Source organism: Macaca mulatta, chromosome 1 (assembly GCF_049350105.2).
Source record: "Macaca mulatta isolate MMU2019108-1 chromosome 1, T2T-MMU8v2.0, whole genome shotgun sequence".
In the NCBI taxonomy this organism is placed as follows: Eukaryota; Metazoa; Chordata; class Mammalia; order Primates; family Cercopithecidae; genus Macaca; species Macaca mulatta.
Window position 1 is genome coordinate 71496840 of NC_133406.1, and position 144179 is coordinate 71641018.

The 144179-nt window shown below is 41.4% G+C and overlaps 1 long non-coding RNA gene across 2 annotated transcripts; it reads right to left on the reverse strand.

Moving 5' to 3' along the window:
* Positions 1-10912: 10912 nt before the first annotated feature.
* On the reverse strand, positions 10913-99608 carry LOC114680427 (uncharacterized). Of its 2 annotated transcripts, XR_013412096.1 has the most exons (4): positions 99485-99608; positions 98718-98798; positions 16391-16477; positions 12248-14994 (listed from the first exon to the last, which is right to left on the reverse strand). It is a non-coding gene; the product is annotated as an uncharacterized LOC114680427 (long non-coding RNA). The 2 variants fall into 2 exon arrangements; XR_013412090.1 differs by lacking the exons at positions 12248-14994; positions 16391-16477 and adding an exon at positions 10913-11085.
* Positions 99609-144179: the final 44571 nt, after the last annotated feature.

The window sequence follows — 144179 nt, forward strand, 5'->3', positions numbered from 1 at the left end:
AGAAGAGGCAGAAAGACCACAGTTACAGCTCTCCTAGAAGAAATTCACATATTGAATAAGATGTTGAAGTGACTTGCTTCCACGTTCCCTTGCTAAGATGAGGCCCGTTTAATTATTCTGTGATTTAATGTGGAAGTGGAAAGATAGGAGCCAAGGATTTGGGGCAAGTTGTTGGTGGAAGGATCACTACCATGGATGACATTCATGGTCAGGAATATTGGTTAGGTTGGACAAATCTGTTGTTAGGAATGGGAATCACCTAGGAAGAAAAGAGCATAATTTCATATGTCTGAGTCACAACCTCACTGCGCTGTCCCATAAGTAGGACTCCTAGTCACCTGTAAGGAAAGAACAATTCTCCTATGACTAACATGAATGAAGAATAGAAGAGCCACAAGCCTGGAAGTGATGGTATCCTTGTCATAAGTCATCGCTGTTTCTTAGCAGACATTAAACAATCTCATATTCTTCATTTTTTCTTTTATTTTTAAATCTAAGAGCATCAAAATTACTTAAAAACTTCAGTATCTACTATGGTGTGAGGTGTTTGCAACCTTTATTACCGTTTTTATTTATTTAGCTTCTCGTTTTGATTAGAGTTGAGCTATTTCTTTCCACACCAGTGATATTGAACCTCAGTTGAACAGACATGGTGGTTTCATGAAATGCACATTGAAAGCCATCTGAGAAAAGAAGGCAAGTTCAGCTTGGCTTTCATTGCATGTGGCTCTTTTCTTTTTCAGGTTTGGGATCTCTGCAGCCTCAGCCTCCACTCCCTTGTCCTGAGGAGCTAAGGTGAAGTGCAGAGGGACTTTTGCTGAGCTGGACCTCTCTTCATCACCTGGCTTTTCTCTGTTGGAGTTGCTGTCATTTTGTCATCTTAGTGACATCTAAATGCAGCCCCATCTGCATGGACTGGTGACATTGACATGCTTACGATATTCTTCCGAGAGGTCAAATCATATTCAAGGGGAAAAAAAAGCAGCCTCACTCTTAAAGAAGTATGCACATACTCTCACATATGAAACACATTTTTAAAATTTCAGTTTATCTTCCCTTTTTCTCGTCTCTAAGACACAACTGCAATTCTATTTCCTTTTCCATGTAGTGTTTTCAATGAAATCTTGATTAAATTTATGATTACTTGGAGACATGTAAATGTATAGTAATATATATGTTGTAAATTAAACATACGTAAATACATATGAAGAAAGAAAAAAGAACAAAATGAAATTCAATAGGAATAACTTGTTTTGTAAAGAAAAAGAAAATGAGACGGGTAGGTGGATTAATGTGCACTTGGGATTTGTTAAGGCTATCATTGTATGAGACAGTCTTCTTTGAGCTGGTCCTTTGGGAAGAGAATGGAACAACTTGGAGAGAAGAGGTAGCTGGCTAAAGGTCAAATGGCACTGTCTTACCAAAAAGGTGTACACAGAAGACAACTGCCCAGTAGATTACTTATCCTGAATTCAGTTTCCAAAAAAGGACAAGGTATGTGCTATTTGTATACTCAGTTATTTTTTTCAGTCATTGCCATGTCACAACCTGGGAATTTGATTAAAGAATAAGTAAAGGTATGGATGCTGCCCATGACAATGGTGTAAACTGTGAAGAAGGACCTGCCATGCCTCTTTAACATTTCTAAGAAGCATAAATAAGCAAGTGAATGTGAGGAACAAGCTATGTGTCAACTGTAGAAGAATCTCTAATGGAATTGAGTAAACCAGACAAGGGTCAAGGAAACACACTCAACTGAATTTAACTCAGTTTAACTGCTGCCACTCTACCTATTTGAATCACCTCCTACTGGAAAAAGTAAATCCAATAAACTTAGAAAAAGGGTGCTAAGAAATCTCATCTACTATTGCTGCTTTGTGAAGCAAAGTATAAATGCTATTATAGATTATTTGATGGTAAAGATTCTCAGTACCAGTAAGACCTCCAGTAACATTGATAAAAGAAAATGAACTTGACCTCCAATAGAGACACATCTTGCACTATCAGAGAAAATGTGAACACTCATCTTTCTGGCTGACAGATCTGCATCTCATTTTTAAGGTATAGACTTTTATGTTTGGGGATGACTTTTTTGACATTCATTAGGTGTAAATCTTTATCGTGATAACTTAAGAAGACATTTCTACAGCATTTGTAGAAATGTGATGCTTTTCCTCAGAAGATCCTAAGGACATTTCTTGATTATTAAAACTTCCATTTTAAAAACAGAATTGATCCTTGAAGGATACATGGGTTTGTCTGTTTTGGCCTGTGTCTCCCGGGATGCTTGGGGTGAGGGAGGCTACCGACCTTCTGTCACTGGTGCAATGTCTCCAGTTCATGCTGAGTATCTAGTGAAAGAACTGGGGATGTTTAGCCTGGAGATGACAGGATTCCAGGTGACATGGTGACTATATCTAAGTTTGTGGAAGGAATTGTGGAAGAAAACAGATAAGGGAGCCTTTACTGAGTAACGACAACCTAACAGAAACTCTGCTAGGCATGGGACCATATCTTCAGTCCTCACAATAACCTTATGAGGCAGGTAATGTAAATAAGGAAACTAAAAATTAGAGTTTTAGTCACTGCCTAGCTAGTAGTCAAGTGGCAAGGCCAGGATTGATTCTATATGACTAAACATCCTAAAGTTCTTCCACAACCCAACATTATTCCATGTGGTCCATGGGTAAAACTAGGGCCAGTGGACAGAAATGACAAGGTAGTGGCTTTTTTTTTTTTTTTTTTGATGGAGTTTCACTCTTGTTGCCCAGGCTGGAGTACAGTGGCATGATCTTGGCTCACTGCAACCTCCACGCCCCGGGTTCAAAGTGATTCTCCTGCCTCAGCCTCCCAAGTAGCTGGGATTACAGGTGCGTGTCACCATGCCTGGCTTATTTTTGTATTTTTAGTAGAGAAGGGGTTTCACCATGTTGGCCAGGCTGGTTTCAAACTCCTGACCTCAGGTGATCCACCTGCCTTGGCCTCCCAAAGGGCTGGGATTATAGGCATGAGCCCCTACACCCAGCCAACAATGCAGTGGCTTTTATTTCACTCAATCTAAGAGGGAGCTTCTGCACTTCAGAGTGGTCCAGAGATGGCAGGGTCGGGGTGGCAGGGTTGTCTTTCTGGAGGCTGCTGGATGCTGACTCAGCATGAGTCATTGCTGACAGCAGATGTCCTCTGTCTGAGGAGTAGCAGAGGTATCAGGGACAAAATGACAGTGGGAGCAAAAAATGGGCTCTGTGGTTGAATAAGTTCTGAAAGTACCAAGTTGAAACAGGTCATTCCCTGGAGGATTTCTCTGAGACTTTCACATACTATTGTGATTTGTGAATCTATATCATGGGGGTCTACAGAATGGAGAACGGATCTGAACTTAAAACCCCCTTCTCCTGGAATATTTTCAGGGACCAACGCTCCAGAGAACACAATCAGGAAAGATGGCTGTGGAGTGTGCCAAAACGCCATATGAGAGTTAGGTCAGAGGACCTTCCAATCTCTGGCATTTCTTTCACTTATTTCATTCACTCATTAATTCACTGAACAAGAATGAATCCTACCTTAGCTTCCAGGGCCTCTTTTCTATTCTGAAAACACTCCAGGCACTCTCAGGCTTTTGCCCTGGCTGTTCCTGCTTCCCAGAAGGCTCTCTCCCCACATTTCTGTGTGGTTGATTTAGATTCCTACTGCAAGGCTTACTCAGTGCCACTTTCTCAGTGCAGCCTCCCTGCCATCTCCCCTGGGCATCTCTATACCTCTTACCCAATTCTAATATCTTTTCCAGTAGTACTTGTCCCCTTCTAGCATACAATGTAATTAACTTTATGATTTTATTGTCTTCTATCTCCCCCAGTAGAACTTCAGATCTTTAAGGATAAGCTCTTACTCCGTTTTATTTGCAGATGTGCCCCCAAGCATTTAAAATAGCTCTTGTGTAATAATAGATGCTCAATAAATAGCGATTGAATGAATGAGAGAAACACACGGGTTTCTATCCTCAGGGAGGTGTGATTCTGTGAACACTTGAGTGAACAGAAAATGTTTATTTGAGGGTTTATTTTACATATGCAGGCATACCTTGGAGATAGTTCAGGTTCACTTTCAGACCACTACAATAAGGCAAATATCGCAATAAAGCAAGTCACATAAATTATTTGGTTTCCCAGTGCCTATAAAAGTTGTGTTTATATTATACTGTAGTCTACTAAGTATGCAACAGCATTATGTCTAAGAAACAATGTACATGCCTTAATTTAAAATATTTTCTTCCTAAAAAATACTAATAATGATTCTCGGAGCCTTCAGTGAATCGGCACCTTTTTGCTGGTGGAGGGTCTTACCTCCACTTGATGGCTGCTGACTGATCAGGATGGTAGTCGCTGAAGGTTAGGGCGGCTGTGACAATATCTTAAAATAAGACAATAATGAAAGTTGCCACATCAATTGACTCAATCACAAAATATATTCTCTGTAGTATGCAATGCTGTTTGATAACATATTAATTGCAGTAGAATTTCTCTCAAAAATTAGAGTCAGTTGTCTCAAACCCTGCTGCTGCTTTGCCAACGAAGTTTATGTAACATTCTAAATCCTTTGTTGTCATTTCAACAATGTTTACGGCATCTTCACCAGGAGTAGGTTTCATCTCAAAAAACGACTTTCTTTACTCATCCATAAGAAGCAACTTCTTGTCCATTCAAATTTTATCATAAGATTGCAGAAAATCTGGCCCATCTTCAGGTTCCACTTCTATAATAATTCTGGTTTTCTTGCTGTTTCCACTACATCTGCAGTTACTTCCTCCACTGAAGTCTTAAATCCCTCAAAGTCATCCATGAAGGTTGGAATCAGCTTCTTCCAAACTCCCGCTAAGGTGGATATTTTGACCTCATCCCTTGAATCACACATCAAAGTGTTCTTAATGGCATCCAGAATGGTTATTTCCAGAAGGATTTTAATTGACTTTGGCCAGATCCATCAGGGGAATCACTATCTATGGCCTCAGAAAATGTATTTCTCAAATAATGAGACTTGAAAGTCAAAATTATGCCTTGATTCATGGGCTGGACAATGAATGTTGTGTTAGCAGGCATGAAAACAACATTCATCTCCTTGTACATCTTCATCAGAGCTCTTGAATAACCAGGTGCATCATTAATAAGCAGCGACATTTTGAGAGAAATCTTTTTTCTGAGCAGGAGGTCTCAACCGTGGGCCTAAAATATTCAATAAACTGGCTGGGTGTGGTAGCTCACGCCTGTAATGCCAGCACTTTGGGAGGCTGAGGTGGGCGGACCATGAGGTCAGGAGATCAAGACTGTCCTGGCTAACATGTTAAAACCCCATCTCTACTAAAAATACAAAAAATTAGCTGGGCGTGGTGGCTCGTGCCTGTAGTTCCAGCTACTTGGGAGGCTGAGGTAGGAGAATGGTGTGAACCTGGGAGGCAGAGCTTGCAGTGAGTGGAGACTGTGACACTGCACTCCAGCCTGGGCGACAGAACGAGACTCCTTCTCAAAAAAAAAAAAAAAAGAAAGAAAGAAAAAAAAAATCTGTAAACATATGCTGTCATCCAGGCTTTGTTGTTCCATTGATACCATTGATAGAGCATAGGTGGAGTAGATTTAGCCTAATTCTTAAGGGGCCTACAATTGCTGGAATGGTCATTAAGCATTGGCTCCCACTTCAAGTCACCAGCTGCATTAGCCTCTAACAAGAGAGTCAGCCTGTCCTTTGAAGCTTTGAAGCCAGGCATTGACTTCTCCTCTCTAGTTACAAAAGTCCTAGTTGGTGTTTTCTTCCAATAGAAGGATGTTTCATCTACATTGAAAATCTGTTGTTTAGTGTAGCCACTTTGGTCAATGATCTTAGCTAGATCTAGAGAACTTGCTGTAGCTTCTACACCAGCACTTGCTGCTTCACCTTGAATTTTTATGTTACAGAGGCAGCTTCGTTCCTTAAGTTTCATGAACCAACATCTGCTAGCTTACAATCACTTGTCTTAGACTTCATAGAATTTAAGGGACCTTGTGCCATGCTCTGGAGTAAGCTTTTGCTTAAGGAAATGTTGTAGTTAGTTTGATCCTCTGTTAAGACCACTGATACTTTCTCCCTATCAGCAATGAGGTGGTTTTACTTTCTTATCATTCCTGTATTCACTGGAGTAGCACTTTTAATTTCCTTTAAGGACTTTTCCTTGCATTCACAACTTCTCTGTTTGGCACAAGAGACCTAGCTTTTGGCCTATTTTAGCTTTCAATATGCCTCCCTCACTAAACTTAATTATTTCTAGCTTTTGCTTTAAAGTGAGAGACACGCAATTCTTCCTGCACTTGAACGCTTACAGGCCACTGTAGGGTTATTGAAGCAAGCCTGAGGAGGAGGAGGGTCTCAACCAGCAAAGTAATACTGGCAGTTGACTCAACAAATCAGTGGGAAGATGTTGTCAATAATCTAAGAAAGAAGACTAGTTCCTGGGGACATCAGGAACAGGTAGAAAAATACACCTCAGGTAGGGTGGGGAGAGAAGTGTCAAAATTATTACTCTTATAAGAGCATCAGTCTTATTCATTGCTGCATACCTGGCCTTGCAATGGTCCCTGGGTTAAGACATAGAGCTTGGCTGAATTGGAAGAAGATACAGAAAACCATGAGGAATTAATGTCTTTCTGACATATCAAAGTGCTACAAGGGGTTGGTTGATAAATATGGAAGTGGGAACCCTACAAAATAAAGTTGCAGATGCTTCTCAAATGACTAGGGGACTAAGTTTACAAATGACTACATCAATACACAAACACCGTTAGCAGAAGGTTAATTCTGACAGGTGAGTTTGAATTATAATATCTACTCCAACCACCAACACCGGTATCACCATTGCTACCAACACTTTCCAGGAGTCAGGGCCTGAACTCATTTTTGTGTATTTATTTAATTCATTATTGATGTAATCTTTGTAACAGTTCTATGATATAAATGTTACCATCCTCATTTTACACACAAGAAAAATGAAGCTCAGAGATATCGTCTCTCATCCCAGGGCAATAAACTGGTAAGTGGCTGGTCTAGAATTCAAACCCAGCTTCCACTGAGGCCAGAGAGTGGCATCTCATAGGAAATGGGGTTTATTTCCATGGACAAAAATAGGATTCCTATGAACAAGGACAACTCTGGATTTAAAGAAACTTTAAACAAAACAAAATAGTCCCCGTGCCTGATCTTCCCAGCTGGCCTCTTCTCAGCTTGGTTTGTGGTTATTTATAGCACTCTACTTACAACTCCAGAGTCACTGGCAATCTTGAGCATGTTATTTAATCTTCCTGAGCCTTAATTTCCTCTTTTGCTAGAATGAGGCAATTACATTTAACATTCTGATATTTTTCACCTTTAATACTGATTTTATTCAACATCTGTATCTGCTCTGCATGGGGCATTTTAGACACTACTAAAGATACAGAATCGAATGTGGCAGGGCTTGCAACCTCCATGCTTCTCACCAGGACATGGGCTTTTCCAGAGCACACAGTATGTCATCTATCTCTGCACCTCTGCCCAGCCCATCCCCATGCCTACTTCACTGCCCAGGTATTATAGAGGCTCAATGAATGTTCATCAAAATTAAATGAAAGAAAGGAGCTTCTCATGATAAGTAGCACAAAGCAGAATGTGGCAAAGATCTTAGAAACAATGCAGTATAATGGGATAGGCTGTAGGAAAAGGACATTAATAACCATCGGGAATGATCAGGAGTTGTCTTCCAGGAGGATTAATGAAGGAGTTGGCTTCTGACCTTAAAGGAAAGGAAGAGCCTCGATGGGCAGAAATGGGGCAGCATAAAAAATTCTGGAGACAGGAAAGTTCCCTGTCATCCAGTATTTCTGCTAAGTTGGGTTTGTAAGAGAATGTGGCAGCACACAAGACCAGAACGATGGGGTTGAATTATTAAGAACCTTAAGTTTTTGTGTTTTAGACTTTAGACTGCTCTGTAGGAAATTAGAAGCCATTGAGGGTTTTTAACACAAGGGTGGTATAAACAGTTATGTCATATCGAAATTCAACCACTGAGCATTGTGTGAGATACCTTCATATATATTCTTTTATTTAATCTTATTTAATTATTGACTCCAAACAACTTTGTAAATTAGATAGTTTTATTGTGTGTTAATTACATCTCAATAAAGATATGTAATAAAACACCTCTATTTTTGAGATAAAGTAGTATACAATTTCTTAGAAAAAACAAACAAACAAAAAACAGTCTTCTAAAGCTTCACTTTAACTTTTGTGAGATGCCCTTCTTTACCCTCAAGAAATTGAGAAAAAAGAAAGGAAAGAAAAGAGGGAGAGAGGGAGAAGTGAAGGAAAAGGAGGGAGGGAAAAGGAAAGAAAAAAGAAAGGAAGAAACGAAGGAAGAAAGGAAGGAAAGAAGGAAGATGGGCTTCACATGTTCAAGATTCCATGTCCTCTTTTTTGGTAGTATGGGAAGAAACTGTGGCAGAGAGAAAGCCAACTACTGTCTGAGTTAGTCTCAGGTCAGATGCACTATTACTGAGCTTCAGGATTGTAAGCAAAAGTCTGTTTCTTTCCATAGCCATCTCCTCAACACAGTGTATGAAAAAAGTTTTTTTAGGTGTCTTGATTTAATTTAGCAATTTCTTAAATTCTGTGTATTCTATGCGCCCGAGCAGCCTATGAATTTTTTTTTTCTTCAGGTGGGAATTCCAGGATTGACAGTGCTGTTGTTAAAGCCCTTTTATAGACAGTTCATTTAGGAAGACTGGTTCCCATTGGACACACCTTGAGGAGTTAGTTGCGCGTGTTAAAGAGATTTATTCCAGACAAATTGGCTTATAAATATGAACCAACTCGTGTAAGGCGATCCACAGAGCAAGCCTTGAGGGAACTATTCTCTCTACTTTAGGGACTGGCTTCTGTGAAAGACCTGATAGGTAGCTCCTCTTCCTATGCCTGGCCCTGGATATTTAGCTCCCACTGAATGTGGGGAGCTAAATTCCTCTTACTTAACACAGCAGTCCTGAAGGGCTTGTAAACCCATCATTGGACAGTTGAGTTGAGGAGGTTAAGAAAACTGACATGAAGAGAGGCTTTATAATTCTGTAAGCAATTTTTTATTGGCTAAAGATGTTGGCCGGGCGCAGTGGCTCAAGTCTGTAATCCCAGCACTTTGGGAGGCCGAGGTGAACAGATCAAGAGGTCAAGAGATAGAGACAACCCTGGCCAACATGGTGAAACCCCGTCTCTACTAAAAATGCAAAAATTTGCTGGGTGTGGTGGCACGTGTCTGTAGTCCCAGCTACTCGGGAGGCTGAGGCAGGAGAATCGCTTGAACCTGGGAGGCAGAGGTTGCAGCGAGCCGAGATCACACCACTGCACTCCAGCCTGGGCAACAGAGCGAGGCTCTGTCTCCCGCTGTTACCCAGGCTGGAGTGCAATGGCATGATCTCAGCTGAAGATGTCTTAAAGCACCATTATTTTAGTCATCTCTCCCTTGTCTTGATGCCCACCAAGAGATAACTGACGAGATGGAGCCAACCCAGCCTGTTGAGTCACCCTGGGCATCATCCTTCAGCTTTGCGTTAAAGAACTTCTAAGAAACACATGAAGATGAGAAAGTTGTAGTCAGGTTAACATGAAATAAAAAATAAAAAGCCACTCAAGGACGTTAATTTCCATCCTAATGCAAGCCTCTCATTTCAAGTGCATCGTTTAAAGTGTCTTGAAACACTGCAAATTTCCGTTTTTGTCTGAAAATTTTATTTACTGTTAGTTTCTTTCTGCTACTAACATTAAAAACCTTTAGAAAACTCCCAAAAGCTGTGTTCTTCAGGGGAAGGAGGGTGGAGAATCTGTTCTGTGGTGCTTATTGGAGATAGAGCGATAGATGGCCTTGGAAGTGGGGGAGCAGGGACCTAATCTGTATGAGTGGAGCGGGTGTGGCGGGGGGAGGCTGCTGCCAGCAAGCTCTTCTCTGGGAGTCCATAGCAAAGGACGCCCAGATCACTATGGTTTCCTACTCTCCTCATAGTGATTAGCACTTCTCACCATCAAATCCCTGAATCTGAAGTTTTTCATAGATTGTATGAGCCTAAATCTCACCCAACCACTGCTCTCGGAGCAGGAAGCTGGGACTAGAGAGACCTGAGATGCCTATTAAACTGCTAAAACTCACACAGAGTTTAAGGTCTTTAGAGCAAATATATCTTGCTTCTTGGTTTTATACAGAATTAGAACACGTGGATGCCATACTCAAGGACTGTCAAGGAAAACCAGACAGCAGAGGCAGTGATGTGAGTTCCAATTCCATGTCTTCAGGACAGACAGCTTCCCCAGTGTGTCTAGCTGACATGTATCCTTTGCTACTTGAGTCCTTTGCAGCACCTTCTGCTCTGCAATATTCCTGCCTGCCCTGTCTACAACTCCAGGAGGCTGTAGAATTCTTTCTTGGAGCAGGGACAACCTGAGGGGCTTGGGGAAGCCTAAATGACCAACGAGAGCAGTAAACCTGTTGGAATGAGGGCAGAAAGGGCCAACTTGCTGGGCATCATTCAACTGAGAAAAAGCTGTGCGGATGTCCTTTTCTCTGTTCTGACTGGGAAATGGATACGGTGGGTATAGCAAGGAGAGTTAGAATCATAGGTGATTAAAGGAGAAGCAGATATGCTTTCTTGGGTCCATCTGGTTGTTGGTAAGGACTTAGAATGGTTTACATTGTGGATCCCAACACATAGGCTTTGGAATCAGCCAGAATGCCAGTTCCTCCACTCACCTCCCTGAAGCTCCATCTTCTCATCTGTAAAATCCATGTCACTAACTATTCACTGAATGGTTATTCAGGACCAAGCACTATTATAAGGGCTTTACTTGTATTAACTCATGTAATCCTCATATGTACCTTATGACGTAGACTAGAATCTGTGAGCTTCATTCTCCAGATGAAGACATGAAGGCACAGAAAGGCTGAGAAACTTATTCCAAGTCACAAGGCTAATAGATGACAGAGCAAGGATTTGGATCCAGGGAGTCCAGCTTCAGAGTCCATGCTGTGGACATGACTTTACCTTGTTTCTGCAAGATTGAATGAGACAGCAAACTCAGTTTCTCCATGAGTAATAATTCTTATTACTCCAAGTTATTAACATTGAGCCATGATACGGTTTGGCTGTGTCTCCACCCAAATCTCATCTTGAATTTTAGTTCCCATAATCTCCACGTGTCATGGGAGGGAGCCAGTGGGAGGTGATTGAATCGTGGGGGCAGTTACCCCCATGCTGTTCTTGTGATAGTGAGTGAGTTCTCATAAGATCTGATGGTTTTATAAGGGGCTTTTTTCCCTTTGCTTGGCACTTCTTTCTCCTGCCACCTTGTGAAGAAGGATGTGTTTACTTCCCCTTCCACCATGATTGTAAGTTTCCTGAGGCCTTCTCAGCCATGTGGAACTGTGAGTCAATTAAACCTTTTTCTCAGTTTCTTCAACACAGTGTGAGAATGGACTAATACAAGCCACTACCTGTTGAGCATAGTTAATAAACAAAACAAACTAGAAATTCATGTAATCATTGGCTTCTATCCCAGTGGACTCCAAACATTTTAGTTATGCACCCCAAGTTGTAAAACATTCCGGAACATATATTTGTGTATGGATTAGAAAAATGTCCTATTGTGCATATGACCATTATGAAACATGTAGAACTTAGAAACTGAAATTGAAAACAAATTTAAAAATAGGAGTTCAGTATAGATCTACCTCGGAAACATAGTGGGTTTGTTTCCAGATCACCTCAATAAAGCAAGTATCATAATAAAGTGAGTCCCACCAATTTTCTGGATTAGGCTTTGACTTTAAGGGAATGTTGTGGCTGGTTTGATCTTTTATCCAGACCACTCTAACTTTCTCCCTATCAGCAAAAGGCTGTTTTGCTTTCTTATCAGTCCTGTGTTCACTGGAGTAGCACTTTTAATTTCCCTCAAGAACTTTTCCTTTGCATTCACAACTTCTGTAACTGGTGCAAGAGGCCTAGCTTTTAGCCAGTCTCAGCTTTCCACATGCCTTCCTCACTGAGCTTAATCATTTCTAGCTTTTGATTTAGAGTAAGAGATGTGACTCTTCCTTTTACTTGAAACTTTAGAAGCCGTTGTAGGGTTATTATTTGGCCTAATTTCAATATGGTTGTGCCTCAGGGAATGGGGAACCAGAGGAGACAGAAAGAGACAGGGAAACAGTCGGTTGGTGGAGCAGTCAGAACACACAACATTTATTGATTATGTTTGCTGTCTTATATGGGTGCAATTTATGGTACCTCAAAACAACTACAATAGTAACCTCAAAGATCCCTGACCACAGATCATCATAACAGATATAATAATAATAATAAAGTGTGAAATATTGGTAGAACTACCAAAATGTGAGACAGAGATACAGAGTGAGCGTGTGATATTAGAAAAACATGGCATCCACAGATTTGCTGTATGCAGAGTTGCCATAAATCTTCAATTTGTAAAAACATGCAGTATCTGCAAAGCACAATAAAACAATGGCATGCCTATAATTATCCCTGCTCTTCAGGGGCATGGATTGCTCACCCTATTTTGAAGACTACCAACAAGCTCACATTTTCCATTTTGCCCTTAAGAGTGGAAGAGTCAGTCCTGACCGTCTGAGGACTCCTGCCTCGGCACACTGACTTCTGATTCTTTCAGCCCAGGTTACAATCCAGTGGTCAGGTGGCACAGAGCAGCCCCTCATGGGGTACCTGGGCCAGTCATGGGTACATCTGTGAACCCAGCAATCAGCAATCTCAACCCCTCTGATGTTATTCTCCCTTATCACCAGCCCCCTGTTCCCGGACCTTCTCAAATGCCCGATGGTGACTGATCCCTCTCTCTCCTTCCCAGTGCTCTGAACAAAAATATTGAGTGTCCTCCTTCCTGTACTTAAGTCGCTTACAGATCTATCTGTCTTCCAAGACTTATCTCCATTTAAACTTTCAAAGGCTCATTTTCCTCAACAGTAAAATGAGGATGTTAATTTTCTGTGTATCCAAGTGCTGTGAAGTTGAAGTGGGGAACCCTTGCGACCATGCCTCGCATACTACCTAGAGTGCACCAGGCACACAACAGGGCTCCTACGTGGCCAGGAAGTCTGGATCTAGAAGGGAAAACTCTGTTCTCCCTCACAGGGTATTAAATGGAAAGACATGTTACCCTGAAATGATACCATAGCCTGCTAAACCCTATCCTAGCCTAATGGCACTGAGCTGACTGCTAACGGCTGGAGGCTGCTCCCCCAAGAGACTCTGTGAGTGGTACCAAGACGGGGATGCTGCCTTTGGCTTCATCATTTGAAGATGGGACCCTGGCAGTGTCTCCCTCTAGCTTAATCTCCCAAACCCCATCGCACACACAGGCATTGGCTCCCCTCCTCCCAGGTCTCCTTCCGCCCCTGGACCTCCCTGACCATTCAGGAGGCAGGGCCATTCCCAGGCCAGAGAAGGAAGGCGGGGGAAGGCTGCCCCACTGGGCTGAAGGGCAGCTGTTTATATTATAATTAAGGTTTTACAGCATAAACTGAAATGTAGCTTGACTATTCCTACAAGGCACTGGAGGTAATTACCACTGCTAGAGGCATTCTCCACTGCCAATTATTTCCCTTCCTAATTGAATAACTTAGGCCACATTGTGGAGGGCCAGCAAAAGGAAGGAGGTGCTTTCAAATATGGACACTCCTTCAGAGGGCTCAGAACAGCGCGAAGCTTAACACACTGTCAGTCCAATCCCGTCTGAGAGTTCTTTCCTAGGAGTGTAGCATAGAGGATAGGAATGTTAGTCCCAGAGTTCTACCATTTACTAGTTGGGGCAGATCAAACTCCCTGCATCTATTTCCTCTTCTATAAAATGGGAATAATTGAAGTTCAGGCAGACTGCATTTTATTACACATTACTACGTTTTGCAGATACTACAGTTTTTTTACAAATTGAAGGTTTGTGTAACCCTGGATCAAGCAAGTCTGTTGGTGCCATTTTTCCAACAGCATGTGTCTCTAGGTCATATTTCTCACAATACCTGTGTTATTCTCACAATATCTCAAACTTTTTCACGATTACTGTGTCTGTTATGGCGATCTATGACTGGGGATCTTTGATCTTATTATTGTAATTGTTTTGGGGCACCATGAACTGCATGAACATACGACAGCAAACTTAATAAATAAATGTGTGTGTTCTGCCTGCTCCACTGACTTGCTGTTTTCCCGTTTCTCTCACTCTCTCTCTCGTTCTGGGCCTCCCTATTCCCTGAGACACAATAAGACCAGTTAATAACCCTACAATAGCTTCCAAGTGTTCAAGTGAAAGGTATAGTCACACATTTTCCACGTTAAATCCAAGGCTAGAGATGATTAAGCTCAGTGAGGAAGGCAAGTCAAAAGCTTAGATAGGCCAAAAGCTAGGCAGGCCTCTTGTGCCAAACAGTTAGCCAAGTTATGAATGCAAAGGAAAAGTTCTTGAAGGAAATTAAAAGTGCTACTCCAGTGAACACAGGAATGATAAGAAAGCAAAACAGCCCTATTGCTGATAGGGAGAAAGTGTTAGCGGTCTGGATAAAAGATCAAACCAGCCACAAAATTCCCTTAAGCCAAAGCCTAATCCAAAAACTTCGTGCGACCCGTTTTATTGCGACATTAGCTTTATTGCAGTGGTCTGGAACCAAACCCACTATATTTCCAAGGTATGTCTGTATAGACTTCACGGCATTATTGTGAGAATCAAATGAAATAATAATCATTCTGGCACATAGAGAACATTCAATAATTCTGGCTTAAGGAGGTGGATCCAACAGAGGGTATGACCATGGAGGTGCAGGCAATTTTCTCTTCCCTGCACAGGTGGACGAAACTGAGGCAGAAGTCACACTTCAGTCCCACATGCAACAGCTTGGTCTGGGAGTACCAGCAGCAGATAGAAAGCATGCCTCCCTGGCTTAAAAACAAGAAATTCCTTTGAGTTACAGAAGAAATGGCCCCTCCCAAGAAATTTGGACAGATATTCAAGATATCCAGTCTCTGGGAGTGTTTGTTAGTCCCTTTGCCTCCTCTGTATCCATACAAGGTGGCTGGCATTGTGCACAGGCTTGCGGTGGCTTCCTCAGCCCCAGGGAAACCCATGATTGATACCACATACATTTGTTGAGGGCTTTCAACTCTTTCAACTTTATTCTACTCTCATCTCTTTCACACCTCACAACCACCTGGAAAATAAAATTATCCTTCCTGGTTTACAAATGAAAAAAAATAGAGACTGAGAGAGATTAAATAACTCACATAAGCTCAATCAAGGACTGAAACACAGCTCTCTGCCTCCAATTTTTCCCACTGCTCCTCCACAGGAAGGAAGTCCATTCAGCTTTCAGGGTTCACCACACACTCCCTTCCCAAAGCCCAACTCTTTTGCTATTGAAATTATATAGTGCGTTTAAAACATCACAGAAGCCAGAGGCCGTGAATTCTCCCACTTTAGCGTGTATACAAGTCTCTTAGGGAATGTGTTTACAAACGAAAATTCCAGGGCCACACTCCCAGAAATTCTGACTCCCTGCATCTAAGATGGGGCCCAGGAATCTGTAGGTTAACAAGGTCCCCAGGTTTTTCTAATTTCAATAGTTCAATGAGACAGCAACAGAGGCCTATGAAAGACCACCGATGGGACATCAGTGAGTTGACTTAATCTTTCTGAACATTCATTTCCTTCTATGCAGAGGAAGATAATAATATTTACCTCTGCGAGGTTTTGTGAAAATTAAATGAGATAATGCATGTAAAGTGTTGTGCACCGTGCTTGGCACATAGAACGTGCTCTGGTGACATCAGTCCTTGTTAGCACGACTGCTGCTGTCATGAATATTACTGAAATACCACCAAGCCTTGTGTTACTCAAGGGATAAATTATTATAAGCTTGAGACCTTATCATTTGGAGTCACTAAATCTACAGAAAATTGGGATGTAAAAGAAACATAAATAGAATTTGATAAATTTAAGTCATTTTTTAATAAGACTGACTCATTTATCCTCATTTAACTGCCTTGGGGTGGGGATGTTGGCAGCTGTTTGGACAAACAGGAGTTTGTTGTTTAATTAGCAGACACTGATTAATGGCAGGAAAGGGGAGCAACTGGTAGATATGCCGGGGGGGCTTCTTGAGAACTGGCTTTAAATTAATGTGATCTGCACAAAAATTCAATAGCAGACAGCACTGAGATAGAGAAGAATGTATAGACCCCATCCGCAGCCACGAACAGCTTCCTCCTAGTTATCCTCCATTCCCCTAGGACTCTGGGGACATCTCTGAGTGCAAGGGCATCCTGGGACCCCAGGCTACCTCTATAGGTCGGAAGTCTGGGTGAAGAGGAACTCTGCCTTCTTATTAGGGAAAGCTGGCCCGGAGGCTGCCCTAGGACTGCTTCTCCTGGGGAAAAAAAAAACAAGAAGGAAGAAATTTCAGAAGAAAGTAAGACAAATTAAGCTAAGTGAATGACTTACAGACTGTCAGTGGTGGGAACCCCGCACTCCACACATACACACACTTTGAATTTGGCAAAAAGCCCAGGTGAGGTATGAAGTGACTGTCAGCCAGGACTACCCACAGGCTGGCCTGAGGCTGGTGGCCTGAGCTTTATCAGAGAGCCTCTAGAAATCTGCATTTCACCCAGGCCACCTCCATCTCTTAGTGAGGCCAAGTAGGCACACACACACAAAACCCAAACAATTTCGGATTGAAGAAGGTCCAGAAATACTCCTGGGTATATTTTGACATCTCAGGAAGTAGGTTCTGAGAGAGCAACCCCAGTATTTCCACACCTGATAGGGCAGGGGCAGGTGGCCATCAGTACTTGACATCAGGCGAGTCATGCTTCAGCCCTTCCTTTGGAAATCTGAGGCCCAAAACACATTTTATGGATGAGAGCCAACCACTCCGGAGAGTTGTCTCTTGTTTAAGCTGTGCAGTGAACTACCTACATAGTGTGAATTGAGAGACCCGGAAAGTCTCATCCCCCAAAAACACCCGCTCCCCAAGCATTTCTGTCTCCAAATGTGTCTGTCCCTTCCTACTACAACATATCCAGGCCGTAACTTTCCTCTCTGATCCAAGTTCCTAAGGTGATGCAAGAGCAGGAGGGATACTCCAAGGAGAAGAGGCTACAACAGTAGCAGGTGAGGCAGACACGGGTCAGTCCCGCTCTTGCTTTCTCCAGAACCCCATCCCCTGCCTTCATTTTCTGTCCTACTCTGCTATTCTCCATGACCTTCATTTGTCTCTGTCACCTGCTCCCTGTGCCTTTCCCATCTCTATGTCCATCCTATGCCAGGTAGATGCTGGATACACAGTAGGCTCAATCCATGCCTGAGGAATGACTAAGCAATGAATGAACAGAGAGGCGTGGAAGAATGTTCAGGGTGAGGGCTGCAGGCACATCCATGCCAGCCCTCCCTTACCCCCAGGGCAAGCCCAGAAGGAAGCAGACACTGGAGAGAAAGGCCTGGCTGTTAATCTTTTACTCAAAGCTCAGCTCCACAGTAACGCTCTTTGTGCTGCACCTGCTAACTGGGGGCAGAAAATGTGGAAACATCACATGTTTGCCTGTAAATCTGCTGCTTTTTATGTAAAAACATTCATGACTGGCTTCATGTTTTAGTCCTTACTTTCTCTCCCTCCTCCTGTATCCATTTTTATAACCCGCTGTTCTCACATGTCCAAACAAAGTAACTAATCACTCTGCCACCTTGATCCCCTGCAAAGGTGCCTTTTCCACTGTTTCCTCCCAACCCGCCTTCACCATCTCCTTCTTTTCCAGCTCTTCCCTCCAGGGCAGCAGACTCTTTCATCCATAGTCACCAGGGCACACAGATCTCGTTTTCTTTATGATTCATCTTCCAAGAGGAGAAATGACCAGGATCAAGAAATGCATATGTGACATTGCTGGGGAAATGTGGCTTCAGACAAGACAGGAGTTGGCAGAAATGGAGGTTACTCACTTCACTCAAAGTGAGGAGCTGGGAGAGGTTGCCTTGGGTGGGGAGTTTTATTGATTTTCATATTTATCACTGCAGAGTGCTATTAATGAATTGCCATCCTCCAAAATCAAACCATCAAGGTTGCATTTGGGCAATGAAGAACCGCTGGTTACAGAAAGTGCCCCTGTTGGTCTGACAGTTTCTCATGATCAGGAAGTGTCGGCCGGGCGTGGTGGCTCAAGCCTGTAATCCCAGCATTTTGGGAGGCCGAGACGGGCGGATCACAAGGTCAGGAGATCGAGACCAGCCTGGCTAATACGGTGAAACCCCGTCTCTACTAAAAAAATACAAAAAACTAGCCGGGTGAGGTGGTGGGCGCCTGTAGTCCCAGCTACTCGGGAGGCTGAGGCAGGAGAATGGCGTAGACCCGGGAGGCGGAGCTTGCAGTGAGCTGAGATGCGGCCACTGCACTCCAGCCTGGGCGACAGAGCGAGACTCTGTCTCAAAAAAAAAAAAAAAAAAAAAAGGAAGTGTCACTGGGTGATCTGGATACCAATGTCCTGTGAGCCCCTTGGTGCTCTCCTCTGATTGCTCAGGAGCTTTGATACACTACACTTTGTCTGTCCTTCTGGAAGCCCTTTCTTTATCTGGTTTCCAGAGACCACAAACTTCTGGTTTTCTTTCTACATCGCAGGACATTCTTTTGCCAGGTCTTCCTCTTCTTCCTAATCTCTAACACTCTGAGTAATGTAGGGCTCAGACCTTGGACCTCTTCTCTATCTATTCCACCTGGCTTTGTCATCTCTCCCCTTCATGGATTTAAATATCAGGTTGATTCATAAGAAACATCTGATGATCAATCTTTTTCACCTGTAAAAAAAATGACAAGTTCAATGGTCCTACCTAATACTATATAGCATAACTCCCAAATCTTTATCTCTGTCCCCTGACCTCTCTTTGAACTTCAGACTCTTATCCAGCTGCCTACTTAGACACCTCCACTCAGTTGTCTAATTGGTATGTCCAGATCAACCAAAGCAGTTCAGAGTAGGACTCTAGACTTCCCTGCCAAGTCTGTTCCTCTCCCAATCTTCCCCATCTCAGTTAAGGACAACTCCACTCCTCTGGTTGCTCAGATCAAGAACCTAATAGTCATCCTGGCTTCTTCTCTTTCTCCCACATGTTACAGAAGTAAGTTCTTTTAGCTTTAACCTCACGTCTTACATCTTTGCTCTTATCAATCTAGGCCAAATTTCCTGGGGTTGTTTCCTAGATTAGTGTGATGATATCCTAACTGGTTTCTGCTTCTGCTTCTACCCTTGGACATTCTATAATCTACTACCTTTACAGCAGTCAGAGTGAACACTCTGAAGCATACATCACATTGTGCCATTCTCTCCAGTCCAAATACTCCAATGTCTTCCAATAATGCTCAGAATAAAATCTAAACTCCTTACCCTGCCTATTTCCCAGCCCCTGCCCGTGTCTCTAATCTTCATCTCCTTTGCCTGCTTCACTCAGCTGTAACTCAAAGCCTCGCTCCTTCCCACTTCATCTGCCTCTGACACTCTCATTCCACTCATTCAAGTGTGTTCAGTATCACCTCCTCTGGAAAAGCTTTCATAGACCATCCCATTATCAGTAATAGCTATCCCTTCATCCTGCCTTCTTTAATATGCTGATCACATGATAGTATATGATAGGATGATTTGTTTATGTGTTTATTATCTACCTACCAACTAGAACCTAAGTTCTCTAAGGGCAAATATTGTTGTCTCTTTCAGTGTCCTTTCCTAGTGCCTGGCACCTGATAGATGCTCAGCAAGTGTTTAAGTGAATGAATGAATTGATGAATGAGTGTGCCAGGCCCCCAGCTCTGTATCCTGTAGAGCTCAATACATAGTTGATGCTTGAGAATCTTGAGCCAGAAGAACTTTGAGCCAACAGTCTAATAATGATGTGGGATTAGGATTGTACTGCAATGTGAGTTTGTAGTTTTTAGAATACTTCCTTATATATGATAACCACTACCTCCTCTTTCCAACAGGATGGAGGATCCCAAGGAAGTCACTTCTCCCTTTCCATTTTCTCCATCCAAAACATTTAAGTTTTTTTTCTTTATGCAGTGACCATGACGTCCTTGGTGTTGGCTATCACAACCATACACACACACCACACCACATCACACCAATAATGATAAAAACAATAGCAAACTTTCAATAAGATCTTGCATTGAACCAAGCACTGTTCTAAACTTTTTACATATATTATCTCATTAGAATGGCTTAATAATCCTATAAAGTGGGTGCAGATTGGATTTCCACATTCAGGTGAGGAAACTGACTCACAAAAGGGACTAAGTAACTTTCCAAAGTTTACACAGCCAGTAAGAGAACAGGCCAAATGTTTCTGAGGTTTTCAGTTTGGGATAAGGTCTCTAGTGATGCTATCCACAGAAAGTCCCACTCTCCTACTGTCTCTCCTGTCCAGATTGCTCAAAGCTCTGAAAATCCCATAAAGACAAGGGCAATGAACATTAAGGGGTTCCTGTGTTATAGGGAGAAAGACCCTAGGTCCTCATATCCACCAAGGCGATGTGCTTTCACCCAAAGTATGACCAAGGCAGTGACACAATAGGGCCCTTTTCCATCATTTACCCTCTAAGGGTGCTCTGTGTCACTCAGAGCTGGCCCTCTTTCCCAGGCCAATTGAAGGACACGTTTGCCTCACATCTTCAAGTGAACAGCCGGAATCCATGTAGCAATTTCCCCTCCCTCACCTTCCTTTGTTAGCTCAGCTCCATCTGGTAAACAGGAGTCCTGGTGCCCCCGGTTTTCAACCCCCTCACCTGACAGGTAGCACCTAAAGAAAAAGGATTTCTGAAAAAAATCACATTGCCCGCACTGCCAAGGACAAGGAACCCTCAGGCTCATGCATTGATATGGTTTGGCTATGTCCCCACCCAAATCTCATCTTGAATTCCCACATGTTGTGGGAGGGACCTGGTTGGAGGTAACTGAATCATGGGGGCAGATCTTTTCCCGTGCTGTTCTTGTGATAATGAATAAGTCTCACGAGATCTGATGGTTCTATATGGGGGAATTTCCCTGCACAAGCTCTCTCTTTGTCTGCTGCCATCCATATAAGACATGACTTGCTCTTCCTTGCCTTCTGCCATGATTGTGAGGCCTCCCCAGCCACATGGAACTGTAAGTCCATTAAACCCCATTTTCCTATATAAATTACCAAGTGTTGGGTATGTTTTTATCAGCAGTGTGAAAATGAACTGATACATGCATTGATGTCCGCCTCCTGCAATCCTGGCAGTGGGACCAACGGGTTGCCTAGAGGCTGCTGCTTCTCACACAGGGATAGCTGACAAGGCACAAGTGCATTGCTCCCAGCAGGCTTCTGCCCCCTTCCTGGCAGTGCTAGGCCAGAGAAGAAAGAGTGGGGGAGAGGGAGGGATCTCTCTCCAAAGTTTGGAGAGCAAGCAAAAAGATAAATGGAACCAATTTCAAAAGGAGTTACAGGGCATCTGGGGAAGCAAGACCCCTGAGTTATAGTTAAGACTCTGAAGAATCAATTAATATGCTTCACATCTACCCCACCTTACTCTTGGATGCACCAAATGCTTTCAGGAATACCCCAGGGTCCCCTCCTCACAGCTAAATAGGACTCACTTTCCACAGCACTAGAAACAAAGACTGCCAATACTCAAACTTTATGTGCAAAAGCTGCTTGTCTGAACCTGGATACAGAAAGATTTAAAGGCATACTTGCAGTGCAGTTTTTCCAGAGAAAGTGGAATGAAAAGGAAGAGGGAGGGAGCAGGAAGAGAGAAAATATTAGCTTAAGAAATCTCAAGTGTCTAACCGAGGAAGAACCCGGTGCTAGAGGGAAGTTGAGTTGTGACTGAGGTTTTCTTTTTGCAGTCTTACAAGGTGGTTAATGCCAGCCAATGGTGGCCAGCTCATTATTGATGGGTTGCCCAGGTTGGAGTGACTCATCTTTGCCCCAGACTTTGCCCCTCCACATGGATCATCCCCTGTTTACAACCTAGGAAGTTGGTGAACCCCTTGCCAAGCACCAATGAACTTCGAGACTTTCAGAAATCACAACCTTTGTGGGTATTGGTCTCCTCATCTGCAAAATCAGGCACTGAGAAAATGATTTCTAAGGTCCTATGTCTAATTTTCTGGAATTTAATAAAGACCTATAGTGGAATATGATTGGGAAAAAATCCTTTGCTTATCATGGAGTGGTTGCTAAGCAAGTCCCACAAAATAAGCAGTAGAGTCTCCCACATAACCTAGCTTTTAAATTTTAATCAAAGCCCATGAACTGAAAACAATCAAAATGTGTACTGAGGGAAGGGGCTGATTGCATATTAACTTCATTATTACCCAGATATATCCACCATCTCTCATGAGATTAGTGACATATGATCATCTTATTGGTCATCTTCAAAACAATTTACTAAATACTGACTAGTTGCCAAGGACTATGGTGGGAACTTTAGAGAATGCAGAAAACTAATATTATATTGTCTCCATCTTTATAATAATACAAACTAATACAGGAAATTTAGAATCATAATGGAATTTTTTTAAGTTTAAGACTGACTACTGTTCATTTCAATGTTGACAAGTATGACATACAGGTAATGCTAAACCTTTGAAGCAAAAATGAAAATGTACAATATTATTATCACTAAATTATATCACTATAAACAAGTAATCACTGGTGCCTTGCAAATGTGCATAGGATATTTACCTTAGCCCAAATTTTGTTTAGAGAAAATCTAATCTTTCTCCTTAAGATAATGCTCAGGTTGGTCATTTTAGTTTCAATATTATATAGACTTGAGATTTTACCCACAACAACCTTGCAGACAGAACTGGCTATATAATTTGTGGGGTCCAGTACAAAATGGAAATGTGGGGTTTCTTGTTTACAAATTATTAATACTAAGAATTTTAAGATGGCAAAAGCAGGGTATTAAACAAAGTGTGGGCCCCTTCTAAGGTCGAGGCCTGCTCATAGATTATCCAGAAGTAGCCATGGCTGACATTTAATGAGTTCTTGCTGTCTGCTAAGCATAGCTCTAAGAGCTGTACATTTATTAACTCTTTTAATCCTCAGAACAACCCTGGGAGGGAAGTACTATTATTCTCTACCTATAATAAGGAAACAAAGGCATAGAAAAGTTAAGCATCTTACCCATGGATCCATGGACAGGAAATAGAGCCAAGATTTCACGGCAGGATTTTGAGGCAGATTGGGTTCAGGTCCCATCACATTGCTACACTATGCTGCTTCTAGTAGTCATTCTCCCAAACTGAATCTGGAAATTATACTAATGGATTTCCACTCCACAGAGTCTTTTAATTTTCTTGTCTCCTAAGATTAACACTGGGCTTGAGTAACTCTGAGGTTGTCACAGTTCCAAGGAACTGCAATGACTAGGGGCCTTTTGCATGTGTGTGACTGGATGGATATGGGCAAAGCAGAGTAAGCCTGAATGCAGAGAGCTGGGCATAGTTTTTCTTAGACTCCCGCATGTTATTGAACCCCCGCAGTCAAAGCCTGCTGAAGCTTCACAGCTAAGGCTCTGGGTAAAAATGGCTCAGACCAAGAAGGCCCACCAGGCTCCAATAAGCCTAGTTCCATTTCATGCTGGAAGGATGGGGTCTCTGGGCAGAGCTAGGCTTGCCTGCAACAAACTTGACTTCTAGCTCACGGCTGTGGCCTTGCTCCATGGGATTTCTGATGTAGGTGACGCATTCTTCAAGAATCATCATCTAGAAAATGGATAACCTTAACGTGATGGGAGCATTGCCAGGGGAGGGTCGGTGACCCCTCTCCTTTACCATCAGGGATGAGCCAGCTACACCACCACTTCTAGCAGGGCTGAGGCAGGTCAGAAGATGAGACGCCTGAAGGAGGGAATGCAGCCCCCAGCTTTCTACATGGATGCTAGAGTCCCAGGTCATTCCTTTTTAACTTTGGCTAATAATCTTAATCAATATTTTTATTTTTACTGGAGCATAAATTGCGCCCCCCACCATGACCTGCCATCCACAAAATGATGAAGGTTTCCTTGCAAACTTTTCTCCTTATAAAGGGTTTTCAGGCCTCCTCTTTCTCTCTCTACCTGCTGTTTCTTCTAAATACCATTTGGCTTGAAAAACTCTAATTTTGAGGAAATTCCTTTTTCTCAGAATGGATCAGAGTCATCAAATGCTGTTGATGAAACAGACTTTAGAGAGCATTCAGCCTGGCAATTTTACTCTATAGACAGGGAACTGAAAGCCAGATGAGGCCAGAGCTGACTAGAGTGACATAGAGTGGGGTCCACACTCACATGCATAGGTGAGGCCACTGAGCAGACCCTGCATACTCACCATTCACGCAACCCAAAGATGTCCCCACAGTGCCACATCACACCCAGTAAGCTGACACCCACCGCAGGGCATGTCTAGACTCCCTTCACTGGATTTCCCATTAAAGCAATGCTGAAAACAGTTTTTTTTTTTTTTAAATCTCTGGAAATGAATTGATATCTCATATAGCAAGAATACAGCAAGGGGGCCGGAAAAGTCCGCTGTGAACATGTTTTTTAAAAAAGTTATAAATAAACAGAATGATCAGAAACCAGATTAAACTTCCAAGTTGAGAATGAGACGTGGAAGATGAAAGGCCTGACCTGTTCCTAACTAGCCGGGCTGCGGCTCAATTGTATAATCCTCTCCTGGCTACATGGCACTGGAATTCATAAAATTGTGGACTTTTAGAACTGAAAAAGATCTTAGAGAAGTTGTCCAGCCCAACCCCTCACACTGGGGATGGTAAAACTGAAGCTCAGAGAGATGAAGACACTTGCCCGAAGTCACACAGCTCATATTTGTTAATCAACCAGGGTTATTCTTGCAGCTACTGAAGGAACCACAATGGATGTGTAATTTGGTCCCTGGCAAAGAAAACTTATTACCTAGTAGTTTGATATCTTTCCCTATGTGGTGTAAAAATTTCAAACAGATCACCTAGTAGGGAAATGTAATCACAGTTTTTAATTAACATAAAGTCTCCGAGACATTTGTTGTTGTTATATTACTTTTATACAGTGTAAATCAATTAGCTACAACGGGCTAGTGGGTGCAGAGAGTGGCAGTCAGTCACTGGGCAGATAATTGCTCTGTTGCTGAGATTAACACCTTATCATGCTATTAGGACTGCTTATGAATCTTGTAGTCCCAACGAAGCCTACAATTTAGGGACTATCCATTCCAGCTGTCTCCATTTCTATAGCCTCCTACATGCAAACAATTGTTGCACTAAGTGCAGCATTTAATTAAAGGCCCTTCCCATGTCATGGCTACAGTCACGGGAAAGACAAGAGACCTCGTTTGTTTCAAAAAAAAAAAAAAAAAAAGGCACCTCTTGCTGGTGATTAGTTAGTGTTAAAGCAATCAGGATTAAAGTCAGGGAGGCCATGAAAGAAGGATAAGATATTGATGACTGTGGAATTGTCAATTGGAAAGTACATGAATACCTTTACTTTCGTGTGTTAGTAAGAAATCAGCGATGAGAAATATGAGCCTGGGTTTCTTCTCGCTTTAAAGGGTCATATCATCAAAGCCTGGAGTGCTCTGCCTCTTCCCAAAAGTCCAACCAAGCATCTTACCAGAATTGTTTTTAACTATCAGATTCTAGCATGAGAGGTCAGAAATTGGGGATTGACAAGGCAGGTTGGGGAAAGCATGAACCAAGACATTCATATTGGTTTGTTGTATCCAAGTACAGAGAGAAATTTATCTCCAAGGGAGCTCTGATTATATTTTAACAAAGGGAAGCTTTCCCTGGGACAATTCTTACTGCAATAGGAGACACCCCCTCCCCCCCAAAAAAGTCAAACAGGCAACAAATAATTTTACCATTACCAGGTAATATGTGTTAATTGCTCAGTTTATATACTCAGAATGCCATACCATTAGAGACTGTGTATGCATTGTAACTAGAGCATTAATAAATTTAAAATGTGCCTATTAGGATGACAGCTTTGGAGGTGCAAAGGAATAACAGTTATCACTTGGCAGAAGCCGCTCTCACCCCATCTGCCGAGACTTTGCATACATTTTCAGCTTCCTGAGCAATGATTAGGCCTGTCAGAACCTCTTTAACCTTCTAACTGCTGGTCCCCACTGGCCGTAATTAGAGACTAATGAATTCAGAAGATGCAGGCCGTGAGGAAAACTGCCTTGACAGTTTGTGTACAAATTAAGCCCCAATTACTTCATGCATCTTTTGCATCGCTGATACAAGTCTCTGTTATTATTTTTGAATATGGTCATTTTAGCAGAAACGAAGAACTTGGCTAATGTATTTTGTCATTTTTATGGCTCATCATAAAGAAAAAACATACTGGGCGGGTCATGAATATGTGAAATAAACTACAGCAGATTATAAAAAGAAATTAATTTTCCTCTTGGGAATACCCTACCACCTTTTCATCCCCCCAATGGATAAACTTATTAATATGGTTATTTTTATTCTGATAATATCTGCCATTGAAGGATCCTGACTCATGAGCAGGTAGTTTGGCTTAGGTTTAGCCTCTGAGTAAGGAGAATTTGGGAGTGAGGTGCCCCTTCATTGCTAATCCTGGTGTAAAGACTGCTTCGAGAATATTGTCAGAAATTCTTTGTTCTGTGCCCTTAGTTGTTCTTCCACCTTCAATGGCCATGGTGAAAAGTTTCTAACTCCAAGAGGCATAGCTTTTAAATGACAATAGAAAGGTCCAATGTCACATTCTTTAAAAAAAAAAAAAAAACAAACAAAAAAAAAAACTTCTCGAAACAATATTGAATCTTATTTCAGCCCTACCAGTCAACCTGACTAGATATTCTATTTTAGTCTTTCGGGAGATCTTTCCCCTACTCTCTGGGGTCACACAAAAATCCTGGCTTATACGTCCTCAGAAAGCCCGGGGAGTAGGCCCTCATGTCTGCAGGATGGTCATCATCTTTCTGGCTATTTCTTTAGCTACAAGATGCTGCTGTTAGCAGTGGGTCCTGCCAGATGTCTTGGTCTCTGTTGCTCCAGGCAGCTCAAAGACCCCCCTGCCGGCGGTCCTTCCTTGCTGAGGACCAGTCTCCTATAGCCATCCTCCACTAAAGTTCCTACATGCCAGAGAGTTCCTATTCCTGCTCCACACCAGCCTCAGAGAAAGTTGAGATTCTTCCTTCTGTCTGACCACTTTCAACTCCCCAGCTTAAAGCACTTCCCTTCATTCTCTCTAGTGGTAGGCAGAATAATCCCACCCTGCTTTAAAAAATGCTTATGTACTAATCCCCAGAATCTGTGATGTCACTTCACATGGAAAAAGAGACTTTACAGATGTGATTAAGCTAAAGATCTTGAGATGAGGGGATTATCAAGGTTGACTCAGTCTAATCACAAGGTTCTTATTGGAGGAAGACTGGGGGATAAGAGTCAGTAGTAGGAGCTATGACAATGGAAGCAAGAGGTTGGAGCGATGTAAGGAAGGGGCCACAAGCCAAGGAATGCAGGTGGCCTCTAAGAGCTGCAAAAGGCCAGGCAATGAATTCTCCCCTGAAGTAACCAGAAGGAGCTGTCGCTGCAGACACCTTGATTTCAGACTTCTAATGTCTGGAATTATAAGACAATAAATATATATTGTTTTAAGCCACTACATTTGTGGTAATTTGTCACAATAGCAGGAGGAAACTAATATAGCCTTCTCCGATGGAAACTTAAAGATTTGTGTTTGTATTATAATAATCACTCCAATAATAATTAATACAATAATTTATTTTATATAAATTAATAATATCTTTCCTCTTATCTGTAAGATTGAAATCATAAGCTATCCTCATGAGGATGTTATGGTAACTAAGGGAATTAAAGAATCAATTGGATATGTGGACCAAAGTAGATATGCAATAAAAAGTTGACAACGTAGAGCTCAAAAGTGAGTCTTAGTATGAATATGAGCCAAGACGGTGTCAGCCCCTACCTGGCTTCCTCTGCACTAGGTCCACACAACTGGCTCTTTAATGGTCTCTAGATGCAGGCTGCAGCCCACCTATTCTTGAGTGGCAGGAAGCAGTAGTTTCTTGTCTAGTGGACCTAAACCTGACATACCTACTCTTTTAGGCTCTGAGTACTGTAACCAAGACCCATGTATTTGGCCCACTATATCACTGCCAGGTCTTCTTCACAGTCAAAAATTATCTGGGTCTCAAGTTTAGAGAACAAGATACTGGAGTTTGAGTAGGTCTGAAATTACAGTGAATTCACCTACTGTGTTGGCTTCATCCGAGACCTTAACCTTAGGGCAAAGAAGCCTTAATTCTATTTGCTTCACCTGTTGAGGACTCCTGTTCTGGAACTAGAAGCTACATCCTCAACCCAATCCATTGACTGGGGCCATAGGACCCCACATCATACTTGTTCATCCCTTTCTGGGACCTATGTCTTTCCTCTTTATCCCCCATATTTAATCACATTCATCAGCCATCCTTGGATAGATTCTTGAGTGAATATCAAAAGCTAGCTTGACTGGGGGGATTTGATCCACATCTTAACACCTGCTGTTTTACCACTGAATTTTTCTCTCCAGAGCTACCTGAGTCATGCTGTCCATTTCCCCCAGACCATCAAGTTCCCATCCTGTATACAGCTCTACTTATGTTCTAGGTTGCCATCAGTCCATTGTTAAGGCTGTCTCTGAGTAAAGAGAAAAGCTAAATAAAGATGGTCGTGGCTTAAACACTGACTTAGAAACTCATTTCATTAGAGTGATTTATTAAAAAGCAGTACTTAGGAAAAGCATATTATTCATCTCTTTAGCACGATTGCATTAGAGCGATTTTTTTCTGGTGACAACTTTCGAGGTAGGTTTTTTAAAGAATAAACACAGTCTAGTGGAAAATTATGCCTAGAGTCTCGGCCTGCAGTGACAAGGTACAGACTGCTACAAACTGAGGCCTTCCCATAGACCTCCCCTTCCTGTGAACTCCTAACTCAGCTGCAGCCTGACAGAATAGTAATGAGAAGTATGAGAATCCGGGAGCAGGGAGGAAAAAGGGGTGGAAACAAGAGGCCCCAGAACCTGCCCACACCCCCAAAGACCCATATGGGGAAACAGCTCTCCAGCCTTCAGCAGACAAGCTTCAGGGGATGCTGAAGAGAAGAGGGAGGACTAAACTCACAGAGTCTGGAGCTGCATTTTAGATTCACAGAACCCCAGAATGGGAAATTGTGGACCAGAAAGGCCAAAGCAGGACCACTTTTTTCCCTTTGTGATGGCAACACAGCAGGCCTTCCTATCAGGCCTTCATGGCCATGGTCTTGAAATGAACTCAAGAAGTGCTGCTGTAGGCCAAGATCAGAAAGTGTACCCCATGGACACCCGGAGCCCCAGGAGGTTATACGGTCTTCAATGAGCCTGGTATTATACCCTCATTCTTTCTCCTAGCAAAGTGAAAATCATTTCTATCATTGCTGTTCAAATTGTGGCTCATTTATTTGTTTGTGAAACTGACATTAACTAGGCTTTTGAAAGACCTCACCCATGGATGAGGTTCTGAGCTAACACACCCTCCCTGCCACCTAGAAGAGTTTCTCTCTGTGTGTCTTTGACTCCTCATCTTCCACATCTTGACTCTGGGATCTCCACACTCATTTAACAGACGGTCTTTGTATTTCAGAGGAGATTCGGTGCCTTTTATAAATTTAATTTACATGGAAGCCTGGTAAATAGTTTAGGGTCTGAAGGGAGATAGGCCTGACCCTGCCACACCCTGGCAGTACTCTGCTCAGAAACATCACCCGACGCGTGAGAGACCGCATGCATGCAGTGGGCTGGGCTACAGGTCTCCTTCTGTCTCAACTACTAGAGGTGGGACAAGTCAGGGTGGCCCACTACCGTGTGGGTGGAAAGCTTCTGAGTCTCATTTACACCGTATTTGTTTTTGGAGCGTATCACAGAACTTACCTTTGAAAGGCTCGTGCTTTCTAGATTTGCTTCTGAAGTTACAATAAAATTCCTCTTTCACATGGAAAATGTTAATTTCACCCAAAATGAGGTTAAATAACATGTGATAGGCCCGTAATGGTTTATTATGTTCTTTTTTGGGGGGGAGGAATGAGGTCTCATTCTATTATTGCCCAGGCTGGAGTGCAGTGGCACAATCACGGCTCACTACAGCCTCAACCTCCCCAGGCTTAGGTGATCCTCCCACCTCAGCCTCCCAAGTAGCTGGGACTACAGGTAATGCACCTGGCTAATTTTTTGTAGAGATAGAGTTTTGCTAGGTTGCCCAGGCTGGTCTCAAACTCCTGAGCTCAAAGAATCCACCCACCCTGGCCTCCCAAAGTGGTGGGATTACAGGTATGAGCCACTGCTCCTGGCCATGGCTTTATATGAAAAAGCAAAGACTGTTCACCACAATGTTGGGAAAAGTAGAGCCCTAACTGCAGTGCTCCAAAACTGGCCCACATAGGAGCACCCTCTCTGGCAGTGTTCCAATCCATTGCCTTGTTATGTTTTTATAAGTCTCTTTATCTCACTAAAAGCATTCTCCTTTAAGGATGGAGATGATTCATCTAAGTATCTCTCTAAAATGCCTAGTTTACCAAGAGCAAAGTCTTCAAAAGACACTGCAAAATCAAATTAAAATATATCACTAACAATGAACGTATTCTTAAGAGGTACCCTTGATGGTTAAAATATATTCTTAAAAGTTAATTTCTAATGGAGTCCCTTCCATAGAGCACTTCTTAAACACACACACACACACACACACACACACACACACCCCAAAATGATTTCCTAAAACTGAAAAACTGAGCAGGTCATTTTCACAGTATCTCTGCCTTCAGAGTGCAGGCTTTCTGAAGATAAAGACTGCTGTTTTCTGGACTCTGTATTTCTGCACATCACCTAGTTCACTGAGACCATCCAGGGATGCATCACACATTTATTTAGTACTTACGTAGGGGGCTGGGGAAATCGCAGCCATCGAGACAAAGTCTCTCATTGACATTCTAGTGTGTGCTGAGAGGAGGAGGAGAAGGAAATAGATAACAGAGGAGCAAATAAAAAAACACCAGACACTATAAGGCCTATTAAAAAGTAGATGATGGGTGGTGACTAGATGTATGAAGCGTGCCATTTTATATTGAGGTTCAGGAAAGCCCTCTGAAAATCGAAATTAAATTAAAAATGCGTTCAGTATCCACATGACAAGAAGGAGCTAGTCATGGAAGCATCTGGAGCAAGAGTGTCCTAGGAAAAGCCAACAGCCAGAAGCAGGACTGGCTTGGAATGGTGAGGAGCTGAAAGAAAGCCAGTGTGGCTGAAGTCTTTGAATGGCAAGGACAAGTTGAGGAAATGGGGTCGCAGAGGTGAGCAGAAACCTGATCACAGGGAGCTCTGTGGGTTTTGAAATATGTTTGGATTCTTGAAGCGGTAACAGAGGCCATTAGATGTCTTAGGGAGGGAAGAGACATCATCTGCTTTATGTTTTAGAGATCACCCCAATGGCTACGTTGGGGATGGAAGGCAGGTAAGAGGAAGCACTGGGCCACCAGTTAGGAGGCTGCTGCGGAAGTCCCCTGGAGAGACAGCCTTGCCAGGGAGAACAACTGAGCAGGAGTAATAACTGCACAAACATCCCTCAAGAAATACAGCAGAGGGTTTCTGCACAGAGGAACAGCACGAGCAGGACCTCATGGAAGAGATCCTTTTCTCCAGGTATACCAAACTCTCAGTTCCAGGCTCACAGTACCAGTACCAGGCTCACAAGTTCATTATTTTCACATGGATATTCTCCCATATGAAGTTTATAAATGTATTGCCAAGTTCCTCGTTTAAGGGGGACTAGAGTGAGGCTGAGATGAGTGACAAGAAGAAGAGGAGGGAGATGAAGAGTATATGAACTCTTCCTTTCCCTTTTAACTCACATCATGGTTCCTAACACATATAAGTGTGGGTATGTATATCTTCATTATTTTCACATAGATATTCTTCCACGTGAAGTTTAGAAATGTTTTGCCAGGTTCCTTATTCAAAAACATTGTTTGGAATTTGATTGGGATTGCATTATATTTATAAAAATAACTTGGGGAGAATTGACATCTTTACTGAGTTGAAGTTCAGTGAGCCTGAGAACTTGATATACCTGGAGAAAAAAAGAGTCCAAACAGAAAAAAAGAAAAGAAACAAGAGAATCAAAACATGCCAGACACACAGGAGTCATCTTAGCAAGAGAGTAAAAAATGGAAGGCTTTTATAAAAAATAGTATCAACAGAGTCAAGGGACACAGAACAAGACCAGAAAGCATGTAGGCCTACCCTACACAATTGGATGGGCAGATTCAACTCAGTAAAGATGTCAATTCTCCCCAGATTATTTTTATAAATATAATGCAACCCTAATCAAATTCCAAATGATGTTTTTGAATGAGGAACCTGGCGAAACGTTTCTAAACTTCATGTGGAAGAATATCTATGTGAAAATAATGGAGATATGCACAACCACACTGAAATGTGTTAGGAGCCATGATGTGTGTTAAAAGGGAAGGGAAGCACTCATAGGCTCTTCATCTCCCTCCTCTTCTTCCCACTCCCCTCAGTCTCACTCTAGTCTGCCTCAAATCCCCCTTCCCTCACATCATGTTCTGACTGATGTGAGCTAAAGAGTAAGTGTCCTCTCACACATAACACTACAGCAGTGTTTTTCAAACTTTTTTGGTTGCGACCACGTAAATATATGATGTATATAGAAATATACATATATTATTGAAACAAATGTTTCTGAAATAATACCTACTATTGCCATATGTGACTCATGTTTTTATTTTTTACTCTTTTTTACTCTATTCTATCCAACTCTGTTTGGCTAAGAAATTATATGTGGTCAGAACCCTCTTAATTGATTTTATAGCTCACTAATGTGTCAGGACCCGTAGTTTCGAAAACTCTGACCTCAGGGACTCTGGTGATTTCAGTCACCAACCCCGATCAGCAACCTCTTTGGCTGAATATTTTACCCGGTTTGCTTTAATGTAAGTTCAGGAAGCACTTCATTTAGATTTCCTGCTAGCCTGACAATGGAGAGAATAATTATATCTCAACTGGTTTGGAAACAAGAGAAGTGGAATTTATGGTTTGTTTGTTCATTTGTAATGATGATTATGATTAAATAAAGCTCCCAGCAGTTCCTCAATGGGAGCCCCAGCTCCCATCTCTGCTGTGGTTAGCTTTTCTCTTCCATCTGGTAGGCCCATTCAGCTCCTCTGTTCCAACAGGCCAGTTTTTTTAAAGCAGAAGGGGGACTAAAGAACATATTCCACCTCATTGCATAGAAGACAGTAACCCTCTAAGGCAAGGTATTTGTTTTTAACTGCATGGAACCGAAGCACCTTCTGAAAAAAAAAACAAGCTACAACTCTGTTCTCTCTATAAAAATTTAAAATCACATTGATTATCCATCTGGCATATCTCTTAATTATGCAGCTCTTAGTGGACTAATACTCTCTTCAGAAGCAAAACAGTAAATATACAAAGAGAAACATGATTAATAATTTCTTTTTGTTCTGTCTTTCAGCACAAGTCCCCACTCATTCATGCTCTCCACTGAAAATGTTACCCAAAGACAGACATGATGAACTGTCCCCTGACTATCTGCCCAAGAAAGAGGAGGGAGAGACACACAAGCAGAATTTACTTTTTAGCAGAAAGACACTGACAGAACAGGCACCCTGCACTGGTTTTTATCTTTACAGCTGAGTGTGTGTGTGTGTGCATGTGTGTGTGTGTGTGCGCGTGCACATGTGCAATTGGTACACTTTTTACTATGTCAACTTTTACTTCTATTTTATTAGGTATCTGTTAAGTTCAATTTTGCTTCAACAAATCAGTTTTCTGAATAATCAAGTGAATATATTTTGTTAAACAAGCTACACCACTTACACTTGAGACAAATCTTTTCTTTTAAACAAAGCTGCATATAGGCTTATTGTTCCAGAAAATCTCATATCCTACTAGATGAATTTATGTGCACTCAGTCAAAATTGCATGGAAAACCAGATGAATTGTCAGTAATTTATCTTTCACATTTTACTATCATTTTCTTTACATCTTTTTCTCTTTTCAGCACCATTTCTACAAACGACAGGAACCTCTACTCTCTCGCTCCCACTAAAAGAGAAGTCACTAGTTTCCTAGTATAAATGAATTTTGCGTGTAATTTATATCATGAAAACTTTAAAGTGTGATGTGTTCCTTCATGAAAAGAACAACCAGGCTACAGCTTACACAGTTAGTGACCTATTCAATAGCCACACCTATATTTTTCCTTGAGAATAGAACCTTACTTTTTTGTGTGAATTGAAAATATAGCTGACTAAATATTTGTTTTCCCAGATTCCTTTGACCCTTGGGATGACCATGTGACATATTTCAAGCCAGCAAGACCTAAGCAGAAGCCAGCTGGAAGTTTTCAGAGAAGTCTTTATGGTCTTGATTTTGGGAGACAGATATGGCTGGCACTGCCCTTCCATCTTCTTTCCCTGAGCAAAGAAGTGATGGCTGGAGCTGAAGCAGCCTTGTTTAGATCATGAGGCAAAAAGTAAGAAAATTACAAAGACATTGGCTCGGAGATCTCTGAACCACTGAACCAACAGTAGCAGCTCACTACCTTCAGATTTGTATTTTTCTGAGAAAAAAAAATATGAAACCTCATTTGTTTAAACCATTTGTTAGTCAGGTATCCTGTTACTTGCAACCTACATGAGAGGCATGCAAAATTTTACATGAAGTTCTACAGCCTCCAAATTCTGCAGAATGCCTCAGGAACTGGTGCACAGGACCAGGTAAAGGCTAAGCTGGCAGGAGGAACTCTCCCTGTACTGGCACCAGATTTCCTCAGACTTGTTCATTTTTTAATCTTATATATTGAGATTCCATGTAAAAATTCACTGGAGAGAAATTAATTCTTCTGTCCAAACCCTGTGTTTAAAATCACTGGATTAGATGCTTACAGCAGATTTACTGGCTTTCTTACAGGAAGAAATCCACAGAAATGAATCACTAATGATGAGATTTTAGCAATATGGTGTCTGTAAGATGAAGGCATTTTAATAAGGAAAGTCTAGCCTGAATGCTCTCCTGACGCCATTACTTTCTCTTCTTTCCACATGGCCTGAGTACCAACCTGATATCACATAACTTTTCCAGTTAGCTTGGTTCATTGTTCTACCAAGAGGTGCAAAGAGGACCGACATAATCCTGTGTTGTAACTGAATACCAGGGATCAAATCCCATGGAGAAGGTAAAACCAGAGAACTAAGGAGTATTTTAAAATTAATAACAGGTACTTCACAGGAGAAGGAGATGCACAGAGGTTAAGTAGCATCTCTCTGCTTTTGTATCTCTCTTCTCCAGCCGTCCTGGCCCTGGGGCAAGGCTGGGATTGTTGAATGTCTTGAGATCAACAGTCCAATGAGTTTCCTTCCTTCCCGAAGGAGTTTGAGGCATATTTTTTTGTCATAGTGATGTCTTGAAATGGTTCACGTACTCTGAATTGTAGTATTCAGACTCGCATTTTAAGTTCATTATGGGCTCTCACAAGTTAAAACAGAAAGTTGAGAATGAGAAGAACGCCTGTCTGCCTCTCCTCGCCTCTCACGTGCACAACCCCTCCCACCTCGGAACCTCATTCCTCCTGCAGGGTCAATGTCATTTTTTTCACCACACTACCACTCTCCCCAGGTGTTCATTACCATAGAGTATGGGCTTTGGAACTAGAGAGGCCTGGGTTTCATCCAGGCTGTCCACTTATTGCCTGTGTGACATTGGGCTAGTTGCTTAGTTTTTCCTCCATGCTTCCGTTTCTTCATGCCTAAATAAGATATAAGAATAATACTGATCTAGTAGGGTTATTGTGGGGCTTAAATAACTTAAAATAGTTAAAAAACCTAGAACACTTCCTGGACCATTGTCAGTGCTGAATGAATGTTAGCCATTACTGTTGTTGTTGCCATTGTAAATTTACCTACTACCAAGTTTCATCTGCCTATTTGTAAATGGGGATAAAAATGCCCCCATACGATGAACCCTCAGCAAGTGGACAATACATGGACTAAGTAACTCTTGTTGCCAGCTCTTGCACATTCCCCCACTAGAAGTGCCCCTTGCCTAGGTTCTGCCTGCTCGGAGCTTCTCAACACCTTATATCCTGCATTAATTCAAACTTCCTTTTCGAAGTCTTCTCTAATGTCAGTAGTCCGTCCTGTCTTCTCCTGTCACAAATAATGATAACTATTAATATCAGTACCTCACAATTTAATACCAGGTCATAAGTTGTCTTTTACTGTTCTTTATCACTTACCAGTTTTCCTGTCAAAACTTTAAGTTCCATAAGTGCAAAGATTCATTCTTCTACACTCAGTATGTGCTGGGCACATAATAAGTGCTCATTCAATATGTGTTGATTGCCCTTCTCATCTTTACTCTGAGTTTATATTTTTATATACATATACGAAGTTTCTTTCAAAACAGGTTATATTTATAGTGCAGCAAAGCACCAGAAAAGGCATCCACATGATCTCACCTAAACTAGAATTGGGCATAAACCCAGTATCAGAGGAAACTTGGAAAGGGTTTTCTTCCTCTGTAAGGCTGAGAGAAGGCAGGATTTATATTCCTGAAACAGAAGAAAAAATGAGGCAGGATCTTCTTGATCTTATTTCATCAATTGGTATTCCCCCTTGCCTTAGGTCTTTCCATGGCCAAATTCAAGAAACAGATGTTTGCATAAAAAAAACAAAAATCTCCCCTGAGTCAGTGTGGCTGTTTATCCAATTTTCACCCTGCCATCCAGACTTAGGTTATGTCCAACAAGGCCCAAACAACAAGTTGGAATGTACAAACTTGAGCCTGTGGAAGAGTTCAAGGAGAGGTGAGATGGCCCCATGTTGGGGATGCTAGAGAGGAGATCTCACTGTGATAAGAAGTGGAACAAGAAAACTTCTTTTCCCATTGACAGAAAACTTTTTTTTCCCAGCTCAGGATCCACAAGCCGATGAGCTCTACTGTTTCCTAAGTGAAGACACAGTCTTTGGGCTGCTCCTCTCTACTTTCATCAGTTCTCTATGGTCTCCCAACAGAAAAAGAAATGTTTAAATTTTTTTTAACCTGATGGCTCCACAGAGCCGCTCCATATTAATGACCTGAGTATGTACATCTCTCTTTTTATGACTCCCCTGTTGAATTGAATTTGTCTACTCTGATTGTCACATGAACTATGGGTGATTGCATCACCAAGAAGATGGCTCTGCCTTCTTGATCTATAAATCGGTTAAGTTTGCCTATTGCAACTTCTTTCCTCCAACATGCCCCACATGACCCTAGTAAGTTGTTTTTAAAACATGAAGGTTGGAGGAGATGCTTCTCAATGCAACTTATAACATCTCAGAGGTGAGAATTGAAAGCCCAGCTCTGATTGCAACATCTGCTCTGAACAACAGTATCTGGGGACCTGCCATGAGATTTCTTGTCTTAAGGATGATCACCATGTATGTTCACAAATAAAAACATGAAGCATTCTGACAGCCAAGCAAACCGTGAAGAATGAAGCCTCCCCAACAGGAAAACACACTCCAACATTCTTGCTACTATTCATTTGAGGAAACTCTTTCATTCTGAGTCTCCTCACTTCCTCCCCCAATCCCCACCATTGCCTTCCCAACCCTGGTCAATTTTATCCCTCATAGACATGTTTCTGCACAAGGGCAAGATTCCATTTGGAGGAGGAATGGTCCAATTTTTAAGGAAACAGTTTCTTAATGATAAAATCAGACTTTTCCAGCAAAGATGTTTGAGACAGTGTGTTCAGTAGAAGTTAAGGAGGGCTTATAAAGTAACCTGCATATCCCTAGGCAAAAGTTTTCAATGACTCGTCAGTGCCTTCCAAATCAAGTCCCTTGGAATTTCACTCCCTCTGGTCCCTGGCCTCAGTCTGTCCTTCTGATAATAATCCCCATTCGCTTCAGGTTAGCTCAAGACAACCTGGACCAGCCTGTGTTTCCACTTCCATCTTCATGTTCTCCCCCGCACTGTTTTGCTCACACCAGCTTTTACACTGGAAATCCTCTTTACCCCATCACTGACCAAAATCCTACCTCCCTTCTGTATCTAACTCAAGGGCTCTGTCCTCAGGAGGGTTCCAGTTTCTCCTGATCTTCAGGCTGGATGCGATTGCTCCATTTCTTACAGTCACATAGTCCTTGACTTTAGCATGTATGACATTCTGCCTTGTGTTATGGACACTGCCTCCTGCAACACTGTGGTCTCAAGAAGAACCTCCCATAACAAATTAGTGCACAATACAGTGCCTCGTACATCACAAACCATCAATAACTACATGATTTTGTAGATTGATTCCATTCATGAGGGTATCAGGAAGACAGGAAAGGCAATATCTAAGGGCCTGCCTCCCCTCCACCACTATATTTGTGCCCCTTTCACTGGCTAACTGGCAGTGAGAGATATTTTGGGGGAGTCAAGATGCAGGGACTATTAGCTTTTATTTTATTTTGATTTGTAAAATACTTACCTGGTTGAAAGCTTAAAATAATATAAAAAGGCATACATTACAAATTCAGCATGAGAACTTTTGCCTGACATCCCCCAAAGCCAATCCTCACCGGCGTGATTCAGTTGACTCTACTAATAGCCCCACAACACGTCCATGGTCTTCAGACATTGAAAAATGCATGCAATTGACAAATTATCTTGGACTTTTTCTAGCCAGATTGACCAATAAAAATAATATGTGTGTTTATCAAATAGGTTATCTGCTATCAAGTAGACAAAATAACAAAGTGATAACCTCTTTAATCAATTTGTTGCATCATGCAGACTTGGCCCCCAATCCAGTTCTATTTTAGAGGCCAAGTGGTTAAAAGCACATCTTTCATACCATCCACTTACTACAAATTTTACTTAGTGTACTGTATTACATTAGTCAGGGTTCTCCAGATAAACGGCTCCAATAGGTTGGAGATATAAAATCTATGCATTTATTTTAAGGAATGGGTTCACATGGTTGTGGGATTGGCAAATCTGTAGAGGACAAGAGGCTGGAAATTCAGGGAAAAGTTGGTGTTGCAGTCTTGAGTCTGAAATCTACAGGCTGAAAACTTAGGCAGGGTTTCCATGTTGCAGTCTCTAGGCAGAATTGCATTTTCTTCGCGAAACCTCAATCTTTGCTCTTAAGACCTTCTGCTGATTGGATGAGGTTCGCCCACATTATTAAATATAATCTGCTTTACTCAAAGTCTACTGATTTAAATGTTAATCATATCTAAAATACACCTTCACAGCAACATCCAGACTGGTGTCTGAAGAAACTACTGGGCACCACAGCCTAGCCAAAGGTGACACATAAGATCAACCATTACAAATGGAAACAAAACTCCAACTGAAGGTGGTTGGCTAAGAGACATTTTTGGCATAGGGCAATATTGTTTCCCCACAAACCTTGGGAAGCTCTTCATCCTGGCTAAGTTTCTTGAAACAACTAAGCCAAAAAGCCTACCGGGCCCCAACTTGAAGCACTGGAAAGTTCTGAAAGTTCCTTCAGTGCAGAATAGTAGAACAAAGTCCCTAAGTGCTTCTATATATCTGGAAAACATTTCAAAGACCATTCCAGTGAACTTTAGAAAAGCATAGGCCAACACAATTTTCAAAGAAAAAGATCTCCTGACCAACCCCATTGGAAATAAAGTGTAATCATGTCACCAAAATAATTCTTAAATACTATAACAAGAAGTTGATAATAGAATAAAGCTTAATGAATAGATTAGGAGGTAAGATGTACTGTTCAAGAAGAGAAAGATGATTTTCTTTCCCATCTTCCTTCTTCCTTTCTTTTCTAACCCTTCCTGTTCTTTTCACTTCTTTCTCTCTCTTGCCTTTAAATATTACTTTTTATGGCTTCTTGGCATAAGAAAAAGACTCATTAAAACTATGACCCAATGTCAGGAAGAGAACAGAGTAGTCTCTCAAACTAATGGCTGTTGTTGAGGACTCCTTTAGTGATATTCAACTAGGGGGAAAAAAAAAGAAGAGAAAAAGAACTTTGCAATAAACGACCTTCATGGAAGAAGAGTATTCATGTTAATTAGTAGCTCTTTTCAAATATGATTCATATATGCATTAGGCTATGCCATGCTGAACAATGCACACATTGTAGTAAACATCAAGACAAGTCTCAAGTATGGTTATCAAAATTTTAGAAAACTCCAGCTAGGGTTTTTTTCATAAGATTGTGACTTGCTGTTCCTGGTACATTACACAATAGTAACTCTCCTAATGGCTTTTAGCTTTTGCCACTGCCAACTTTTATATTTAAAATTCATACAATTATGGACAATTTGTGAACATTATGAGGCTTTTCTTTTTTGCACTGATTCTTACTGATTCAAGCCAGCTTTTATCCTTAGCAAATCAAATGCATTTTGCTTACAACACTAGATTCATTCTCACATATTCCACTTTATTCTTATTATTAGTATTCCTTATTATGCATATTTAATTTAAGAATGCATTTTCTCCATTAAAAAATTAGAATATGCTGAAAGAAGTACTAGAAGGTGATTATTTGCTTTAGTTTGCTTTTATTAACTATGTAAGCCCTGATAGGGTCTTCCCAAAGTTACAAGCAAGAGATAAAAAATGTTAAAAAGGAAGAAATAATATAAAATAAAAATCTGCTTGAAAATCACAGGCATTTTTGATGTAATGATGGTTTAAAAGGTATCATATTTGATAAGAGAATGGATTTTTAAAAGCTCAGCTTTATATGAATGGAGAAAGGATATAAATTTGCTGGAGTTTCTTAAGCAAATACACCACTAAGTATGGTTCTTCAGAAACTAGTCCAGCAAGATGCATCTTGCAAAAGTAAAAAGTAGGAAGTAAGAGGCACACCTTCCCTACCTCCCTGCCAGCTGCACAAAACACCTCAGAATGTTAAAGCCTTTGAGAATCCCCCTAGCTCCCCCACATTATGGGAAATACAGCCCTAGTGCATTCAGCCTAAAGAAACTCATCAATCCTCTAGACAGGGGCTTCTGCCGTCCAACACTTCAACCACCACCCCACTCTCTCTGACAAAACAAGGAAAATTACATGCACAAAGGCTTAGCATTCGTTCTTACAGTAAATCTCTTTAACAAAATAGCTAGGAATTTAGAGTCTGCGAGAAAATAAATAATCAGTTAAAATTCCTGTCTTAGTTTTGCAATTGTTGACTGTAGGCTGTCAGCCAAGTGATTGGTTTTTACAGGTGTTTAACAAGTTTGAATCGTCCCCCTTCTACCCCAAAGTAATTGATTTAACTGGTTGCCTTAAAATTGTGAGGGCAAACCAAAGAATTGGGGTCTCATCCCTTTGTTATTTTGGAGAATACTTTCCTCCCTGGCCACCTCACTCCCATGCTTCTCAACACTACACACACCTCTTAACTTTGATTTGGGTCCTATATCAACCACACTGACTACAGTAGAGAAGAACAAAGAGCACATTTATTAATATCTTCCTTATGCTCCTATCATTCGTCATTAGTTTAAGACCTTAAAATCTATAGTTACCAATGGGCTTTGTCACTACTATGAAATCCAAATAAGTTAATACTATGTAACGTTTTGGGGGTACCTATTAAGAATCTGTTATATGAAGGACATTATATTAGCAACTTCTGATAGGTACTACATATTACCTAATCGTAATACACCTACAAGAGTTTTGGCCCACATTGCCTGGACAAAAATCCTGGTTCCTCCACTTTCTAGCTCTATGAATACATATTACATAATCCTTCTGTGCCTCAATTTTCACATGTGAAAAATAGGGACAATAATAATACTTACCTCATAAAGTTATTGTGAGGATTAAATGTAAAACCCTTAAAATAGTATTCTCCAAAGCTAATTCCTCCATGTAGATCCTCGATCCTATGCCTTTAGGGACCCCTAGGGTTTTTCTCTTCCACCTGGTAATCTCTACCATTTTGGACTCTTCGGCTTCATTCTTATAAGGCTTAAAAGAAAAAAGGGTAGGCCAGGGGGGTGGCTCATTCCTGTAATCCCAGCACTTTGGGAGGCCAAAGTGGGTGGATCACGAGGTCAGGAGTTCAAGACCAGCCTGGCCAACATGGTGAAACCCCATCTCAACTAAAAAGACTAAACTAAACCCCATCTCAACTAAAAAAAAAAAAAAATTAGCCTGGCTTGGTGGTGCTTGCCTGTAGTCCCAGCTATTTGGGAGGCTGAGGCAGGAGAATCACTTGAACCTGGGAGGCAGAGGTCGCAGTGAACCAATATCATGCCAGTGCACTCCAGCCTGGGCAGCAGAGAGAGACTCCATCGGAAAGAAAGAAAGAAAGAAAGAAAGAAAGAAAGAAAGAAAGAAAGAAAGAAAGAAAGAAAGAAAGAAAGAAAGAAAGAAAGAAAGAAAAGAAAGAAAGAAGGAAAGAAAGAAAGAAAGAAGGAAAGAGAGAAAGAAAGAAAGAAAGAAAGAAAGAAAGAGAAAGAAAGAAAGAAAGAAAGAAAGAAAGAAAGAAAGAAAGAAAGAAAGAAAGAAAGGGAAGGAAGGAAGGAAGGAAGGAAAGAAGGAAAGAAGGAAAGAAGGAAAGAAAGAAAGAAAGAAAGAAAGAAAGAAAGAAAGAAAGAAAGAAAGAAAGAAAGAAAGAAAGAGAAGAGAAAAAAGGGTAGAGCTCAACCAGTATTAAAGTTAGTTCTGCTGAACTCCATACCCAATGTGCTCCCCACTAACAGTTGCCTCCACTTCATTGCCTCACCACTCCTGTGGGGGTCCTAATATCTCAAAAGAAAATAGAATGTTTTAGTTGAGACCAATAAATGCCTTGATGATAAAAATATAAACACATCTTAACTAATTAGCTTGCTAATTACTCTCTCCTGAAGCCAATTTCTTTTAGTTCTACTAAACCATGATCAAAACAAAAACATCAAGATATAGTAAAGGTGCTCTTTTTTGCTGTCCTGGCAATTAAAGCTAATCAAGTGCACAACTGATTGCATAGAGATCAGAGACTAATATTTGGAACATATCACTTATCTATATCATATATCAATTTTCTATCTAGTTTTGAAAAATACGAGTAAGAGTAAGGTGGGAAGGGAGTCTTTCAATCACCTCAATAATGATGCCATGATGAACATCTGCAACCTAAGTTTAAATTATGAAATCCCCAATTAAAATATCAGAAATTTATCCAATTTATAAGCCTTGAATTTCCCGCTTTATAGGAGTCCAGGGACCTAAGCACTTATTTTCTTTGGGTGTTATTTTAAACAACGTATTTTTGGGTTGATACCTCATTCCCAAATGCTGTATCCATGTATAATTTTACAGTAGTTGTAGAAGCCTATGAATTGGTACCTCTTGACCCTCCAGTGAGAGCTAGGTCAGATTAATCATGGAATTATTATTATGTCATGCATTCTAACAATCTGCCTGTGGAAGAAAGTCATGTCTGCTGCAGTACAATTATCTAAGACTGATGATACAGACCAAAGTCATTATAATAAAATTTATTTGGCATAGATCTTCACCGTCACAGTTTCAACCTAACATCCCACTTAGTAGGCACATGGGATTCTACTTAGCAGGACTACATTTTCTACCAATATAAAGGAAAGGGTCCTTAATGGACACATTATATTCAACACAATATAATCCTTTTAGCAAGAGAAGACCCTGGAGGTTGCTTGATGGAGATAGATCTATATCATGAGTACCACGCCTCCGTCTGTTGGAGAGGGACCAGATTTAGTGGTGGTGCTTAGCAAAACCAAAGACCTATCCATGATCAGGGCATAAGTAACTCCATTTTCTAATTTCTCCACATTGCAAGTCCTTGTCAAATATCTGTGAGATCTGGATGAGAAACTAAAATGGAGATGATAATCAGCAGTGAGTAGCAGCACCATCCTTCATGCACATCATAGGACAGGTGAGGCTGAAACCCACTGAAAGTGTGTAGAAGGTTCCTTTGGTCTGAAATGTTCTGCCCATCCCTTACCTTCTCCTGTTTCTCTTGAATCCTTTATGCATCCCTTGTTGATGTCTATGGTACACCCTACTTTCGTCAACTAGCAGCCCCATCCAAGATCCTCTCTCAGAAGATGCCATTGCATATTTGAGAAAAATTTGAGGCCATCAGACATGGCTACCTCAGCCTCTTACAGACCCACCTCTAATCTCCCAGGGTCCCATTTTTACTCCTTTGGAAGCCCATCTGTATTCTGGATCCCAAAAATTCCTTAGCATTTTGAAATCTTCAATCTCTTCTCCTTGATTCTCCCTGTTTGTCTCTCTCTCTGTCTCTGTCTCTCTCTCTCTCTCTCTCTCTCTCTCACACACACACACACACACACACACACAGAGAGAGAGAGAGAGAGAGAAGCAATTGCAGTTTTGTCTCTAAGTCTCCTATGACAACGCAATATTAACTAGAAGAAGATACAAAAGTAAAGCAATAATCCAGATTGGGTAGACCTCATTAAGGAGGGAATACAGAAAATAATAATTTTTAACATTATTGATGTATAATTTATATATTGTTAACTACATCCATTTAAAGAGTACAATGGGGTTTGAGAAACATATGTATTTGTGAAATCACCACCACAATCACGACATAGAACATTTCCAAAATATTCCAAAATTTATGTACCCCTATGCCATTCATTCCTCCCTTTATTCCTGGCCACAGGCAACTACTGATCTGCTTCGTGCTGTTACAGATTAGTTTGCTGTTTCTAGAATTTTATATTAATGCAAGCATACAGTATGTGCTTCTTTGTATCTGGCTCCTTTCACTTAGTACAATCACTTTGAGATTCATTCATATTAATGTGTGCATCAGTAATTCATTCTTTTTAATGGCTTAACAATATTCTATTGTATAGCTTTGCCACGATTTGTTTATTTATTCACCTATTGATGAACATTTGTATGATTTCCAGTTTAGAGCTATTTCGAATAAACTGCCATAATCATTATGCTGATACTTTGCGTGGGCATATATTTTCACTTCTTTAGGGTAAATATCTAGGAGTGGAATGGCTGGTGGTATGGTAGGTACACTATATTACCTTTTTAAGAAACTGACAGTTTCTTACAGTCCCACCGGCAGTGTGTGAGAGTTCTGGTTGTTCCATATCCTTGAATATTTAATATTACAAGTTTTATAATTTCAGACAGTCTAACATTTAATATTATAAGGTTTTATAATTTCAGATGTGGTAGCATCTCATTGTGCAATAATTTGCATTTCCCAGGTGATTTTTGACCATCATTTCATCTGCTGATTGCCATTGGTAGATCTTCTTTTGTGGAGTGTGTGGTCAAACCGTTTGCTCATTAAAAAAAAAAAAAAAAAATAGGTTGCCTTATTATTGAGTTGTAAGGGCTCTTCATTTATTTTGAATATAATTCTGTTGTTAAATGCATGTACTGAAAATAATTTCATTTTGTGACTTGCCTTTTCATTTCTTAATGGTATCTTTGGAAGAGAAAAGCTTTGAATTTTGACAAATTCCTCTTGTCTTTTTTTCAATGGTTTAACCTTTTTATGTACTATCTAAGAAATCTTTGCCTGCCTCAAGGTCCTGGAGATTTTCTCCTATGCATTCTTCTTCTTTTTTTTTTTTTTTAGTTTTAGACTCACCATTAAGTTTTTAATATTTGTGCTTCTATTTCTTGTTTAGTTTAGTTTTGTCTGGAGAATATGTGAAAGTAGAGAAGAGGGTATGTTGAATATACTGTGTAAGCACTTTGGGTTTATTTGTTTGTTTGTTTTTTGAGACTGGGTCTGGTTCTGTCACCCAGGCTGGAGTGTAGTGGCAAAATCTCAGCTCACTGCAACCTCTGGCTTCTGGGCTCAAGTAATCCTACCATCTCAGTCTCCCAAGTAGTTGGGACCACAGGTGCTTGTCACCATGCCTGGCTAATTTTTTGCATTTTTGGTAGAGATGTGGTTTCATCATGCTGTCTAGGCTGGCCTTGAACTCCTGAGGTCAAGGAATCTGCCCACCCTGGCCTCCCTTGGCTGGGATTATAGGCGTGAACCACCACACCCGGCCTGGTTTTATTGAAATTTTATTTTACATGATTTTTATAAGCAGTTTTTTATAAGCATATGCTGAGAACATTGTCCCACAACCTTTCATATTTTTGAAACGATAATTTGAAATAGATACAGAAAATACCATCTTATTAACATGCAAAAATGTATTTAACCAGTCCCCTTCTTTGGTGTTTATCTTGTTTCTAGTTGTTTGCTATTATAAACAATGTTTCTTTGAAAATCCTTAGATGTAATTCTTAGTTCTCTGATTATTCTCTTAGGTTAAATTATTATATGGTGCATTTACTGGCATAAAGAATGAGAACATCCTGAGAGTTTTTTATTTATATTTCTAGAAAGAATGTACCAATTTACAGACCTCCCATTAGTTTGTGAAAGCACCACAGCACCCTCCCCAGCTCTGGGCATTGCCTTTGGTTTTCATCTTAGCAATTGTGTTAAGAGAAATTAATAAATCATTCTTGTTGTCATTTGTATTTCCTTGACTTTCATGAGCCTGAGTATTTTTTCTCATATGCTTTTTGATGATGTTTCTTCTTTAAACATACGTGTGCATGTGTCTTTATAGCAGCATGATTTATAATCCTTTGAGTATATACCCAGTAATGGGATGGCTGGGTCAAATGGTATTTCTAGTTCTACATCCTTGAGGAATCGCCACACTGTCTTCCATAATGGTTGAACTAGTTTACAGTCCCACCAACAGTGTAAAAGTGTTCCTATTTCTCCACATCCTCTCCAGCACCTGTTGTTTCCTGAGTTTTTAATGATTGCCATTCTAACTGGTGTGAGATGGTATCTCATTGTGGTTTCATTGCATTTCTCTGATGGCTAGTGATGATGAGCATTTTTTCATGTGTCTGTTGGTTGCATAAATGTCTTCTTTTGAGAAGTGTCTGTTCATGTCCTTTGCCCACTTTTTGATGGGGTTGTTTGTTTTTTTCTTGTAAATTTGTTTGAGTTTTTTGTAGGTTCTAGATATTAGCCCTTTGTCAGATGAGTAGATTGCAAAATTTTTCTCCCATTCTGTAGGTTGCCTGTTCATTCTGATGGTAGTTTCTTTTGCTGTGCAGAAGCTCTTTAGTTTAATTAGATCCTATTTGTTAATTTTGGCTTTTGTTGCCATTGCTTTTGGTGTTTTAGACATGAAGTCCTTGCCCATGACTGTGTCCTGAATGGTATTGCCTAGGTTTTCTTACAGGGATTTTATGGTTTTAGGTCTAACATTTAAGTCTCTAATCCATCTTGAATTAATTTTTGTATAAAGAGTAAGGAAGGGATCCAGTTTCAGCTTTCTACTTATGGCCAGCCAGTGTTCCCAGCAGCATTTATTAAATAGGGAATCCTTTCCCCATTTCTTGTTTTTGTCAGGTTTGTCAAAGATCAGATTGTTGTAGATGTGAGGTATTATTTCTGAGGGCTCTGTTCTGTTCCATTGGTCTATATCTCTGTTTTGGTACCAGTACCATGCTGTTTTGGTTACTGTAGCCTTGTAGTATAGTTTGAAGTCAGGTAGCGTGATGCCTCCAGCTTTGTTCTTTTGACTTAGGATTGTCTTGGCAATGTGGGCTTTTTTTTGGTTCCATATGAACTTCAAAGTAGTGTTTTCCAGTTCTGTGAAGACATTCATTTGTAGCTTAATGGGGATGGCATTGAATCATGGAATGTTCTTCCATTTGTTTGTGTCTTCTTTTATTTCATTGAGTAGTGGTTTGTATCTCCTTGACGAGGTCCTTCACATCCCTTGTAAGTTGGATTCCTAGGTATTTTATTCTCTTTGCAGCAATTGTGAATAGGAGTTCATTCATGATTTGGCTCTCTGTTTGTCTGTTATTGTTGTATAAGAATGCATGTGATTTTTGCACATTAATTTTGTATCCTGAGGCTTTGCTGAAGTTGCTTATCAGCTTGAGGAGATTTTGGGCTGGGATGATGGGGTTTTCTAAATAGACAATAATGTCATCTGCAAACAGGAACAATTTGACTTCTTCTTTTCCTAATTGAATACCATTTATTTCTTTCTCTTGCCTGATTACCCTGGCCAGAACTTCCAACACTATGTTGAATAGGAGTGGTGAGAGAGGGCATCCCTGTCTTGTGCCTGTTTTTAAGGGGAATGCTTTCAGTTTTTGCCCATTCAGAATGATATTGGCTGTGGGTTTGTCATAAATAGCTCTTATTATTTTGAGATACGTTCCATCAATACTGAATTATTGAGAGTTTTTAGCATGAAGGGCTGTTGAATTTTGTCAAAGGCCTTTTCTGCATCTATTAAGATAATCATGTGGTTTTTGTCTGTGGTTCTGTTTATATGCTGGATTATGTTTATTGATTTGCATATGTTGAACCAGCCTTGCATCCCAGGGATGAAGCCCACTTGATCATGGTGGATAAGCTTTTTGATGTGCTGCTAGATTCGGTTTGCCAGTATTTTATTGAGGATTTTTGCATCGATGTTCATCAGGGATATTGGTGTAAAATTCTCTTTTTTTGTTGTATCTCTGCCAGGCTTTGGTATCAGGATGATGTTGGCCTCATAAAAAGAGTTAGGGAGGATTCCTTCTTTTTCTGTTGATTGGAATAGTTTCAGAAGGAATGGTACCAGCTCCTATTTGTACCTCTGGTAGAATTCAGCTGTGAATCCATCTGGTCCTGGACTTTTTTTGATTGGTAGGCTCTTAATTATTGCCTCAATTTCAGAGCCTGTTATTGGTCTATTCAGGGATTCAACTTCTTCCTGGTTTAGTCTTGGGAGAGTGTATGTGTCCAGGGATTTATCCATTTCTTCTAGATTTCCTAGTTTATTTGTGTAGAGGTGTTTATAGTATTCTCTGATGGTAGTTTGTGTTTCTGTGGGGTCAGTGGTGATATCCCCTTTATCATTTTTTTATTGCATCTATTTGATTCTTCTTCCTTTTCTCCTTTATTAGTCTTGCCCGTGGCCTATCAATTTTGTTGATCTTTTCAAAAAACTAGCTTCTGGATTCATTGATTTTTTGAAGAATTTTTTGTGTCTCTATGCCCTTCAATTCTGCTCTGATCTCAGTTACTTCTTGCCTTCTCCTAGTTTTTGAATGTGTTTGCTCTTGTTTCTCTAGTTCTTTTAATTGTGATGTTAGGATGTCAATTTTAGATCTTTTCTGCTTTCTCTTGTGAGCATTTAGTGTTATGAATTTCCCTCTACACACTGCTTTAAATGTGTCCCAGAGATTCTGGTATGTTGTATTTTTGTTCTCATTGGTTTCAAAGAACATCTTTATTTCTGCCTTCATTTCGTTATGTACCCAGTAGTCATTCAAGAGCAGTTTGTTCTGTTTCCATGTAGTTGAGCGGTTTTGATTGAGTTTCTTAGTCCTGAGTTCTAGTTTAATTGCACTGTGGTCTGAAAGAAGTTTGTTATAATTTCTGTTCTTTTACATTTGCTGAGGAGTGCTTTACTTCCAACTATGTGGTCAATTTTGGTATAAGTGCCATGTGGTGTTGAGAAGAATGTATATTCTGATGATTTGAGGTGGAAAATTCTGTTGATATCTATTAGGTCCACTTGGTGCAGAGTTGAGTTCAATTCCTGGATATCCTTGTTAACTTTCTGTCTTGTTGATCTGTCTAATGTTGACAGTGGGGTGTTAAAGTCTCCCACTATTATTGTGTGGGAGTCTAAGTCTCTTTGTAAGTCTCTAAGGACTTGTTTTATGAATCTGGGTGCTTCTGTATTGGGTGCATATATATTTAAGATAGTTAGCTCTTCTTGTTGAATTGATCCCTTTACCATTATGTAATGGCCTTCTTTGTCTCTTTTGATCTTTGATGGTTTAAAGTCTGTTTTATCAGAGACTAGGATTGCAACCCCTGCCTTTTTTTGTTCTCCATTTGCTTGGTAGATTGTCCTCCATCCCTTTATTTTGAGCCTATGTGTGTCTCTGCATGTGAGATGGGTCTCCCAAATACAGCAAACTGATGGGTCTTGACTCTTTATTCAATTTGCCAGTCTGTGTCTTTTAATTGGACCATTTAGCCCATTTACATTTAAGGTTAATATTGTTATGTGTGAACTTGATCCTGTCATTATGATGTTAGCTGGTTATTTTGCTTGTTAGTTGATGCAGTTTCTTCCTAGCATCGATGGTCTTTACATTTTGGCATGTTTTTACAATGGCTGGAACCTGTTGTTCCTTTCCAGGTTTAGTGCTTCCTTCAGGAGCTCTTGTAGGACAGGCCTGGTGGTGACAAAATCTCTCAGCATTTGCTTGTCTGTAAAGGATTTTATTTCTCCTTCACTTATGAAACTTAGTTTGGCTGGATATGAAATTCTGGGTTGAAAATTCTTTTCTTTAAGAATGTTGAATATTGGCCCCCACTGTCTTCTGATTTGCAGAGTTTCTGCCGAGAGATCTGCTGTTAGTCTGATGGGCTTCTCTTTGTGGGTAACATGACCTTTCTCTCTGGCTGCCCTTAACATTTTTCCCTTCATTTCAACTTTAGTGGATCTGATAATTATGTGTCTTGGAGTTGCTCTTCTCGAGGAGTACCTTTGTGGCGTCCTCTGTATTTCCTGAATTTGAATGTTGGCCTGCCTTGCTAGGTTGGGAAAGTTCACCTGGATGATATCCTGTAGTGTTTTCCAACTCGGTTCCATTCTCCCCATCACTTTCAGGTACACCAATCAGAAGTAGATTTGGTCTTTTCACATAACCCCGTATTTCTTGGAGGCTTTGTTCATTTCTTTTTACTGTTTTTTCTCTAAACTTCTCTTCTTGCTTCATTTCATTCATTTGATCTTCAATCTCTGATGCTCTTTCTTTCAGTTGATTGAGTCGGTTACTGAATCTTTAGCATTTGTCACGTAGTTCTCGTGTCATTGGTTTTCATCTCTATCAAGTCATTTATGGACTTTTCTGCTTTGGTTATTCTAGTTATCCATTCATCAAATCTTTTTTCAAGGTTTTTAATTTCTTTGCACTGGGTTCGTAGTTCCTCCTTTAGCTGTGAGAAGTTTGATCGACTGAAGCCTTCTTATCTCAGTTCGTCAAAGTCATTCTCCATCCAGCTTTGTTCCGTTGCCGGCGAGGAGCTGCGTTCCTTTGGAGGAGGAGAGGCGCTCTGATTTTTTGAATTTTGAGCTTTTCTGCTCTGCTTTTTCCCCATCTTTGTGGTTTTATCTATCTTTGGTCTCTGATGATGGTGACGTACAGATGGGGTTTTGGTGTGGATGTCCTTTCTGTTTGTTAGTTTTCCTTCTAACTGTCAGGACCCTCAGCTGCAGGTCTGTTGGAATTTGCTTGAGGTCCACTCCAGTTAGGCTACTCCCAGTTAGGCTCTCCAGTTAGGCTACTTGGGGATCAGGGACCCACTTGAGCAGGCAGTCGGTCAGTTCTCAGATCTCAACCTCTGTGCTGGGAGAATCACTACTCTCTTCAAAGCTGTCAGACAGGGACATTTACATCTGCAGAGGTTTCTGCTGCCTTTTGTTTAGTTATGCCCTGTCCCCAGAGGTGGAGTCTACAGAGGCAGGCAGGCCTCCTTGAGCTGTGGTTGGCTCCGCCCAGTTTGAGCTTCCCGGCTGCTTTGTTTAACTACTTAAGCCTCAGCAATGGCGGGTGCCCCTCCCCCAGCCTCGCTGCCTCCTTGCAGTTCGATCTCAGACTGCTGTGCTAGCAATGAGGGAGGCTCTGTGGGCGTGGCACCCTCCAAGCCAGGCACGGGATATAATTGCCTGCTGTGCCCTTTGCTAAGACCCTTGGTAAAGCGCAGTATTAGGGTGGGAGTGACCTGATTTTCCAGGTGTTGTGTGTCACAGTTTCCCTTGACTAGGAAAAGGAATTCCCTTCCCCCTTGCACTTCTCGGGTGAGGCGATGCCTCACCCTGCTTTGGCTCTCACTCATTGGGCTGCACCCACTATCCTGCACTGACTGTCCGACACACCCCAGTGAGATGAACCTGGTACCTCAGTTGGAAATGCAGAAATCACCCATCTTCTGTGTCACTCACGCTGGGAGCTGGAGGCTAGAGCTGTTCCTATTTGGCCATCTTCGTGCCAACCCACTGTATAATATTTCTAACCTGCAGAGGTTTTAGATTTGTATAAAGTCAAATCTACTAAATTCTTGCATTATCTTGTCCACACTTCAATAACATAGATGTTTATAGATATACAGCAAACTAATATTTCTTTTTGATTTTTTTTTTTTACATTGCAATGCTCTAACCCATCTGTGATTTATTTTGGTATGAGGGAAGAAGGAATGTGTCTTAATTGTAGTTCCTTCAAAGCAGAGCCCGAGGCAAAGTTTGCATGTTCAAGGTTTGAGGAGAGAGGAATCCCAGGGCATTAAGAGTGAGAGAAAAGGGAAAGTGAGGAAGGGAAGGAGGAGACAAAATCAAAGATGGCATGTCATTACTGGGAGGGCCACAGCTTCACAGGAAACAGAGCTATGGCAGGATGTCAACAGAGGCTGACAGAACCAAAGCATGAGTCCAGTGGCATAGACAGGGAATGAGGAGTGAGGAATCTGTCATCAACTCTCTGTTGCAATGGTTAAAGTTTGCACTTCTGAGCTGTGTTTCCCGAGCACTCCCAACAGCTGCTAAGAAAGTTTGGGTTCCATGGACTCAGCTGGGTCACCTCTGGGTTCTAAAACTGCTGTGGCTCCCACCGTGACAGACAGGAGCAATGGAGGATGTGCCCAGGAGGCAAGAGACAGGGGCTGTTAGGAGGTGAACAACAGCAGCAGACACCCTTAGGGGTGGAGCCTGGCAATCCAGGTAGGCTCCTGTACTTAGGCTACTGGGGATGTAACTTTCATTGCCATTTATCCTATAATGAATAATCAACCCTTTCTTTACCAATTTGAATTCCAACTTTGCCATATTCTAAGTTCTTAATTATACTAGGGTTTATTTCTGATTCTATCTATGAATGTACAGATGTATAGTTACAACACTTTTTAGCTCTCTGGTGGTACGATTTCCCTCTTTCATTTTTTCAAAGCATTTTCTCAACTATTTTCATAAACTCATGTGTGTAGGTAAAGTTATAATAATTTTAACTAGTTTTATAAAACAATTGAGGATCTGCATATAAATCACATTGAATTAATATATCTCTTCATGGATTATCAACGTCTATAATACTGCACTATGTTTTACTTTTCATGAATACAGCAGAAGCTTCCATTTATTTAAGTTTTTTGAGGTCTCTCAGTAAAATTCTCCAACCATTTTTCATGTAGCTTCTACAATATTTTATTAAATTTATCCCTAAATATTTTAAATTACCTTACTCTGGTGAACATGACTTTTTTTTCATTGTGCTTTCTAACTGATAATTTATTGCATGCAGTAAACTTTTTATATTAATTTTATAACCAACCATCTTCCTCAACTTTCTAATTAGTTCAAATAATTTTTTAGTTTATTCTCATTGGTTTTCTAGGCAGACAATCGAATTGTCTGTAAAGAATGATAATTTTTCTTTCTTCTCCAATAGTAACATTTCTTATTTTTCTTTTTTGCCCCTTTTCATTGGCTGTAACTTTAGAATATTATTAAACAAATAATTGTGATAACTGTAATCTTTATCTTGCTCCTACCTTTAATAAGAATGCTTCTACCATTTTACTTTTAAGTACGATGTTGGCTGTTGGTTTCAGAGAGAAATCTTAAATCCTATCAAGGTAACGCATTTCTATTACTAGATCACAAACAGTTTTTTCAATTGATCATCAACATTCAATTTATATTTTTTGTCTTGATTAGACCTACCAGAACACTGTGTGTTTTATTGTGAAAAGGATGTTCATGTTTTTAATCCAATGTTTTTAACTGGACCCTGGCCTGCCGCTTAGGACTCAGCTGCTTCTCCGGAGAGGGAGGTTTTGCTCTACCCTGCTACACAGGACACTAAAACCCCCTGCTTTGGGTCAGGCAGGCCATCTACAGTCTGACATTGCTCTTTCCGATGAGCTACTAAGCACCCACACAACTGTCTCAATTTGTGTTGCCTCAAAGTTATGGCCTCCAAACCGACATTGCTTACCAGCATACCAGGGTCACCTATTTACACTCAGGCTTAGAGTATTTTTTACGTGTTTGTTCCTTAGTTAGTTAAGGAGACACATTGACATTGATTTATATCTATGATCCATGCTAGCTGTTTCTCTCCTCTTCAATCTTTGGACACTGGTGATTCCAGCCTCAACATCTCCTAATGCTTAGCTTACTTGGCTTTTTTCTATCTTGATATAAAAACTCTGTGGATTCTCATACTTCCTTAATATAAAATATGATTTCTGTTATACAATCTATTTAGCTGATTTCATGTATTGTGGAAATTTCTTTTTTATTTTCTGACAGTCAGAAACATATTTTCCCTCAAGGAAGTGAGTAGGTACAGGGGACTCCATGGAGCCCTTCAAATTCTCAACTGTGTTTATACCTTCTGAGGTGCCTCTCCCCATTCCCAGAGTAGTCAGTCCACTTCTTTATCAATTTCCTTATTTCATTCCCACCATCAACCCCCTCTTTCAGCAAATGAAACTTGCCTCCTACTTCATTGAGAACACCAAGGTGAGAATTCCCATTCCTAAAATCTACGACTAATTCTGGAGTCCTCCCTCCACTTTCCCTAGTTGACACCCTTCCCTACAGTTTCATGCAAAAAATGTTCACCTTTCACGACAAGACCAACTCCTTCATCCATCTTCACCCATTCCGTCATCTCTGTATCATCTACCCCTGCTATATTAGCAACCTCTCCCTCTTTGCAGGCTTGGAAACTTCACCTTCCTTTAAGTCTTCAGTGTAAATTTAAATCTCTGTATCTTCTCCCTACTTTCTCTCTCTCTTTCCAGTCATAAATGTGGAAACCCAGCAGTCCCTTTGCTGGCTCATCTTCCCCTGCCTCCATCTTAAATGTTGACACCCTCTCTTGACTCCAGGGTTTTACTTTTAGCACTGTTTTTATTTCACGACGCATTGAGTGAGATTGCCCCCAGGTAATCGCATTCACCCCCTGAACTTCCACTTGTCTATGTGCTGCTGACTCCAGTGTTCTCATTTCTATTTCAAAACTCACTCTTAAATCTCACACTGTCTACTGGACCGCCTCAAAACAACATAGACAAAAACCCCATGATCAGAGTCCTCCCTCCCCCACCAAATCTGCCCTTCTACCATCTCTCTTATTGCCATGCGTGATATCACTGTCCACCCAGACACTTAAACCAGAGTGGGAGCCACCCCAGTCTCTCCCTCTCCCGCACATCCAGTCAATGCCTCCATTCAGCCTGTCTTTGCTCCTTGAGTTCTCCTGTGCCACTCTTCTCTCTCCCACAGTCCCTGCCGCAGCTCTGACCCTAAGCATTTCTCTTGGAACTCCTGGTATAGCCTCTCTACTCTGAATGTTTTTCTCTTTTGTGAACCAAGCTTTTTCTGACCTCTGGGTTTTCTTTCCCACATACTGCCCACTGTTCTCTCTCCTTAAAACACTTGTCTGCCCTGATCTTGACCTTGTCAAACATTCCTGAACATAATCATCAACTGAGACCTTCTTTAGAAAAAAAAAGAAAGAAAGAAAAAGTAGTTCTATTTAAATCACTTCTGTACTTAAAACCCTCTAACAGCCCTCCATTGCCCTTGAGATACGGTTTAATCTCCTTAGCACGGCATACGGATTCTCTGCTCTAGACCTTTCCCTCGCCAAACTTCTGCCCACGTCCTGTGTTCTTATCACAGAAAATTTCTCATATCGCCCCATCTCTGTCATCCACATTGCTATTCTATGTTATTGTGAACGTATGTTTACCTAATATTTTTTTTTTACTGGTAGTGCTTCTACAGCCTCCTCCCCTACCTATCTAGCAAACCATCTATTTATGTTTTTTAAATGATCTAAAAAATCATCTACTACTTATTTTTTGCACTCTGGCATAGACTTATGTCACAGCCTTTTTAATGGCCAGATCTGTCTTCAGATCTGTTTGTCTCCCTGTAAATAACAGTACACAAGCTTGTTATGGCCATTTCCTCATTTCTTTATCCAAAACTACATTTCTTTATTGAAAAACCACTTTTAAGCACTCTGTTAAGCATTATAAACACAAAGATTAATAATAATATAATCTAAGCTCCCAATGAATACACACACAGAGAAAGGCAGAGAGACAAACATACACAGGTAACACAGCAAATACCCTGACAGTGATATTCACCATCTTTTTATCTTAGGGGCACAGAGAAAGAATATCTAATTCCATTAGTATTGCAAGAGTCTCAAAGTGTGCATGACACATTTGCTTGGTAAATATGTATAGTTTATTGAGGGCATCATAGCTTGTTGGGAAAGAGAGAAGGAGTGAGCAGCCAGCTCATGGAATGTCCCAAAGGAAGTTCCCCATGGACTCAATCCATTTTCTCTCCAATCTGTATCTTCATCTTCACTCAATTTTGCATCTGGATCATCCATCCCTCTGGAACACAAGTGGCCCAAGGCAATTGTCAAGGGGGAGAACAGCTAATCTATGCTCTGCCAGTAAGTCTCTGGAAGTTCCTGCCAGCCTCTGCCTCTGCCTGGAGCTCACACCCCTGGCTTGCAATTGTAGCCACCAGATGTATGTTAAGAAATAACTAATCAAGTCATGGCCTTCAGCCACATGGTGAAGCCCGGTGTGGTAACTACACCCACTGTCCATCTCTGTAAGTAGCTGTAACCCCAAAAATTATGGAGCCAAGATGATTCAAGATGTTCTCGGGACCATGAGCACCTGAGGAAACTATAAACACATAGTCCTCAACCCCTTTGAGCCCCAAATGCTTCATCTGTCGAATGAGGATAACAACCTTCTCAAAGTGCTGCTATCCAGAACAATGTGATCAAAAATGCCTCACCTAGTATCTGTCACAAAATAATTGTAGCTTCTTTTCATTGAAGGCATACTCCATGCTGTAAGAAGAAATGTAAGACATACTTCCCTTACGTGGGTTTGATTTTGGGGTTTTGCTGTTCCACTTTTGTTTCAATGATGCCTATGACTTCTGCATTCCCTTTGCTTAACACTTGTCTTCTCTTCAAGACACACTGAATATTGAATTCAAGGGGGCCATAATTATCACCATCACTTACAGTTCTTTGTGATCTTACCAATGAATCTAGAAGGGGATTCAGGTTGGATTGATGGCCTGAGCCGGCTGGAGTTGGCTGTGACTGGATTCACTCCTGATGCTCTAAATTCTCATCTGAACACCGCATATTGCCTTAATCCACATGCTTCACTTGGGATTCTACTCAGCTGTCCTCACCACAAATGACCCTGGTCTGTTCAAATATAACACCAGCATTGAGAAGAAGGTGACTGGCGCGATTTCGTCCCTTATTAAAAATGATTCACATCTCCCTTTGTAAGATGAGGCAAAAAGCAAAGACACCAAGTGAAATTGGAAAAGAAGGGGGAAACTGAAAATGGAAAGTTGACATGGCAAGAAAGCAGGAGATGTAGTCCCTGTTAGTCTCTACAGTATAGGACCTAGGGGACAGCTCCTCTACCTCAACCACAAATAGAATATGACACTTCATCTCCTCAAACATACCAGAGGATTGCTGCCTCCAGCAGGAACTGAATTCCCCACAAAACTCTGAGACTCTAGCAATCAACTCATTTTCTGGGCTACTTTTAACAAATCATTGAATTAATTTCCTTTCTAGTTCTTTATTAGAAAATTAAATTACAAATATCACCAAAATGTTCTTTCCCCACTGGCAAATTCCCCTGAGTCTAGTGTTTCAGTTTTTATGACTCCATTTGGAGTAGGTTTTAGGAGACATGCATTTTATTTGTAAAGGAAATATTCAGTACCAAAGTACTGTACTCTCTGTAGGCCAAATATAATCTTTTTCTTTCTTTCTTTCTTGAGTTCCTTCTCTACTCTTCTATTCATCCTCTGATTTAATGCTACCACTTTCCAGACAGCATTTTTCATCTTCAGGAACATTTATAGACTTTTCAAAATAAATGTCAGTCCCTGAAATGCAAACCCTGGGACTCAGATGGGCCACTTGGGGGTAACTCCCCTGCATCGTACAGAAATCCAAAATTTTACAAGTAGCCTCTGGTTATAGTCTTCCCTGAGCCTGGGTCCAGCCCCTGCCCCACCTTATCCCAGGTCCCTGTCTTAGTCATCTACTCAGGCAGCTATAACAAGATACCATAATCTGTGTGGCTCAACGACAGAAATTAATTTTCTCACAGTTCTGGAGGCTACAAGTCCAAGATCAAGGTTCTGGCCAGTTTGGTTTCTGGTGAGGGCTCTCCTCCCGGCCAGCTTTCATACCATGTCCTTGCATGGTAGGGAAACAGGGAGAGCTAGCTCTGGTGTGTCTTCTAATAAGCATGCTGGCCCCATCAGGGATGCCTCCTTATGACCTTATTTAACCTTAATTATATCCCCACCCCAAATATAGTCATCTTGGGGGTTAGGGCTTCAACATATGAATTGTGGGAGGGATGCAATTTAGTTCACAGCACTTTCCCAGGAAACAAAGTCAAATGGACACAAACACAGCAGATGTGTATTTCAGTCAATTACACAGTACCAGAAATGAGCTATGAAAAAGGCATATCAAGTTGTAGCATCCACCACTACTGCTACCACTCAGCAAGGCTGACAACACTTCTCTTGTATTTCAAAGCACTTTAGGGGAGTTCTTTTGCTAGGCTGACTCTAACTCCACAACCTTGTCACCTTACACTGCCTGAGAACCTTCATAATAGGCTAGACGTGCTCCTTCTGCCGACAACACACTCTTCCCTTTCCACTGCAACAGCTAAAAACCTCTTCACTAGCCTAGCGTCTGTCCTTGGGTACCTTCCTTTGTCTCTCTTCTCCAGGGGCCTTGTGCGTGCCATGCTTCTTTCTCTCAGGCTGAAGTCCCCCTTTCATCTCTGTTGCAACCTTTTTAGATGGTGGAGACCATCTTATTACCCTGCACAGTGCTAGCCAAGAGCTGGCTACCCAGTCCTCTGCAAATCACTGCTCCTCAGCCCTTCAGCTCTGTGTAACACATCCACAACCAGCTTTTCCTGGCATGGTGACAGACTTGCCATCCCTCTGTGTGGTCTGCCTTGCAGGCAATGCTGTACTAGGCTCTGGTTTAAGAGGGTTTCTCCATCCCGGTGTGATTTTCCACATCCATTGCTACGGGAGAGTGGCGGTAGCTGGTGTGGATACAGGCAGTACCACGAGAGGCCTGCAAACTCCCTTTCTTTTCCACACCTCCTGTCTGCCTGAGCAGAGGCTGCAGGGAGTGGAGAATATCCCAACCGGTGGAGATGTGATTAGGTGATGAGGGAGCCTGGCTGTCACTCACTCCCTCTCCCAGGCTTAAGGAAACTGTCAGCTGAAGCTTTCCCTTGGGGCCTGGAGTGGAGTCACTCACAGAGTAAACACTGTTATAAGTCTTTTTCACTATAACTCTGTGGACCCCTCACACACACACACACACACACACACACAGTGGAGGATATAAAACCAAGCTGAGAATATGGTGGCTAGAATGTGTCGGGTCCCCGTTAGACACTTCTCTAAGAAAAGCAGAGAGGAAAAATAAAGAAAATATGGGACTTCTAATGAAGAGGTGCTTTAATTCTTCTTACTGCTTCTATAATACACACACATATGCATGCACTCACATGCATATACACACACACACACCTGTCTATATCACCAAATTTGTTTCATATATTTTCTTCCTTTCTTCTTCTTTCTCTCTCTGTGTTTCTATTTCTCTGCCCCTTCCTTCCTTCCTTCTTTCCTTCCTTCCTTCCTTCCTTCCCTCCCTCTCTCCCTTCCCCCCTCCCTCCCTCACTTTCCTCCCTCCCTCCCTCACTTTCCTCCCTCCCTCCCTTCCTTCCTTCTTTCCTTTCTTCCTTCCTTCTTTCCTTCCTTCCTTCCTTCCCTCCTCTATTTCTTTCTCCCTTTCTTCCTCCTTTCCTTTCTCCATTCCTTCTTTCCTTTATTTTATGGCCTCAGCCCAATCACCAAATGTTTGTTCTACATGCTATAAACTACTTGTTTTGCATAATTTTTACTAAAGTTATACTCATGGAAAATCTAAGTATTGCACCAAGCATAAAAATGCAATCTGTTAAGGAAACACTGTAAGTGGGCACTTCCCTAAGTTCTATGTTTTGTTTCTTTTAAAAGCTGTACATTCTTTTTTAAACCAAGTCTACAGTGTAGGCACACAGTTTAATGGGCTCGAAGTCAGTGTGTCTGGGCTGAATTCCCAGTTCCAGCACTTCTAGATGTGACCTTGAACCAGTCACTTAAGTTCTCAAAGACTTCACTTCTTCACCTCTAAAAATAGTAATAATAACATAAGCTAGCTCATTAAGTTATTGTGAGAAGAAAATTCACCAAAACATGTAAGGCACGTATAACAAAGTGGCCTTTAGTAAGTGTTCAACAAATATGATCTATTGGTATGATATTAGTCTTACATTTGTATTGAATATATATTATATGCCTAAAACCGGGCAAGTGAAGTGTATGAAAATAAGCTAATTATTGTTGACTTTTTACCAAATTGGTTGACCCAAGGCAGTGTTTTTGAGTGATGTGCACCACACTGCTGGACACCTGTGGGCTTCCCAATGGTGTGGCATGTGATACCAAAGTCTGAGAGCCACGATTGTCATGACCGGTGGCTGCCATTTTGAGCATCTAGGCTTTCTTCCCATTGAATTTCAGACTCCTCATGAAAAACTAGTAGATGATACAAGTTCTCTACCAGGGCAAGAATCTTTCTTCATGAAAATTGTGCTTATAAAAACAGTGTGAGGTGCTTATAAAAATACCGAACTTTAACGTATTCACACCTTTCCATTATTCTCAGGGGCAGCCTTTACTCCTTTCTTCTTTTCACACTGCAACCGATGGCAGATAATTTCACCAGGACTCCTCAAGGCATAGCCCCTTTTTGCATGTATTTATGTACGATGGGAAAGCAGTAAATTCCTATGGAGTGAAACCACCAGGCTAACAGGCCCACTGAGGGAACAAACTTTCAAACCAACCAGGGAATTATTATTTCTGTCTTGACACTGTTCTGGGCAGAAGGCTTGCTGCTATCGTACACTCTTTCTATGGTAGGTGTCCCATTGTACTCCCTCAGTGTCTAGAGACTACCCCACTATACAGCAGGACGTCCTGCTTGGGCAGCATCTGGGCCCTGGCCTGGTTTTTCTCAGGAAAATTTCCACCAGCACATCAGCTACCTCCTCGGTGATGTACAGCCCCATCAGCACCACTGCTCACCCAGGGACAGGCCATCAGTCTCCCAAGGGTATAACAAAGTGAAAAGTAGCTTCTCATGCCAAATAGGAGTGGGACTCTTGGCCAAAGGCTCATGTCATGTCAAAATCAGGATTAACAGAGAGGCTCTATAAGCATTTACCCTTCCTCCCCTCTTACATCAGCCAAGTTCTGCATATTCACAGAGCACTGCAACATCAATTATTTCATCTGATCATCTCAACCACCATGTGTATTAAGTAAGATATGTGTATCAATAACAATGATAATGATAATAATTGTAACAAATAATAAAAAAACTTTACTGGGAACTTACTCCATGCCAGTTACATGCCAAATACTTTGTATGGATTACTCCATTGTCATAACAACTGTATGATTATCCCTGTGGAAAGATAAGGAAACCAAAGCTCAAAGAGATTAACTTGTGCCCATTTTACAGATGAGCACTCCAGTGACTAACCCAGCAAGTGGTATTCTCAGGTCAAGAACCAAGCTCCTCAAGGCCCTTTCTAAGGACCATGATTTTTTATTTATTTATTTATTTTTTTTTTAGCATGTTCAAGTCACCTGGGGGGTCTGAGGCCAGTTTGGGGCAGCTTTCAGGGTTCACTGTCCCAACCTCAAAGAGGTCAGTAACAGTGGTAAATCAGCTGCACCCATAGGCCAATATTGCTGCACAGACACAAACACATCTCATAACCAAAGCAAAGGACATGATCACAGTTGGAAATGACTAATAGGGATCTTTTGCCTCTGAGGCAAAAGCTGGAATCTACAACCAGTTAGCGCCAGTTTCACTGGCATGCTCTGTCTACATAATACAGACTATGGCATTTGGCAATGGCTCTTAAATTTGGCACCCTCCACATTCCTCCTGGACCCACAAGATAACATAACCAAATGTTTTCTGATGCTGTAAGAAATGAGTATTTTGCAGGTAGGAGGAAATGCAAACATGCCCCCTACAGGAGGCTCACTCCTTCCAATCCCAAGGGCAAAGTGGCTCACTTCCTTTTGACCCTTTCAAAGGTTAAATGTGAGCAAGGGCCCAGATAAATGGTCACAATGCAAACAAAGTCATGTAAATAAATGCATCTCTGATCTACACAGGCTGGTGATGCCAAATATGCCATCTGCATCATTTCTTATGATGAGCTGGATTTTTTTTTTCCTGCATGTCCCAAGCAATGAGAAGATGACCATGTTTATGCAGACCAAGGCATGCATCATTTGACATTCTTGGAAATATTTTTAAAATTTCAGATCCACAGGCAATCAGCGGCATTTGTGCTTTTCTAAGTTAGGTTAAAGATGGAAGAAAGAGAGAATCTCACAAGAAAGTAATAGCGCATGTATGTGTTCAGGGCCTGAGAGGGTACTTGCAATGTATTGTGATTTGGAGTGGGTTCTAGTTGTATCTGTAATCTGAACACCCTCACCTTGCCTGTTTATTCATATTCATTTAGCAAAAGCATTATTAACATGATTTATTCCTGCAGTTCCTAGTAGATCCAAGATGGGATCCAGGCATCTGGATCATTTTTCAAACAAAACAAAATGAAGCTTCTAGGTTAAGCAACAGCAAACATTTTCTGCAAAGAGCCAGATATGTTTCATTTTATGGGTTATGTGGTTTCTGTTGCAAAGACTTGCCTCTGCTATTGCAGCACAAAAGCAGCCCTAGACAATATGAGAACAAGAGAGTATGTCCGTGTTTTGATAAAGTTTTATTATTATGAAAACAAGCAGTGCACTGAATTTGGCTTGTGGGCTGTAGTTTTCTGACTCCTGTTCTAGATGACCCTTATTATCATTAACTGTGCTTGAGATCTGCTTGTCCAGAAAATATTGTGACTTTGGAGAGTGCTTCACAGGTGCCACTATCTATGTTGGAAAAGGGAGTTGCTTTTGCTTTTGGAACTTTTTCTCAATCAATATAGTAACACTGCTTTTCCCCATCCATGCCATAGGATAGAAAACTACATATTTTTAAATCATTCCTTCAATGCAATTGATGTATGCTTACATTGAATCCGTTCAAATACTTTTCAGAGATGCATAATGTAAGCATCAATCTTTTTGGAAGTAGAGTTTTACCAGATATACAGTCTAAACAACAAAAAAATCAATCTAATTATAGTCTAAGTTTTTCTGAGATCAGGAAAAAATGGATATTTCTGTTGGTTACTAGATGTATCATTGTATTTCAAGGTGTGACATAGAAAAAGGTGTACATATATATGTATATATGTGTATATATATCTCTGAATATATATATAGGTGTATGTATATATAATGAAGAAAGTTCTTAAATATCAAGAGTAGGCCTATGCTCTTAATTTTATTATATTATTATGTTTGATAGAATTTTAAAAAATCAGTTCTTGACTATAAACTCTGAATTCTAGGATTCTGAAAAACACTTAGCACTTATTAAAGGGTAAGTTCACTTCAACAAATATTTATGAAATAACAATTTTGGATCTACTATTTCAATTCTTGAGTGGCAAGACTGTATAAGAGAAATAAAAAAATACCCATAGCAGAAGTGAAAAATACCATAATAAGATCTCACAGCTATAGGAGCAATTAATTCTTCTTGAGTGGAAGTAGGGTAGAGGAAATGGAAGGAAAAGAAAGCACCATGGGAGCTCAGGAAGAACCACAGAGAAGGGGTGGCATTTGAGCTGGGCACCGAAGGATGAGTAGGAGATCTGCATGCAGAGAAGGGGCAAAGGAGAGAGTGTTCTAGCAAGGGCACAGAGGCAGGAATAGCACTGTATGTTTAAGGAGTGATGTCTAGGCTAATTGGACTTCAGTGCAAGGTGCCTGAGAACAGTGGAAGAAAGGCAGAAGATGCAGCCAGAGCCTGGAGTCACATGGTGAAGCACTGTTGGTCACACTAAAGCTTTGGGATTTCTCTTTTTTTTTTTTTTGACACGGGTCTCACTCTGCCACCCAGGCTGGAGTGCAGTGGTTCGATCTTCGCTCACTGCAACCTCTGCCTCCTGGGTTCAAGCAATTCTCCTGCCTCAGCCTCCCAAGTAGCTGATATTACAGGCATGCACCAACGTGCCCTGCTAATTTTTGTATATTTTGTAGAGACGGGGTTTCACCATGTTGGCCAGGCTGGTCTCAAACCCCTGGCCTCAAGTGATCCTTCCACCTCAGCCTCCCAAAATGTTGAGATTACAGACCTGAGTCACCATGCCCAGCTAAAACTTTGAAATTTATTTTAGAAGGCTGAGGGAAGCTATTTAGGTTTCAAAGCAAGGAGCTGACTTGATCTTAGATGAGTTTTAGAAAGCTGATAGTGGGCTGAGTCAGAGTGGGCCTTAAACCTGCCCAGATGTTCACAATTTGCCCCCAAAACAGGAGTGGTTCAACCTTACCCTAGGAAGCTAAACAAACTCCCCAAATGCCGGGATCCAGGAAGAATACAGGGAGAAGGGCCCCACACCTTATCACCGCACTTTCTAAGAGAAACTTTCTAAGAGAAAGCTGGGTGCACACCCAGGCCCAGGGCCAGGCTCTGTTCCCTCTCTCAAGAACAGCATGGACATGGATGGAGAGAAAAATGTTGCAGGGCAAGGAAAACAAACACACTGACCAACCAGTCTTTTCAATAGTCTGAGAAACAAGCTTTTAAAACACGAGACTCTGCTAGTAGCAAAACAGCTGCTATGGCCATCACACACTCTCAATGAAAAGCCACTCCAAGCCACCTCTGCAGATGTGCACAGTTTACAGTTGAATATGCATTTACACCACCATCGCTTCCTCAGGCAGGAGGAACTGGACTTGCTGCCTACCTTTGGCTCTACTGTTTTTCAACATTTTTTTAAACATCCTCATTAACAGAAGATGCACAGAGTTGTTGCATGATGTGAACATTTTACTGTCCAGTCGTATCTTAATAAATGCTTTTGCTTCCTTGCAGATCTGCCCTGCCCGTGTTTGACACCTGAGTCCGAAGCTGGCACCTCATCCATTTCCTAGCCCTGCCTTTTTGCTTCCCAGGCTCCCTTTCCAGTGCCACCGTCGCCCTCTTTGCACTTCCCTCGCACTTCATCTCAGAAGCAGACTTCAAGGAGATCAAAAGAGGCTGCTCCTCAAGGAAGAGCAGGGGTCCTGCGGCTAGAAAGCAGGGGGCAGGTGAGCAGGTCTCTCCCACACAGGAGCCAGCACACCCGGGGCAGGCAGGCAGGCACTTAATAAGGGCTTTGAAATGGATTCTTTCAATAAGCACGTATAGACCATTTTCTGCACATCCTACGAAGTCCTAATAAGGCACAGCCACGATAAGAATTTGCTCTTTGGTGTTGACTGCAATAGCATGGAAACGAAGAGGAGGATCGTGTGGCTCTCCTTTTAGGAAACCAAATTTCTAAAACCATGCAAGGAGAAGAATAGAATCCTTCCAGGCCCAATATTTACCAAGAGGGAGACCTTCCTCTCTGCTGATGGTCCGGAGGGTCACCCTGGGTCTCAGCAGAGGAAAAGTCGTAGGCCCTGGGCCAGAGTGCATGTCTGCTAGTCTAAGGGGAGAGGAGAGGACCAGAAGCACCAGAGCACATGATTTATTTCTGGTCATAAAGGAATCAATTTCGGTACTAGGAGAAAGCAGCAATTTTTTTTTCTACTCTGCTTTTGCAATCATCTTTCTTCTCTGTTTTTATTTCATTCTCATTTAGCTATAACTGAGGAGTACTCGGTCCACTCTTCCCCGTTCATTTTCCGTCATGTCATTTTATTTTACATTGAGAACCCATATCCTTGTTTACATCTAAATAACTAACTGTTATTCATGCTTATTTGAAAACAAAAAGAGACCACTAATTATCAAAATTGTTTGAAATATACCATTTTTGGCAAAAGATCCCTTATTACTATGGATCACTTTTCATTATTTAAACATGGTTTTTTGCTCTTTTTCTCTCAGGGATTGGATTTAAAGAATTGAGCTTTGGAATGGCCAAAGAAAGACTGAAAACTCTTTGGGTATAAATCGGAGGAAACTACTAAAATGCTAAGTATCATGTTGTCGTCTACTATTGCTTTTTGGTAATGGAAATACAGCTTGGTACACTCCTCAGAAGAACATCCTTATATTTTTAAATTGTAAGTGTTCAATTATGTGCAAGGGTCAGAGCAGAACTGATCTGAAGGAGCTCAATTTTAAAATCCCTTTAAAAATCTGGACAAAGGATGCCATAGTATTAAACTAAAATGTTTCAAAACAAAAAGTATTATGCATGCCCCATGGTGGAAGATCAGATTTTTATTAATGCAAGTTTTAAATGCTGATTAATCCTCTTGAGAGTCAGTTTCCCAAAGCATTGGATTGTATTCAAGTCGTTTTCAAAACGGCACATCACTTCCAATATTCTGAATATTAATTGAACAACATTATAACTAAGGATACAAAGCAAGATTTAAAACATGATTACAGCTGTCAGTGCTTACATCTAAATAAGTCATTGGAAATTCAAGCATTAAAGAGAAAAATGTTGTAAATCGGTCTTAGCAGAACAGTGAAGCTCTCTCTCTTAGCCGTTTTAAAAAATAAATCTGATGCTTTAGGACCCAAGAGAGCTTCAGCTATGACTTGGCCTTGTATTTACATGGGCAATTTCTGATCAGAATTCAGAAATCAAAGGTAGATTTTTTTACTTGTGATTCGACACCGCATCAAGGACATTTTCTCGGGGAAGAAGGAGAGGAAGAGCCAGAGAATATTATCCAGTTGATAGAATCTTCACATTTCCTTATTTTCTATTTCTATTTCAGTCTCTGTCCACACTCAAAAATCAAAGAATTAGCCTAACTTAATCAAACAAAATATTACTGTGTTTTCAGAACAACTTATTCAGCTCATAGTCAAGCAACTACAAGTAACTAATGACTTATTTTTACAATAATCAATTTTTGTCTAAATTCAACTTCTTTTAGCTCTCAAATCTAGTTTGGGGATTGATAAAATCCTCATCTCTCCACCAGATGCAATATAAAATACTGGCTTCTATTATAACCATGGGGAATTTTAGTTTCGTTTTGTTTCTTTAAATGGTTGCTGTGCATTTGAGTGATAGCTCTTTGTTCGAAAAGATGCAAAAGCCACTCTAACATCTAAGTCTAATGAGATAAATGGCATTATGAAGGGAATATTAAAAATTTACAGCCCTTTTTACTAAGTTTATTTGTCAGCCGTACATGCTGAATATTGCATAGCACACCCACCCACACCCACACACACACACACACACACACACACAAGCATACAGTCCTAACGATGAAAAAGATATGAGGAGATAATGATGCAATCATAACACGTCTGATGGAGTTTGCATATCTCAGTTGCTGTTTGGCATGTTATTTAATTGTATTGCGCCAAACTGGCAGAATCACACAATATGTTAGTGTAAAGGGTCCACAGTTTAAAGGGAAAATCTAGAAGTGTTGACTATACACTGTCTAATTATACAACCTTACTGTCCCAGAATGTGATTTCAGAAACCATTTCTGACATATGGGAAAAGGGTAGAACAGCTGGTCATTAAGGTTTTCTCAAGACTATTTAGCAACACACTTGAATGTAATTAAAGTGAGACACTAAATACTGCACTTGTGGTACAATGTATTTTTAATTTTTATGGCATGTGGTAAAAGTAAATAGATGCAAAGCATTCAAGTTTCTCCATTCGGCATCCAATTTGTCAAAGACACACTGTCTGGCTGATTCCAAGCAGTGTCCTGGTGTTAGTCATAGACATCCATTTGGGGTGTTTAAGACTGTCTTTAAGGGACTGAATTTGGCAATACACAGATGAAATGTCAATTTGGGACCCTCAGACAAAGCACGAGATGAAATTCATTCGTTCATTCATTCATTCATCCAACACAGCTGGGATTATTTTAAGTGGGCATTATTTCTGCCCTCAAGTTGCTTGCTGCTTACGTTGCTTAAAAAGTGTGATAGATGCTCATTAAAGGGTGCTATGACAGCACCAAGAAGGAGTCTGGTCCACACTGGAGGCCTCCCCTGAATAAGAATTATTTTAGTCAGCCAAAAAATGGTGACAGTCAGGAGTAAGGAGTACGAATGAGGGAAGAAAAATAGTCCAAGCAGAAGGAGCAGCTAAAGCAAAGCCTTGGAGACAAAAAGGAATATGATAATATGAATACAGTCTTGACCTTTATTGAACAATTTATAATGTTCTGGCACTAGGGTAAGGCCTTGACATATATTGTCTCATTTAATCCTTACAACAACTCTATGTGGTAAGTACTATTATTATACTTTACAAATGAGGAAACTAACAGGCTAGTTTGTGGCAAAGGAATTAGCAGGTAACTGAACCACAGTTCAAGCCCAGGTTTGTGTGAGTTCCAAGTCAATATCTTTTCTCCAAAAGCCCCTTCCCAATTGACATATATGTATACTGCATGTATATTTAGCTTTCAAAGAAGTTAGAGTGTAAATACATTCATTCTTATAAAAACCCTATGATTAAGAGAATGAAAAGACAAGCTGCAGACTGGGAGAAAATATCTGCAAATCACATATCTGACAAACGATTTGTATCCAGAATATATAAAGAACTCTCTAAACTCAACAGAAAAAAAAAATCAGCCAATTAAGTAAATGAGCAAAAGATACAGGATGGCAGATAACCAAATGAAAAAGTGCTCAACATCATTAGCTATTAGGGAAATGCAAATTATACCACAGTGAAATACCAATACCAGTGTCATAATGGCTACAATAAAAATAATGACAATGCCAAGTGCTAGCAAGGATGTACAGCAACTGGAACTTTCACACATTGCTGGTGGGAGTGCAACATTGTACTGTCACTGTGGAGAGTGTTGACAGTTTCTTAAAAAGTTAAACATACACTCACCATATGACCCAGCAAACTCACTCCTAGGTATTTAAAATAGAGAAATAAAAACTTATGTTCACATAAAAACCTGTATGTAAATATATAGAATAACATTATTTATAATCTTCAAAAACTAGAAACAATCCAAATGTTCATCAGCCAGTGAACCAACAAACTGTAATACTGCTCAACCATGCAAAAGAATGAATTACTGGCAAAAATAACATAGATGAATCTCAAAGACATTATGCTAAGTGAAAGAAGCCAGTCTTAAAAAGGTTACACACCATGTGAAATTCTCAAAAAGGAAACCTCTATTAGAGGGATAGCTGCCATAGGTTAGGGTAGGGGGAATGGTTTGACTTATAAAGGGCAGTACAAGATAATTTTTCTGGGGTGAGGGAAATGTTCTGTATCCTGATGATGGTGGTAATTACATGAACATATACATTTTTAAGACTCATAGAACTACACATCAGAAAATGCTAATTTTACTGTATACAAATTAAAAATAAAAGTAAAAAACCTTATGAAGTAGGAGTTTTAGTCTGGGTTCCCCAAAATAAATCCTGAGATAAAAAAATTAAGTGCTAGAAATTTATTTTTTAGGTGAACTCAGGAATCAAAAGTGAAGAAATGGGGACAAAGTGAAAAAAGCCAGACAAAGAAAGGAGAAAAGCCAATAGAGCTGCCTTAACGGGTGGCTGCTGTGGGCAATTTGAGCTTCATTGTGCTGAGAATCCTCTAAGAAGCCATGTGAAATATGTCTCAGAATCATTCCACCTGGTCGCAAGTTAAGTCCCCCATCATCTCCATCTTCCTTTTGGTTGAGGGTTGCCCCTAGGAGCATAAACTCTTATGCTTCTAAGTTTTGCAAATGCCCCGGAGAGTTCTCAGGCCAACAAGCAGACAGACCCAGGCCCTTGAAGTGGGAAGATGTCAACTGTCAGGTGGGCTAAGGGATACAGGAAAGCCATTACCAGCATCTGCCAATGAGATATTAGTAATGACTGCTCTACACAGATGGTTCTGCAATTAAGTGCAGGGAAATTTACCAAACAATGAAAAGAAATGTATGCAATGTTAACAACAAAACTTCTAGTCATCAGGGAAAATGCTTACAAAATGCTAGGTATCATACTAGATTTGCCAGACTTCATATACGGCCATAGAATACTTCCCCAACAGCCTTATGAGGTAAACATCATTATCCCCAATTTACAAGTAAGGAAACTGAAGCCCTAGGCAGTTAAGTGGCTTTCCGAGGCACATAAACACATACAATACTAGGAGGTCATAAGATCAAGTCTGCCCAAAATAGAAGCCCATAGTCTTTCCCATCATGCTAGGCTAGTGCCTTCCCTGATTCATGTTGCCACATAGCATCACAGAAGGCACAGTAATTCTGAGGAAGTAGTGTACAGCATGGGGCAATCATGAATTGTGATAAAAAGCCAGACCTAAGTTACTCCAGGGCTGAGGTCTTGCTTGTAGGAATATCTGAGTCTTTTTCTGGCTGTCTATGGGCATTTTATTACTCATTAGGATCTCCAATAGATTGTGGCTGAGAAAAACAAAAAGAGAGATGAGACTCAAACCAATACACTTTATACCTAACGCAAATGTGTAGAAAACATTGAAACTTTAGATGATAAGAAATTGAAAATTGGCCCTGGATAATAATTATTTTTACTGCTGCTGCCTTCTCCAGCTGATTTCTAGCTATGACAATTGATCTTGTAGCTTCAGCCTCCTTGACACTGCTGTTGGAACTATACCTTTTATTTTCTTAATTGCTTCTTAATGGGTACTCCTTCATCCCTGAAGATGACTTTGCTGACAAAAGGACATGAACTTGGAGTTGTTTTCCACAGTAGGAAGAATAATATTACAGAGAGTCATCCACATTCCCTCACTCTCTCCCAGTCTCTATTGTTATCATAGTGGCTGGACACAGTTAGAGGATATAGACTTTTGGCCAAAGAACAAAGAAACACTAACTGACCCACGTGGGCATTGAACCCCTGACCTCATTAGCATTGTTTTCTCACCACCTTGGCTAACAGACAGCCCAATTATGAACACTGAATCAAAGAGGGAAGTCACCTCTTCACCTAGAGCCAAGAAAAGCCTACGACTGCTGGTTTATTAAAAAGAGAACGCTTCTCCAGTCAAATAATCACAGAATGGACATCCACAAGAGATTTCTTGAAATTGTCTCTACCTTGAATGGCTCAGTTTAACAAGAATTGTTGTCAATGTAGTCTAGTCTGGAAGGCAATGAAGGCTTTGAAAGCATCACTCCGAGGCAACGAATGTGCTGAAGTGTACTGGAGTATACTTTCTTACAAAGACGCCAAAGACACATGCCCTGTTGAATCTTCGGCAGTTGTGATCGCCATTCCTAGCGCCCTCTTTGAATCCCTTCCACACTGTAAGTCCTGACACTTGAAGCCCTGTCTGGGAAGAGAATTATTCTTTGGAGTGTCTACTGAGGGATCTATGGCAGACAAACTTCAACAATGAGTTTGACAATGGAAATTACTCTTGTTACTCTATGAAAACACAGACATTCCTCAAAGTGGTTCTTAAAACTTCCTTGTTCTGAAAGAGAAGAGATTTGTATGATTTATGTTTGGGGGTACATAAGCATATGTGTCTACGTAATTGTTCAGGAATTTTTAAAATATAAGCTGAATTACATCTAAATAGTTTTTTTTTTTTCATATAAACTGAAGTTATTTCATTGAGCTCCTGTGATGCAATGACTGAATTGGTCAATTAAGATGTGATGCTAGTAAAGCCAAAAATAATGGCATGACTCTTAGACCAGTTATAGCCATGGGCCACAACCCTAGCTAGGGCCAACCAGCTCACACATGGTGTGATTTACATAATGAGGACAAGGAGAGAAAGCGCATGGATGGTTCATTGCAGAAACATCGTCTCTACTGGGAAAAAGAAAAAAAAAAGGCCAATTCTGATGGCATTGGTTTAGCTTTATACTATGCTCATATATTAAGGCCAGCACTAATTAATGAATGAGAAGACATATGCCTAGAAGCTAGATTTGGCCCATACAAAGGTGAATCACAGTTCCAGACTCCAGACTGCAGCTGTATTTCAGAATATGGTTTACTCTGTAGAGTATATGTTGACCCTATGTATTTAGCTGCTAACGCTTTCTTCCCCTCTCCTCAACATGAGACAATAATTAAACTTCCCCCTATGTCCCACCTGCCAAGCATACACATAAAATTTACAGCCATCACAAAGCCAAACATGATTTGATCCTGACCCAATTTCGTAGGCATTACTATTGTCTCAAAATCCCATTCTCCTCTACTTCCAGGTGCAAGGAAAATTACACAGCTCTGCCCTTTGAAGTTAAGTGTGTCCAGTGTAAGTAGCTTGGGCCAATGAAATGTGAGCAGAAGCATTCAAAACATTTAAGTCCTTATATTCAACTCTCTCAATTTTGTGGTGGCAAACCTGGGCCTCCTGTTGAGATGTGAGTACTAGGAGTGCTGGTCCCTAGTCATCCTGGGATCCTGAGTGACAACAATATGGAGCAAAGGTGGCCCTGACCCTATACCACCATTTCGATGTTAGAGTGGGCAAGAAATCAGCCTTTGTGTTTTAAGCCACTGAGAGGTTGGGGTTGTTTCCACAGGCTAACCCAGTTGCCTCACGAAAGAAGAAAGCACTTCAACCTCTCAGCCATTCAGACAGTGGAGATCAGGTGCCTGAAGTCTTGGGAAGAGTTCTGGGAACCTAAATGCTCACTAAGGATCTCCATTCAATACTGGCCCTGATATATGACTAGTTTTATGCCTCAGTTTTCCCTTACCATCAGCCCCTCTGAGTGGGGATTTGCCATTATTCATGCCTAGCTTTCTCCAGCCCTGCCATAACAGCAATATCAATATAGTTTTGGGTATCTCCTGCCTGCCACCTGTACTAGGATTCCATCCCCTGGCATGAATTTAGACCCCATCTCAGCCTCTCCTGGTTTGCAAGCTCCCTTCATATCTTCCCTGGGCTGCTCTCATAGCATGCAGCCACAGGCTCCTCACTCCCTGTCTGCCTTCCCACTTCAGGGCTTGGTAGTCAGGTTGTTGATGCATCTCAGGCAGAGCCCACCTGAGTTTTGAAGACAATTGCTTTTGCTATGTCCCAGGATATGGTTAAGTTATATGTATGAGCCCAGGCGAACCTGAGAAGGATGAAGTTCCAGAACTAATCCCACTTCTACAGTAGAGTGGGTAGGGAGCAGAGTCAACAACAGGTCTGAAGGAAGTCTAATCCAACAGGTGGCATGTGGACTTAGGTGGAAATTAGAAAAATGGTTGGTGTCAAGACACAATGTGGCATGAAAAGCGAAGTTTTAGCAGGAAATTAAATTGAGGTCAATACCAGGAGGCTCAGAGAAGCAGCCAACATCAGAGAAGTGTGCAAGGCAGCACAAACCCTCAAATGGATAGATGTTGGAGTACCAGTAGCATTTCTGAGATAGCTAATAAGACTGGATCCAGCTCTCAGACCCAAAGCAAATGCGAGCACATGGCTCAGAAACAAGGCCAAGGTCAACAATTCAGCTTTCTAGCCCAAGGTTTGGGGGATTGGAATAACAAAAGACTGTGCTGTCATTCCTTAAATTGTTCATGGGCAAACAATGTTTGTCCTGGAGTTTGCGAGAGGATGTGCCTATGCATAGAGGTTAAGGACGCTTGACATGAGACAAAGAGGCTGAGAACCAAGCAGGACCTAAGAGATGTCAGAAGTGAATTCAGCACATTTGCAGCATGGTCAGGCCACCAAAGGCTCAAAATTTCCAGATTGAAACAATCTGATGTGAAAACTAACAATTCAAACTCTTACACAGATGTTGACAAGGTTTTCAATCAATGGAACCTTTCTGGATTGGTAGAGGGGATGCCAAGTGTGGACTTTAACATATCCTGAACCCCCAGGGTATATACATGGGGTAGTGCTACTAGCTTAGAAAATTGGGGTGGAGGGATGAAGAGAGAGTACCAGTCTCTATTAGCTCTGTTTGCCAGTGTTCAACAAGAACTCGCCATCTGCCACCAAAAGTATAGGAAGATTTGGATCTTTTCCTTAAGGAGCCCTTATTTTTAGTACCAAAGCAATAAATACAGTACTGTGAAAGCATTGTTAAACAATAGGTACTTTAGTGTCAACTTGCATTGATGTGCCTCTACATACCATAGAATTGCAGAGAAGAGAGAAAGGAATGCTAGAAAAAAACCGAAGAAGTCTTCACAAGAAGGCAGATTTTGCACAGGCCTCGAGGAAGGGTAGAAATTGGATAGAGCAAAAGGAAGGGTATATCCGACAAGAGAAACAGCACAAGCAAGGTCCTGGAAGTCAGGTGTGCTAGACAAGCAGGAAGCCAGCCAGGTGGAGAGAATAGGGGTGTTGATCAGTAAAAATAAGTCGGGGCAGGTGGGCCATCCAGAAAGTAGCAACACTTGCCAGGCAGAGTAGTTTAAACTTGCTAGGGTAGAAATTAGAAAGCCACAGAACAATTCACACAGAAGACAGCGGTCTCAAAGCAAAGGAAATGGTTGAAAAGCAGGGGGCCTAGGTCAAAGTCTGGGGAGACCTTGGGCAAGTAACCACACTGAGCTTCCCAAGGGGCAATAGTACCAAGAAATAAACTCTCGATGAATGTCCAATTTCAACTTAAACAGACACCAGCCCCAAAACGGTGCGAAAAAACCCCACCCTGGACTGAGAACAAACCTGGGTTTTCAGCATTTGAAACCACCGTCTTTCATACTTGAAAGCATCAGGGCCTTCATAGAAATCAACACTTCTTGACTAGCCCTCTCTAGCACCTCCATTACATCATCGCCCTTCTCGAATATGTTGGTATCTCCTGTCACCTGTACGCTGATGCCATTCCGTGGAGTGAGCAGAGCGACTGTGTCCTGAAATCGCGTCAGTGATAGGCTGGACACAGACACTCCCACCTCATCGACCAAGGATTCCTGTTCCTGGCCACCTACACAAATCACCTTCCCCTGCTAGTTTGGAGCCACAGGACAAACCAGGTCCTCCTTCTCCTTCCTGTTTTCAAGGCCAGGCAGGAGAGATTGAAACCTGCCTGGTGGACCAGAGTTTAGCAGGACCCTGGGAACCTTCTGAGAAGGAATCCTCCTAAGTTCGTGTTTGTTGGCTTAAGAGTCCACAGTCTCTAAGATACACAGATCTAAGTTCTAAAAGTCACTAACACTTTATGTGATAGACATCATGTAATTCGGTTTAAAAGGAAGTGGAAAAATCCGTCAGTTGCTTGACTATTTCGTTTTTACCAATTTACAAACATCCAAACATTTGGGGAAATGCTTTTAACCCAAATGTCTTTAGCATCGTGCTGACTCACAGTCACACTTGGTGGCTACTTTTGATAATTTGGGGGTCACCTCACAGGATGATATTGCACTTTACAGGTATTGTGTTTTTTACCAAGCGAAAGTTTGTGGCAAGTCTTTGTTCAGCAAGTCTATTGGCACCATTTTTTTTGAGCATGTGCTCACTTTGTGTCTTTGTGTCATATTTTGGTAATTCTTGCAGTGTTTCAAATGTATTATTATTGTATCTGTTATGGTGATCTGTGATCAGAGATCTTTGTTATTATTATCATTGTTTTGGAATACTAAGAACTGGGCCAATACAAGATGGCAAACTTAATCAATATATGCTGTGTGTGTTCTGATTGCTCCACTGATAGGCTGTTCCTCATCTGTCTTCCTCTCCTTGTACTTCCCTATTTTAGGAGACATAATAGTATTGAAATTAGGCCAGTTAACAACCCCACAATGGCCTCTAAGTGTTGAAGTAAAAGAAAGAGTTGCACATCTCTCACTTTAAATCAAAAGCCAGAAATGATGAAGCTTCATGAAGAAGGCATGTCAAAAACCAACATAGCAAACAGTCAAGTTGTAAATGCAAAGGAAAAATTCTTGGAGGAAATTAAAAGTGCTACTCCAGTGAACACAGGAATGATAAGAAAGCAAAACAACCTGATTGCTGGGATGGAGAAAGTTTGAGTGGTCTGGATAGAAGAACAAACCAGCCACAACATTCCCTTAAGCCAAAACCTAATTAAGAGCAAGGCCCTAACTCTCTTCAATTCTACGAAGGCTGAGACAGGTGAGGAAGCTGCAGAAGAAAAGTTGGAAGCTAGCAGAGATTGGTTCATGACATTAAGGAAAGAAGCCATCACTGTAACATAAAAGTGCAAGGCAAAGCAGCAAATGCTGATGGAGAAGCTGCAGCAAGTTATCCAGAAGATCTAGCTAAGATTGACTCCAATTTTGACAGAGGTTCTACTGTAGATAAAATGCTAGCAAACAGCATCACACACTACACAGAAATCTTTCATGAAAGGAACAGTTCACTAATGGAGCAAACTTCATTGTTTTCTTATTTTTTTAATTTTCCGCAGCCACCTCTACCTTCAGCAACCACCCCCCGGATCAGTCAGCAGCCAACATTGAGGCAAGACCCTCCACCAGCAAAAAGATAACAACTCACTGGAGACTCAGATGATTGTTAGCATTTTTAGCAATAAAGTATTTTTAATTAAGGCATGCACATTTTTTAGACATGTTGCTATTTCACACTTAATAGGATACAATATAGTGGAAATATAACTCATATATACTGGGAAACCAAAAAAAATGTGTAACTTGCTTTACTGCAGTGGTCTTGAGTCAAACGTGCAATTATCTCCAAGGTAAGCCTGTACATTAGTAAGAGGGGGCACCGGCACCATTCAAAAACTCAGCGCTAGCTGTCCTCTATTGACCAGAGTTGATAGTAAGAGTTGCTGTTACAAAACTGAGCTCCTTTATAGCTGTGGAGATGATAGGATGGCTGTAAAATAGAAGTCAGGTGATGGCAAGTCACAATCAGAAGTAAGCTGGGTGCAATAAGAGTATAAGCATCAAGATCAGCAAGGGAAGCAGGACTGAGGGCCACGGAGATGGTTCATAGAACTTACCATTCTAGGAGCAAACTATAAAAATATATACAGCCAACAAGGGTTCTGTGTAGTTTATATGACCAAAAGAAATCAAGGATGGAGGAGGAAGGGATTGAGGGAAGCTGCCCCAGTAAGTCATGACTCCTTGCCCAGTTTCTGGATCTGACGCCATCACCTGAAGGAAAAGTCAGGTCCCATGAGGAAGGACCCTGCAATACCATGGCAAAAATTTACAGTAATAATTCCCCCAAACCCTCCCTTAAAACCACATGTGTGGCTACTTGTTCAGGTAACCACACATTAGGGAAAGGGGGATATTTGAGAACTTTCAGATACGTGAGAACTGTCAGACACAAGGTCTGAGGTGCCCAAAAAGGAACTGGGGGTCCAAAATGTCATTGTGGACCCTTTTAGAACAGGAGCATAAAGAGACAATGTAGCAAATGGAGCCCTAGCCCAGGGCTGGCTCACAGTGAGTCCACTGGGTCAATGGATCCACTCTGTGGTCATTTCCTTGGCTGCTCGTGGTGCAGTTGGAATGGACATACTTGGTAGTTGAAATTGACATACTTGGTAGGTTCCTTGGTCTGTGGAGTATGAGCTATTGTAGTGTAAGTGCTAACTGAGGGCAGAGGTGTTGCTAGTAAGGGAAAATATGAATGGGTCGTAGAGGAAGGAGATGATGAATACCAGTTGTAGCCTCAATACCAGCTCCTGCAGTGGGAACTGCAGTTAATTTTCCCAAGGAGACCATTCAAAATCCTGGAGGGGCTATTTCCAGAGTGGGCAAATTTATTAGACAAATGAAACATATCTAAGTGGCTCAAGGGGTGTACTATACAGTGTTTACCATGATGTATACTCAGACCTACACACACATACACACATACTCCTTAAAGACCAAGACACTTACTCCCTTCCATTAGTTCACAAGTGAGTTCCTTTCTGGGGATTGCCCTCAACTGAAGAGAGCAGCCTCACCAAGGTTATACTGCCTTCCCCGGAGCAGCTCTTCATCTATTGCCAAGAGCTACCTTCATGACTGGCTCAGGCTGAACACCCCTGCCTCACTCAGAGCCAGGAAGCATAAAATTCCTGGCACTCTTGTCTCAATTTGGGACAACTCCAAAGAGCCATCCTAACTCTAGAGTTCACTGTGAGATTGGCCAAGCCCCTGTTAAAATTGTATCACAGTTCAACTTTTGCCTCTGCCCAATCCCGCTTCCCTTGGTCCCTTCTGACAGCATTCCCCAATAAGCCACATGCAGACAAATGACAATCTCAAAGTTTGTTTCCCAGAGAACCTCCCCTAAAAGAGTCAGGGGCCAAGTATCAGAGATCTGGGCAAATATGAAATATCTGAACAATCAGAGGACAGGATCTATAGCTGGTTCTGGGCTGCCCAAATAGTGTTAAACATCGTGCCATCCATCTTCAGAAGCAGATCAACCCACCTTTGCCCAGGGCCAGAGGTAGCCCTGGAGTGTGGGTGGACCTGACCTAACCTCATGAAAATCATGTAGATTCTCCAATGATTCCCAGTAATGTCCAAGGACACACAATAATATCCGATGATGACCCCATAGCATCAAACAGGCAAGGCCCCAAGGAATCCATGTGTAACTCTTTGAACCAGAGTTGTGGGATTTTTCTCAAAGGGAGAGGACTCCTGTGATTAATTTCTTGGGAGCTTTGGAGGCAGCCCTAAAAGTCAAAGCACCCAACGCAGGCTTGCAATCAGCCATTCAGAGGTATTAGTAAAGCAGGGTCTCTCTCATCTAGGAGAGTCCCAACAAGCACACCTGGATACAGAATAGCAGCGCTTCCCCACAGGTGGATCACAACCCGCCCACGTGAATAGGTTACAGATGTGCACCGGGAGATACTGTTCTCTTAGTCTGCAGAGCAGGGACACGGGGCCTGGAGTAGCCAGAGAGCTCTGCAGTGGAATCAATCTCTCCCAAACCTTCTCAGAAAGTCCCCCTAAAGAAGCAAGATCTGATGCTGCTTGCCCAGTGAAAAACTTGGCAAAGCATCAAGTAGAAGAATGAAGGGTATATAAGAGATGAATCTGTGAATTCTCTGGATTTTATATAGATTTCTCCCAAATAATTCTCCATAGAGCTTTATTATTTTTCTATCCTGTGGTCCTAGGGGCCAATTAAATTGGCCATCAAATCTTATTGTAAAAAAAAATTCACCTGAAAGGATGTCACCCGGGGAAGCACATACCCTTGAAAAGGAAGTGCTGAGTCTATTTCAAACCAAACTCAGGCAGGCTTCTGCCTTCCTGAGGTGAAGGCTGCGTGGATATTACCCAAGAAGTGAGAAATTAATTCTTTCTCATACTACTTATCGTTGAAGGCATAACCAACATACTTTTGAATTTTCCCAGGCATTCTTCTTCCCACTTTGCTTAATGGCACCATATGGTTTCATGTCAGAAAGAAGTGCCAGTTATCTCCTTTCTCTTTATCTGCTGCAGGGCAGTGTCCGGTAGCATTGTCTATCCAGGTAGAAAGCCTCAAGGAGACTCGGGCGGGGGTGTGCGTGGGAGACATTGCCTTTGGCAGGAAACCATGCTTCCTAGGTGCCCATGTACCTGGGCTTTCCACCATGGCCTTGACCAGGCCACTTGACATGGTCCTCGGAGAGATTCAGCTGGGAAACGTGGAAGTGCTGGTTGTTTAGGGTGAGCTACTTTGACACTCAAAGAGAAAAGAAGCACTGTAATTACCAAGAGCTGCTGTTGTGACTGGCTCACACTGAATGACCCCAGCTCACCCCCCAAACCCGGGAAGTTTCTCAGTTCTTTTGTGTGATAGGTTTTATCCTGTGTTTGAGTCAGAAGAAAATTCAGGCTCCAAAGAAAAGTTATAGCAGCTCCACCAGCTTGGCTTTGAGTGCAAAGCAGAAACTGTTTAAGATTTGCACCTCAAAGAAAGTACCAAGTATTTGTCCTGGTATCCTGTTGCTGGGTGTCAGGCTGAACAGAGAATGGGATGCTCAAGGTTTTTGTGTTTACCACCTCCTGGATTTTTTACGACAACTTTACATAGTCTTCCCCAGTTACTGAACTCATACAGATCAGAGCAAGGTCTCTTTGCTTCCAGTTTTCTCCTCCTTTACAACAGCAAACAGATTCTCCTGAGACTGGAAACATTTGTTTTCTCAGCCCACTAACTCCAACTACAGTACATTTCCTCCTTATCATCAGTATTTAGTCTGTAATTATTCCAGTCTACTAACTCCCATAGAGGTTGGGGAGAGCCGTGGCTAAATTGCATAAATCACTGATTTTGGGTCCTTCATTGTCACTAATAAACTCAGGACATGGCAGTTACTAGAGGCCCAGTGCCTCAAATTCAGCGTACATTTATGCTTACAACCTGGGGAAGGAAAAAGAAGCTGCTGACAAGGACCTGCCATGAAGGTCAGAGGTTGCATTTAACTGCATTGTGATTGCAGAGTCGATTTGTTCTCTTGTCCGAACTTGTTAATAACAGGCTAATTTGGTTAAGTTATGAGAATGGCATCTAAAACAGTACATAAATGAAATTCTAATCAAGTCCAAACCCACCCATTCCCGAAGCTTCAGACCACTATATCTCAAGCTACTGTGATGTTTGACTCTACCGGGAATGGAAGGTAATTAACCTAAAATATAATTACTAAAAACATCCCATCCTGAAATATTTTCACTTAACCTCACATACCAGAGGTATCTTCCATTGAATGGCCAGTGAACATCAGCAAATGGGGGTGGCGTAGGTGATAGGGGAAGACCTTCGGAGTATGTCCTCAGTCTCAACCAGAAATCACACTGGTTTGCAAACCTGCACTAATTTCTAGGGCTGGCTAAACTGTCTAATTAGATGTGCACATGTAGGCGCACTGGAGGGAGCAGTCATCTTCCTCACCAGCTAGTCAAGTCCCCAAAATTACACCAAAGTTCTGGAAATACAGAGAACAAAAATATCAAGAGCTGCATAACCCCACTGATGTTCTAGAATTATTTATCATTCAGAAAACTCTGCATTTCTCATTTCTCTTCTGTGTCTTAAGTGGACCCATGCATTACAAATCTAGTTGCTGTGGATGGTAAGAAATGGTGTGTAGCAACCGAGGATGGGGCTGTGACTTGGCTTTGAGTGGGTAATCCACCTTAGGAAAAAGCTGGCCTATGGTGCCCCTGCAGGGCTCCATGGAAGTAATTTACATGTGCTCTTTAGAAGTGCCCCGCTCTTCCTAGCCCTTGGGGATGTCACAGATGGCAAACAAGGAAGGCTCACTGAACCCCAACATCTGGTCAAAAGTTTCCACCTGAAGAAGGAGAGTTAAATCCCTTATTTGAGTGGTTACATACCATTCCTGGATCCTCCATCCCCTCTGCTTCAACAACAATTATCTTGAAGTTTTAGACAGATTTTGAAAACATTTGAAACTCAAGAGTAGCTGTCTCAGGATAACATACTTCTTAACACAGAGATTTACATATTGGAAGAAAGTCAATAAGAGAAGCAACTTTGGGGGAGGAGGAAAGGAAATTTAATGAAGAGAAAAGGAGGTAGGTGACTAAATAGTTCAAGTCAGACTTGTATTTTATTTCCTATCCTGTACCATTTCTAAACTAATATTTTTATACTTTGGGTCTATCAATAAGAACTGGTTAAAAAAAAATAAGGAGGGAGGGAGCCTTAAATAAATGGTAACACTAATAGAGACCCAGGGACAGAGCCTTCTCTGAAATGCACAGCTTGCTGCTCCACATATAGTATCTTGAAAAATCTTTACTGCCTTCAAAGATACAGCCCTTGGCACCCAGCACTATGCCTCCAAGTTTAGAATGTGGACCTCCATATTTATGTTCCCCAGATGGTGGAATTTATAAATGCACCATGGGGTGCTATTGAAATTAATAATTTAATTCATTTCAGTGATTGTGCCTTGATTGCTAGTCATTATGGCAATAGCAGTTAGCAGAGTCTCCCAGTACTGGGATGTAGCTGAAGGGTAATATCAGGGAGAGCAATTCCTCTGTCATCTGATTTCAAATGCAGTCAATCCCTTCTGAATGGGGAATAGCCAAAAGTTTCTGGAATGAAAATGAAGGCGGCATCAACATAGATGAAGGTGGCTTCAATTTATGTGATTTCAAAAGTTTGAAATCAATCCTCTAAGGAACACTGGAATGATTTGTGATTGTTTTCGCTTGTAGAAGAAAAAGATAAGAGGAAACCCAATCACCACCTCCAAATACACAAATCTTTCACTCTGTGTCTGTGAAGAATCTGTATCCAAATAATTGAAAATTAACTCCACTTTTATTTTATATTCCCACTTGTCTGCTTATCAAGGGAATACACTGGCAGCTGGACTAAATGACTTTTAAGTCCCTTCCAGAGATTCTCAGAGATTCCCTCAGCCTATGACTGGGGGGACAGAGGGGAAGTAGTGACTGTGCATTTTCTCAAGGGAAGAATTTGCTTCTCTCAGCCTAATGATCTGGAAGCCCAAATGTGCAAGAGGGAAAATTATTGGGCACTGGCACACATAAGTATGGTCAATGTGAAAGAACCTGCTGGAATTTTTAACTCAGGAGGCTGTAACTGCCTTGGATTTACACAGTGCCTTTTCTTCTCTATGAAGCCTATACCATTTTTCATATTTCCCTCATAATCCTCAAACTTTTTGTTTATCACAGAAGGCCTGATTTATAGATTCTCAATCGATAGCTAAAGAAACTAATATATGAATAGTAAAATAATCCAAAAGAAGTTAGAAGTAGTTTCCTTTCCCCTGACTCCCAGGCCTTTGCTCCATCCACTAGCTTTCCCGTTTGGGATACACCATTTCAATCAACTCCCACAGCCCGAATGAGCAAGAAAAGAATCAGAATGCTTTCCCACATTATTATGGACTGAATGTTTGTGACCACCCCTCACTCCTGCTTAAATTTATATGTTGAAGGCCTAACTCCTAGCATGGCTGTATTGAAGATGGGGCCTCTGAGAAAGTAATTAAGATTAAATAAGGTCATAAAGGCACAACCCCAATCTGATAGAATTAGTATCTTTATTATAAGAGACATGACATTTCTCTTTCTCTCTCTCTTTCTCTCTCTCCTTCCCTCTCTCTCTATGTCTTTTTCTTTGCCATGTGAGGAAGAGCACCCTCACCAAAAAACAATCCTGCAAGACATTTCATCTTGGACTTCTAACGTCTAGAACAATCAGTTGAGCCACCCAATTTATGGCATTTTTGTTATGGCAGCCTGAGCAAATTAATACAGATTTTAACATCAGAAGTGGGGTAATACTGTAACAAATACCTGAAAATGTATGTGGAAGTGGCTTTGGGCCTGGGTGATGGGAAAAGGCTAGAAGAGTTTTGAGGTACATGCTAGAATCAACCTAGATTGCCTTGAAGGGACTTTTGGTAGAAATACGAAAGTTAAAGGCAATTCTGGTATGGGCTCAGTAAGAAAAGACAGGAGGTGCAGAGAAAGCCTCTATCATCTTATGGAATATGTATATCATCATGAACAGACCATTAGAAACATGGATGTTAAAGGTCATTCTGGTATGGTTTTTGATGAAAATGAAGAGCAGGTTATTGAAAACTAGAAGAAATGTGATCCTTGTTATAAGGTGGCAAAGAACTTGGCTGAATTGTGTTCTAATGTTTTGTGGAAAATAAAACTTGCCAGCAACAAAATTAAATATTTAGCTGAGGATATTTCCAAGCAAAGTGTTGAAGGAGCAGCTTGGGTTTTCCTTATCACTTATAGTAAAATGTGAGAGAAGAAAGAAAAATTGAAGGAATTGTTAAGCAAAAAATGAACCAGAATTTGAAGATTTGGAAAATTCTTAGCTTATCTACATTGAAAAAAATATAAGGAGAAAGCTTTTTCTGAAGAGAACACTAGAAGTGTGACTGAACAATTGTTTAATAAGAGATTAGTATGGGTGTAAACCACGAATTCAATCAGCCACCTCAGCAAACCCAGGAATAGAGATGGGATTATACCAGCAGAAACTCTGCCAGCTGGACTAAAAGATTAAAGAGGATGGAAAAAATGGTAGGAGATGAAAGAAACTGCCAGACTTCTGGGATTCTACAGGGCTGGACAATAGAGTTATCTGGCCAATAATATGCTTTATTCTTCAAGAAAAGGAAAGAATGATCCCAAAGGCAATTCAGAGATCATCAGGGCTGACACTTCCAGCATAGGCCCAGTGGGGCCTCTTCAGTTTTGGGGAACCAGGTTGCCACTGTCAAGAGCCTGGTCTGGTGCTATGAGGTGCAAGGCCATAGTCTGGTGCTATGAGGGCGAGGCTGCCCCCATGGAGCTAAAGGGTACCCTATAATTATGTTGGGTGATGCTGTTGCCCCAATGGACCTAAAGGGTTGAGCATTGAACCAAAGACTGTTCCTAAGCCTTAATAGCTAATGAAATTTGCCTTGCTAGGTTGTCAACTTACTTGGGAGCCATCACCCCTTTCTTCTTTCTGATTTCTTCCTTTTGGGATAGGAATGTCTATTCTGTGCTGTTCCACCATTGTATTATGGAAGCACATAATTCATCTGGCTTCACAGGCTCAGAACTGGATAGAAATTTTGACTCAGGATGAATCATACCTTGAATCTCACTCATCTGATCTAGATAAATTTTAGATAAGACTTTGGACTAGAATCAGTGCTGGAATGGGTTAAGACTTTTAGGGCTGCTGGGATGGAATGAATGTATTTTGCATGTGAGAAGGACATGAATTTGGGTGGGGCCAGAGAGGAAATTTTGTGAACTGAATGTTTCTGTCCCTCCCAAATTCGTATGTTGAAGCCGTAACCCCCAGTGTGGCTGTATTTGGAGATGAGACATTTAAGGAAGTAATTAAGGTTAAATGAAATCTTAAGGGTGGAGTCCTGATCCAATAAGATTAGGGTTCTTATAAGACCATATACCAGAGAGCAACATCCTTACACATGCATGCACACAAACAAATCCACCCCAATGAAAGGCCAGGTGAGGACATAGGGAAAAAGAAGCTATCTCCAAGCCAGGAAGAGAGCCCTGACCAGAAACTGAGTCAGCCAGAACCTTAATCTTGCACTTCCAGCCTCCAGAACTGTGAGAACATAAGTCTCTATTGTTTAGGCCTCCCAGTTTATGGTATTTTGTTATAGCAGCCAGAGCTGACTGAAACACACACCCTTCCCATCAGTACTAATCCTGCACAAGCCTCTACGCTCAGATTCTGCTACCACTGCAGAGAGTGAAAGGGACAGTTTGGAAACAGAGGTGGAGCCAAGACACATACAGTCACTCCTAACCAGAGGGCTGGGACTTGGCAGCCACATAAAGACCAGACCACTTGTCTCTTTTGCTTCACTCTCCAGTCTAGTGTGGATCAAGGAGCTCTCAGGGTGGAACCAGGATAAAGAAGCGTTAACTACCTTTTTGTTCCAATCTGGTTTCAAGGAAAACTTTAAAAAGACTGTGGATTTGGAAGAGTGGCAACAAAAATGTGCCCTATTCTTGTGTTTTAGGGGCTTCACAGTAAATGTCCCTGATGAGCTAAGTACATGGTAGTTACAAGAGAGATGCCTTCAGTCATTGTGCTAAGTGATTAGGGTGAACACCCTATGAAAGAAATGACCAGGATTCCCTCTTAATCCCTCTAAGTACCTCACCTCTTGTTTTCCTGGCAGTTTGTACTTCTGGAGTAGTGCTTCTCACACTCGCCTCTCTGTGTAGTCTGCAGGCTCTGAGAAAGTGTTCCCCACTCACCTTCAGTGCTATCCCCATGACACCAGCATGGGGGATTCACATGGAGAAGAGGCTCACTAAATGTTACTAAATTATATTCGTCTGATTGGTGAAAGTAAGAGATATTGCCACTTTGGGAGGCCCAGACGGGCGGATCACGAGGTCAGGAGATCGAGACCATCCTGGCTAACACGGTGAAACCCCGTCTCTACTAAAAAATACAAAAAACTAGCCGGGCGAGGTGGTGGGCGCCTGTAGTCCCAGCTACTTGGGAGGCTGAGGCAGGAGAATGGCGTAAACCCGGGAGGCGGAGCTTGCAGTGAGCTGAGATCGCACCACTGCACTCCAGCCTGGGCAACAGAGCCAGATCCCGTCTCAAAAAAAAAAAAAAAAAAGAGAGATCTCTAGAACTGGATAGAACTTGTTCATCAAAAAAAAGAGGCATGAAGAGCCAAATCTCCCTAAGATATTTCAGTGGTCCCAGACCCTTTCCTATGTGACAAGAGAGTGACGTTCAGGTGGCATTTTTCTCAGAAATGCAGGGTCTCCTCTACTGTCAACATCGAGGGTCTTGCGGGATGGGTGGGGACTTTGAGCCATTGCTTTTTCCCTCTTCTTCTTTGCTCTCATACAGTTGTTATTGTTGCTGCTGGCGTTTCACAAATCATCACTTATTCTTGAAAATGCCTTCCTGTGGGCCAGCAAAATATGTAGCAGAGAGAGCCTTGGACTAAAAGTTAAGTGAATTAGGTCTTAATCCCAGTACTTTCCCAAACTCTCTGTGTGAACTTGGGCAGATCTTTAGATGCCCTTGGTCCCAGCTTCCTCTTTAAGGGTGGCATGATGGAAGGGGAGTGGATTTGGGGATAGAACAAACATGAGTTTAAATGCCAGACTTTCCTGTTATAAGGTATGTGGCCCTAGGCAAGTGACTTCACTCTCTTAGCCTCAATTTCTTCATTTCTACATGAAGATAATACATGTCCTACTATATAGTGTTGATAAGAGCTTTAAATATGTTCTTGTATGCCAAACACTTCGCAGAACACCTGGCACAAAGCAGGCATCCAAATATGCTATTTGCTTCACTCTTCCATAAAATGGGGCTTAATCCTCTGCTCTTCACACAGTTGTTTAAAGGATCAAATGAGATTGTAGGTGATAGAGATCCCTGAAAACTGCAAAATACTACACACTTGTAAAGTAGTCACATGGGATTAAGAGAAATAGAACATAAATGACTAGCTTCTCTTGGATTATCCTCCAATATCCAAAGAAAATTGCCCAATATTTTCAAAGTATTTAAAAAACAATTTTAAAGAAGGAAACGAACATGAATTGCTTTATAATAGAAGCCATGGTGGGGGTTGGGGGAAGGAGGAAATGAAACTTCAAGTGTAGTAGGCTATGAGCTGATGATAGAAATGGCTCTGATTCATACCTATGTCCTGGTCCATCAGCAAAGTTTCATTCAAGCCCAAACTAAAAGTATCAGAAGAAAAGGACTGGTCCAATTACCATTTTGGTCTGTCTTTGGTATTTCAGGTTCGCTGGAAAATCTGAAGATGGATAAAGTCTAAGTGTTTTTATCGTGGCCTCGTGCTGAGTGTACCTGGCATATCAGAACACCTTGGTCATCCTGTATTTGTAGGACAGCACTTTCCAAACTGGTGCATGGAATGCTATTCCACACAATGTTACAGGGCTCTGCAGTCCAGTAAGTTCAGCAAAATCTTTATTCTACTCTCAGACAGTCACAGGTCATATGCATAAAGTAAAGGTCCTGAGAAGTCCTATAGACAGGTATATTTGTATAACCCAGAATTTTCCAAACTAATTAGACTGCAAGACTTTCCCCCTTCCTTCAGTCTACAAAGTCGTAATTAATATCAGTTAGAACAACATTCTCTAGAAACACAAATACAAGAAAAGGTTTGTCTGCCCACCAGGGACCCTGTTCTACTGTGCTGGGACCACAGTCCATATGCAGCAGAGCATGGTTGGAAGGCAACATCAGCTTCAGGACCTTTGCTAGATAATTATGCTTATTCCTCCATCAATGTGGTGAACTTGGGATGCCACTTTGAGGAGCAGAGATCATAAATGCCGTTTCAGTGTAGCAAATATTCACCACCATGAGCCCCTGCAGAGGGTCTTGGGCAAAGGAGCCCTATATAACCTCATACAGTACCAGAGCACATTCTTTTCCTGGGTTTAGACATCATGATTCCCCATAACAATGGGAGGCTGAGGAGGGGGAGGAAACAAAGGTACTTCCCTCATTCCAGAATGAAACAACAAATGCATCGAAAATCAATTCAAATCACTTGTTCTCCCTCCCCTTCTCAAAACCATTCCAGATCAAAATGTTGGTAAGCTTGCCATTGAGAGAAATCTGGCATCTTCAAGGTGGTTACACAGTTTTCTGAATTCACTCTAAACATGGTTCTAGCTTAAAGAGCAAAAACTTAAATTGAGCAGGAAAAAATCACACAGGATAACTGGGCACATGTTTTACATCCTCTTTTCCCAGCACCCTGCAGGAGCAGGCACACACACACACACACACACACACACGCACACACACACTTATTCTTCTATTTATTTTCCTCCACTATTCATATTCATTGGCATCATCCTTTCCTCCCAGTGATGATCTACTCCATTGTCTTTTCGCCGCATAATTCAATTCAAGACAATTGTTTCTTATCCACTGTGTGCCAGGCACTGAGCTTAGAGTCATCCGTTCTCGGAGTCATCTTGGAGCAGAGTCATCTTGGATACCGCCCCCTTCTACACAGTGTCTAACTGATCACAAACTCCTATCAATGCCACTGCCTCTGGTCACAAACTCCTATCAATTCTGCCTCTGAAATTTCACCCAAATATTACCAGATCTCTTTCCTTACTACCCTCTCCTTATTTCTCACCCAGAAAATTGTAGCAGCCCAATGTGTCTCCTTGTCTTCAGCATCTATCCATTTCCAAACTAGGTCAGACATAAATCTGATCACGAACTCATCATGCAAAGATCTTCAATGGCTCTGCATTTTCTATGGAAAATAATCCCAACTTTAGACAGTGGTCTAAGGGGTCCTTCAGAGCCTAGCCCCCAGTTACCTATAAAATTCCAAGTTTCCAGGACTCCTGCCTTCTTCTTTTCCCATTTCATACCTCCCCTAACAGTAATGCCAGGTCTAATTCTTCACTGTAACATTAGTACACAACCAGGACTGGCACATTCAGGTACTCACCAAATCTATGTCCAGTGATATGTGGCACAGATAGATGGATGGATAGATGGAAAAGATGTTTCCTATTTCAGCAGCAATAGAGAAGTAAGTGTATGCTTTCCTACTGCTGCTGAAACAAATTACCACAAACTATGTGGTTTAAAACAATACAAAGTTATGATATTATAGTTTTGGAAGCCAGACATCCAAAATGAGGCAGCCGGGTTGTGTTGCTTCTGAAGGCTCCAGGGAAGAATCTGTTTGTCTTTCCCAGTTTCTAGAGGCTGCCTGCATTTGTTGGCTTATGGTGCCCTCCATCTTTAAATGCATCACTCCAACCTCTGCTTCCATAGTCTCACATCCTTCCTCCCTCTGCATCTCTGAATTTGACACTCCTGCATCTCTCTTATAAGGATCCTTGTGATTGCATCATTGGGCCTGCCAAGATAATCCAAGATGCTCTCCCTATCTGTCGATCATTATTCATATCTGCCAAGTCCCTCTTGCCATTATTCACAATTATGTGGAGCCATTTTTCAGCCTTTCACAGTGAAAAGTACATTTTTTAAGAGAGTTTATGATGGGTGTCGCATAAACTGCCAGGAGAAGTCATAAACAGGTGAGCCTGAAGTCTGCCTAGAAAGGCAAAGAAAAGCATTACAGATGGAATGGTTTCCAAGCTGAGTTTGAAGAACAGACAGGTGTTCTAACTGGACAAAGGGAAGCAGCCCATCCAACTGGAGGCACAGGACACGGCACAACAAAAAGTAAAGAGGCTTGGAGGTGGGGGCAGCAGGTGGGCATGACCGAAGCACAAGGTTCAAATATTGGAGGTGGAGGGCAGGATCTTACATGCCAAGCTGATGAATTTAGAGTTTAATCTGGAGTCTGCATGGAATCATCAACAAAGCAATCAGGGATATGTCATACTGTGTTCTAGAACAGCATCATCCATTAGACGTTTCTTTTTTTTTTTTTTTTTTTTTTTTTTTTTTTGAGACGGAGTCTCGCTTTGTCGCCCAGGCTGGAGTGCAGTGGCCGGATCTCAGCTCACTGCAAGCTCCGCCTCCCGGGTTTACGCCATTCTCCTGCCTCAGCCTCCCGAGTAGCTGGGACTACAGGCGCCCACCACCTCGCCCGGCTAGTTTTTTGTATTTTTAGTAGAGACGGGGTTTCACCGTGTTAGCCAGGATGGTCTCGATCTCCTGACCTCGTGATCCAATGAATGAAAAGTCCCCTATCTGCACTGTTCACTTAGCCACATGGGCTACTGAGTACTCAATGTGTGGCTAGGGTAACTAAGAAACTGAATTTTAAATTTTATTTAATTTTAATAAATTTAAATTTAAATAGGTGTAGACAGCTAGTGGCTACTGTACTAGATAATGCTATTCCAGACATATCATCTGGAGAGTGAATTGGAGGTAATTTGGAGGTGCAGGAGACTGAAGGCAGGATTCCAGAAAGCATCTGCCCAGATGAAAAGTGATCACAACCTGAACCAAAACAGGAGCAACAGTAATCATGTTTGGTGGAAACATTAGAAGGAAATGTCTAATATAGGATTGGGGGATTTGGTTGATTGGGTCTAGGCATAGTCAGGACTTGGCTGCATCTCTGTTTCTCACTTGGGTGGCCAAACGATGCTATTTACCAAGCAAAAGGTGCAGAGTTAAAGGTAAGATGAAAATCTTAATTTGTTAACAAACCTAATTTTTAGATACCTATTAGTAAAGACATTCCAAAATACCTATGTGTCGAGTCCATGAGAGGGAGATCTGGAATGACGAAGTGGGTTTGGAAACTATCAGCAGACAGGTGATGGCTAAATCCCAGGGCATAGCTCATTTTGTCCAGGAGGAGTAAAGAGCATGGAAAAGCCAAGGCCAAAAGACAGAACCACGAGAAGCACCTGCATTTAAAAAAACAGCAAGAGCTGGGAAGCATAAATTAATGAGCTACAAAGAAAGATGCAAGAGAAGGGGTTGTGGGCTCCCAAAGAGGGAACAGACTCCAAAGGAAATTGTCGATTTCCCTTAGGGAGGTCAAATGTGACAACGACTGACAAGCTGCATGGGATTTGAAATGGCAGGACAGTTTCAGTAGTGTTGGGGGTGTGGATGGGGCAGTGGAATCCAGAGGATTTATGGGTGATTGGAGGAAGAAAGTGGGGCACCATCACAGATCCTTCGTGTTAACTCTGGTCTCTGTGAGTTTGACTGTCAAGAGAGAAAGAGGAGCAGAGCAGGAAAGAAAGACGAACATGAGAGTAAAAAGACAGGTAAAACTTGCACCCATTTACAAGCTGCGGGAAAGAAGACCAAAGTGTGGGGGAAGCTACAAATGCAGGAGAAAGAGGGAAGGGACATAGAGGTGCTGACAGCTATCCAGACCAAGCAATTTTGTACTTTAGCTTTCCGTAAAATAAAAGAAAATAGAAAAACATATATCTAGATTCCATTTTTTTAAATCCCCATTTAAAAAGTAATTGTATGTGCACAAATAGCACAGTCTGTTGTCAAATGTAAGCAATAGCATAGATATTTATCAGTATGCTTTCCCTACCAGGCCATTTTGGGAGTACACATTTAATCAAAGTATGTCTGGTATTTCTATCAAAATCTCTGCCAGGGAATGACTGATGGAGCATTCAGAACCCCTGAGAATCAGCCCCTTGCCACTGGCTGAGCAGAGGACAGAAAGGCCTTCTTTCCAGATGGCTTCAGAGGAAAGTTTATACAGAGCAAAGCTACAAGAAGATAAGATCAGTACACTTTGCCCCCTCAGGTTCCCCATTGTTCCACCCCCTGCTCCCCTAAGACACATAACAGTAAACCCTACTGTTGCATGAGAGTGGGACATCACGGTTTCCACCTGGGCTCATCTTCCCTTTAACTCAGAGGAGGCCAGCTGGCTTAGAGTAGTTCCTCAGAAGAGGCCTCAGGGAGGGTCAGAGGGACTGAAAGGGAAAATGAGGGAGCAGGAGGGAGCAAGAAAGACGAAGATGGAAATCCACAACCCAATGAGTTGTGGGAGGGAATGTCAAAGTAAACCAAAATTTATGTTACCCATTTTAGATTTTGGCCTTGGGAGTATCAAGGACACACAGAGAGTTAGATGATGTACTATGGGAAGGGTGACTCTAGGCCAGCACCTTGCAAGCTCTTGGAGAAAGAGGAGGAGTAAGGGTGAAGGGGAGAAGAGGGCAGAGGAGAGAGAGAAGGTGGGAGGAGGTGGCAGAGAAGGCCAATACAACTGTGTTTTGCTATTCTCTCAATTCTTCACATATCCCCCCATCATCAGCCCACATTCCCAGTCCAATGCCGGGTTTGAAAATCTGTTAAATGTTTATGTGACTCTCATGGAAGCTTTCCTTCTCTTTATTGGCACTCAAAATGGTGGCAGCCTGGCCCTGTTTATTCATTAATGCCTCTAAGTCAATACTGAAGAAGTCAGAGGACTAGCAAATGGCAAAGCCAACAGCTCTTTCCTATGTCTTCAAGGAAGGACGAATGTTCAAGACAGTCCATATTCCTTTCTGTCACAAGCTAAAAATACAGAAGAAAAAAAATGAACTTCCAACTAGTAGAGAAATTTTAAAGGTAACTTGTCATTTTCAGATCAGGAAAGTATGGCCCAGAAATGCTAAATGAATTGACCAAAGAAACAGACTAGAGCCGAGGTCCCCAGATCCATATTTAATTCCCTTTCCACTGACTCAGAGGTTTTCAAACTGTTTCCTGGAGGTATTGTGGAGAAGGGGACAGCCAGGAGGAAGCCCAGTCAAATAGGCAGACTGCTTTCATAACAGTCAACCATGGTAATTCCCTTTCATCTGACAAATACACACACACATACTCACATACACACACATGCACACACATGCATGCACACACACACATGGCTTTCACATAATATTTCATTTGAAGAAATTTTGTTACTAAAACTAAGTTTTAAAAAACACTGTTGCTATTCTTATGTTTTATGTACAACAAGACCTCAGGCCCTGCTCTATAAACTCATTGTCAAATACACAGGCTTGTTTCAATATGAGTATGATTGATGACTGATGAGGAGCCTGAGTGAATAACAAGAGTGAGAATTAATTCAGGACGATACTATATGACAAGCAGACCATCACTAGGAAGTGTATGACAATAGTTGCATACACTTTTGCAAGCACTGAAATCCCCCAAAGAGCTTGTTAAAACACAGACTGTTGGATCTCACACTAGAGTTTCTGTTTCAGAAAGTGTGGGGTGGTGCCCAAAATTTGCGTTTCTAACAAGTCCCTAGAGGCTGCTGATGCTGCTGGTTCGGGACCACACTTTGAGGACCAACGGTACAAAGTACAGACTGCTGAATGGAGTTAGTTCTATCACGAGGTCCTCATGATGCTTCAAACTGAACTTTCAGGGTAAAAGAAGGACTCTTTTTAGAGGCAATATTATTCAACCAGTGAAAATAGTACCTGGGAACTTTGTAAGACATGAAAAGGTATTTATAAGATTGAATAAAAAATATGACTTCAATGAGAAAATGTAATAGGAGGAAAAGTGAAATGTGCTAATTATTTTCTCTGCTGTATAAAATAGGCATTGACCTCTAGATTTTGTGCAGGTATGGTGGTTGGTGGTTAGGGTAGAAATAAACGTGTATCCTAGTCACTCGTTCATATAAAAACCATTTATAAACATTGGAGTTTGGAGTAGAAATAAATCCCTATTTATATGCGTATGAGTATCACATGTACTCATTCTTTCCACAAATATTTACGAATTCCTACTATATAACAGGCACTAGGGGAAAGACACATGTTTGTTGCCTTTAGTCTGGTGGAGGAAACAGGAAGTGAGATAAGAGCTAAGAGAAGTGTATGGAAAATCCTACGAAGGGGGAACCATTTGGTTTGGTAGATACTGAGCTCTATTTGGAACGGTGTGTATTTGGGTTGTATGTGTCTGTAACTCATGAGGGAAACCTGGGTTGGAGATGTAGACTGGCCATCCCTATCCATTTATGGGTATAAATGATTTCTCCATGAAAACAGGTGTAGTGTGAGAAAAGGAACATTAGCATTTATGGATCAGGTAGAAGAGGAGTAGCCGGTAGAGAAGAGTGGGAGGCTGACTGTGGACTAATAGAAATGTAAATATAACATATACAATTAAGGGCATATTAATAGTTATGTTTTGAGCAATAATAACTTATTTACTTGAAATAATATGTCTTTAGTAATTTAGTCAATATGCCCTGTGAGAAAAAGCTAACATGCTAAATTACTCATAGCATGTCTTATACTTCCCGGTTAGAATCCAACCTCACTCTGTATTTTCATGTATCCTGGTGTCTTATGTAAGTAAACAAAAGATAATCCCTCACAGAAAACTGTAAAACCCTAATTAATAATTTTCCTAATAGTTTTATTCTTAGGGCCATTAGCTTTCAGTCATTTAGTCTTGAAATGCCATTGAAAATTACAAAGATAAAATACTACTCTACGCTAGAAATGAACAAACCATTGATACTACAACATGGATTAATCTTAAATGCATTTGCTAAGTGAAAGAAGACAGACCTAAAAGGCAAATACCACATGATTTCATTTATGTGACATTCTGGAAAAGACAAAACTTGCAGAAACAAAGAACAGATCAGTGACTTTCAGGGGTGAGGGGTGGAAATTTTAACTACAAAGCAATAGCACAAAGGACTGTTGAGAATGATAAAAGTGTTCTGTATCTTAATAACAGTGATGCTTACATGACTCTATACATTTGTCAAAACTATAAAACTCTGCACCTCAAAGAGTAAATTTTACTGTATGTAAATTTAAAAATAAATACAAGTCTTAAAATATAAATCTTTAATAGTTACCACTTCAAAGGATGCTATCGTTTGAATGTGTCCCCCAAAGTTCATGTGTTTGAAATACGATCCCCAATGCAACAGCATTGAGAAGCGGGACCTTTAAGAGGTGATGAGGGTGTGAGGGCTCTACCCTCTTGAATAGATTAATGTTGTTATCTCCAGAGTGGGTTTTCTATAAAAGCAAATTCAGCTCTCATTTGCTCTCTGTTGCACCGTCTCGTGCCCTTCCATCTTCTCCCCTGGGATAACACAGCAAGGAGGCCCTTACCAGATGCAGCCTCTCAATGTTAAACTTCCCAGGCTCTAGAACCATGAGCCAAATAAACTTCTGTTTATAAATTACCCAGTCTGTGGTATTCTGTTATAGTAATAGTAAAATGGACTAAGACAAAAGGATCTTATTTAAAATAAATCCAACTTGTCATTTTATGATCAAATCATCTACACACACACAACACACACACACACTCATTCCTCTTTGTAGAAATTCCATACAAAGTTATTTATTCGCTAGTAATCTTACTCCAGGGGAGTTTGGTTGACTTTCCCAAGACAGAATAGAAGGTAGCTGTTCAACTCTTTTTCCTGAGGTGCCTCAAATTTCTACTTGTTCATTAAGAGAATTCTCCAGAGACAGATGTATTACAGCACTTTGAGAACTATATTCACACCCACTGCTGAAGAGTGAAAAGAGATAGCTCAAGGTTCCACTCTGTGAAACAATTTAGTGGCTAAATGTGTTACTTAGGAACTAAATCCAAGCAGGTACTTAAAAAGAAGCAATTAAACATGGTGACAAATACTTCCCAGAGTATATGGGTATTTAGACTTCTGCTTAAGTCTCCCATCCCTGCATCAGTGCACACATTACACTTCAAGTACACATCTCTTTATACACTCTATTACCTCATGGCCATTACTTGCGGTTGATGAATGCTGGTGTTCACAGAACAGCGTGCTGATGCATTTTTTCCTGCCATTGTATGTAACATGTTTTCTAATTCTTTTGCTCTATTCAGCATTTGACCCCAACGATGGGGGATTATGGTATTAACTCTCTACCCAGCACACATTCTTTACAGACTCTCACTAAATACTGTAAGCCTGCTGCAGAGAGGAATAAAAGTGAAAGCATACCGTCTGGTCTTAAGCTGAGCACACAGAGGGTCGTGATCCAATTGGAAGGGAAGCAGAATTTTTAAAAAGAAAGAGGTTTGACCAAATTTTAATCCATGTCATTTTCATTTCTCTTACCCTGTGGATTTGGGTGATTTTATTTACACTGTCAGCTTGAGCCTAGGGATTGGAAATCAGGCTTTTATGGAGATTATTAAAAGTACATACAGTACACTAAAGGTTGGGCTAACTCTGATATATGCTGCTAAAAATATGAATGTGAATGCCCTGGCATTAGAAGCCACGGGCGTACATTTCATCCTCCTTAGAAGGTTATTCTTGGGAGCTGGCCCTGCTGCAATGGTAATGAGATGCAGGCTGTCAGGATATTTCTAATAGGTAGCAAATGACCAGGGATGGAGGTGAATCAGCATTACTCAGATGAGAAGGTAGCTCTTTATACCATTAATTCCAATCCAAAGTAATTCCACCATCCTTCTCCCAAAAGAGAGGGCACTGTAAATGTGGGGGAGGGGAAGAGCAGAGAACTAAAGCTCCAAGGATTTATTGATGGGTTGGACACGCTGCAATGTCATCCAAGTTTCTAGGATGAGTTTCGTTGGGTCTGAGCTTCTCAGATGCATCACCAGTAACTTTCAGTTAGGTAATGTCATATAGGCTTAGGTTACAAAGATAACGCTCTGCACCTCAGTCAGAATGTTGAAGATCTCAATGGATAAAAATGAAATGGTTTATCAGATCTCAAAATACTAGGAGCATTCAATCTTTAATGAGGTAGATTTAGGATCTCAAAGATGTGAAAGTACTATTTTACAAAGCAGTTGACTATGAGGGCCTTGTGTCCTTGCAAGGTTATGTATTATGACCATCAAAATAGCCTTAAACAGGTTTTAGGAGATGCATGGATAACAGCTCCATGATGGATCACTAAAATCCATGATGGATACCCCAAAAGACAAAATGGGGTATTTTAGGGACTTATTTCCAATTATTGGGGTCCAATGACATTCCCATGCCTACTTCATGGCCTCCTCAGGTGCCACAGATAGATCAAGAGTCACTGCTATGATGAAGCTTTGATATGTGTCAAATACCTAGAAATTGAGAGGAAGGTAGATGGCAGGAAATTCCAAATCTTTATTTCACCTGGAGCTCTCAAGTCTCAAGACCAGAACAATAATGTTCAGTTTAAGGACTGGGGCTGAGTGCAGTGGCTTATGCCTGTAATCCCAGCACTTTGGGAGGCCAAGGTGGGCAGATCACCTGAGGACAGCAGTTAGAGACAAGCCTGGCCAACATAGTGAAACCCCAACTCTACTAAAAGTACAAAAATGAGCCAGGCATGGTGGCACGTGCCTGTAATCCCAGCTACTAGGGAAGCTGAGGCACGAGAATCACTTGAGCCTGGGAGGCAGAGGTTGTAGTGAGCCCAAAATCACGCCACGGCACTCCAGCCTGGGTGACAGAGTGAGATTCTATCTCAAAAATAAAAAGAAAAAAAAAAAAGAAAAAGAAAAAAGACTGAGGTCCATGCCTCTTTGTCACCGCTTAGACCACTCACATGTAAAAATGTGCTACCCTGCCATACACCCAGGCCATGAAGAAGGGAACACAATGAAAGGTGGCCCTTCAGTGATTTCACTCTTTGAAGCCTTGGTTCTGAACCACTTGTCCTATCTCACTTATGTTTTACATCCTAACTTGTTTATCTTTTTGGCTTCAGAGCTGGGATTTATTTTCCTTTTACAGCTTTACTCACTCACTACCCTCTGAACCCTGCCAAAAACAAGCCACTCTCTGACTAGAATGTTTTCTTCTTAATCTCTGATCCTGACCCCTGCTCTGGCTGTACCACCTTCAGGCACACTGAGTAAACATCCCACCTGGCCCAGCCTTCCCCATGGGCTTCACCACAACAGCGTGCCCCTGGCCCCCGAGAATAGTTAGCTCACCAGGTGTACCCCAGCCCACAGGTATGATTTGTTTGAGGATACCAGTAAACTACCACCAGAAAGAAGTACAACGTGTCCTTTTTGTGTGATAGCACGCAAGTTTCTATGACTCTTGTCCTACTGCCCCAACCCTCCTTCATTACTATAAAAACATAAACATATACATTATGTTATTTTTTTTCAAATGAGGTTTCACATGTTTTACTTACTGAATTTGCACAACAGTTCTATGGATCAGAAACAGTAAATATGACAAGTGATTTGGCTCATGTTACAGCCAGTAAATTATAGAGCTTAACTCACCTGGTCAGTGCTTAATCTACTACCCGTGTTCCCTTGGGCTGAGCACCTCTGAAGGATAGGGATCAAATCCATATGGTCACTCTGCATGGAAATTAATAAATAATGTTGGTGAGATGATGAAGTTGATAATAATTATGAGAGTCATAAATATGCTTTTTATCTTCAATTGTAGAAATCAATTTCACTTTCCTGATTTTCATACCTATATGCCTTTGCACACATTTCTTCCTGTACTTAGGAAGGCTTCCATTTGCCCTGTTTGCCTAGAAAATCCCTCTTCATCCTTTAGAAGCTGATACATACATTACCTCCTCTGCAAGGCCTTTACCTATCACTGCCCACCCCCAACTTCCAAACAGCTAGTTGTGTCATATGTTAATGGTGTCACATTTAGGAAGTAATTATTTCATTATTTGTTTATGTATGTTTCTCTCACCAGATTATGGACAAGGCCAGGAATAGTGTCTTATTCTTTTTTCCATTCTAAGATCTGCCATGGTGCATGACACATTACAGAAACTCAAAAAGGTTTTTTTGAACCAAATGTGAAGATGATGATGGTGATGGTGATGATGGGGTAGGGGGACAATTTCACTCCTTCCAAGAGAAAGAGCTTTCCCAGCTTTTAGAACCAGTCTTTAGTTTAGAACAGTATATTAGTCACGGAAATCAATGCAGGCCACTATCAAATACAACTTCCAAAGTATTATACCTCCAGACAAGGTTATTTCTTACTCATGAAGATATGGTGTGGGTTAGATAGATACCTTCACTGGGTGGCCCTCCTCCAAGTGACAGCTCTGAAATCTGGGAACCTTCCATTACGCGGCTCTCCCATTTTCACATCCTTTGCCTCCAGCTGTTCAGATGGGAGAAAATATAGAGAAGACACACCAAGTTTAAAATGCTTGTTCTACAAGTGACAGTCATTGTTTCTTCTCACATTCCATTGGCCCATGTAACTGCAGGGTCGCCTGGAAGAGGTAATCTTACTACGTGCCCAAGGAGAGACTAAAAAATGGTGAATGCTGAAAGTCTCTTGCCATGGGTTGCCCTTCTGAACACCAAATATTCATTTCCCACTTTCTCTCACAGAACACACTCACCCCACGCCAAGGGGAACACCCAAAGTCCCATTCGGTCACCACCTCCAGATCAATGTCCAGGATATCTGGGTGAGGCACCATCTTTCTTATTCATCAGTCTGACACGGCCCCTCTCAGTGCAGTGACCTTCATATGTAAAACATTAGTTATCTGTATTCCAGATCTCCACCATCATAAACCATATATAATGGTGGAAAAATGACGAGAAAACTGCAATAAATAGTACTATTTGTAATGGGAAATAAGAGACAAGACACATCATGGTCCTTGGCAATGCTGAAACCTTTCTGTGCCAACATGGGAAGCTCAGATACTCTGGGTGTGGTGGAGATGTGTGGACTTGACTCTGGGAAGGACTCCTGTATTTGTTCTTCTCCTTAGCCACGTGTGAAGTAGGCTCAGGGGAACTCATTTTCCTTCAGAGCAGTACAGTTCTAGAAGCCTGACATGTGCTTCGTCTGCAATGTGTTGGGAACTCAAAAGTTGTTTTAAGCCTGGACCAAGCAAAGGCCTTTTAAGTCCAGGCTCCTGATTTCATTGTAATACAATTATCAAAATCTTAGATGATGTAGATCTCTTCGCTTTTAGTCAGTTCCAAGTGCCAGTAACTATACCTAGAGTTACTTTCTAAACATTGTTATCAGATTTACCTTTTTTCCTTTGTGTCTTCACCTCTATGCCTTTTTTTCCCCAACGTAACTACCTAATTACGTTGAGGCTATAAGGGGGGAGGGATTGCATTGGGAGTTATACCTGATGTAAATGACGAGTTGATGGGTGCAGCACACCAACATGGCACAAGTATACATATGTAACAAACCTGCACGTTATGCACATGTACCCTACAACTTAAAGTATAATAATAATTTAAAAAAAAAAAAAAAAAGAAACAATAGGTGAGAAGACCACACGACTAATCTGATTTTCACCTCAAATGACTTCATTCAATTGAAAACTTTTGCTAGATATTTATCACTTAAAGTCATTTTTGGTGCCATATCTTACTGTTTGAGTCTAAGAGAAATTTATTTTTTCCAACCCTACGAGGCCAATATTCTATATTCTATTCTATTTCTGCTTGCAAACGCAATAATTATTTCCTGAGTCATCTCTTTCTTGTAACTTTCTTGTAATACACGAAAGAGATATTTCAACGTTAGCCAATACCACTATTAAAATTCTGTTTGCTAACCATTTCCCCTAAAGGTATATACCAGGCACATGGACTAACTTCTCATTTATAGCAGCAATAGTTGGATTTATCACTACATAACATGAATCTCCATCTTCCCATTTTCTGGTATTAGTTTCCTTCCTGCCAGATGCTGTATTACTAAACCAATGATAAATACTTGGGATCATGTAAAGGTCAAGGAATATGGTTTGGTTATGTCAATATCCCACTTCTGGTACCAATTTCTATACTACAGCAATAAATACCGGTTTCTGTAACAGCAGTCTCAGTGATTTCACACACAAGTTTATTTCTTCCTTATGTAGCTATCCAATGCAAGTCTAGAAGCTCTCCTTGGAGGCTCTCTTCCAAGCGATGACTCAGGAACTCAAACCAATGGCCTCTTAGCTGACTGTAGAAGAGGAAGGAAAACTGAAATATTCTTTAAGATGTTTTTAAGGGACATGACTAGAAGTGGCTTATATCCCTCTGTCCCAATTTTTTTGATCGGAACCCTGCCACATGGCCTCAAAAAAAACTGCAAAAGGAGAAAACGAAGTCTTCCTGTATACTCTGGAATAGGAAATGGGATTGGTGATTTTTATGGCTATCTGTGTTGTATTACAATATGTTATTCATTTACTTGACTCCTCGTTGATGACTGAACAAACTGAGATTATCTTTCTTATCTTTCTTCTCTCAGTCACCAACTAGATACTTCAAAAATAACATTTTTATATTAAAAACACAGGTTCTTCCTATTTTAAAATTACTTATGAGGATTTAATGCAAGTAAAATATTTCCCATTTAACAAATGAGACAAAATGGAAACATTGACAGGTTTCAAGGGACCCACTGTGAATTATCCAACGATCAGCAATATGGTAGTATGGCCAGGTAAGTTCGCCTGGCTCAGATAGTTGCCTAGGTGCCATGAAATAGAGTTTCTGGCTTCCCAAGGTCTGCCTATACTTGGTACGCATGGAACCAGAAGCTCCCAAATACTCCTGTGGCATGATATAATGGTACTGAGAGGCAGGAGGACATGTGAAAGCCTGGGATTAGAACAAATTGGCTACAGAGTGTAAAGATTCTACCTCCAGAGGCAAATGGCCAGGACCATGGGCAGGACTAAGGGCGAAATCTAAAAGACACAATAAAGGAGCCACTCATCTGTGACACCAGCCCAGGGACCCAGGCAACAGACCAAACCTGTCCTGCAGCAAGACTCAGAGACCTTGCAAAGACCAGCAAAGACTTGGAGGTAACAAGCAAACCCAAGGTCCCCTGTCCCCACCACCATGAGGGTACATCCACCTCCTCCCCTGAAGGCTATTTCTCTTTCTCTCAGTCTGCAACATTTGCATTCTTTCCAATTAGTACATTCATTCATTGACAAAAAGCCCAAGTTGCTTTTCTGGTTCTTCAGCTTCTCAGGCTTCTGGTCTGAATGGTCATTGTCTGGACAAACCAGGAGCTGGGAACCTACTAGCTGGGCCACCTGGCCTGGCAGAGGTGCCTTCAGGTGCTTATCTGCTCCCTTTAGATACTGGGTGTTTCACCAGAGCCATGGACAGACCAGAAGGTAAGGTGCCATGGTCACTTGGAACTTAGCAGCTTGCGGGAACACCTCGGGAGAGGATGCAAGTCTTCAAAAGATACTTTAAAAACAAATGCTTTCCAACATTCGGGCATCACATCCTATGGAGCATGAAGCATGTGGCAGGACAATTATGGTGGGCTTTCTGAAGTCATGGAAAAGACTAAAAATGGCCCGTTTCTCAGGACATAAGGAAAAATAGGCATTGAGCCAGTGGAAACCAAGAAGTAAGCCAAAAAGAAATGGAGGCATTTCTGCTTTTCCTTACTAGTTCCTTTCTACATTACAAACCAATTTTACTAGCATTTTGTCAGCCAGAGTCTTCTGTAAACAAGCACTTCCAATTTCTCAAGCCAATGAAAATGGAGATTCATAAAGATGTTTTAAGAATTGCAAGCCTGAAACGCCTTGGTGCATCATTAATACAAATTAAATATGATCTGCCTTTTTAAAAACTATTGCGTAATAATACTTATGAAAACTGATAATTAATATTTAGAATGTTTAGAACATCTACTTAAATATTTGACTTACGGGCCAGTTTTGCTATTGAATGTGCTAAGAATTGACTAACTAGCATCATAAAAATCCATGTACTGCAGAATTCAAAAAAGAAGATCACATGCCAAACCTGATAATTTATTAATTGTGTGAACTTCACCAGGTCCTTTAAACTCTCTGTGCCTTATTTTTCTCATTTATAAATGAGGATAATGATATCTCCCATCCCTGGTTATTAAGCTTCAATGAGATGGGCATGTGCCCATACCTAGCACATACTTGCACAAAGGAGACACTCAACAAATACAGCTGCTATTATTATGAAGATGATGATGATGATTTTTAATACTGCTACTACTAGCTGTGTGAGCTTATTTGAGTTCCTAACCCTTTCCTTGTTGTTCTCGCCAGCCTCTGCTCACCCTCGCATTCTGGCCTTGCATACCCACTGTGGAACTCTAAACGTTTTCTCAAGTTCTGTTATCAGTCCTTCCTTTTCTCATTAAAAATAATAATAATAAAGAGTTACTTGAGAGTGTCTGAGACTCTTTCAGAGTAACTACCCCTCCAAAGAGACACCTCCCTCTGCCCTTGTCTTGGTTCTTCCCATCATTTCCTCTTCCTCTGGGTCAGACCTGGATAAACTTGCAGTTTCCTTCCTTCGTGCTCTCTGGAGAGCTGAGTGCTGCACACTTGAAAGCCTAAAAACTTGTCATTTCCACCTTGAACTAGTGGCTGACCTCGCCAGACAGCCTGAGAAATGAATTAGTGTCCTTAAGCGGAGGCAGAATATGAACAGTGACCCAGCTCTCCTAAGCAACCACAAAAACTGTCAAGCAGTAGTTAAAAGTTCCCTTTTTCCCAACCCCTTTAATTATGTTGAAAACTATGTCATATTGTTTTTGAAAAAGTTAATGAAATAGTAGGTAAAGGTGAACTAAGGAACATAATTTACTTGGATTTCCTTGCAAGCTTTTGATAAGGTCCCTCATAAAAGGCTATTAAGGAAAATAAATGACCAGAAGGCTGTGAGCAAAAGTCTTTCTGGTGTATTAAAAACTGGTTAAGCTATTTTAGAAGGAAGAATCCCTGATGCTGGCTACTTCTTGGAGCAGGGAAAGGTTAATCACAAACTGTCCTTAGTATTAGTATTTGGACTTCAGATATTTGAATGATTTATAAAGGAAAAAAAGCGAAGTTGGCCAAAGACAAAAAATTATTATTTTTTTTTTACTTTCTTAGACTTTTATTTTTTTACAACATTCTTTTCATTTTATTTTTTTAAGCTGACAAATAAGAATTGTACATGTTCATGGAGTACATAGTAATGTTTTGGTACACATAATGTATAGTGATCAGATCAGGGTAATTAGCATATCCATCACCTCAAACATTTGTCATTTCTCTGTGTTGGGAACATTTGATACTATTCTAGCTATTTGAAACTATGTATTATTGTTAACCATAATCATCCTACAGTGTGCTACAGCACACCAGAACTTATCCCTCCTGTCTTGCTATAGTGTTTTATTCTTTAACAAATCTCTTCATCTACTCTTCTGTCCCCCTTGGAATTAACCTTTTTTTTTTTAATTTAAATGAGTTTTAGGGGAACAGGTGTTGCCTGGTTACATGGATAAATTATTTAGTGGTGATTTCTGAGATTTTGGTGCACCCATCATCCGAGCAGTAAACTCTGTACCCAATGAGACACAAAATTATTACCATGGTCAAACCTCCAAGTTTTTGGTAAGAATGCAGGACCCTTGTCCATCAACAGGAAAACCTTTCAGAGTAAGATAAAAATGCTTCTCACTTGTGTGGCCCCAGTCCAGCCAGGCCTGAGGCTGGAGGGCAGGACACAATGATCTTGCGAGTGTCCTTCCCACCCTTCCAGCAGATGGTAGTTTAAGGCCATGAAAAATTAGAAATGAGTGGCATGGGTGGAAAGCATTGAAGCAATATGAAGGCACTATTTTGCATGTTTTTCATTCCAAAATTGTAAAAGAATAATTCTATTGGTAAAGGAGAGCCAAAGGAATGTCATGGGGACTCGGGCATTAAGTACATTTCCTGTGTAAGTTTTGTATTTGACTTGATGCAGCAGAAAGTAAACAAGAGATACTGAGACCTGTTTACTGCCTATTTACTGTACGGGCAATGGGAAGAGCTGCTTTTTTTAATGAAAGAAGACCTCTTAAAGTGCTGATAATCTAACAACACGTTTATTCTCATAGGTATTTTCACCACTGCTCTCCCCCTTCCAAATATTTTCACTGTAAAATGAGACAGAAGAAATCATACCAATATCTGGGTGTTGATGACATAAATCCCAGGTCCTCTTCCAGCCATGGCCCTCATTAATCTTTATGACACTTTTTCTTGAGCCTCACCTGTGTTTCTCCAGGATCAAAAAGTCCTAAACACAAAAGTTGCACTGCAAAATCAATGGCAAAAATAATTCTAATCTAGGTTTGCCAAAGCTGCTTCTCTTCTGCTTAGTCAAGTACTAAAGTACTCTAGTTCATACATAGGGTGCCATTTATCCAGTAGGAAAGCATTTATTTTGAGAGACGGAGACTATGCAAAATAAGATGTTAGACATATTAGACATCCCCTCTCGAAGAATCCAGCAATAGACGCACACAAATATAATTATTTATATTTTGGCAAAAGTGCAAGGGCAATTTAATAGAGAAGGGATAGGCTTTTTCAACAAATGGTAGTGGAACAATTGAATGTCAATATGCCAAAAGAAAAAAGAAACAAAGAAAAGAAAGAATCGTAACACATACTATCTACAAAAATTTACTAACAATGGATCATATATCTACATGTAAATGTAAATTACAAAATTTCTAGGAGAAAATCTTTGTAGCATTAAGTTAGGCAAAGAGTTATTTGATACAACATCAAAAGCACTATCCATAAAAGAAAAAAAATGGACACATGGGGCTTTATCTAATTTACTTTTTTATCTTTGTTCTGCAAAAGACACTATTAGGAGAATGGTGAAGCAAATCACAGATTGGAAGAAGACATTTGCAAATCTTGTATCTAAAAAGGACTTGTATCTATCATATATATATTATATATGTATCACTTTTATATATCACTTTTAAGCCGGATGTGGTGGCTTATGCCTGTAATCCCAGCACTTTGGCAGGCCGAGGCAGGTGGATCACAAGGTCAGCAGTTTGAGACCAGCCTGGCCAACATAGTGAAACCCTGTCTCTACTAAAAATACAAAAATTAGCCAGGCATGGGTGGTGCATGCCTGTAGTCCCAGCTACTCGGGAGGCTGAGGCAGGAGAATCGCTTGAACCTGGGAGGCAGAGGTTGTGGTAAGCCAAGGTCCCACCGTTGCACTCCAACCTGGGCAACAGAGCAAGACGCCGTCTCAAAACAAAAAAACAAAAAACAAACAAACAAACAAAAAACACGTTTAAAAAGCAATAATTAGAAAACAAAGCCCCCAGTTCAAAGAAATGGGCAAAAGATTTGAATAGACACTTTACAATAGAAGATATATAGACAATAAATAAACACACAAAAAAGTTCAAAATCATTAGTTGTTAAGAAATTACAAATGAAAACACAATGCAATGCCAGTACAGACCTACTTGAATGGCTAATTTTTTTCTTATTTATTTAATCATACCATGTATCAGCAAGAGGAGCAAATGGAATGCTCACATATTGCTGGCAGAAACACAAAATGGCATATTTTGGCAGATTCTCATAAAGTTAAAAACACATGTATTACATGACCCAGTAATGTCACTCCTAGATATTTACCTAAGAGAAATAAAAAGTTAGTTTTATATAAAAATCTACAAATGTTAATCTCAGTTTTTCTCATAACAGCCCCAAACCAAAAGTCCTTTAGTGAGTCCAAGAATGGATAAATAAACTGCACACACACCTACACCACCCAGCAATAAACAGGAGCAAACTCCTGATGCATGCAACAGCAAAAGGGTGAACTTCAACAAATCTGCCAAGTGAAAGAAACCAAGTATAAAAGGCTAGGTGTTGTATAGTTCCATCTACATAGCACTCTAAAAAAGATCCAAGGAACAGATCAGTACTTGCCAGGCCTTGGGAGTAAGGAAGGGGGTTGGATATCAAAGCATGACCCAGGAAATTTGGAAAGCAGGAGCTGGGACTGGGCAAGGGCCTGGGGGTGGTGATGGAGCCATGCTTTATCATGGCCGTGTGGTAGATCCACAGCTGTGCATTTGTCAAAACCCTCAGATCTGCACACTCCCCCAAAAGTGAATTATATTGTTTTAAAATTTGAAAAAAAATTAAGGCAACAAAACCCAAAACCAAAACAAACCACAACAAAACAAAAACAAAGGCTGTTATGATAAAAGCTGGATTATCATTTGTGTATAGGTTTTCATGTGAACATAAGTTTTCACATAAGTGATCATAATAATACATTGTATTTACATTTCATATGGACAATCTTCATTTCCTTTGCAAGAAAACTAGCCCGAATTGGGGTGCAATCTGCAGTCATGTTCTGCTGTGTCACTAACTGCCTCAAATGACACTGGATTCCTGACCTTCTCATTAACTCACACACACAGAGTGGTCAAGCAATCTTTTCCAGACTACTCTGCTTGTCTCCAACTATGAAAAGGATTATTTGATGTTCTTAAATATTGCCCTTCGCCTTTAACTGTACATAATAATTATGTTACCACGGTTGACGCTAATGACAACGAAGCATCTGCACTACTTCCTAAAGTTCCAGGACAGGACACCTGTGTTTTCAAGACATAGTACCAAGACGAGAGTTACAGCCTGCATCCGCTGGGTACCAGCGACGTTGGGAGACTCAGTTGGTCCTGCGAAGCACCATAGCCACCCTGCATACACCAAAAAATGCTGGGGATAATTAAGTGGTGATGTATTTTTTTTTCGTAGTATGATTTTCCAACTGAGGAAAGAGAAAGATACACAAAGATTATAGTTATTCCCCAGTGTCTGTGGAGTACTGGTTCCAGCATCCCCTCCAAATACCAAAATTCAAGGACACTCAAGTCTCTGATATAAAATGGTGTGGTGTTTGCATGCAGTCTATGTACATCCTCTTGTATACCTACTTACAATACCTAATACAAAGATCTACAGTACAGACACCAATCATATATTTTTTCCTGAATATTTTTGACCTGCAAAATGGTTGAATCCACAGATGTAGAACCCATGGACAGGGAGGGCTGACTGTATTTCAGAGCAAACATTAGTTATCATTGAAGAAAGCAAGCACATTTCACTAAAAGCCCGAATACTTATTTCAGTACAATCAACCCAGCTGAAGATCATCATGTAAAAAAGTTATACAGCAAGACTCTTTCTGTTACAAATATTTACTGAGGTATCTGAGTTTAAAGCCACTCAGAAACTCAGAGCAGGCCCCATTCCCAGATAGCCTAACTACCTACTCAAACTTCAGGACCTGAGTCATAAGCAAGAGCTGAAACAAAAGCAAACCTTTCATTATTTCCAACCAGACCTAGCGACATTAAACCTTTTTCTCAGAAGCATAAGAAGCAAGAATGAGCAACTAAATTTTAAAAATGGCAGCTCCTCAGCTTCATTTCCCCAAAATGGGTCAGGTGAAATTAATGGCTCTTTCTTCTGCATTATTAGTCATTTGTGTGCTTTTACAGTGCTGTACTTAACACAGTCTATTGTCATTAATTGTCATAGACTCATCCCAATGTGCAGGTGTCCTCAATGGGTTGTGAGCGCCTCGGTGGCAGGGCCAAGCATTATGATATCTGTTCTCCCAGAACCTATTGAGGGTCTGGTACATAATGTGCAACCATAAATGTTTGAAGAATAAAAGAAAGAAGGAGGAGAAAAGCAAAAATGTAGGGGAAAGACATCATGAGAGGACAGAAAGAAAAGGAAGTAAGAAAGGTAGGAAGAGAGAGAGGGAAAAAGGAAAGGTAGAAAGAAAGAACGGAAAAATGAAAAGGAGGGAGGGAGGGAGAGAGGGAGGGAGGGAGGGAGAGAGGGAGGGAGGGAGGGAGAGAGGGAGGGAGGGAGGGAGAGAGGGAGGGAGGGAGGGAGAGAGGGAGGGAGGGAGGGAGAGAGGGAGGGAGGGAGGGAGAGAGGTAGGGAAGGGGAGAGGAAGGAAGAAAGGAAGGAAGGAAGGAAGGAAGGAAGGAAGGAAGGAAGGAAGGAAGGAAGGAAGGAAGGAAGGAAAGGAGGGAGGGAGGGAGGGAGGGAGGAGGGAGGGAGGGGAGAGGAGATGGAGGGAAGAAGGAAGGAAATAAAATGCAGAAATTAAGACACATAGGGTGAGTTGAAAGGCAGAGAAGTGTCTGGTGTGGGAAGGTGGCAGCCATGGTCCAGCCTGATCATCTGGGGCCTGTTCCCCAAATCTGCCTATGCTTGTGTGGCCAGTCCACTCTCCCTGAGATCCCCACCACCCTTTGTCCCTCCTGCTGCAACCCCGGGGATGTCAGAAGCCATTGTGCAGTTGAGCACAGGGCCAAGCCAGCAGCTGAGGCAGGAAGCAGGGCTGGAGCTGCTGGCTGGAGTTGCTGGGCCTGTGTGTCCTGCTCCCTGCTGCAGGCCTGGGTGCCAGAGCCAGAGCAGCCGGGTCAGGGTGGCGACGCACTGCTGGCATGGCCAGGCTCTCACACGCTCTCCTTTCCAATGGCCCGGCCGGCATTGCTGGGGAAACGGGAGGGGCCGGGCAGCCAGCAGCCGAGAGTGAGAACTTCCCCTTGCCAGAGCCAGCTGCTGGCTGCCATCTGGGCAGGGGCAGTGCCAGTTTCCCAAATCTGCCTTCCCTTTGGAAAAGGGGGAGAAAACTCTGTGCTGAGAAGATAGCTTCTCCTCCATCCTGAGGCTCTCAGTTAAAAACCCAACAAAACCAGCCTTTGAAAAAGGAAGGGATGAGAAATGCCACATGTTGGGTTGTTTCCAAAGGAATTTGCGTTTCCCGGGGCCTTTACTTCCAAAAAAAGTCTTTATTCACGCTCAAGATCCCTTGTTTCTTTCATTTCACTCCACAATAACCTTTCATTTTAGTTTAAAATTAAATATTTAAACAAATAAAATGCGGGTATCTGTGTGTCCTTTACACTGGTCACATAGGAATTGTTCACCATAAGCTGGGAATTCCCTGAGAGCTGTGACTTCCTCATTCATTCTGTAGCTTCAGTAACCCAACACCTCATCTAAACTGGTGCTCCCTGGATGCTTTCTGATAAGATGCAGTCATTCATTCACTGGATGCTTACTGAGCACCTTCTAAGCATCAGCACAGGGTGGTCACTGAAGAATTACAGATCTGGTCATGTTCTCAGAGTTTGGGGAATGAAAGCAAACCTTCCCATCCTTCTGGATGTCAGGGGAATGGACACTTTAGCTACTGTGTGTTGGCCCTAGTATGTCCTGCAAAGGATGCCAGCCCCAAGACCACGTTATTTGCTGTGCAACTACTATATTCCTAGGAGACAGGTGGGAAAAGAGTTGGCACCTGACAGAGCACAGAATCAGGGAGACCTTCCACAAGCCCCCAGAACAGCCAAGCTTTATCCAAGGTGAGTGTCAGTATTTTCAATAAGCCTCCCACCATGGGCACTAATAAATCAGAACAGATGCTGGCTGGGACTGACCAGTGTTGCTACCCTTGTGCATCCTATCCGAATGCGAATCCTGGATTTATTGTGTACCATCCCCTTACCTTTCAGGTCCTTCTTTTCTGTCTTGATATCTTTCTTCTCAGTGAAGGACACAACCAACCCAACTTCCTGACATCACAAATACTTGTTGAAAATTACCTGAGTGGATGGGCGCAGGGATAGAAGTCCCTATGCTCCACGAAGACCCCAACATGGCAGAGATCCTCATGGTGGGGCTTCAGATGGACTCCTCCAACTTTGCTGACATCTTCATTCTGAAGCAACTCTAAACATACCTATTATTCATGTAATAGTTGGAAGTGGCAGCCTGAAAGCCAGGGAGGTCTCAAGAGTGAGGCTCACTCTCTGAAATACAGGATTTGGTCCCCCAGCTCTGAAGCCTTAATATTTAGCTTGCCTAGGAGCAATCAGGCCCTAAGAAAAACTAGTTCACGTTGCCAATCTCATAGGAAAAATATCTTGCATTTTAAAGTGTTTCCTAAGTAGTTTTACAATGAAAGATACATGTAAACACAGCTTGAGTCTACAGTGAACACTCCCTTGATGAATTTAAATTGAATGATATCATTTGAGCCTCACCACATTGCCTGAGATGGCCAGGGCAGGCATTAGTAGTTCCTGTTCCATAGCCCCACAGATGTAAGACCTTGTCCAAGCTGGTGGAGTAAGTGTCAGCTAGACCAGAAGGTGGGTCTTCTGCCATCTCATTCAGTGCTCTTTCCAGAAGCCAAGTGACTAACTGATAATAGAAACTTCAGCATCCTAGTGAGGACACTTACTGGAGAAATGAAATGAAGATCAGAAGTTGCCCTGATGGATACATACATGAAAACACAGAGGATCTGTTGATGAAGAGCGCAGGCTTTGACTCCTGGCTGTTCCTTGCTGGCCCAATGGTGTTGGGCAAGTTAAGACTCTCTGCAACTCTCCTTCCCTCTGCGTTCTCATCCATAGGAAGAAAACAGCACCTTTCTTTTAAGATTGCCGTAAGGACTGAACTAGGTAACAAAGGATCCTTACTTCAGGGTCCAGCCTAGGGTATATGTTCCATATGTGATGATAATTTTTGCTATTTTTATCACTTATTTCTGAAAAGGTAACTTCCACCCACCCTCAGCCTGGAAAGGCTGTTCTTGACTGCTTTGTGCTACCCAGAGCTCCTGTTATTTGCTGTCTCCTTCATAAGGTGGGAGGAGACATTTATTCACATACTGGTATTTTCCTGTGTTAATCCTACCTACGCCCCTCCTGGGAACATTTGTTTGTTTATTCAGCACTGACTCTCTTCCAGTCATCTCCTAACACTTTAGAAATATTAATTCATTTCATCTTCATAATAACCTTGTAGGTAGGAACTATTATTATCCCCATTTTACAGGCAGGAAAAATGAGGTGCAGAGGTGAAGTCAATATGTAGCAAATGGCAGAGCCAAGATTAAAACCAGGCAGCCCAGCCACAGAGCCTATGTATTTATCCACTAAACTCGATGGTCTCTACGTTCAAACAAGAGGTAGGCCTTGAATAAAAGAAGTCTGTGACCTTGTAGAAAAGGTGGATTGCAGGTAGGATTCCCTTTTAAGCCTCTCAAATCTCACTTTGAAATCTATCTCCTACTCTCTACCAAAAACCGGGGTAGCACTGGGGTCTCTTCCTACAGGCTTCTGGAGCACTGAGACTTGATAAGCCAGAGCCAGGAAAACTGACTGATTTGCCTAAAAGTCGTTAGCCATACATTCACAAAAATTCATTTTCTAAATGCCTTTCAAACCATAGCTTTGTGGCAGGCCCTGGGCTAAGACATTACTAAGAGGGTGTTTCCTGTCCTCTGAGAACCTACACTTATGGAATACAAGACAGTTACTGACACACATGTGGAAACGCCAAAGGTCTGACACTGATTCAGATAGACTCTAAAATGATCATAGAGTTAAAAAAGACTCTAAAATTATCATAGACTTGGAAAGAGTCTAAAATGATCATCATCCCTTGGAAGGACCTTTGTGTGTGCACAGCCTGAAGGACTGAAACCTACTCACACTGCATAGGCAAACCCTGATGGAAGATGAGGGAAACTTACACAATCATGAAAAGTACAGACAGAGTGAAAACAGATCTGTTCTCAAATCCCAAAGCCTTGAGCCCAGGGGACATCTCCTTGTTTGCAGAAGTTTCAGCACAAATAAAAGGGAATCCTACTTCAATACACTGGCAGAGAGGCAGCCGGTGTGAAAGCACATGTACAGTAGCTTCAAGAAGGGTTTTCATAGAGGTGGGAATACTAGAGTTTCTATAACTCTAGTTATAGGGAAGCTAGGGTGATTGAGTTGTATCATAACCAAGGCCCCATCAATACTTTGCCTTTGAATAGAGCTGGGTGTTTCACATCTAACCTTGCCTGGGAGCTCATCAGGTCCCTGGGAAATTCTCAAGGCAGGCATTATTAGGCACACTCTATGCAGCTGGAAATGGAAGCTCTGAGAAGCTATTTTCTCAGTATTTATAGCACTGAGACATCTTCCATCTCCAAACTGAGGGTGAACTTGGTTTCTCAGCCAAGTGGAGACATCCGGGGACAGCCCAGGTCTATAGACATACTAAGAGTTTGCCATTTTCATCCAAGTCACCAGGATCCAAGATGATCCTGAATAGAAACTTTTGTAGACCAGACCAATCCCAGCCATTCAGAGGACAAAACACCATACCCACAAGCCTTTAGGTCTCCCCCACTAAAACCAGGCTCCCATGCATAACAGGCTCACGTGAAGATCTCACAGGGGGATATGCTGTTGATTTTTTAAAAAATAAAACAACGTATGAGTTTTATCTCTTTATCTCCTCAGTCCAGAGGGAAAAAAAGAGCACAATCTGTCCTCCCAGTGGGACATCCACCTGATTAGATGTCATAAAACAGAGTAGTCCTTTAGTTAATAATGGCTGGAATACCTCCGACCCACAGTTACTGGAAAGAAAAAGAAACCTAACTACAGATAAACGCCCTAGGGTTTCAGATCCGTTTTGCAATAAGCTGTTATGAAGGAAACCTGGCCCCAAAAGATAGTTTGAATGCAAAATAAAGATAGTTCACATGCTTTGAAGCAGGGACAGGGCTCCTGTGGAAGCACCAGAATCATATTTTTGGAGGATCATTATATTTCCTGCTTCAAACTTTATTTGGGTCCCACCGTTCTTTTATACAACTTCTATTTTTGGTCATCAGAGGCGCCATGTCCTGCCAGGCAGGGGCCTCAGCAGGGCAGGTCTGGGCAGAAGGGGTAAGGATTGGATGCCTGCAGAGGGAGGAGCACTGGATAGGCGAGAGGCAGGCAAGGTTTGGGAACAGGTGTGACCCACAGAGCCAGACAGGCTGGAAGTAGGGCCTGGCACAGCCTCAGGGGAAAGATCAGGTGAGCACCACAGGTTTATGGAACAAGAGTCTAGGTTCCAGAAGGCTAGTGAATTATCAGGAAGGGACTGGAATATGGGCACAGCAGAAGCAGGCAAGGACTCTCTGAGCTCTTCCATACACCCTGTCACAAAAGAGTGGGCAGGGGCATGAGTTTCAGCCCAGGAGGTGCAGGAGGACTCTGATTAAGGCATAGGCAGAGGTGCTATGCTTTCTGGATGGTCCCTACAAGCAGGGGTCTTTAAAGGAGAAAATGAAAACACATGTGGTCTTAAAACATAGATATATACTAAGGCTCCATCATTTGTCCATGGATTCATGGGTCTCCTAAGAACCAACTGCCATGCAAAAGTGATAGAAGTAGACAGGAGAATCCAGACCAGCTGGCCAGTGTCTATTGAGAACCTGCTTTGTACTCAGCCCGGGAGGAAGCAAGGGAAGAAAAGGCAGCTGAGATGAGACACAAAATAAATGCAAGTCATGGTTCTTGTCATCAAACTGGCTGAAGGGACAAAACCAATCCTTGTGAAATAGCTTGGGAGAACTACTTGGAGGAGACCTTCCTTCTCTTCGCAGTACCTTCCCCAATAGAAAGAAATTCACTTTTGTTGAAAAAAATGCTAGCTTTCCTGGGCATTAGTATCTTCTTGTGCCTTTAAATGTAAAGTTCAGAAGAGAGCTGAATATCTTTGTAACAGAAAGAAGGAGGTATTCAGTGAATGCTTGGGGAAGAGTTCAGAGAGAAAGAGAAGCAGAGACACCCACAGGTCCATGGCTAAAGAGGACCTTTGAGGAGAGAAGGTGAATATCTTGTTCTTTATGGATAGTTGGGTGTTGTATCATGTAGCTTTCCCCTCCATCTCCGCTTGAAATCATAGTCAACTCTACATCATTCATTAATACCTTGTGGGTTGGGTCTGTTTTGAGGGGATGTGATAAAGCCCCAAATCCAACTTAAAGAAGGTCATAGGCAAAGGAGGAAGAAATATGTTTCCTGTCTTGTGAGAAAAACTAAATGCACGAGTTACTTTGAGGACATGTTTAGCAATGCATTAGCAAATTTAGATGTGAAACACATGTGCTCAGAAAGCTCAGAGTTGGGAAAGTAATCTAAGGATTGGGGGGTAACCAAGGTAGTCTTCCTCAAAGAAGCAAATTCTGAACTAGCTATCCCTTGGGAGATAGATTCAGCATGCTGAAATACAGAAGAACTTGTATAATTTCACAGAGACCCAAAAATATATACACTGTTTCCTGACCTCAACTCAAGATATGGACATGTGCCCTCAGTTACGCCAACATCTACCATACAGGAAAATACAGGCATGCAGCAAATCACATATCCATTACACATACCAGATAGTGTTTAACATCTTTCAGCCTGTGCAAAAGTGGCCACTGCTCCCACTGGGATGTCATACGAAAAGTGTTCATTAGTATTTAAACCATGTCACTGCCGAAGTGCAAAAAAGTCAAATTTATAACACATTAGACATTTTTAGTGGAAAATGCAAATACATAGCAGAGAAGGTTGGGCACATGTCCCTTGAAACCATTACCTCACAAAGTTTATCCCAGGTCTAGGTCTTTCACAGAGAAAGGCTGTTCAATCTCAAGCAATATCCAAGATCATCTTATCAAAGTCAGGACTGAAGCTTCAAAGGACATGAATAGTAAACTCAGAAAATAAGAAACACAAATAGCCAATGAAATGTACAGATATTTTAAATCCAGACCTGCTGAAAGTTAAAGGAATGCAAATAAAAATGATATGATACTATTTTTGCTCTAATTTTCAAAACTTAGGCATAATAAAATAGTTCCTTGTTGGTTCAGATGGGGTATCTGTTACGAAGTGAGTAGGATTGCAGTTTGGTGCATAACCTTCGCAGGAGACCGTTTCTACCAAAAGCCCTAGCCACGTGCATTTCCTCTAATCTGCAGTTCCACTTCTAAAGTCGTGTCTGGGTGGAATACCCATGTAAATGCACAAAGATGTGTGTATAAGGATTTTCATCAGACTAGTCTTTAAAATACTGAAAAATTGGAGACTATCTAAATGTGTAGCAAAAGTAGGTTATTAAATAAAGTATAATACTCATTCAATGAAATACTATCTTACAATTTTTAGTAATAATGTAAGGTTTCGTAACACAGAAAAAAGACATAATACATAGCAAGATGTTGTAAATGAGTAAAGCAGGTTCCACACAATATATAATACAATGCATTTTGTGGTAACAAAAATAGTTCATGTGTTTAGTTGTTAAACCAAAATAAAAGCTGCATGACAGCGGTGGATCTTCTGGGTGTTAAATGAATAGCAAAGACTTGGAATCAACCCAAGTGTCCATCAGTGACAGACTGGATTAAGAAAATGTGGCACATATACACCATGGAATACTATGCAGCCATAAAAAAGGATGAGTTTGTGTCCTTTGTAGGGACATGGATGCAGCTGGAGACCATCATTCTTAGCAAACTATCACAAGAACAGAAAACCAAACACCGCATGTTCTCACTCATAGGTGGGAACTGAACAATGAGATCACTTGGACTCGGGAAGGGGAACATCACACACGGGGGCCTATCATGGGGAGGGGGGAGGGGGGAGGGATTGCATTGGGAGTTATACCTGATGTAAATGATGAGTTGATGGGTGCTGACGAGTTGATGGTTGCAGCACACCAACATGGCACAAGTATACATATGTAACAAACCTGCACGTTATGCACATGTACCCTAGAACTCAAAGTATAATAATAAATTTTTTAAAAAAATGCTATCTTGAAAAGTGCCTGGCATAAAATAGGGAATCAAAAAATATTTGTTAATTAAATGAATTCCTGCTTACTGTGCAGCAGGCACTGTTGTAAACGCATGGTATAGTATCTCATTCTCACAGCAGCACCATGCTCTAAGTCTTTCTGGGAATTCCACAGAGCCCTGAGGAAGCTGAGGCACAGAGAGGTTAAGCATTATGACCCAGGTCACCCAGCTAGTAAGCAGTGAAGCCAGAATTCAAACTCAGCAACCTGAATCCAGAGTCTTCATTCAAACACTTTATTAATAAATATGTGTAGAGAAAATTCTGGAGGGATATACACCATTACCTCTTCAGCAGTGATTTGGGCAGCTCTAGGTAGTAAGATTACTCAAGGTTTTGTTTTTCCTTCTTGCTTGACAGAGATTTCTAATCTCTCTCCAGTGCAGATGTAAAAATTACTTTCTTTAAAATGTATATAGATCTTACTTTTAAATAGCATGCTCTTTTCTTTAGTGGATGCTTTCTCTGGGTAGAAGCAAAAGAAAAGGAAAGCAGAGGAGAGGGTTTCTCAAGGAAGAGGGAAAAGATGAGGAACAAGCAGAGGGATCATGGTTCCCAATCCCCAGACGTGAATAACTTATTGAAAGCTAGATTTTCATGTTGTAAAGCAAGGTAGAAAATTTCTAGAACTTACAAGCCTCTTAATTTCCCATGCTCTGTACTGTGCTCTTCAACCCAACAGTATTCCAGGATGCTTCCTTGGGGTTGCCACTCACTTGGACAGACACGTGGTAGCCCAAAGTGGAGAGCTGGACAGCCTGTTGCATGGCCATCTCCACGAGGACACAATCATTCAAGTGCCATTGTCAACAAGTGTTTTCTGACCTCCTACTCTGTGCTGGGCATTGGGTGGGCATGAAGATTACAAATTCATTTTTTGTTTGTTTTTGTTATTAGAGAGAGGATCTCACTCTATCACCCAGGCTGGAGTGCAGCAGTGTGATCCTGGTTCACTGTAGCCTCGATCTACTGAGTCACTGGGATTACAGGCATGAGCCACTGTGCCAAGCTCATGAAGAAAACAAAAGATACAATACCTGCTTCAAGAAACTCAGAGACTGTTGGAAAGACAAACTGAAAAACACAGCTAATGTATTAAGGAGCTAATAGAAGGACGTTCAGGAGGCTGCAGGAGCACACGGGAGGGCCTCTAATTCCTGCAACATCCTGTACTTAACTTTATCACAGAACTCGTTTCATTTTCGAATGTATTTGTGTGCTTTGTGATCCATCTGTCCAATGATCTATTAACTCCTTGAGGACTGGCACTGTCTCTTATTCATGTCTGCATCTCAGTGCCTGGAACAGAGTAGGTTGTTTAACCAGCAGCTTTGCTCAAATAATTGTCTCCATATGGAGATGGCTTTGTAGGCAACTTCTACCATTTGGCCCACTGAGGATAAGGTCAAGGTAGAAGAGAATGCCTAGAAACCTCTCTAGCTCCGACAGAGTGAACCAGGTGAATAGACAAGAAGAGGAAGGAAAGAATTCTTGGGGTGACCAAATGAACACAAAGGCAAGACCCAGTTAAGAAACAGTTGGTTATATTCCAGTCAAAACAGACGTGGCTGAATGAAAGATGAGGCTGGGTGGTGAGCAGAGCTGAGTCATGAAGGACCTTTCATCCACACTAAGAAGTAAATTTTATCTTGCCAGTTAGGAGGATTCCAAGAAAAGAGGCGATGTGGTAAGATTTAGTTGCAGGAAATCAGTCTGGGAGCACTATGGAAAGAAGAAAAGGGGTAAATCAGAGGCAAAGAGGCCAGCTAAAACAGAAGACTACTGCAAGAAAGCAACCAGGAACTAACCAGGGCCTGGAGGAAGGTAGGAGCTTCACAGGTGGAGAGAAAAAGACACCCCAACATTATTTTTCTCCTAGACAGCTTGAAATGATTCTCAGGCAGGCAGAACAGTTAAAACCTGATGTTGAGTGTGGAAAAGGCAAAGTTGATCTTAAGTACCTAGCCATCCTGCCTGCTCAGCAGCACCAATCAATCCCCCGAGGTTTCACACCCCACTAGCACCTCGGAGCACACTCCTGCAACAGGCAATAACGAAGACATCCAGGCAGCCAGAGAAACACTCAGAAGCAGTGGCAGAGGGGGAAAAAAGTGCATTACAGAGCCCAGCATCTGTGTCTAGCAGCTGCCAAGCAACCTCCATGTGTTCCTGCAGCTGTCGGCGTGGAAGCAACGGAAGACAGAACAGAAGGATGAAAAGAGCGTTCAGCAACAGGCTCTGAGTACCAGGCAGGTAGGCAGACTCTGAGGTAGTTGAGGCTGATTCACTGGGTGTTCTGGGGAGCTGTTGCTTTCTGTAGAGAAGATTTGCCCCACAGAGCCCTTAAGAAGCCAGGCCATTCCTAAGGCTGTGCAGAGGAGGAGACCTATCACCACACCTGAGCCAGGCAGCCCAGGAAAGCTGAGACTGGACTGGCCACAGCAACCTCCTTGGTTTGATTGCAAGATCCTGGTCTCCATCTGTCTGAAGGTGTAATATGATACATCACTTAGTGTTCAATCAAATATGTGAATCAAAGTTAAGTACGGCGGGAGAATTGCTTGATAAGTTCATGAAACTTTTCCCACCAAATAATCAAAGAGATGACCCAGGGTCTCATCGTTTCACCAAAATAGGGAATTACTGGTTTTGATGTTCACCTTGGAAGGTCGGAGAAATGGACTATGCTGATTATCCACCCACTCATCCATTAATTCAGAGGTTTATCAAGTACCTACCAAGTACATAAGAATATGCCAGGCTTTGTGGCAGCTGAGACAGAGAGAGAAGGTAATAATGCCTAGAATGTTTGTCATGCTGTACAACTTACAAGACTTTTCGCATCTGTTACTTTTTCACAACCAAAGTGAATATTCAGTCCATTTGCACGGAACAGGCATCCCAGGTATGTACAGCCATTGACTATTCTGATTGGCCAGTGCCCTTGTGAACCAAGTATTAAACACAGCATTATTAAAGACCACCTGTACCCACAGCACCGTGGTAAGGTCACATTTACATTCTCAAAGTATCTGGACTGTGACCACTTCCTCCTTAGTGGTACTTCCAAGATTAGAACACTCGAGGAGCTCACACTCGAGTTAGAAGAGGAAGATATAAAGAGATCTGAAATAACTTCAGGGTGACATGAAAATGAGGACTTGAAAGCATGGGCCAGAGGAAAAATAAAAATAAGGAAAAGATTGCCGGGTACTCAACGCAAACTTGGTGAAGGATAGCATTTTGTGCTGGGAGTTTGACAGTTGACACAGCTTGAAGGAAATTAGAGATTTGGACAGGGTTTCTGTCATGGTTGTTATGAGAAGAGGCTCTAGAGACATAATTTTTGGGTTCAAAATACAGCTCTCCATGTATCAAATGTAGATGATGATAATCACAGTATCTACTCAAGGGTTTCTGAAGATTAAGAGACAATCTAGGTAAAGCGCCTTACACAGAATGTGCTCCACAAACGGTCCGCCTTATTATTTCATTTCCCTTTGTACGTGGCAAATGGTATAGAGCTTCTGCAGAGGCTCTTCAGTGCCACCGGGAACATCTAGGATCCCGAGTTGCAGGCAACAGAAGTCACCTCTGGCTGATGATGATCCGTGAATAGCTAAAGAGAGAAGACTTTTATTGAAAGGTAATTCATAGAATCACCAGAAAAGCAGAAGAACCAGGCCAGAAAAAGGACGGGAACCAGACAGGTGCGGTGGCTCACGCCTGTAATCTCAGCACTTTGGGAGGCGGAGGCGGGCAAATCACAACATCAGGAGATTGAGACCATCCTGGCTAACACGGTGAAACCTCATCTCTACTAAAAAAAAATTCAAAAAATTAGCCGGGCATGGTGGCAGGTGCCTGTGGTCCCAGCTACTCGGGAGGCTCAGGCAGGAGAATGGCGTGAGCTCGGGAGGCGGAGCTTGCAGTGAGCCAAGATCACGGCACTGCACTCCACTCAAGCTTGGGCAACAGAGCGAGACTCCGTCTCAAAAAAAAAAAAAAGCACAGGAAATAGGGCAGGTAGGCTACCAAGACCACATTCCAATTATGCTGACGAGCCACCAGGCAACAGTGCTGCTGCTGGAGCTAGACAGAGCTCCACAGCAGCACGGACGAACAGCAGGCACTGCTCTCCCACCATCACAGGCACTGGCTTGTATACCCCCCACAATGTCTCTGTTATTTTGGGTTTTCTGTTACATGCAGCCAAACTCATACTCTCACAAACATTACTAAGAAAACTTGAAAACTTGAAATTCAGCCACTTCTCATCATCAACATACATTCCTACCCCCTGGAAAGGTAGGAAATTGTCTCTGTGTGGTGGGACTTCTTTGGCAACGTCTATGTGGACCTTTCTCCACCTGCCTCAAACCCTCCTCTACCCACTGTCCCAAAGACTCCTGAAGGTCTCAATTCCTGCTGAAATATACATATCCCTCTGAGGAGTAGCACTTTATGTTGTTGTAAGTTTTTGAACTTGTGAAAGATGGAATTAAGATTGTTCTGTTAAAAAGGCAAAAAGGAATTTATAAATAAAATATGGCATCGCCACATATACATAAGCCTCACACGTTTGCCTAAAATTGGCCTGTGTGAGGCTAGATCCAAATCAAATACTACCATCATGATCCCCTTCTTATTGTTAATACCAATGTAAATTTTAATACACTTATGATGTTTGGGGTGGGCCTAGCCACCTTTGATCCCAGGCAGAACTCATACTCTCTAGGAAAGAGAGTCATCTGCATTATCAGGTGAGCACCATGATGTTCTTGAGCCCCATGAAAGGAGCAGGACAGGGGAAGTTTTTCTTGGGAGAAGGAAAGTAGTCCTCCTCCTCTTCCTCCTCCCCCTCCGTCTCGTCCTCTTCTTCCTCCTCTTCCTCCTCCTCCTCACTGTCCCAGATATCAGACCCTAACAGATAACACTGAGTCTTTCCCTGCCTTGTCCTTGACTTAGCAGACACTTTGATTTATCTAGCAGTAGCTTTTCTTTTCACTTTAGGATCTGGTCAATTTTACAGTCTTCAGTTGTCTCGGCCTACCTGTAAGTGAAGGAATCTATATGTGCTTTCTGTCTTCAGAGCTTTGGGGAAATGTTTTAAATGGTATTTGGTGATTGAAAGTAAGACATAATCACCCCATGATATGGTTAGTCTTTGTAGTCCCCACCCAAATCTCATCTTGAATTGCAATCTCCATAATCCCCACATGTCAAGGGAGAGACCAGGTGGAGGTTATTGAATGATGGGGGTAGTTTCCCCCATGCTGCTCTCATGGTGGTGAATTCTCACAAGATCTGATGGTTTTATAAGGGGTTCTTCTCCCTTTTCTTGGCACTCCTCCTTCCTGCCACCTTGTGAAGAAGGTGCCTTGCTTCCACTTTGTCTTCAACCATGACTGTAAGTTTCCTGAGGCCTCCCCAGCCATCCTGAACTATGAGTCAATTAAACCTCTTTCCTTTACAAATTACCCAGTCTCAGTCTTGGGCAGTTCTGTATAGCAGCGTGAAAATGGACTGATAGACCCCGTAATGAAGAAACTGATGAAGGCCCCTCTAACAGTTTCTACATCACTGTTAAGCCACACAGTCTCACTCTATGTTTTAGAGAGAAATGGCCAACATCATAATTACGAACAGCGTAACTCTCCATACCATACCACTACGATGCCACCATCTTCTTCAAACCTCTCACTTAGTGGAAGATGGATGTGACTAAATTGTCAATCCTGTTGGGGTCTCTGGAGAGGGCCAATAAGTGGCAACCCTCTTTGCCTGCAATTGACAAACAAAGTAGATGGAAGCCAAAATAAAATCTTTATTACAATAAAGACCAAGCAGAAGGATACTGTTTAGTATTTGCTCAAGGAGGTCCAAGTCACATAAAAGCAAACAAACTGCCAGTCAACAGGTTTATTTAAATACCAGGGTTTTTTAAATTCCCTTTTAAATAAAGAGCAAATGAGGATAGAAAAGAAACAAGATGGTTCTTTTGTTGTTTTAATAGCTTTTGGGTTCTGTCTTGTGTAAATTTTTTCTGTCCACCTCAAACCCTCCTCTACCCAATGTACCAGACCTGAAAGATCACAAGGCAAGTGTTAATTCATATCCATGATCTATAGGTATATGAAGAAAAATGTTTAAATGTACTTTTTTGTTCTTGCTTTTCATTTGGATTCCTCCTGTCAAGGTGCCCAGAATAATGCTTCTGGAACAGATGGAGAAGGCATATGAAACCACGCTGGGAAACCATGCTTCCAGGAATTGTGTTCATGTCAGCCGTGTTCTCCAACAGCAAGAACCAGAAGTGCCTATCACACCATCCTCTGGGCCCCGCACATGTGACCACCAGACCTTTAACACATGGTTCTTCCTAATACGTATTAGAAATATTACATATTTGTTAATTTGGTGCCCACTTCTAGAGACCCCATATTTTTCACCTTAAGGCCAACATGAGCTAAGAGTTCAAGGAAGCTTGGTGGTGACGCAGCAACAGGAGTGAAGGTACATTCTCTACTTTGGCATGATGCTTGTGTTGGAAAGGATCCTGAGAGCAGTTACAAGGAGAGTATCCACAGCTGCAGCCAAGGTGAACAGTGTCACCCCAGAGGAGCAAAACACTATAGATAGCCCAGAGAGACAGCTGCTCAAGAAGAGCACTTGGCAGGTATCTGTAAGACATAAGGATATGGTGGGAAACACAGACTCCAACAGTGCTTTTGTGGTGTCAGAGATGACTGTCTTATTATGGATAGTGTGGTTGGTATTCCTCAATTATACCTCCAGACTAACGGGATCTGGGGGAAACGGTCAACATCATAATTACCAACAGTGTAACTCTCCATGCCATACCACCACGATGCCGCCATCTTCTTTAAACCTCTCACTTAGTGGAAGATGGGTGTGACTAAATTGTCAATCCTGTTGGGGGTCTCTGGAGAGGGCTAATAAGTGGCATTCCTCTGTGCCTACAATTGATAAATAAAGCAAAGGAGTGGAAGATGGAAGGCAAAATAAAATCTTTACTACAATGAAGACCAAGCGGACGGATACTGTTTAGTATAAGAGCCGCAGAATTAGGAGAATTGCTCTTTTAGATACTGTCCATGTTGAACTGGGGGAGGGGGTCTACTCACTGTAGATAGGAAGAAAACTCCTGCTTCTTGCAGGTGGCTGTTTCCCCAGGAGGAAAAGAGAAGGTTGAGTCAAACATGTTCCATTTATTTTTTCTAACTGTGCCAATCAGGCAAGTCACTTTACCTCCTCTAGAGGAAGTGGGTAAAAAGATGAAGAGGGTCCCGAATGCCACACCTTCTACATGGAAACAAACATCAGGAATGGAGGACAAGCACCTCTGTATCATTGCAAAGGTGAAGAAACCAACAGAGAGAAGTTAAGAGATTTCCCTCATGATATCCAATTAGTAAAAGGTGAGGCCAAACCCAATGACACTGTGTCATCTACATATATGGACTCTCGGGGCAGGAGGGCTCCATCATCCCTACAGTCCTCAGCAATTTCCCAACCTTCTCCATTTGCCATATCCTCACTTCACTTGGCTTCTCAGTTTTCACTAGCCTGCAACACTCTCCAAAGTTGATGTATAAAGCTAACTGATCACCATGACACAACACCATCACTGAAGACCCATATCAACGAAGTCAACTCTAAATTCTTCACAGCTCAACTTATTTGGAAAGGACGTTTGGGGGAACTTGGCAGGTGGTTTGAAACGCAATTTATCCTTCCGCTAGATGTCTAGGTTGTATTCTTAAGTAAAATCATCAAAGACCAATATCTGTATGCTCTTTTTGTCTCGGCCTCATATACAGTTGATGCTAAAGACAAAATTACAGAATAAAATTATCTAATGTATTTATTGAAGGGATATTGTTGAGAATATTGTCCATGTTGTTATTCAGTCCACTGAAATCAACATACATGTATACACGTACACACACAAATGCATACACATACACCTTTTAGCCCTAATAATTTTGTTTGTTTGTTTTTCTGATTAGATACGTTTTGCTTAAGGTCAGTATATTTAATTTTGTTGTAAACATGTCAATAAATTATGTTTCTCTTTTTGATTTGGGCATCAGAAAACTCAAAACCAAATTTGTGGTTCAATGTCAGTTAAACAGTAAAAGACGCTAAAGCCTGTGTATCTGCAAATTCTCCCTCTTTTGCAATTCTCTCTCTTACCACGCCCTCACTCTGCAACAAATATTGTCTCTGCCCTCTGTCCTGTTTTTACTCTGAAAACTACAATATTTGTGTTCTATTTTGCAGTAGCCTATATATTCTTGCAAGAAATCATAAATTCCATGGAAAGACAAAGAAACAAATAAAATGCATCCTCTATTTTCTTTCACTGTCTTCAAAAAACTAATTTTAAAATTTTAGAAAAACACTCACTAAATACCCATTACCTGGGCTTTAGGTTTTAGAATCAATACATAACATTTAATTTTATATAAATTTTCAAATATTTAACAAGTTTTCTCTTCCATCTCAAATCAAATGTATTACAACTAGAATAGATTTTCTTTTTAAGTTAAGGTTGTTGACTCATAAATTATTACATTCTATTTTTCAACACAGTAATTATTGAAACTTATTTTCTTTTTCACTAAGCTAATTCACAGTGTTAAGCATTCACAGAATGAAGCATTTGACCAGGTTAATTCTGTTTTATTCTATAAACATATTCTAGATACAAAATCGAAATCATTAAATGCTTTACTTTGCCACTTTGTATGTCATGTACAAACTATTGGCAGTTAGTAAATTTTGACAAAAGATTCTCACTGAACACATCTTCCAGAAGCTCTGTGTGTTGGCATCTGCAGCTACATTTAATCTCCTTCATATCCCCTTGCCTCTTGAGAATGGAAAGGATTTTTTTGGTTCTTGTTTTGGTTAGTGTTTTCCCCCAGAAATATCAACTGTTGCTGTCATTCTTACCAAAGGAGGTTATCTCACTGTTGGTCACATTAGCCAAGCTTATTTCTTGCAAAATATTTTTAATAATCCAAAGTCCAACCACTAGACCAGTTGTCACCAGTTTGGCCTTTAAGATTAAAAGTATAAAAGTGACAGAAAATGAGGCCATTAATTTTATTTCCTGTGTTTCCTTATTCTGCTCTTAGGTACAGAGTGAAGAGAAACTGTTGAAGGCTTTTTAAAATTCTGGATTTTTTTCAATGTCAAATAATGTAACATTTATTTTCTAAAAAATAAAATGAGACACTTAGCCCTTATAGTCATACAGATTAAGTCAAACACTTGACATTTATTAATTCCTTTCTTCATTCATTCATTCAATAAATATTTACTTGGCACCCACTCTGTGCTGGACATCGTCCTCTGAGGAATTAGGGGAAGAGCAAAGCCATGCTATGGGGGAGGCCAGAGAAACAGAAGCCAAAAGGCCTCGCCCTTGGGGAGCCAACAGGCTGCTTTAGAAAAGACAGAACATCAGGGTCTAGCATACAGCAGGTGCTACATGGATGCAAGTTGTAATTAACTGTACCTACCGAAATGATTTCAGGGCTCTAATTCAACAACATATCAACTCCTGTCCACATGAGTCCAGATCAATGTAAGAGCTGTGTGAGTTTCTCAGAAAGCAAGCCATTAGACCCTGATGATTTAAATACATCCATTTTATCTCAATAAATTTTCAGCAAGTAGTCACCTCCTGTTTTTCTCCCCTAAGAGTGTGAGGTACTTTAAGCATGCAGGCTCTGGAGTTACACTATATAGATTTCTTAAAAAATTAAGTCATAACTTACATATAATAAAATACATAGACCATAAGATCTTGAATATTCATTTCAATGCATTTTAGCAATTGTATATGCCCACATAACTACCACTTAAACAAGATATAGACCATTTTATCACCCCAGAAATATTCCTCAGGACCCTTACCAGGCAACTGCTTTCTGGTTTTTATTACTATAGATTATGTTTGCATGTTCTAGAAATTTGTGTAAATGGAATCCTATAGCACATGTTCTTCTTTTATGCCTGTCTTCTTTCACTCAAGTGGTGTTTTTCAGTTGATGTTGCATTTATCAGTGGTTTCTTCCTTTCTATTACCGAATAGTGCTGCTTTACACAGATAGACCATCGTTTTGTTGATCCACTTCCTTGTTAGTGGAAATTTGGGTTGTTTTCAGTTCGGGGTTATTATGACTAAGACCATTATAATCATTTGTGTACAAGTCATATTGTGTAGATGTTTTCATTTTTCTTGGGTAGATACCTAAAATTTGCTATTGCTGGGCCATCGAGTAGACATATGTTCAAATTTTTAAATCACTGAATAGTTTTCCAAAATGATACCGATGATAGGTGCCATTTTACACTCCCTACCAACAACATACCAAACTTCTTGTTGCTCCACATGCTCACATTTTGTATTGAGGATCTTTTGTTTGTTTGTTTGTTTTTATTTTTGTTTTTAGGGTTTTTTGACAGAGTCTTGCTCTTGTCGCCCAGACTGGAGTGCAATGGCGCAATTTCGGCTCACTGCAACATCCACCTCCTGGGTTCAAGTGATTCTCCTGCCTCAGTCTCCCAAGTAGCTGGGATTACAGGCGCCCGTCACCACACCCAGCTAATTTTTGTATTTTTAGTAGAGACGGGGTTTCACCATGTTGGCTAGGCTGGTCTTGAGCTCCTGACCTCAGGTGATCCAACTGCCTCGGCCTCCCAAAGTGCTGGGATTACAGACGTAAGCCACCGTGCCCAGCCAAGAGTCCTTTTTATTTTAGCCATTGTGATGTGTGTGAAATGGTAGCTGACTGCAGGGAAATTTGCATTTCCCTGATGACTAACAACTTTTCATCTGCTTCTTGCTATTTGTACATATTCTTTCATGAAGTGTCTTTTCAAAGATTTTTGCTCATATTTTGTCTTCTTGTCATTGATTTGTAGGAGTTTTTTATATATTATGATTATGAGCCCTTTGTCACATATATGTATTGCATTTTGTTTTCTCAGTCTGTGGTTTGACTATTCATTTTCTTAATGATACAGCAATCCTTACCGCTTCCTCCTCCCACTTAAATTTCTCTGGACAAGGATGTAGAAGTGCAATCCTTTTAATATCACTAATCATCAACCTTCTCCTTTCATCATACAAAGAAAGGCATTTCTCAAACTCTTCCTCTATCCACTCTCTACTCCTTTGCCTGTGCTCTTTACTGAATTTGGTGTACCCTAAAAGTCTTCTGTATTGCCCTCGTCTGGATTAATTGCCTCATTCCCTAAACACACATAGCATATTTGTCTTCAAGCGGACTTCTTCTCGAGCTTGGGTACAATCACATATCTAACCATGCGTACGTAGTGTGTTCAACTGGACATTCCCCTCAAAAAATGAGCCTCCAAATGGAAATCTTGATTGCACCCCTTGCAAAGATATTCTCCCTTTAGGCTTCCCATGATGATAAGTGGCATCACCATATAACAGCATGATAAGTGGCACCACCATATACCAGAACCAGATGCTACATATATTTCTTAATCCAGACACTTGAGTATTATTTGACTTTCATGTTCAATTCCTCAGACAGGGCCGTTGATCTTGCCACTCTCCTTCCCTGCAACCAAAGACCCTGAATGCATCTACTTGTCTCCATCCTACTGCCACACCTTAGTCCAATTGCTATCACTTCTCATCTAGATTCCCATTTTGGCTTTGTCATCTTTCTCCCCACTACATTCCAGCTATGTAGTCCTTCATATAGTTTCTAGAATGTGCCAAGATTTCTCTTCTCAGAGCTTTGCATTTGAAATTCCCTTTGCTTATAATGCTCTTGCCTAGCTCTTGATATATCTGGCTTGAGGGCATCTCTTAAGAGAGGACTTTGACTTCGCTAATCTGAAACAGCACCACATCACCCCACCCCACCTACCCTTAGACTTTTTAGCACACCAATTTATTTATTACCTTTTTAGGATTTATCCCAAACTGTGATCTTATTTTCCTTGTTGCTCTCTCCCAGTAAGTTGTAGGTTCTGAGAGGGTGGACTCCACGTCTTTCTTGTTCACCAGTATACCTCCAAGATCCAGCAAAGTGCCTTGCACATAGTAGGTACCTACTGAGCATGTGTAGAAGGAAGGAACATTACCCTTACTAATTTAAATCTAGGGTCATGTCTTTTTCATTTTCTATTCATCCCAATACAGTTCTTTGCAACTACTAGTATAAATGTCTTCTTAGGTGAATTGCACTGACTTCCCTCAATGCTTTGCAATTTGCAAGCTGCCTTACCTTTCTCGAATCAGCTTTTCTGATCTCACTTCATATATTCTCCAATCTTTTCCTCCCATAGCTCATCTATATCCTAGGCCCAATGCCAAATGTGTTGTTTCTCTTAGAGATTTATACACTGCATATATAGAGCCGCATCTATGAGATACCAAATAATAGGGCAAGTAATGATAGGTGCATTCAGGCATTTTAGGTAAAAAAAAAAAAAAAGCCAGCAGCTTAACAAAGCTGGCTAATCAGCTCCATCAGACAATAGATCAGGTAGACATGTTCAGACACAAACCCTTGCTGCTTCCTGTACCTTCTTCTGCCTGTTATCACTCTCCCCTCTTTGAGGGTGTGTGAGTCGGATCCTCTCAGCCAAGTGGCAGATGGGGAAATTGTTTGCAACAGAGATGAGAATATTTTATCAGACTTCCTACAAATGGGGTCCGCTGAATTTTAATCTGCCAGCAAAGCACTGACAAAAAGAGGAGGAAAAGTCTCAACAGGACATCCTGTAAGGTCTCCTCAGGAATTAGTGTGTTTTTGGTCAACAGTCAGTCGACAGATGATAAACTTCCAAGGGCAACTCAGAGAGACCTGAAACAGATCCTTCCCTGGTCCCTCCAGGAGGCGTCCTGTGAAGGCCACAGGGCAGAAGGGAACCTGGGTCAGGAGCCAGGAAGTCTGTATTCCAGACCTTGTTCTGGCCCTGACTCTTTAGGTCACCGCCTGTTGGTGATGTCACTTTTCAGTCTCTCGGTTACTCCATCTGTACAATGGAAAGAATATATCCTATTCTTAGCAACTGAGTGTGAAGATGCTTCAGAAAGGAATATGCCATCAAGAGATGAAACAAAAATTGTTTGTAAAATGGGTATTTTTTGTTCTTTTCTCACTCAGACAACTCCCCAGCAAGCTCTAGATTATAATAATAGCCACTGATATTTATTGAGCAATTACTATATGCCAGGTATGTGCAGAGTAAATATATGTACACAAAGTATACTTTGTTGCACATTGCATGAATTATCTCCTTTAACTGTTATTAAATCCCAGGCAGAGAGATAATATAAAGGGTACTAAGATATCTGGAAATCAGCATGTCTTATTAACTGATAGGCAAAAGTTTTCCTATCTAGGTATTGCCTAGGGCCTGACCAGCAGATGCCTCTGGAAACCAAGGGTCATGACAGGAAGTGTCATATGCCTCAGGAAATCTTCACAGGCAGATTGAAATAGGGAGCCACGCAGCCATGCTCAGAAGCACATTGCTGCCACCTCTGAAGCACTCCTCCGTCACCTCCTCCATCCCAAATACTATACACACACACACGCACACATACACAAATACATACACAAATAATAAGTCTAAATTTCTTGAGTCTCGACTATGTGCCAGAGATTGTGCCAAGTGTTTTACACATATTATCTCAATTACTAATCACATCAACCCATGGAATAGATATTATTTTTAGCCCCCAGATGATGAATTGGAGAGAGAGAGAATAGCTTGCCCAGGATCAGAAGTAAGTGGTAGAATTAGAATTTGAGCTCAACCTCACATATACACCATGGAATGCTATGCACTCGTAAAAAAGAATGAGTTCATGTCCTTTGCAGGGACATGGATGAAGCTGGAAGCCATCATTCTTAGCAAACTAACACAGGAACAGAAAACCAAACACTGCATGTTCTCACTCAGAAATAGGAGTTGAACAAAGAGAACACAAGGACACAGAGAGGAGAACATCACACACCGGGGCCTGTCAGGGGGTGGGGAGCAAGGGGAGGAAGAGCGTTAGGAAAACACCTAATGCAATGCAGGGCTTAAAACCTAGATGACAGGTTGATGTGTGCAGCAAACCACCATGGCACATGTATACCTATGTCACAAACCTGCACGTTCTGCACATGGATCCCAGAACTTAAAGTAAAATCAAAAATGATGTGACCTTAAAAAAGAAACAGAATTTGAGCCCAATCTTTCTGAAATCCAGAACCTGCTTTTCTAGCCTCTACACTGCTTCTCGGTGCATTTTCTTCCCGTTTTAATATTTCCAAATTTTTATGACTGATATGCACACTTAATATAGTAGCAGAGGTTTGGTTTTTTATTTTTCTAATCCTCAGAAAACAAATGGCTGTAGTAAAGCGATGGTACCTAAGAATGGAGAAAATAGACCTGGGAATATATGCACAGCAGAGTAGAAGAGGCCCAGAACCGGGAGGCAGAAAATCTGGTTCTCCTTTAGGCTCTGCCAGTAGCAGCCATGTGACCTGAGTCAAGCCTCTTGGCCTCCCTGAACCTGTATCTCCTGACTTAAAAAAAAATGCGGAAATTGAGCTAAATGACATTACACTTTCATGCCCCTTCTAAATCGCTATACGGAATCAAATGCAAGTGAGCTCACATACATTTATTCTCCTACCAGGAGCTTGGTTTGTGCTTCAGTGGCTTGGGGGTTTAATCTTCATTCGCCACAGTAGAGACTAAAGGAGTGTCGTGCAAGGTCTCTGTCCCAACCGTGCTGCACATTCCTGTCCATCCCAGGCCCTTTCTGTAGCTCTCTGAAAACACAGGCCGGATCTAAGGCGCCTGTTCCAGCATCACTTCTGTTTACCCCACCATCAGGATGGTGTCATTTAGCCAGAGCCATCATTCATAGTCACACCAAATGGCCCATGGAAGAAAAGTTGGTTATACTCGAAGAACAGATGACAAGTGACAGGCTCCGCTCTTGATTTTCCACAATAACAGAAGAGACCAGCAACTGCCGTGGTGGTCCAACACCCGAACGAACTACTCCCTTCCAAGCAGACACGGCCTGCCCATATCTGCTTCTTTACAGGGATTAAAGAGCAGTCCCTTGTCCCTAGTGAAGCTCTTCATCTCTGTCTTTCCATATATATCAACTGGGGAGCCATAGACAGCTAGCCCCACTAACCTGAGTTCTGCTGTCAAATGACTTTTGTTTTGCAAATAAAAATAAACCCCTTCAATTTTTAAGAGATTTTAACTGTTCTCTTTCCCCCAAAATGGCAAGAATGTGAGGTAATGCCTCTATTAATTGGCTTGATTTAGCCATTTCACAATACATGCATATATCAGAACCTTATATTGTATGCCATAAATATATAAAATTTTTATTTGTCAATTAAAAATTTGAAATATTTTTAAAATTAAATATATTACTTAACTTCTCTGTGTACCCAATGCTGCCACGGTGAGCAGACCTGACATAGAGCGGTGGTGAGAAAGGGCTAATGGCCAAGAATGCAATGGAGACAAGGGCTCCGAAAGGCCTCAGCCAAAAGGAGCAACGGGAGACAGTTAAACGCACCTTGCCAATCGCCAGGCGGGTCCGCATCTACGCCCCTTTATGTTGATGAAGGAAAGGCAAAAGGAGACTTTCCCAGAAAACAACTGAACGTGCGTCTGCTGCCCATGGGATTCACAGAAGTTCCAGGAGTCCCAGCAGTCAATCGAAACAGAATTATGAAAATGTTTCCAGCCTGCTCTGAGGCAGCTATTCGATTCTAACTTAAAAGCTCTACTAGAAAGGCCAGGTTCAGTATGTGCTCATTTAAGTCTTTCATTTAGCATTTATTAATTTGAAACATGTAAAAAGGCTGATATTTGCAGATCTGTGACTTACAAAAGTGGAGAAACCACACGGTTCAACCTGATCCTTTATGCAAGCCACTGTCCTGGGTGTTGAAGATATAAAGATAAGAAAGAGTCTGTCTTCCAAGGGCTACCAGGAGACAATCCCATAAAGAATGAGTTGCAAATTGGGTGTTTTGGTGCTATGGAAAAGATGTATAGACAAAGGAGGGGGGGAGAAATTCAGAAAGTCAGTGTGATGAAGTAGAAGTTTGCTTCTTTCATTAGGAGAAGTCCAGATCTGATGGAAAATGCACCAAGCCCCTCTTCTTGCCATCTCAGCATCTGCAGAAGGACCAGTGAGCCCAGAATCTCAAAGCAAGCATAAGAGCAGGGTGAGTTCCGAACCTGCCAACCTCGACTGAATCTCTTTAGCATTTGTTATTTTTATGGGCCCCTGAATGCTTCCCTTGAATATTAATTGTCTTCAATTCTTTAAGTATATATTAGTTATTACATATTTTTGATTAATATTTGATGGCCGCTTAGGCTGCCAAGAGCTCTCATAAATTTCCCAAGTGGATATCTGACACTAGGTAAGTGTGGGAGACCCTTGTGCAGAGCAAAGACATCAATCATTTTAAGCCTCTGACTCCACACCTTAATACCCAAAGATATATTGCTAAGAAGCCCATAACAAGTCATTAAAAATGAATGTCTTGTGGCAGTTTTTATGCCTGCAGAATTCAGTGAGAGAGGGAAGGGAACCTGAAATGTTGCAGAGGCCAGATAGCTCACTAATACTTGTTTGGACATTTTTAAAAAGATTTCCCCATTTCTCACTCCAGAACCAGCTACGTAATTTATGGGGCCCCAGTACAAAGTGAAAATGCAGGATACCTTGGTCAAAAATTATTAAGTATTTGGAGATAGCAACAGCAGGGCATTAAACTAAGCATGGAGCCCTCCTAAGCATGGGGCCCTGTGTAACTGTGTGGGTTGCACACCAATGAAGCCAAGACCCTGCCTCTCTCTGCCCTCCCAAGGACCCTCCTCTCCCTCATATCTCCCTCTGCCTGAAACTTAGTCCCTATCTATAAATGCTTTTAATAAAAACAGCAGCAATAATAATATAATATTTAATGAGATACTATGAGGGGCACTCTATTTTCATTAACTCATGGAATCAAGAGAGGGTTCATATCATGAATCCTGTAAATACTATTGCTACCCCCATTCTACAGACAGTTAATTTCATGTGTCAATTTGGCTTGGCCATGGGAAGCCCAAACAAGTCTCACAGCATCTGAGCAAGAAGCAGAGCTCAAAGTCAAACCCAGAACTTTCCACTGCATCACACGTCCCATGAAATGACCCAGGGTGATAAATGGAAACAGAGCCTGGAGCCAATCTGATCTGCACACTTTGAATGTGTGCTGAAGCCACCGGCTAACCTCATCAAATATGTTAGTATTTGTTCATTGTTTACTGATATTCCGATCAAGTCGAGAAATTTAAAGTGAATAAACCCACCTCCATAAAGGAAGTTGATAATGGCTGTGACTCCAGTTTCCCTCTTCTCCTAGATTCCCAGGTCCCATTAAGATTCTTAGGGCTGCACAGGGGACTTTTCTTCTTGTTTCCCTGTCTCTGGCCCCTCTACCTTCTAATCAGCCCTAAGGAACACCATCAATCTTGTTTATTGAGCTCTCCAGCACAGAAACCTTTACTTGCACTGAAAATGTAGCCCAGAATTTCACCAATCTTACAATTAATAAACTATAGTGTAACTTCAATCCTTCCTGCTGTGGTCTAAAACTCTATTTCCCAGGGCCCTGGTCTAGTCACAAATACAACCTTAGAACCATGGAAATACAGCCCAATACAACAACAACAGTGACTGAGAATTTCTTCTCTGCCATGACAAATCCTCCCACACTTCCTACATAGCTTCCCCCACTTCCCAAAGCTGTGCATTCTTCCAGCTCCTCTGACTTTCTCATTTACTTCCCTATACTTAGCTCCGTGTTAATTATTTGACCACTGGTTTTAGAACAGGGGTGATTTTACTCCTTCCCTCCTCAGGGACATTTGACAATATCCAAAGACAGTTTGGATGGTCCCAGCTGCAGGGGTGCCACTGGCATCCAATAGAGAGAGGTCAGGGATGCTGCTGAACCTCCTGCAATGCCCAGGACAGCCCCCCAATGACAAAGAACGAGCCAGCCTCAATGCTAAGTGTCAGTCATGCCACAGTTGAGAAACTCTGATTTAGACCCAGGGTGGCAAGTTTCTGCCACAAGTGCTCTTCCCCCCTAGTTTCCCTGTGTCCTTTGCTGTCACATCTAGTTGATCAGGGCATTGATGCCCTCTGAGCCCAGTTCTGAAGTTAGAATCCTCTGAACACAGAGCTCCAGGCAGCCTTTAATGAGTGATGGGTGCTGAAATGCAAAATGAACTCGATTGGCCATCCTTGCATTAGACACTTCTTGTGTTGGCCTTGTTTACTGATTCACACAGTAAACCTTTTGAAGCAAAGATCAAGTCTTCTATACTCTTCGTAGTCTCCAATAGTGCCAAGGCAAAGAAAGGAAGTGATGGAGAAGGAGTGGAAGAGAGGGAGGGAGGGAGGGAGGAAGCAAGGAAAATTTAAGAGAAAATCAGGGGGAAGAGGAAATAAAATTACAGAAGTAAAAAAGAGTGAAAAATAGAAGAAATAAAGTTCAAACCAGGCACTACTGAGATTAACTGAAGCAGTCCCGCTTTTTCAGGAGCTTATTTTGTGTATTCTTGAGGAGGCTCTACAAAGTAAAAGAAGTCAACACCACGAATTTCCCATAGTCAAGAGACTGACCATGAAAACCTAGTCACTTTGTTCTTTTGACAATGCAACTCACTCAGGCTCACTGTAAGAATTCCCCGGTTTCCCCCAGTCCCTCCCCACCCCAAGTACCAAGCTTTCCTGCCAAGTGGTGAGAACTAGCTGTCATCAGGTTGTCATCTTTCCAAAGGCCACACGGGGCACCCCGAGGAAGCCGGATTCAAGTTCTTCTCCAAGGTTTGTCAGCCCTCATCTTGGTGGGGATTGTAGATTAAGGCAAGGGCATCCATCCTAGTTAACACCATAATAAATGGCCAACAATGCTGCCATTTGGTGATGATAAAATCCTAAATAGTGTGTCTTGTTGATAGTCTTGACAGATAAATTCTGAGTGTTTTTATAGCTTAGATCTTCAGAAGAGATTTGGCAGGCCCTTAGTATTTAGGGGTTTATGCCATTAAAAATGACACAACCACATGTCTGTTTTGAACTTGTCTCTAATAAATGTGGACGTGTAAGCAAAAATTCTCATGTATACAAAGGGCACGCCTCAGAAAATAACAAGCCTTATTATTGAGTAATCAAAGTGATCAATTTGTTGGAAAAAAATACTCTTTGAAGGCACGTATAATTTTTGGCACTGTTCATCTGGGGATTTTTTTCCCTCATAGCATTGCCAACTAAAAACCCAAGCACAGTTTGTGCTTCAGATGCTTCCACCCATCTCTACCAGCTGAACTCACCCTATCTAAGGTACAAAGCGTTTGCTCAGTGAAGCTTCCCATGCTCAGCTCCCACAGAGGCCAGACTTGCAACCCCTTTCCACTGATTTTTTTTTAAGTTTCTTGAACATACTCCTATTCTCAGAGTCCATCTGTTAAGTTTTTTAATCAGTGGCATATCTGGGACCCCATGCCATGCAAAATTCCACAAAGTACCCTTCTTTGTCCGTTGTAAAATGAAGTGATCTCTACCTCCTCTCTGCAAAAGAGAGCTGTTTGTGGGAGCTCCTGATCTTTGGAAAGAGAAAATGCAGATGGCAGAAAGAGACCATCCTCCTTCTTTGGATCTTTACTTGGTTCCTACACTACTGCCTTTTCCATAGGGCAGACTAGACTGACACATGTAATGCAACCTCAATAAACAACTGAGCAACAGTATGTGGATACTTCATGAAAGTTTAAAAGAGTTAACTGAAGTGGGGACTACATGTAAATTCAGTGTTTGTAGAGTCATGGCATTTTCTAAGAAAATTCTAGGAAAGAAGTCATACGACCACACTCTTCACCTTTTCCCCAGCAACTTCTAAGCAGCTTGCTTTGTGCCCCTTTCATTTCCAAGCAACTAGGTCTATCAGGGCCCAGTGGGGGCAATGGCTCTGTTTTTGCTACTACTGCTAAAGCAAAGGCATCTTCCGTCACCTTTGCCTCCTGTAGAGAAGAGCCTGGTTCTCATGTTTTCCCTCATCTCAATAGCTCAGGGCTTTGCTAATCTTGCTGAACACTTCAGTTTTTAGATGGTATATCAATGAGGCATTCAAACAGAGCAGTTTATACACAAAAATTCTGTCTGCTTTGTAAAAGATTATCCTTTTATAAACACTCTGCAGAAAACATAAAAGCAAATAAGGGGCAGCACATAGAACAGGAAAGATGTTAGCAGGGAGATTAATACTGAATGGGTCGAAATGAATGGCGCTTACTAAAACGAGGTCCAGATACTTTGGCTGCAGTGAAACATAAATAATGGGAATGACACATCGTTTATTCGGGATAATGAGTTGATCCAGAGTAGAGGCCTAGGACAAGAGATTAAAGATTAAATATCCATCTCCTGATGAATATCAGTAGCCAACTTTAACCTTTTCCTTCCAAAAGTACAATTTTACTTGAACCATTCTATGTGCTTATGCTACAGTACAGAAATAGGATCCTCAGAAAGCAACAAATGCCACTTGAATCACTTTCTTATCCTGGTGGAAAATATTGTCTCACGTTTTAAGATAGGAAAAGGAATTTTATTTCTAGGCTATAAACCTCTAGATAGTGATTTTTAAAAATAGATTCCTCCCCCCACCTCATATTCTGCATTTGAGAAATCTAGTTTAGGGACTCTTCTCGCATCTCCTCATTAACATCCATTCAACAATAAAGTTTTTCAAAAGAAAAACAAAAGTGAGACTGGCACAACCCAACACAGATTTCACATCACCAGTGAGCTCTATAGAATGATAAAATGAGACAAGCATTCAAAATCTTCTCGTCCAAACTCCTCATCCCATCAGTGAGGAAACTGAGGCCCGTGGCCAGCATGTGTCCCGGCCAGAGTCCCACAGCTAGTTAGAAATGGAGCTGGGACTAGTACCCGAGGCCTTCTGGCTTCAGGCCCCGACTCTTTCCACTGCACCCTGCTGCCTCTTTATCCCCTCAAGTTGGAAATAATGACCAAAGCAGCTTGCTGGAAGAGCCAGCACCCCACATGCTAAATTAAAGCCCTGAATTCATGAAAAACTTAGACTATTGGAAGCTCTGAATACATAAGAGTTGGAAACAGAAAAGGGGGATGGGAGGAGCTGGAGCAGCAGGGAAAAATAGAAGCAGAGGATGCAAAAGGAACAGACAGCAATCACAGATGCCCGTGATGCCAGACCACAGGCTCTGCCACCTGGGTATGATTCTGAAGCAGTCTATTGGTGGCCCTTCCCTCTCAAGGGGCGAGACAACCCATGGCAAGAAGGAATTTTGTCATTTGCCCATTTCTTGGAATAAGTAGCTGCCCACTGTCAGCAAGCCAAGACCAAGAGAGTAGTCTGTGGCTGGTAGATACCAGTGCAGTGGGAGAACAACAAGATTCAAATGTGGCATTAAAAAATAAAAGAAAGAAAAAATGAACCGAAAAACCCAGGCCACCAACCAAGTGGGAGCAGGAGACCATCACAGGTTAATTCCACAGCCACTCACCTACAGAGAGCAAGGTCAGAATTTGGCTGGTATCCCATGTGATATTAGTTTGGTGGTTTCAGTCTATGCTCCAGGGAACATTTGTCTCGGTGCCAAACCAACATGCATGCATGGTTGGCAGGCTGTCCACTGGAGGTCAGGGATGAGGAGCTGTGGAAGTGTGTCTATTTTCACTTTGCAAGTATTTGCATGCCAACACCTCGGCCATTGCGGCTCTTTGGAGAAAGAGGGGAACTTATGCTTGAAAGCGAGGCTGTGTTCAGACATCTTACTCCACATTGGGGTGGTGGAGCTAGCAGTTCCATTCCCTCTATCCTCTTGCTTGGGTGAGTATTCTGAAGTTTATCACTTTGTCAGAGGTGAAAATAATTGAGCCACTTCCTAGATAAGAAAGGTATTACTGGGACCACCTGCCAGACCTTCTTAGCAGGTGAGAATTCTTTTTGTGGTTGCCATGTGCATCACAGGTTTCCACTAAGATGGGGGTAATCAAGAGACAAAAAAACAAGATGTTCACAAGACGTGCAAGTGCTGTTTAGGAAAAGGAAGGATGTGTTCAGTAGAAAGCATTTAAGAGGGGTTCTGAAAGGGAGGCCAGCATTCATTCAGATCTTTATTTGAGCAGTGAGCATGTTCAGCCATAAAGACCCAGAAAGGAACACCACCACCTAGCCTCCCTAGATTAAAAGAGTTTTCAAAAGGAGTACTCACTAGTAAGCAGACACACTTTAATATTTTTACCAAGAGATATTAAATAATTTGGTGCAAGTAATTATGGAAACAAGAAGAGAGTAGCTATGGGTGGAAAAGGGAAGAAGATGGTAGAAGGACTTCCCAAAAGAAGCATCATGCTTTCATTGAATCATTTCATGATGTCCAACCCCAGTTGAGGTGATGGTTAGCAGCAAAGAGCAGCAAACAATATGGTGCTGTGCTAGGGATGATGTCAGGTTAGAGTCAGAAGGATGATGCTATGTAGACCTTGAACCTATCTGCAAAGAACTTCCAGTTCAACACTCTTGGTACTTAGAAACACAACCCACATTTCCCAGGTGTTACCAATATTCCCTTGTGGATGGGGTCTGTTAGTAGATCTGACCGTGAAAACACTGTAGTCTACAAAGTGAAGTCATTGCATCTTTACTTCTCCAGAGACAATTTAGTGATTTGAAAAAGCCAAGATGGCTGCCCTTAAACTAATCCCTGATGGACCAATGGTAAGTTGAGCTTGGGAATTTCCCCCAAACTCTCTACTAGCAAGTAGCTATTGAGGCTTTGTAGAAACTCCTTAAATTGCCTCTTTTTCCTCCTATTACCAAATTCTCAGCAAATTACATGGTCATTTTCATAGCTCCCAAGTGACGTACCTATGTGGCTGTGAGACCAAATTTGTCGTTAGGACCAAAGCTACTGATAACCATTAGGGATCTTGATAGATCTTCATAGGCCAAATCCCTATTATGTTCCAAATATATTCACTGAAAAAAACCCTCAATATTTTCATAGATAAGTGGGAAGAGTGGGAAAGAAGACATCTTCTTTTATGACTAAGACAAGTAGTGAATGCTGGAGGTCCTAGGTCTCAGGTATGTTTTCCTAATTCTGGGCCTGCTTCTAGGTGGTTTTTGTTCAGACTGAAACTATCTTTTTTTTTTTTCTGACAAATTTACTAGTTTCCCTTACTGCATGCTCTGCAGATTTACACTTCCAATTCTAGAGTAGAATTGGAACATTTTTGTGTGAAGTCAGCTAAGTGTGTTCTCTATTGATTTGTTAGCATATTCTTCACAACAAGAATGGAATGGACTCATGTTTCACACATTCTAGGGACTCGGTGTCAGTTCGACGAGGAAGAAGAATCAAGAACTGAAGGAGAAAGGGCCAAGAACCCCAAGAAAAGCAGGTTACAAAGCAGTTCAAAGTGGTACATTAAGTGGTACAGCTTCATGCAGACAGCATTGATATTTAAGGGGTCTTAATGGGACAGCAAAAATCTCCAGAGGTGATACCCTGCCTGCCATGACAACTTCCCTTCCCTCAGTATGCTCTAGCCCAGTAGTTCCCAGTCCTTGCTATATATTAGAGTCACCTGGGGAGGTTTAAAAAAAATTCCCATGCCCAGCTCTTACCCAGAAATTCTGACTTAACGGATCTGGGGTGGAGCCTGAGCATTGCATCTTAAAACATTCTCCTGGGCATTGCATTGCAAGCCATTGTAGTGGGCTGAATAAAGGCCCCCCAAAATATTATATCAGGTCCTACTTCCAGGAACCTGTAAATGTTACTTTTTAAGGCAAAATTGGGTTTTGCAGATGGGATTAAGTTAAGGATGTTGAGATGGGGAGACTGTCTTCATTATTCAGATGTGCTCTAAATGCAGTCACAAGCATCCTAATAAAAGAGAGTCAGAGGGTGACGTGACACACACAGAGGGAAAGGTGATGTGAAGATGGAGCACAGAGAGATTTGAAAGTTCTGACCTTGAAAATTGGACTGATGTGGCCACAAGCCAGGTAATGCTAGCAGCCACCAGACACCAGAAAAGGCAAGGAAAAGATTCTCTCCTAGAGCGTTGGAGGGAGCACTGCCTTGTCAACACCTTGATTTCAGCCCAGATATTCTGATATCAGACTTCTGAACCTCCAGATCTATGAGAAAATATGTTCTGTTATTTTAAGGCACTAAATTTGTAGTAATTAGTTATGACAGCCAAAGGAAACTAATTCAGCGGGTCAGCAACAGCCACTGTAGTCCTACTGGCCTCTGCTGAAGTCCTCAAAAGGCCTCAGTGCTACCTCCAAGTCTTGGCACTTGCTTTTTCTCTACCTATAGCATTCTTTCCCCTGGACTTCATTTGGTTGACTTCAGGAGGCTTTCCCTGACCCAGTCTCAGATCGTGCTTTTTTTTTTTTTTTTTTTTTTGGATTTTGTACTTGTCTTTCATAGTACTAATCACAGTTTTTAATGAGATATTTAGCTGTTTATTTATTCAATGCCTTTCTTTCCCACCAGAATAATAAACTACTCTCTGAGGACTACGCTTACGGCATTTTATACATCGCTATATTTTCAGCACCTAACATGGTGCCACACACATAGTAAGTAATCAATAAAAACTCATTAAAAGAAATAATGAATGAACTAATAATCTTGTAACACATAGGACTGAACTCCAGATAACAGTCAGGGATGCCAGAGCAGAGTCTATCTCCTGGGAGAGGGAATAACAAGGTCCGGGAAGAAAATCTGGGCCCCAGATAAAAAAAATCTCAGTGCTGACTGTGCTCCAGACTCTGTGGGAGAACTGGAGTGGTAGGGGAGGGTTTATGCAGGGGTTTGTATATGAACACTTGACTCCTGATTCGAGCAGCCAACCACACTTCCAGACTGCATTTGGTATAGGTCATGAGGATCTTGATACAGTACCAGGTTTGACAAGTATTGGCTCAGGAACTGGAAAGGGAAAAGAAAAGGGGTGAAATAACCTTAAGACCTGCAGCAGAACATAACTGGAAACATGTAGGCACTGACAAATACTTGGACCAGGCAAAACCGATCCATCCCTGTATCTGCATAAAAGACAAAACACTAACTGAAATCCATCAGTCTCCAGGTGCTTTAGTGTGTTCCCACTATTCATCTGTCTCCAACTTAAGAACAGCCCCTTTTGTGATATTTGTGTATGCATCTATTTTTAAAAATCACTTGAGTAAATCCAGAACACGAAGTAAAATCCATTGTACTGTTCCTTACTGACTGCCTGCTTCTACTGTAGTAAATAGATGCCAAAGGTAAAAGTGAATGGTGCTGGATGCTGATTTTCAGAGTCAGAAAACAAGTTGATTGTCTTATCAGAACCCCACAAGCTATTCCCTCCCTTCTCTGGCCATTGCTTGGTGAAAAAGCAATGGCAAGAGAGAGGTAACTTTGAAAATCTAGGAATTCCAGGATTGCAGATAGCAATTAAACAAAAGGGCAGAATTAAAAGCCCCATCTTCCGCCAAAAAGGTAGAATGATCAGGTAAGGGAAGAAGAGGCTTGGTAAGGCAGAAATGCTTGGAGGAAGATTTCAGTTAGGTTCTTTTCTTGCAAGGAACAAACTCAACCACTCATATGAAGAAAAAAAATGATGCTTTAACCATGGCTGTTGTTTTGATTTGGTTTGTTTTAACTCCTCCAATTTGACCTCAAGAACATATTGACTTTGTGTTTGTGAATGTAAACATTTCAATCAGAGTTAACAGCAACATCAAAAACTTTTCATCGAGAAACAATTTTCTGGAGCAAATTCTATTGTTTTTCAGCATTTCAGTGTCTCAATTTCATAGTGTTTTCAGTGTTCAGTCTCTGAGCACTGTATTTCTGGTTTTTAGCAGTTCCACTATGATGTACCTAAGTGTGGTTTTCTTCGTGTTTACTTTGCTTGGAATTTGCTAAGCCTCTTGAATCTTAATGTCTTTCATCAGTTTTTAGAAATTATTCAACAGTTATCTCCAAATTTGCTGCTTCCTCATTGTCTCTCTCCTATCCTTTTGGGATTCCAATTACACATATGTTAGAACCATTCACTATGTCCATATATTTATTTTGCTCTGTTCCAATCTTTCAATTTTCTTTTTCTTTCTGAGATTTAATTTTGCTCTTTTCTTTGGGCCTATCTTTGAGTATACTAATTCTGTCTTCTGCCATATGCAGGCCAAGCTCTTGCTAAACCTGTCCAACAAATTCTTAATGTCAGCTATAATATTTTTAGGTTATATAATATCTGACTGATCCTTTTACATAGACTCAAATTCTTAGTTGAACTTCATCTTTTCCTCTCTTTTGTATGTATTTTTCTGCATTTTTATTTAACATATGTATAATAGTTATTTTAAGGCCTTCGAGGTAACTCCAATATCTGGATCATCTATAGGTTTGCTTCTATTGCTTTTTAAAAAATTTTTAGTCATGTTTTTCTGCTTCTTCACATGCCTCATAGTATTTAATTGTATGGTGAACATTATGTGTAAGATAATCTTAGAGACTGCTGTCTTTGTTATTTCCCCCAGAGCATTTGTGCTTTCCTTTGAAAAACAGATAGGGAGAGGGACTATCTATCAATCACCTCCATCCAATCAGAAATTGAACTGGCTTAGAGCTAGATTGCAGCTTCAGCTAGACTTAGTTCACTTCTGCTTTCAAAAATCTCAAGGACATGTGTGTTTGTTGTAGCTATTCGTCTCAAGGATTTTCCAAGTGCTTTGAGGCGGTGAGAGAGTGAGACACTTGACTCGGCTTTCCAACCCAGCCTCCTAGTCTCTTAGAATCCCCTCCCCCAGACCCCAGCACTCAGCAAATGTCCTTTGGGAAAATTAGCTAAGGCCTTTAAAATCCCCCAGATTCCAGCTTATCAGCATCCTCTGCAGGTTTGTCTTTTCCTGGTAGAGTCCCTCGGTCTAGCCAACCCTGACCAATCCTCAGTCTGTGAGCGCACTTGCAATTGTCCCCAGGGA